Source organism: Mytilus californianus, unplaced genomic scaffold (genome assembly GCF_021869535.1).
Source record: "Mytilus californianus isolate M0D057914Y unplaced genomic scaffold, xbMytCali1.0.p SCAF_6, whole genome shotgun sequence".
NCBI classification, from domain to species: domain Eukaryota; kingdom Metazoa; phylum Mollusca; class Bivalvia; order Mytilida; family Mytilidae; genus Mytilus; species Mytilus californianus.
Genome location: NW_026262712.1, coordinates 109,647,873 through 109,792,051, shown reverse-complemented (window position 1 = coordinate 109,792,051; position 144,179 = coordinate 109,647,873). Strand labels below are relative to the sequence as shown.

Here is a 144,179-nt window from a genome sequence, read left to right as displayed (position 1 = left end):
TATCTATTAACAACCCGACCAATGAACAGAAAACAGCCCAAGGCCACCAATGATTTGTTTTTGTTCAATCATTAATGAAAGTGAAATAGTGAAATAATAATTTGCTTTTAGCAGCCAATTTGGTTCAAAATAAGCTAATAAACATCGCTGATGAATTATCCACTTGCAAGTGAATAATTTGACCTCATTGAAAATACACACAAAGCTTTGAAATTTAAAAAAAAAAATTTTACTGGCTCCCGTCATTTCAAAGTTGATACGTGAAAAGATAACAGATGGCAAGTGACAGCAATATTACACACCAGCCTTTCACACAAGGTCAGATAAAAACTGAATGGGAATCAAAAAATTAACTGGAGTAATATAATAATATTATCATTATCTACAAGACTACATACCGGTATGTACATTTCTCCAAAAATCACACATATAACAATTTAAAAAAATGGTTCACAAAAAACCACAGTAAAATGTAGTGGCATTCAAAGGTAAAAGGTATGTACAATGTCGATATTATAAAATGTCCATTAAAAAAATACTAAAACAAGAGGCTGTCAAATGACATCTAACAGTGTGTTTCTTACATTTATGATTGTCAAAGTAAAGGCAATTAAGGACAATAACGTCTATATGGCAAAGGTGAACATTTTCAAAACTAATCTGGACCTCTATTTTGTCATGAGAAACAATATTTTGAAATTTTAAAAAGATTGAATCAAACTTCCTAAAAATATTGTATAGAATCCACATAATGTTACCTGTACCAATCAAAGACCATGAATCTTCTGAAGAGGGGTTGTTGCTGTTGACAACAACTTAAATTGAATCCTGTGGAGGACACTATTGAAACTTTCAAGTGTAAAATGGAAATATATCAGACAATTTGCTAATTATTCAGAGGGGGCTCAGTTTGGGGTGTATTGGTGTACACTGTATACCCCCTCTTATGATAGGAAAAATATAAATAGTCCTCAGAAAACTTTGCCTCACTGCACTTGCCTAAAAGAAAATAACCAATACTTTCTCACACCCTAGATCAACCCCTTTATTTCCAAATCCTATCATACTTTTCGCTACAAATTTAAACTTAATTTTATCACAACATTTAGAAGAAGTTTTATTGAAGTTATATATATACAACAACAAAATTTACTCCTAATCATCTGCATATGTAAAATACACAGAAATTAACTATACACTGAAGATTGGTTCAAGAAATTCCATGATTATAATTGTACATTTTGTACTTTTATAACATGCATATATGAAATACACAAACAAAAAATTTTGACTCACAAAAGACATGTACATTTGCAAGTATTACATGGTAACAGTATACAATTTCAACAGTAAATATATTAAGGTATATAGGAAATTTTTTTCTGAGACAAGTGCCTGTGGTAAATACACATTTGTTAACATAACAAATGAGAAAAACATAATCAGATTTTACTTTTTGCACATATCATATCGGGGGGGGGGGGGGGGGGGGGGGGGGGGGAGGGGGGCACTAAAATACTTAATTGATAGGGGAGGTTCCCTGGGGTTCTTTTATCCCACCCTTTTCATATAATCTAGATCTAAAAATGTATACTCATATATTGCCTAGGTAAAAATGTAACCTTTTTCAATATTTTAATTCTGAGTTCAAGAGCGCACGAGAATCACATTACAGCATAATAGAGAAAAATATCAACTTTGCTGGGAGCTCAGATCTGAGGCTCAGATTCCTAATATAATGTTTACTTACGGCAAGACTTTCGGCTGTGAAAAAATTACAGAGCTTTTCATATAACAAGTAATGGAAACTTTATTGACCTTATCATATATTTCAGATAGTTTTCCCCACCTATTCACATATTTTCAAGCTGGAAAATGTGACTTATTCCAGCGGTACATCCTATCACCTTGTATATAGGGAGTGGACCCCCCCCCCCCCCCCCCTCAGTATCATATAGGACACCTTTCAAATGTCAGGATATGTGTCTTATTCGTTTTAATATATACAGTTTTATGTCCTAAAAAATTTCTTTATAAGTACATTGTATTTTAAAATATTTGACCCTCAGCAGCTTTTTCTAATGCATTTTTTTAAAAGTTGTCCTATCAGACATTTTTTAATGAATGCCTATATTGCAATTTGAAACTGAAACGTACATTGATTCAAGTTCTAACTATTGAGAATAATATTCTTCAAAAACCATCAATCGAAAAACTTTTTGGTGTTAGAATTGACTCTAATCTGTCATGGACAGGCCACGTTAATTACTTATGTTCATCAATATCATCTAGACTTCATTTACTCTGGAAGATCAAAAATTTCTAAATATTGATTAAAAAAAATTATTTTATAATGGTTTTATTCTCCCACTGATAGATTATTGTTGTATTATTTGGAGTTGTGCTAAAAATGAGCTAGTTAAAATAATAAAATTGTGGAAAATGGCTGCAGGACTAATTTAGTAGAGAACAGAATCTCATACCATAAATCTGTTTTGATGCATAAATGCATTAAGAATGAAGCCCCTGTATATTTAACCGAAAAATTTAAAGAAATACCAGAAAGTAACCAATATTGTTTGATGAATATGTCTTGCAAAAAATTGCAAGTTCCAAAAGCCAAAACAGAGCTGTATAAGAAATCTTTTATATATTCAGGATCTATTTTATGAAATAACTTACCAATATCCCTGAAAAAATCGACCTCAAGTACAAGCTCATTCAAAAAAGATTTAAAAAAAATACTTGGAACATTAAGAAACTCTGCAATTGTATATGCATACCGGTAATAATTTTTCACACACTTACCTAAACTTTAAATATTGTTCAGGTAATCTGAATGATGCCAATGCTATATGAATTCATCATTTTTAACGGTTTTGAAAATTGTATATTTCATAACAATTTCTTATATGATTTTTCTTATGCATGTTATGTGTGTTTTTGTTTGATTATTTTGTAATTTTCTGTTTGTTATATTTCAATGTATTTTATGAGGGTCACAGGGAAGATTAGTTTTATAGCTAATTGTGTAACCCTCTTTAAATAAAGAATTATGATTCTTTTATTATTATTATTATTGAGAGGAACATTTATGTTCATACTTCTTAATATTAACTGTCCTAGGAAACTTAAATTGTGTCTCAGAAATTAATTCATTACTGATCATGATTGGATTATACTAAAGCTGACTATATATACAAACATAAACATTGCATTACTGTAAAAAGTCAAATAAACTTAACTTACATACAGCTGCATACAGCAAAATGTCTTAATTATCTCTAACAGAAAAAATAACCAATGAGAAAATAATCTTTACATATGATACAATGCAATTCAATAAATTTGATCAATTCCATTCAAAGTTTTACACTTTGCATTCACAAAGCCACCTTACTTTAAACTCTAAGAAAGCAAAAAACAAAATGCACAATTCCTCATGATGCAAATCATGAAGAAATTTCTTTAATATTTTGACAATGCCCTTAAAAAAAGTCAATAATCACTATATAAACCTGGACAATAATGCACAACTTTAGCTACATGTACACCTTGCATGAAGCAATTCTGTCATTTTCAATTCAAACATTATATCTTTATTCCCTCAGCTACTGCTTTTTTTCAGTTATCAAATACAGAACTTCAGGTTGAGCTCCCTCTGACACTGTTTCAGATTGTACCACATATATTGTTGATGGACCATTATCGCTGTCACTACTATGAAGAAGAACATTCTGAACCACACTCTGAGCTTCTACAGACAAATCAGAAAATTCAGACTGAAGTTGTGGTTCAATCAGACCTGTAAATTGTGGGCTGGCAGATAAAGACTTGACAGCTGAGCTTGTCATGCTTGTAGAGGCTTCAATTGACTGTTGTTGTGTTTCAGCATTATCAGACTGTTGGCTAGGGATCAACAAACTTGTGTTGGTTAAAGTGCTTCCTTGATCAACATGACCCAAAGAACTTGCTTCGTCGTCTTTAACTGGTTCTACACATAGAGAACCAGTATTTGTGTTATCATTTTCTTGATCAGTTTGTTTCTTGTTAATTTCTATACTACTGCTCATGTCAGCACCTTCTTGCTCCACTGAATCTCCATCTAATTTTGATTTTTCTGTTGTTTGATCTGAAGTAGGACTAGTTGAGCTTTTAACTTTACTGTCACATCTCTCCAGATTTAATGTTGCTAATACTGATTCCTGGCCACATACTGAGTTATCACCCTTCTCACTGATTACTATATCCACTTGTGAGTTGTCTCCCTTCTCACTGTTTACTAAATCCACTTCAGAGTTATCTCCCTTCTCATTGTTTACTAAATCCACTTCTGATGAACTTTTCTGACTTTCTTCATCCTCTTTGACATCGTCATTTTCCCTTTCAACTGTTTCAATGTCAATTCCTTCTTCATTTTCATTTCTTACATAATCTTTATGAAGTTTTTCAATGTGTACAATTAAATCTCTCCGGTGTGTATAAGATTTTTCACATTTGAAACATTGATGCTTTTTTGATGAATTGATATGAGTTTTTTCATGATTATTACGATTGCTAGAATCTGAAAATTTCTTGTTACAAACACTGCATTTGTAAGGTTTTTCCCCAGAATGGATTCTCTGATGGCCATCTAAACCTTTCTTAGTTGGAAACAGTCTATTACAAATCTGGCACTTCAATGCTTTTTCTGTGTCAGTGTCTGGGTGGTCAGAATGTATTGAAATCATGTGGTGTTTCAATCCAGAATGTCTTTTAAATTTTGCCTTACAAAGTTGACAGTCAAATTTCGCTTTTTCATGAATAAGACGATGAGTTAAAAGTGTTGACATTTGATGAAATGATCTGCCACATTCATCACATAGGTAAGGCTTTCCTTCTAAGTGGGTTTTTTCATGATTTTTCAAAGTATCAAGAGTACGGAAACCAACATTGCAAGTAGAACATGTATGTGGTTTCTCACCAGAATGAATAAGTTGATGCTGCTTTAGCCTATGAATATTGGAGCATTCTTTTCCACATTCTTCACAGATTATAGGGTCTTTTGTGATTCCCGTACTTTCCTGTTTGCTTGGTGTCTTCTCCTTGTGTATACCCTTGTGTCTAGATAAATGTTCCATACTATCTGTTAAAAATGTACAGATGTCACAGGCAAAATGGCCATTGTTGTTATGTTTTTCTAAATGTTTCTTGAAATTCATGGGTGTTAAAAATACTAACGAGCACATTGCACATGGATAAACCTTTTTGTTTGAATGGATAAGTTGATGACTTACAAATTCACTCTGGTATCGAAAACTTTTTACACATATATTGCATGTATAATTTTCATGTGCTTTGTCACTAATGGAAAATTCAAATCCCTCTATGGCATGTGGATTCTGAAGTGTCTTCTCTTTTTTATCAGCAAAGGAATTAGTTGACTTTGGAGTTTTTGCTTTTTCTTTAACAGCAGGAGATGAAGTTGATGACTTCTGTACTTTAGCTTCATTAGTGGTAGGCTTTTGTTCATTGTCATCCTCAAAGCCAAACCATGTTTGTGGTTTTCTTTTTCTACTACTACTACGTTCCTCAACTGGCAACGTTACCTCTTGCTTTATAATAATGGGTATGAAATCTTCATCTACTTTTTCTTGACATTTTTTGTTATGCTTCCTCAGCGATTTGATTCTACTGAAAGTGGCAGAGCAAATTGTACATTCTAATTTAACATCTCCATCTTCATGTTTTACTGATATGTGGTAGTTTAGACCTACTTCATCTTTGCATATTATGTTACATATGTTACATTTTAAAACCTTCTCTGCGTAATGTTTTCTCTTCATATGTCTTTCCATCAAGTCTTTCCTTGAATAAGTTGAATCACATATTTTACACTCAAACTTCTTTGTCCCTGTATGTATCATCATATGTCGATCCAATACAAATCTAGTTACAAATGATTTGAAGCAGATTTTACATTTGAAGGCTCCCTCATAGTTTAACTTTGAAAACCTTTTCCTTGGCTTATTCAGATCTTCATCAATTTTTATAACGGTAGGCATCATCTCTTCCTCTTCAGGAACTAGTCCTTCATTTAATTCTTTCTGTTTGTCTTTCAAATTTTCAATTTCTGACTTGTCATCTTTAGTTGCACTTATGGGCTCTATATCTTGGTCTTCTTTATCAACCCCTTTGGATGCATCATCATCCACCTCCATACTTTCAGGTGAAAAGTCTTCTTTTTCTGCCTCATCTTCTGCTGCTGGATCTGTCAAATACATGTAATCGTGTTCTGACAAGACTTCTTTTCCTTTTCCTTCATGCTCTGCCAAATGAAGCTTGTAGATGTCATGGTCTTTGAATGTCACATCACAATATTTACATGTTAATATACTCTCAATAGCAATTTTTTCTCTCAAATTATCATGTGATGAGGGAATAGAACAATTTTCTCCAGCCTTTAACCTCATAGGTTCTCCACAGCTGTAACACTGGATTTTTCCATAAGATCCTCTCATTGGATCGCGTGTATTGGTATGTGTTACTTTATGTCTTGCCAGTTCTTCTCGTCTAAAGAAAAACTTGTCACAATCGTCACATTTAAATCTCTTCCTCCCTAGGTGAATATCAATGTGTCGCTGAAGGTTCCAACGAGATGCAAAAACCTTTGGGCAATATTTACATTGGTAGCCATCTTTACATATCCCATAGTCTTCAGTAACTTCCTCTTGATTATGAACCTGGATTCTATGCATGTTAAATTTCTCCACTTTCTTAAATCTGAGATTACATTCATCACACTGGAATCTGTATGTCAAATGTTTTTTTTCATCAAAGGGTGTGACTGTTATTTTCTTTTTAGGGACACCTTTATGTGATTTTTCGTAATCTTTTTTGATTGGAACTTCTATCCTTTTCTGATATCCTTCAGGTAAGGGATATGCCTCCATTTCATTCTCAGATAATTCCTTGCTGTGAAATTCATGCATGTGTATGTTAAGTCTGTGTGGTCTCCTGAAGTAAGCTTCATCACAAATATGACATCTGTACCTAGCCTTTCTTGTAATCTTTTTCTTCTCCTCAGTTTTTCCCTTTGTTTGTTTTGAGTTGTTCTGTGCCAACTTTGTGGTTTTTAATATGATTTTATTTTTATTTTCTTCATTTACATCTGTTATAAGTGTGGAAATTGATATTTTCTGTCCATCAAGTAAAGCAAAGCCTTCCAGACCACTCAAAACTGAGCTATTATCTCCGGATATAAAGTCTACATCATGAATTTCATTTACATCTTCATTATTGTCATCTGAGTTCTGAATCTTCATCTTTTTTATTGGTGTTGAATATGTTACTACATTGTCAGCTCCATACCAGTAATCTAAAAAAAAACAATTCAAATTCTTTCTTTATAAAAGTACTGATGGATTTTCGTGCATCATATGTTAAAGGGGCATTAGCTATGATCTAGACAATACTGTTGACACAGAGATATGTCTAGCCTGTCTGCATAAAATTCAGAAAAAGACAATCTGATGGACAGCAACATTGTTAATAAATTCAAAGTTGCTGGACCATGAACTAGTGGGCAGGGCCTCAAAATGGTCAACAAACTCAGATGTACAGATAGTATCAAACTAACTTAAGCAGAAAACCTAACATTGTTTATTAATTGAAAGTTACTGGACCATGACCTAGGGGGCAGGGCCTTGAAATAGTCGTCAAACTGATATGAACTGGTAGTAATGCCACTATATAAATTGCTTTGCCGATTGCAGCTGGATACGACTGCAGCCAACCCTGAACAGTTGGGGCAAAAATGGAGGCAATATTCGCGCTTGATACAGGTTGAATTTGGATTGTAATTAGATATTTGACAAATAAAAGGTTTCTGACACAGAAGAACTAAGAATTGATTATATGATTTGAATTTATATTCAATTTTTTGCTTTTGTGCAATACACTATGCATTTCTTTAAACATAATTTAAAAGCAGTGTAAGGGAGGTAATCAAAACGTTGTATTTGGATTACCTCCCTTACACTGCTTTTAAATTGTCTTAATTGTTCATTAACCATTACTTTATACATAATTAAAAAGCAGTGTTAGAGAGGTAATTCAAATGATGTATTTGAATTACCTCCCATACACTGCTTTAAATTATGTTTTGTACTAAAGTATTTGTCCATTAACCAGGACACCCTTGTTTTTCCCCCTTTTTTGCCCCTAATTCCTAAACGGTTTGAGCCATAACCCCCCAAAGCAAATCCTAACCATCCCTTTGTGGTATGGAAACTTGTGGTATAATTTCAGAGAGATCCATACACCGTTCCACAAGTTATTGTCTGGAAACTAGAAAAATGCTTATTTTTGGCCCCTTTTTGGCCCCTAATTCCTTAACTGTTGCTACCATAACCCCCAAAATCAATCCCAATCTTCCTTTTGTGATATTGAACCTTATGGTAAAATTTCATAGAGAAAACCAATGTGTCTTCGGACGACGACGACGATGCCAACGTCATACCAATATATGACTGCAAAAATTATTTTTGAATAATACAAATTTAAAATAACATATGCATGATATAGCAATGTTGTAAATGTGTGAGCTTACTAAAACTTTTCTTTTTTGATAGCAGGATATATGCTTGATAAGTTCCAAGCTTGTTTTTTAAGAACCCTGTCAAAAAAATATACAAACAATGTAACAGTTAATGAGAAATAAATAATCACATATGATGGGTTCTTTTAATTCAGTTTTAAGCTAACATCTTAAATCTTATTGAAACTATTTTGGTAGTCTTTTTTATCATAAACATTTTTGAGATGCTTAATAACATTCATTTTAAGTCAAAACAATTTACTCTTTGCAAGATTTTTTCAATAAATTGCTAATAATTAATTTAAAATGTTTATTTAACAAAAGGCTCTCAAGAGCCTGAATCGCTCACCTGTAGTTTTCTGCTTAAATCTTTCATCAATGATTATTTTTGCTTTTCAATATATATTAATGAGTGGCTTAAAAATGCCATTTAAATGTTCTTTGTATCTGTCATATTTTCTTCAAAAGAAAAAAAATGCATTTTACCCCAATGTTCCATTTTAGCTGTTTCTTGTTTCTTGACGTACAAGGAAATAAATTAAAAAATTTATACAAGATACTCTGAAACTCATTCAGCCCAAGTTTGGCTGAAATTGATTCAGCAGTTTCAAAGGAGAAGATTTTTTAAAGTAAGCAAACTAGATTAGATGAACAAATTGTGAAAAATTGTCTTAAAGGACAATAACTCTTTAAGGGGTCAATTGACAATTTTGGTTATAAAACTCATTTGTAGATCTTACTTTGCTGAACATTTTTGCTGTTTACAGTTTATCTTTATCTATAATAATATTCAAGATAATAACTGAAAACTGCAAAATTTCCTTAAAATCATCAATTCAGGGGCAATAACCTAAAAATCAGATACCCGATTTGGCTGATAATTTCAGGGCAGGTAGACCTTGACCTAATGAAAACTTTAACTTCTTGTCTGATTTTCTCTAAATGCTTTTGTTTTTGAGATATGTCAAAAACTGCATTTTACCCTATGTTCTTTTTTTAGCCATGGCAGCCATGTTTTCAGAGGAAAGTCCGAAACAGAAAATAAACACAAACTTTATTCTAGATAACCTAAGAATCATTCAGCTTAAGTTTGGTTTAATTTGGTCAGTAGTTTCAGAGGAGAAAATTTTTTAAAGTTAGAAAACATGATAAACAAATTGTGTAAAATTGTCCTTAAAGGGCAATAACTCCTTAAGGGGTCAATTGACAATTTTGGTCATACAAAACTTATTTGTAGATCTTACTTTGCTGAACATTTTTGCTGTTTACAGTTTATCTTTATCTATAATAATATTCAAGATAATAACCAAAAACTGCAAAATTTCCTTAAAATTACCAATTTAGTGGCAGCAACCCAACAATGGGTTGTTAGATTTATCTGAAAATTTCCGGGCTGATAGAACTTGTCCTAATGAACATTTTTACCCAATGTCAGATTTTCTCTAAATGCTTTGGTTTTTTATAAACCAAAAACTGCATTTTACCCCTATGTTCTATTTTTAGCCATGGTGGTGGCCATGTTTTTTGACGAAACAGAAAATAAAACATACTCTTTATTCAAGATACCCTAAGGATCATTCAGCTTAAGTTTGGTTGGAATTAATTCAGTAGTTTCAGAGGAGAAGATGTTTGAAATCAATTAACACCAGAAGTGATGGCAAAAGCTCACCGTTCCTAAGGAACGGTGAGCTAAAAATTGCTGAGCTATCAATCAAAAAGATCTAAACCACTCAAAAAAGTAAAAAGTGGTGGTCTATAAGCCCAAATACGTAATTTTCAAATGTTTTGAATGACAAGTAAAAGGCAGGGGCCTAGTTGCCTGTTTTTACTTTAAAACAATACATTACAGCATTTGGAAGTTGTCATATAGACTACTTATTGCATAATTAATGTTCTTCAGAAAGGGGATTAATTGATAAATTGAAAGCAAATTACAGTATAAAGTTCCTTTTCTCTGTTTGCACTAACCTAATAGGCAAATTTCAGGGTTGATATATATTTAAATGAAAAACAAAAATGATATACAGCAACAAACAACATCCACCGAATTGCAGGCTCCTGGCTTTGGACAGGCACAGAAAGAATGTGGTGAGGTTAAACATGTTTGCTGTCAGCAGACCTTCCCCCTAACCTGGGACAGCAAGAACAAACTATAAAACTCAGTTGAAAAAGGCTCAACTCATCAGATTGATACAAAGCACATAAAAATCTTTACAAAAGCACAAAAGCCACAAAGTACAGATCTGAGAGACCTCACAGTTACCAAAAGCTAGTTCAAAGCCAATAGCAACTAATCAAAAATTATGTATCTTATTAAGACTAAAATTTTGATAATTTCTTTGTTTAAGTCACATATCATATTTAAGTTAATTTATAAGACAATAAAGTTTGAATTTGAATTTGAAGTAATGAGACTGGGTGACAATCACAATAAGAAGAACTTTTATCTGCTATCTGATACTTATATCTGAATGCAGATTTTCCTAAAACTCGCATTAATTTCTGAATTTACAGTATGTATATGTCTGGTTAATTGCTGTTTGAATCATATATACATTTATGTGGTATGGTTGGAAGGCATTGGTGATAGTGGGACAGTCATAAAGATAAAGTTAGTTTTTACTGAGACATGAACATCATATTTACCTTTACAAAACTTCCTAAACGTCTCTGTAAAGAAGGTATTCTGTTCCAGGAAATCTTTGCCTAACTTTGTTCCTTGGTAACCAACAACATTGTCGTTGACTTTACTAATCAGTACAGCTACCTCAATCCCTGTGGAGGCATACTTCTCTAACTACAAAATAACCAGGAAGTAATAAGATGCACCATCCTATATTTCTATAACTCCAGTATCCCAAACAACACAGCAATTATAAAATATATAAAGTTCATTTTTCGAGATACCTTTTAAAATCTCACGTCAGTCCATAGATTTGACAAACTACTTCTGAAAAGTGTATTCTCCTTCCTAATACTTTGGATTCATTTATTTTTGGTAGTAAAAAAATATCATGAATTCAAAATATGGTATTTTTTGTCTTTGGGCATGTCTGGATTGCTGTCTCATTGATTTAAACCATAGAGTGTACATCTCAATTATCTTTTATGGTTGTAAAAGTCAAATAAATTTGTATATTGAAATGTTGATTTAAACTGGATTCAGTAGCAAAATATATTTCATTCTAAATGAAAGAACCTTAGTGAGCGCGATCACATACCCCACGACCCCACATTGTCATTGGAGAAATAAAATAAGTGTAAGAAAAAAAAATTGTATCAGAAAAAAAATTGAATCATAATTTCCTGTCAATATGCACATCTACATAGTATTTCCTTATTATCTACACAGTTTTATGAAATTCTGTTGTGTGGTTTGAGAGGAGTTGCGATGACAAAAGGTTGCAGTAGTATATTGGACAAATAAGTTCAAAGGGGCGTAACTCCTGGAAAAAAAAATCAATCGTTATTTCCTGTCGATATGCACATCTATGTAGTATGTCCTTATTATCTGAAAAGGTTTCATGAAATTCTGTTGTGTGGTTTGAGAGGAGTTGCGATGACAAAAGGTTGCAGTAGTATATTGGACAAATAAGTTCAAAGGGGCGTAACTCCTGGAAAAAAAACTGAATCGTAATTTCCTGTTGATATGCACATCTACGTAGTATGTCCTTATTATCTGAAAAGGTTTCATGAAATTCTGTTGTGTGGTTTGAGAGGAGTTGCGATTACAAAAGGTTGCAGTAGTATATTGGGCAAATAAGTTCAAAGGGGTGTAACTCCTGGAAAAAAAATTGAATCGTAATTTCCTGTCGATATGCACAACTACGTAGTATGTCCTTATTATCTGAAAAGGTTTCATGAAATTCTGTTGTGTGGTTTGAGAGGAGTTGCAATGACAAACTGTTGCAGTAGTACATTAAAGTAAATAAGTTCAAAGGGGCGTAACTCCTAGAAAAAGAATTGAATCGTAATTTCCTGTCGATATGCACAACTACATAGTATGTCCTTATTATCTAAAAAGGTTTAGTGAAATTCTGTTGTGTGGTTTGAGAGGAGTTGCGATGACAAGAAACAGGACTGACGGACGGACGAACAGACGGACCAAAAACATTATACCCTCCGCAACTTGTTGTGTGGGGTATAATAAATATATGCTATAATTACCACAGGTTCTAGTTCATCAACAAGCTTGTACACAAGGTCTGCCCTTTCCATTGTATGTCACCTGTCTTTTTTATAACTCTAAAACTGAAATAAATAATACATTTGTGAAAAATATTTTTCAACCAAATTTATGTTCGAAATTATATGCAAGATCTACTGCAAAATTTAATCAAACTCTCAAATTCTATTTTATAAATTCTACATAGTAATTCAGAACTACATGTACAAAAGATTTGTCGAAAAACAATACATTATGCCTGGAATTATAAAAAATAAAAGAATCAACAGTTAGTATGCATTCATGACTGGTAGTCATCAAATAGTCTATTTGCCCATATGGACATAGCCTAATGAAAACCATTGATATAGAGGAATAGGAAACTTCCTCTATTTATATATATCATGTATATACACATTATACATGATATACATGTATGCAAGTGATCATATATCAAATTACATTTTAAATCCCATATTTAGTATTTGATTTAGCATTTGGAAACCATTTTTCTAAACACTTGTGGTATATTTCTAGCAGATAATGATAATAAACCACTTTTCTGCACACAATCAGTTTCTGCAAATAATCTAAATATGTGCTCTTTTGTACTTAAAAGTGGTTTAAAAAAAATTATATCTTGAAATTTTCCACTCATATAAGGGATAGTCATTACCTATACATAGCTTTTTGACCTGTCAGTCTGCCAGTAATTTTTTTTTTTACATATGCTTACTTAAATACTTGATATCAGATTACACAATGTACATGTACAATGTACATGCATAAATTCTCACATACATGTATAAAGAGAGGAAGATCTGCAATGATTTTGAGGTCACCATGTCAAAGGTCAAGATTGTTGGTTAAAAAAATATAGAAGTTTGTGCCAAAAAAATTGTTTGCAAATCAAATACAGCCTTACTTAAATATATTGTCACTTATTATGAGAGGAAGATCCATATTGAATTTGGGGTCAGATCATAGTTACAATACTTAAAATTGACTGATATGTGTGCAGAAAATTGGTTTCCAGATGCTAAATCAAAAAACTTTAAATGGGATTGTAACTTAACTTAGTAGATGTATGGTCGCATACATGTATATTAAGGGGAAAATCTCTTATAATTTTGTGGTCACCACATAAAAGGTCAAGATCAAACATGTAGGCACTAAAATACACCAAAATTTGTTCAGAAAGTGCTTTTTAAATACTACATTTGAGATTGCAACCTTACCTAGAGGCTAGACATATGGTATAAAATATCTTGTATCTTCTGAGCCTCCTCATGGGGTTTTTGATTATGTGATTACTTGGCCGTTTTTATAGTGATTATTTGATTACCAGACCTAATCTTCCATGATTATTTGATTATTTGATAATCTAGGACTGTTTTTTTGATTATTTGATTATCTTGTTTCAAAAAATAATTAATGATTATGTGATTATATTGGCAAAAAAATGTGATTATATGATTACTTGGACACCCCCCATGAAGGGCCTCTCTTCTGGAATGGTCACATTAGGTGTATATAATGAAAGAATGCCCTATTGATTTTGAAGTCAATTGTCAATGTCATCATGGTCATAGTCACTAAATATGGACTGTGATTCCCAAAGAACAATACGTCTATCTGGTATTTTATTGACAAACCATGTCCAAGAATTTTGGAATATTCATGGACTTCAATCTTCTTTATCATTGAAAATAAGAGGACCACTCTTTTCCAATGTTTTAGAAAAGTTGTTTCAAATATAATGAAATATCCCCCTTTTAAGTTGAAAAGGCTAAGTTCTTTCTTTTCTACAACAGAAAAATCACTCCTTGTCTGATGGATAGTCCCTCATTTTAGGGGTATCCCTCATTTGGGGAATTTCTCCCAACCTGATAAATTACTTTCTGAAAAAAAAATCTTGATTTCAATTTATTTAGTGGTTCAAAATATGCAAAGCTACATTATTACTAGTCCAAATATTTATGAGGTCTTGAGAGGCTATTTTAATTTTTTGCTATAACCCTTTCAGCAAATAAAATAGATATGTTTAATCAAAGATTTGTATCTTACTATAAAAATCCTCCTTGGTTTAATATTCGTACATTACAAATCTATCCTCCATACTCCATTTTAGGAGGGTGTGCCCTGTGTAACATGACGCACAGTGGCAGCTCAAACATTTCCTAATAAAACTCCAATAATCTACCAAAATACTTTTCAAACAATCTGAGGAAAGTCAAAGAACAGTTATCATCATGTACTATTTCTACTTCATTTTCTTAGAATAAGGGTGTTACATTCTTGTTTCAAAACATTGTTTGCATTATGCATTTAATACAAGGTTTTAGGATATACCAGCCAGTACTGTGGTGAGAGGTGCACCATACACCAGTTTTAAACTTAACACTAATTGTTTCATTTTAAATGCAAACCTGAAAGATAACCTCTTCCATATTCAGTCTTTTCAAAATTATATATTTCGGTGGCAAGCGTGTTTTCAGCAATTTAACCTCTGGTAAAAAAAAATGTCACCGCCGCACTCCACCGAAAAGAACTGCTAAAACCTTTTGCACAGTCCCGGGTAACACACAATTTGTGTCGGATGACCCGAACGTTTTTCTTTCTATATGTTATTTTCCTGTCTGTGGTAATACGACTTGTATTTATTGAAATTCATCTAAATTTTCACTACAAAATTTATTTCAATATTTTATTATATTCGCTTCAATATAATCAAATGACAATTCTTAAACGTAAAGCACATTAATTTTGTTAAAAAACACTATGATTCAAGCAAAAAATTCACTAAAACTAACATTATCAAGATGCTTGGTTGCTTAATTGAAAACAAAATTAATACGTTTGGATAACGTGTTCAATAGACAGTCCCCTTGGAGCCAACTGTGCTTCTCTTTTTGTCTTGACAGCTTCTTCCATTATTCCTATGACATGCATGGTGTCCTCTCATTGCCATGATTTATCGCCATATAAAAATAAGGAGATGTGGAATTATTGTCAATGACACAACTATCCACCAAAGTTCAAATGAAGTGAAAGTTTGGCCGGTTGACTGCATCTAGTCCTTCCAACTTGAAATACAGGATACCACAGATATAGTTAAGTCTGTCTCATATCTTGCTGTACGTCTAGTAATAGACAATGGGGTCGGTTGATAATAAAACTGAATAACAAAAGATCAATTTCATTTTCCCAAATGTGAACTTTTCTTTTCTATGTAGCAACATTCCAGCAGCGTCTGTATCTCTCAATTGATACGATATGACAGAACTTGTGTAAATAGTTTTGGTTGATGCAATTTGTAAGCCTAAAAGAGCTACGCAATGCCCCCATAAAATTTTCTTATGGAATAAGGTAGATTTAGAAAAAATTAAAAATATAACCAAATCATTTATATATGATCTGCTAAGCCAGACCACATTAGAACTTACTATAGATCAGTGGTGGATTAAGTTTAGAGATGGAATAATAAAAATCATCAATGATAATATACCAAGTAAAATGACAAAATCTAAATATACAAATCCCTGGGCAAATAAAGAAATTGATAGTTTATGTAAAAAAACAAAGACGAGCATTTAATAAAGCTAAAAAAACTGGGAAACAAATCCACAAAGATAAATACAAAAAGCTTAAAGCAACAGCTCAAAGAGAAATTAGGAAAGCCCAAAGTAAATATATGGAAGAAATCATAAGTCCACAACTGGAGGAAAAACCAAAATCATTTTGGCAAAACATAAAAGGGAAAAAGACTGAAACATCAGGAGTCTCACCTTTGAGAGGTAAAGATGGATTACTTTATAGTGATCCACAAACACAATCAAATATTTTAAATGAACAATTTAAAAGTGCATTTACTAAAGAAGACAAAACTTCAATGCCACATAAACCTAAAAGTCCCTACCCCACCATGCCAGATATAACCATTAATATCAATGGCATAATTAAACTCCTTAAAAATTTAAACCCCCATAAAGCTAGTGGGCCTGATAATATCCCTGCTATTTTCCTTAATAAACTCTCAGAAGAGATATCCCCCTACCTTTTATGCTTTTTTCAAAAATCCATAAATGATGGAAAAATCCCAGAAGAGTGGAAACAGGCAAATGTTGTGCCAATTTTTAAAAAGGGAGATAAGCATAATGCAATTAACTATAGACCGGTTTCTTTAACGGCTATATGTTGTAAGGTTTTAGAACACGTCTTAACAAGTAACATTAGAAAACATTTAGATTTAAATAATATTTTAAATGATTGCCAACATGGCTTTAGGAGTAAACGTTCCTGTGAAGCACAACTTGTTATCAGCATCCAGGACATAGCCAAATACTTGGCAGAAGGTAATCAAGTTGATGCAATACTTTTAGATTTTTCTAAAGCTTTTGATAAGGTCCCCCATGAAAGGTTAATAACAAAGCTTAATTATTATGGTATACGTGAAAATAACTTACTTTGGATAAAAGATTATTTGTCAAACAGGCAACAGCAAGTCCTGCTTAACGGTGTTCAATCTTCCAAATTAGCTGTTGACTCTGGTGTTCCTCAGGGCACAGTATTAGGCCCAACTTTATTTTTGTTATTCATAAACGACCTACCTGAGCATGTCTCCTGTAAGGTTCGTCTTTTTGCTGACGACTGTCTACTTTATGAAACATCAAATAATATAAATGAGTCTCAAGCACTCCAAAAAAAGCTATCAAGCCTTGAAAATTGGGAATCTGAATGGCAAATGAAATTTAATCCTGAAAAATGCTATGTCATAAATATTATCTAAAAAGTCGAAAATTAATTTATTTCAATATAAATTACATAACCATGTACTTGAATCTGTCAAAGACAGCAAGTATCTAGGAGTTACAATAAGCAATGATCTTGATTGGCGGCCCCGTATTAATAATATAACTTCAAAGGCAAATAAAACACTAGGATTTTTACGTAGAAACATGAAAAATTGTACACGTAAGGTTAAAAACCTTACGTACACATCACTTGTGCGTCCGACCGTCGAGTACTCCTCACCAGTTTGGGATCCGTACAAACAAAGCCAAATAAACCAAATTGAGCAGATACAGCGTAAGGCAGCAAGATATGTTTTTAATGACTATAACGATAGATCACCAGGTGCTGTCACTGATATGTTAAACAAACTAAAATGGGAAAACTTGCAATCCCGTAGAACAAAAGCTAAGCTTGTCTTGATTTATAAGATTAATGGGGGGTTGGTCGAAGTCACTAATGACGTCCTGACACAATCTGACAGGCGAACTAGAGGCCTACATAAATTTCGACATATATATACAAATAAAGACTTTTTTAAATCATCTTTTTTCCCAAGTACTATTGCTGTCTGGAACGATCTCCCAGAAACAATTTACATGTCACCCTCCCTAGAATCCTTCAAAGGTGGTATCTCCACCTTAACATTTGGAGGTTCTAGTCTGGCTAATTAATTAGTGTATTTAAGCCACTGTACATAATGTGAATATGTTTAACATTAAGCTACAACTAATGTTATTTTAAATTGTAATTGAACTGTGGCAAATATTTTTATCTTATAACCAAATTTTCGACATCCATTTGCATGTACATAGCGCCACAGTTCCGGGATATTCCACACTCCGACACCGGAGTCTTTCCCGTACCAGGAAGAAGAAGTAGGTGTGAATTAGGTGAAAAATTATCTCACCTTTACCGTTAACATATGGAAAACGACAGTGATCTATATAGTTGTTAAATTCTACGTCATTTGGTCTCTGGTGGAGAGTTGTCTCATTGGCAATTAAACAACTTCTTTTTATACAGTTTGATTACAGTCAGTACCACATCTAAATTTGAATAAAAAAATGTTGGATGAAGGCATACTGTTTTACCCCTGTCCGTCCGGCTTACACCCGGAAAGTGTTTTTTTTTCGGCTAACCCCTTCTACAGTTTTAAAACAAAAACTTTTATATTTGATATGTAGGGTGTTAATAAGTACATTTACTAAAGGAGCACATATCTTAGGATATTTTTCGATTTAAATGATGCGTCAATTTTAGTAGTATTTAAGGTAGATCATAGGTATATATTTCCTCAGATGGAATTTTTTATACTTTGCCAAAATAAAGATTTTTCTATGCTTTTTCCAAAAATATAATAAAAAGTATGGGTCACCGTGCTATTTTTCAAGCTACGGGTCGTACGAAATTGCACACATTTGCTTAGATTGTTCATGAAAAAAACACATTTTTGTGCATAAAAAGAAATCTGTGAGATAGAATTTTGAAATAAAATATGAGAAGATAGGTTTTATAATATGCTTTAAGGAAATAAAAAGAAAAAATGGTGTCACCGACTTTGTTTTCTTGCTACAAGTAAAAAATTAAAATTTCCCGATCAGTCCAGTATAGATACTTTTACTAAATGAGTTATCTCCCCTTAAATGTCCAAGTTGAAAAAATGATTCTAAAAACACAATTATTTGGTATTTATTTAAACATTATGAATAATGCAATAAGTCACCAAGTTTTCTTTCATTAAATAAACAGTCTAACCTATAAATTGCCTATCTGTCTCAAAATTTGCAAATTTGGGCAAAGATCTAGACCGATTGTGTACTGCGATTGTACAACCCAAGATGGCGGTATACCATGAATCTACCTTAAGTCATACAGAGTTTATTATGTATAAGTCATACAGAGTATATACATGTTTTGAATCTGAGAAAATTAATAACTATGCCAAATCAATAATAAACGATGATGTTAAATTTTCATTATATACTGTCACAAATGAGGTTTACAAGGTATAAAAAATCCAGACATAACTAAATCAACTAGAACTAATGGAGTTGGACCAATAATTTTAGAATTATCAAGATTGATTGTAGCAGGCCCCTTACTCACATGACGTCTTAGTTTATGTACAGGAAGATTTCCTAATATATTAAATTTTGATAAAGTTGCTCCCATATTTAAAGGAGGGGATATATAAAACAGATCCAAAATTTTTTCGACCCGTTTCAATTTTACCCATTGTGTTTAAGTTATTTGAGAAAACTGTCTTTAAACAACTATATTTATTTTTTACCACACACAAATTATTAATACAACAGCAGTCTGGATTTAGAGAAAAACATTCTTGTCATACAGCACTCATTAAAATAATTGATAAATGGTTAGAAGAATTGGACAATCGAAATTTTACTGCTATTCTTTTTTTATATTTTAAGAAGGCATTTGATACTGTAAATCACAATATCTCTTTATCAAAACTAAAATTATACAAATGTGATGACCACTCTGTAAAATGGTTTTCATCATACCTCTCTTAGAGAATGCAGAAAGTTAAGTTAGGAACCACTGAATCGGAATATAAAACTGTAACTTTTGGAGTTCCTCAAGGTTCTATACTTGGATCTTTATTGTTCCTTGTTTATATCAATGACATAATTACCATTAGAGCTATTTTCCTAATGCTTGTAGTCTAAAGGCTTGGCTGGCTTTCTTGCTTTGTTTGTATAAATGTTTGCTCAAGTATTGCAACCAGATTGACATCTGCAATCAATAGATAGGCGGGGCTTCAGCTTGTATACATTATACTTAAATATTATTGGATATTAAGTATAATGCAGGGTATCATGAATGTATACAATCTGAAGCCCTGGCTTTCTTTTGATTGCAGATGTCAATCTTAATTACAATGCTTGAGCAGACATTTTTACAATCAAAGCAATCAAGCCAACCAAACCTTTAAACAACAAGCATTAGGAAAATAGCTCTAACTTTACAATGTACAGAATCTGATCTATATGCTGATGAAACAACTTTGCATTTGTCATCTTAATCTATTGTAAATTTAAATATATATTTGAATAAAGACTTAGAAAATGTTATTAATTTGTGTGAAGAAAATTATATGAAGATAAAATAACAAGAAATCAAAATGTATGCTTGTTGGATCAGACAGAAAACTGGAAAGCTGCAATGAATGTTTATGTGTTTTATCACAAGATAATATCGCTTTAGATAATGTTGAAGTTGAAAAAATTCTTGGAATCCATATTGATAAAAATCTGTCATGTTCAAGTCAAATTGATAAAATATGTGAAATTATCTCAACCAGAATAAAAAAGGTTGAAATATTATTTACCATTAAAAGGTCTTATTCTGTTTTACAATAGCTATATATTACCCATTATTGACTATACTGTTGTACAGTATGGGGTCTTACCACATTCTGTAATCTGGAAAGGATTCATAAACTCCAAAAACGTGCTGCAAGATTATAGTTGTGTCTGTTTCTTTTGATTTTCCATCAACTTTAATGTTTAAAAAGCTTGAATGGATGACTATATTTACGAGGATACACTATTTTCAAGCTGTCTTAATGTTTAAATGTATAAATGGTCTAGCACCTGATTATCTATCTAATAAATTAACTGCTTTTTTAAAGGATCATTTAAATATACTGGTCTTATTAATCACTTGGAATAATTTGCCAAATAATATTAAAGAAATAAGTAATTTAGATACATTTAAGATCAAATGTTCAAACTATTTTTTTATAACTGTACAGAATGAAGAAATCTGAATCTTTTTTTCCCTTCTTCTATATTGAATGCATATGTGCTTATTCAATATTTAAACTGCTTCATAAAACTGATTTAAGTATTTTATATTGTTTGCATTTTTTTTCTTCTTTTTATATTAATAGTTTTTGAAGGCCTCAGGGAAGATTAACATGTCATTCTGACATCGGACTCGGACTTCTTTTAAACTGAGTTTTACTGTGCGTATTGCTGGGTGTTTGTTTATTCTACATTGGCTAGAGGTAAGGGGGGTTGAGATCTCACAAAACATGTTTAACCCCGCCGCATTTTTGCGTCTGTCCCAAATCAGGTGCCTCTTGTCTTTGTTAGTCTTGTTAGTCTTGTATGTTTTTTAAATTTAAGTTCATTTATTCATTTATATGTTTCGGAGTTTAGCCTGACGTCCATTTTCACTGAACTAGTACACATTTTTGTTAAGGGGCCAGCTGAAGCCCGCCTCCGGGTGCGGGATTTTCTCGATGTGTTAAAGACCCATTGGTGGCCTTGGGCTGTTTTCTGCTCTTTGGTCGGGTTGTTGTCTCTTTGACACATTCCCCATTTCCATTCTCAATTTTATCATTGTTACATGAGTAACCTTCGTTAAATAAATAATTTTATTATGTATTATTATTATTATTATTATTATTTGTTCGACTTTCTCCTCCTATGGGTTTCAAGCAAGAACTTTTTTTTATTATTTAGGGTGTTAGTACATATGCTACAGGTATGAATATTTTAAAAAAGGATTTTGATTTTAGTTAAATTTTCGACAAATTATGGATTGTTGAACTTTTTTTTAGTAATATATGGCATACAGAGTACATGTTTTTTCCGGCTAATTCCTCATACGGTTTTCAAGGGAAACAAATTATATTATGCAGGGTGTTAGTTCTTATACCCTGGCAAAAGGGGGGAGGGGGTGCAAGATCTTTTTTGTTAGTTAAGGTGTTTTAGACATCTTTACACTTTTGTTAAATGTTATTTTGAAAATAATATATTACTGTGCTGTTAACTGTTATTGACTTATTATCTGTTATCTGGTTTGTTTTTTAAATCAGTGACATTGCTGTTAACTGTTATTATGAAAATATGACCCCTGTTAACTGTGTTTTGATTTTCAAATTCACTGTTTTTCTGTTTTCTCATTTTAGATCATTTAAATTGCTGTAATCTGTTATCAGTATTTTACATATACCATTATCTGTTTTGAGCAAAATCAAAAATTGTTAACCTGTAAATGGACCCCCTCTTGGGATTTATAAGGCATGCAGGACATATGGTTTGTCCGGCTAACTCCTTTTACAGTTTTCAAACTAGAACTTTCATATTATGTAAGGTGTTAGTACATATACTAAAGGTGAGCACATTTCAGGATTTTGATTTTTATTAAAATTTTCCAGAAATGACAGGTTGATGAACTTTGTCATTTTTTTTGTAACATAAGGCATGCAGGGTACATGGTTTGTCCTACTAACTCCTCCTACAGTTTTCAAAAACTATATATTTTTCACTATAATGATAGAATGTTTATCCTTTTTGGCGGGGTAATCAAATGTGTCTTTCAGAAACAACCATTTCAAATTGTACTTCAACATCAATGCTTACTAAATCCAATGTTTGCGGCACTATATACATGCATGTAGCATGGGCATCATCGTTGTCTAGTTATATATATATACATATATATAGTGTCTAAAAATAGCAACAATCAACAAATCAAATCAAATATTTTATTGTCTTATAAACTTTACAGTTTGTGACCAACATATATTAACACAATAAACATATATACATACATATCAAACAAACAAATACAAAAAAAACAGCATCAAAATTTATAAAAAAAACAAACAAGTTGTTAAGAGTCCCCTGCCCTCAGTTCTAATGACTTTTTCAAGAAGGGTCCTAACTTATTTGTTTGTAAAGGCGTTGATGGATTTAGTAAATAATGAATTTTTTCTTCTTCATTTAATTATTAAAGTTATCATTTTCAGTACATATGTGTTCAAAAAAGGCATTTCTTAGTGTTTTATTATAATCACAATAGAGTAAAAAATGTTTCTCATCCTCTAGTATTTTACATTTATGACAAAGTCGTTCCTCTCTTGGGATTTTAAAATATCTCCCCTTTTCAATTAAGAGGGAGTGATCACTTAGTCTAAATTTAGTGATCAATCTCCTTATCTGAAAATTAGATATATTTAGATAAGATTCTAGTTTGCAATCCTTTTTAAGTTTTTTATATAGATAAAATTTACTTTTATCATCAATGTTTTCAAATTTAGTTTCAATTAAATCTTCATATCTATTTTTCATTTTTAACTTTATATCGTTTTTTATTTTATTTACATCTTTTATGTCCTTACAATTAGAAAAAATATTAAGGTCAATATTAGTCTCTTCAACAATATTTTTTGCATATGTATACCATGAATAAGTTCCAGTCAAATCTAGAGACTGTGCTAGAGAAAAAGCTTCCTTTATCAATGGATTAATATTATTATTATATAGTCTAGCTAAATATAAAAGGGTTTGTGTTTTAATAAAACATTCTATAGGCAATCTTCCTAATTCAACTCTTGCTCCTAAATTGGATGCATTTTTTCTTATTCCTAGAGTAGATTTACAAAATTTAAGATGCATATTTTCAATAGGGGTTTTGTCTGTAAAATCAAGTTGATTAATTTGTTTTCCTGAAGATAAGGCTCTGTTTTTGGCTCTATGAAAAGAAATATATGTATCCAAATATGTTACTTCTGAATTGTACATAATTGGTTTTACTAAAGAATCAAAAAGGTTATTTGCTACTTTTATAGGTAGATTATTCAATGATTTAGTATAGGATTTTAATGCAAAAAATACTTTTTTTGCCTTTTTTGTCAGCTCTAATGTACTTTGTGATAAATTTCCATTACATTTTATCAACATTCCCAAAAATGAATATTCTGATACGCTCTCTATGGCTTCATTCTCATAGTAAATATGTGATGTTTCACCATTTTGTTTGGACTGACTGAAAATCATGGATTTTGTTTTGTTTGTATTTAAAGAGAGTTGCCATTTGTTGCAATATAATTTAACATTATTTAAACTGTTTTGAAGACCCTCTTTCGATTCTGACAGGATCAAAAGATCATCTGCAAAAAGGAGGCATCTCACCTTACTATTTATAAGCTTAAGGGGACTTGAATCATTTCCCTCAAAATTTTTTACAATATCATTTATGAAGACATTAAATAAAGTGGGGCTCAGGGTGTCTCCTTGTTTAATCCCTCTAGCAATATTAAAAAATTCTGATACATAATCTTTGTATTTCAAAGATGATTTAGTATTTAAGTATTGTTGTTTTATAACTCTGTAAAAAGACCTGCCAACTCCCATTTTGCATAATTTATAAAGTAAAGCAGTTCTCCATACTGAATCAAAAGCCTTTTTCAGATCTATAAAGCAGGCATAAATCTTTTTTTTTCTCTTTATGTAGATATTTATTAATCAAGGACTTCAATAAAAAGATGCTATCAGCTGTTCTGTGATTTTCTCTGAAACCAAACTGACAATCACTTAATTGTTTGTCAACAATCTTGATTAGCCTATTATTCAATATGGCATTAAAAAGTTTTGGTAGATTACTTATAAGAGAAATTCCTCTGTAATTATTAGGGTCTAACTTGTCACCTTTTTTATGTAAAGGGATCATGAAAGATAATTTCCATGAATCTGGATAATTACCTGTCTTTAAAATCTAATTAAAAACTTTTACAATAGAATTAATTATCACAGGTTGTGAATGTTTGAGTATTTCATTCACAATTCTATCTGGACCTGCTGATTTGTTTACTTTAAGGTTTGAAATGACCAGTTTTACCTCAGCAAATGTAATTGGTGCATCAGTTTCCATATTCAATTCAATATTATCCTCTAGAATGTTTAATTAACGTTCCAGTTTATTTACAAAGGGTTTATCATATGATGTTGGTGTACCCTGATCCTGAAAATGTTTTATGATTTCATTTTCATTCATTAAAATTTCAGGAATATCTTCTTCAATATTTGGTTTCTTTTTTATTGCCTTTAGAACATTCCAATATTCTTTTGGATTATTTTTAAAATTATCTGAAAGTGATTTATAAAGTTTTTGGTGATATTCAAATTTTTTCTGTTTAATCATTTTTTAAAGTTTTTTACATAATTCAAAATATTTAGGTTTTAAACTTTTGTCATTTAAGTTATTCTTGATTTTATTTCCTATATAGTTTATTTGTCTTTTTGTTTCATATACTGTATTATCTGACCATACTTGTTTAATTTTTTTTCTTTTTCTTTTCAGTTGGTTTAGATATGCCTTTACATGTATTTTCTGCAATATTTTGTAAAATTTTTTGTAAGTTTTTCAGTTGCACCATCAACGCCTAGTTTATTGCTATCAAAATGTTGCATCTCTAAATCTAAAATTTCCTTTCTAACATTTTCTGTTGATAGAACATCAATTAATTTTGAAAATAACAATTCTGTCCATTTGTATGATTTAATCAAATGCCATCTCTTTTCATCTAGACATTTCATCATACATGTATCATCAACATTCACTCTATCTAGGCGTGGATCAGTTTGTAAATAAACTGATGCAGTTACTACATTAAATTATATAAGTGCCTAAGAATGTAACTTTAACACACTAATGAGTGTTATAAAATTAGTTGTTATATTTTATATTATTCACGCAATATTTCGTTAAACAAATTAGCTTCATCAGGCGCGTGCAGCCAACCAGGTAAAAGTTAGAGGCTGTAAAGAATTTTTTTGCAGCTCAATGTTAAATGTCTAGAAAAATATTTTTGCCGCTTATTGTACATAGCAATTCTTAAATCAAAACAAATAGTTGTTTTAGTTAAATAGAATGAAGTTCAGGATTTATTCCTTTGGTTTTGGGTAGAACTGTTTTTCATCTCTCTCATTAAGTCCATCAGGTTCAAGAGTACGTAGCTGATGCATCTAGAACCTTTCTCTCTGTTTTCTCCTTTGGGAGTAAAAATTTTGGTTTACCTCAATTATTTGAAAGGTGATATTTTCAAAAGTATGCCCTGTTCTTAAGAGGTGTCTCGTAATTGGGCAGTTTCTTCCTTTTGTACAAAAAGACCGGTGATTGTTAAGTCTGATGTTGAATTTCGTTTCTGTTTCACCAACATACTGCAGCTTGCAAGTTCCACAAGTAAGAATATAAATACTATTTTCCGTTTTGCAATTAGATGTAACATAGATGTGGTATCGCTGCTTTGTTACTGTGCTGCTGAAACAGTGGTCAGTGTTGGCGACTTTACAGCACTTACAATTGGTTCTTCCGCATTGTTTGTAACACCCAATTTTAGAAGTCTCTTGTTTCTTTACTTTAGATGTGACAAGTATGTCTTTGAGATTTTTGGGTCTGCGATAGGAAATAACAGGAGGTGATGGAAAAATTTCTTTTAAGGAAGAGTCATTTTCGATAAGACGCCAGTGCTTGCGGATAGTAGATGAAGAAATATTTGTCAAATCGGGATGGAAGGTGACAACAAACGGAATTCTATCTGCGCGGGTCGTCTTATCTTTGTATTCCATGAGGATATCTCGATCTTTTTCTTGGGCTTTATCAAAAGCGTCTGTGATGTTTTTGCTTTTGTATCCTCTTGATTTTAGTTGTTTTTTTAGTTGTCCCAAACGATAGTTGAGTTTGGATTCCGAGGAGCAAATTCGCTTTAGTCTGATGGCTTGACTGTAAGGTATGCTCCTGGAGCAGTGTTTCGGGTGACAACTTTTTGGAGAAAGGAACTGGTGTTTATCAGTTTTCTTTGTGTGGAGATCAGTTGTCATGACCCCGTTTTTTTAAAAATGTGGTGGTGTCGAGAAAAGCAATTTTCTCGCTTGAAAATTCAGATGTAAATTTAATTGAATGATGGAACTGATTACAATGATCTAAGAAATCTTGTAAATGTTCTGCAGTATCGTTCCATTTCATGTCAATACCATCAATAAAACGGAGCCATGACAAGGGTTTGTATGGCACACTCAAAAGGATACGTTCTTCAAGATCCCCCATAAAAATGTTGGAAAAAGAAGGTGCCATTTTTGTTCCCATACTAGTTCCGTCAATCTGTAAAAAGTGCTTGTCGTTGAAAATAAAGTTGTTATTTTAAAGCACTAGCTTGAGCAATTGAACTAGACAGTCAGTTTGTGGATGTTTATCCTTTCGAGTGTTCCATACTTTTTCGCACGCGGCTATTCCTTCATCTTTTGGAATATTTGTGTATAAAGAACACACATCTAAAGAATAGAGAAACAAAATTTCAAAGCCAAACAGAATAAAAAATTCAAACGAGACCGTTTAAACCAGCAAAGTTCCGTTTTGGAAGATCAAATTTTAAACATGTTAAAAGAGAGTAAATCAAAACAACCGAGAAAAAGACGTTTTAAAAAAACAGAAACACTCAGTTCAAGATAATTTAGTTGTAAATCTGTCATCAATAGAACTAACTGACTCAGACGAAAAACTAGTGAGTAAAGGCCTTAATTTCTGTCCAGTTCCAGCAACCGTCAATAATTTACAACTTGAGACAGATGTAGAAGCATTTGCCAGGCGTCTTCGTTTGAAAGAACATTTCAATAGACAATAGAAGAAAAATTTTAAAAGAAGCAGGAATCAATTAATCTGATTATGAGAGTAATGAAGGAGACATATGCATCCGAAAATTTAAAAAGAAAAGTACATGGAATCCACCAAAGCAGAAACGATAATTTGGAATCATTTATTTCATCAGTCAAAGCTGAAGTCAGATCTTCAATCAGTGGTAAACGAGTGCGAAATATTTCAAAGTCAGAAAGCCAAGCCATGATAAACTTAAAAGACCGTGATGACATTGTTATCAAACAAGCGGACAAAGGAAGTGCCGTTGTTGTGATGAACAAGGCAGACTACATCGGAGAAGGGAATCGTCAGCTCTCCAACACTAAATTTTATAAAGAATTAACATGTGATCCAACCAAAGAAATCAACAACAAAATTAATGACGTCCTCTCAGAAATGAATAAAGATAAACAAATTGATGACGATACGTACGATTATCTACGCCCAGACGAAACTTGCACAGCCGGTCGATTTTACTTACTTCCAAAACTCCATAAAGAAGGGATTCCAGGGAGACCTATAGTATCAGCTAATGGCCATCCCACCGAAAAAATTTCAGAATTTGTTGATTACCACCCTAGACCACATGTTAGACAACTGCCATCTCATATTCAAGATACAACTGACTATTTGAAAAAAATGAATTCCTTAAGTCCTTTACCTAATGACACAATTTTGGTTTCGATGGATGTGTGTTCTTTATACACAAATATTCCAAAAGATGAAGGAATAGCCGCGTGTGAAAAAGTATGGAACACTCGAAAGGATAAACATCCGCAAACTGACTGTCAAGTTCAATTGCTCAAGCTAGTGCTTGAAAATAACAAATTTATTTTCAACGACAAGCACTTTTTACAGATTGACGGAACTAGTATGGGAACAAAAATGGCACCTTCTTTTTCCAACATTTTTATGGGGGATCTTGAAGAACGTATCCTTTTGAGTGTGCCATACAAACCCTTGTCATGGCTCCGTTTTATTGATGATATTGACATGAAATGGAACGATACTGCAGAACATTTACAAGATTTCTTAGATCATTGTAATCCGTTCCATCGTTCAATTAAATTTACATCTGAATTTTCAAGCGAGAAAATTGCTTTTCTCGACACCACCACATTTTTAAAAAACGGGGTCATGACAACTGATCTCCACACAAAGAAAACTGATAAACACCAGTTCCTTTCTCCAAAAAGTTGTCACCCGAAACACTGCTCCAGGAGCATACCTTACAGTCAAGCCATCAGACTAAAGCGAATTTGCTCCTCGGAATCCAAACTCAACTATCGTTTGGGACAACTAAAAAAACAAGTAAAATCAAGAGGATACAAAAGCAAAAACATCACAGACGCTTTTGATAAAGCCCAAGAAAAAGATCGAGATATCCTCATGGAATACAAAGATAAGACGACCCGCGCAGATAGAATTCCGTTTGTTGTCACCTTCCATCCCGATTTGACAAATATTTCATCTACTATCCGCAAGCACTGGCGTCTTATCAAAAATGACTCTTCCTTAAAAGAAATTTTCCATCACCTCCTGTTATTGCCTATCGCAGACCCAAAAATCTCAAAAACATACCTGTTACATCTAAAGTAAAGAAACAAGAGACTTCTAAAATTGGGTGTTACAAACAATGCGGAAGAACCAATTGTAAGTGCTGTAAAGTCGCCAACACTGACCACTGTTTCAGCAGCACAGTAACAAAGCAGCGATACAACATCTATGTTACATCTAATTGCAAAACAGAAAATAGTATTTATATTCTTACTTGTGGAACTTGCAAGCTGCAGTATGTTGGTGAAACAGAAACGAAATTCAACATCAGACTTAACAATCACCGGTCTTTTTATACAAAAGGAAGAAACTGTCTAATTACGAGACACCTCTTAAGAACAGGGCATACTTTTGAAAATATCATCTTTCAAATAATTGAGGTAAACCAAAATTGGGACTCCCAAAGGAGAAAACAGAGAGAAAGGTTCTGGATGCATCAGCTACGTACTCTTAAACCTGATGGACTTAATGAGAGAGATGAAAAACAGTTCTACCCAAAACCAAAGGAATAAATCCTGAACTTCATTCTATTTAACTAAAACAACTATTTGTTTTGATTTAAGAATTGCTATGTACAATAAGCGGTAAAAATATTTTTCTAGACAATTTACAAACATATATTTTTTATAGAACATCAATAAATTTTGTTAAACTTTTACTCAAATTTTGTGTAATTCAAGCTAACAATAAGCGGCAAAAGTATTTTTCTAGACAATTTACAAACATATATTTTTTTATAGAACATCAATAAATTTTGTTAAACTTTTACTCAAATTTTGTGTAGTTCAAGCTACAAAAATATTTTTTGTCATGCATCCGATTTCACCTTGAGAGATGCACACGCCTGATGAAGCTAATTTGTTTTGCGAAATATTGCGTGAATAATATAAAATATAACAACTAATTTTATGACACTCATTAGTGTGTTAAAGTTACATTCTTAGGCACTTATATATATACACGTTCAACACTTCCTTTATCAATTTGAAAGGTCTGTAATTGTTACCTACCGAACATGTTATCCCCTCTACCCATGCAATAAAATTCTTTCGGAATATAAAGCAGCCATTGGTGGATTCAGGTGGGGTAAAATACCTACGCCTAGCATTTTATCCGCAAAATATCATTTTTTAGCCTAAAATTGTCAATTTATTTTTACCATTTTATCAACTACGTCCCCTTTTTCCCTTGGACCATGCATGGTTCATCCCCGTTGGCATCGTATCAATTATCGACATGCTTATCGATTAATTTCGACATAAACGTTTCAACAACATTATTAGGGTCACTATTTTCAGGAAAAGACAGTATATGATTTAGATTTAGCTCGCAGAAAGTTTTCTTTAACTTTACACATGTGTGTTTAATACTGATGTTATCGACCAACTTATAAACGTTTGCATTTGAACGGTTTCAGCTCATATTACTTAATATCTCGGCATTCCAACGAAATTTTTAAAGGTTCAAAAAGGAATAGCAAAATAATGTCAATAATTAATTATAACATTCTGCATCAAAAAAACATTAGGACTATTCAAGGATTTGTATAGTATACAAATCCTTGGACACTATACAAATCCTTGGACTATTCAAACTTTATCTTTCTGTTCCTTTACAAAGATATTGAATATCATAAAGGCATCCAACTTTTCATTTTTGTTTCATTTTTTGTATTGGGTACCTGAGAAAAAATTCATCAACGATACCATCTATGCTTATGATTTTATACGCCAGACGCGCGTTTCGTCTACAGAAGAATAAAGAGAACAACAATCATAGTTAGTATAGTAAAACACATACAGTACTTATTAATATAGATCTGAGTTATGCCGCTTTGTCCGACGAATATCAAGTACATACTCGAACTGTATCAATATAACTTTCATGATATGTAGTTTTTATGCCCCACATAAGGGCATTATGTTTTTCGGTCTGTACGTCCGTTCGTTCGTCCGTTTGTTCCGCTTCAGGTTAAAGTTTTTGGTCAATGTAGTTTTTGATGAAGTTGAAGTCTAATCAACTTGAAACTAAGTACACATGTTCCCTATGATCTGATCTTTCTAATTTTAATGCCAAATTAGAGTTTTGAACCCAATTTCACGGTCCACTGAACATAGAAAATGATAGTGCCCGCTTAATTCATTTCAGGTTAAAGTTTTTGATGAAGTTGAAGTCCAATCAACTTGAAACTTAGTACACATGTTCCCTATGATATGATCTTTCTAATTTTAATGCCAAATTAGAGTTTTGGCTCCAATTTCACGGTACACTGGACATAGAAAATGATAGTGCGAGTGGAGCATCCGTGTACTATGGACACATTCTTGTTTTTAAATGTGTTGAGAACAAACACACTATTTCATTTCCCCATATCTCCGTTTAACTTCTTTTTCCCTTATTCAAATATTTACAGTGATAGTGCAGCTTGAAAGGATGTGTATTGCAGGGCGGATCTAGCCATTTTTAAATGGGGATTTCCAACCCAGGATAAATGGGGGGGGGGGGGGGGGGGGGGTTATCACCATATGTCCCCATTCAAAAGCATTGATCGTCAAAAAGGGGGTTCCAACCTCTGGACATCGTCTGAAGAGCCAAGAAAGAGGAAGTGCAAATTTCATCTTAGTCCCATTTTGAAAGTCTTTCAGGCAATCGTTACAAAGTCAAAGCGTTAGAGTCTTAACATGCTTAATTTATGTCACGATTTCTGGACATTTCACCAAATTATAAACGTCTATTAAAGATGGATCAAAATAACAAGTTTGATGGATTTTGACAAATGTGTAGTATTTTTTCTTCAAACAAATTAAAAAGAATAATATTTCTGATCAAAAACATAATTCTATCAATAAATATATTAATTATAGGCTCAGTTTCAGATACAGTTGCAAAATTTGGTTACCATGGCCCGTTGATTCCATTAAAAACACATGCAAATTTTGCAATATAATTTCAAAAGTATATCAAACAGCATTTGCAGGACTGAATAACAATCCAATTTTACGGATGTATATAAAAAGAGATAAAGGTCACTGAATTTGCTTAACAATTTGTTTTATATTGTATATTTTGTAAGACCTGGGGAGCCTATAACTCTTCAATACATTATGTACCAGATGAAACCAGAGAATATAAAATCTCTAGTGAAACTGGCTTTATAACTTGGTACGTGACGAACCGATTCATTAAAAAAACTAATTTGGGTTATTAACTATTTTCATTCGGAATGTGACCGGAATATCTCTAGATTTTAGGTATACTATACTTTGGAAAAACAAACATGGAAGTCAAAAAGTGACAAAACACATATATTTGTTGAGAGCTGACAAATGTTGTAAATTACATACTAACCATAGCAAAAATGGCATCAGAATCTGACCAACATGCTATTTCATCGCGGAAAGCATTAAAAGTGGCAGTTAGTGCACTGTGTTTAGAAGTAGGGTTTCAGACAGCTGAAGAGTCAGTTATTGAAACATTGACTGAGATGTTGGAAAGTTGTAAGTTGTAAACAATATACAAGTATGCCATTTCAATGCTTTATGGAAACTAAAAAAAACGAAACTGAAGCGGCGTTAAAAGCCATGGTCTTCGAAGGAACTAATGTTACAACAGCAGGCCAAGACTCGTGCTACTGGTAAATTGGGACGAAGAAGTCAGTTTCCCATTTATTACTGAGCTTTTCCCAACCGTATAAAGCATTATCTAGTCATGGGGGTCTTCAGTCACTTGCATCATCAGTATTTTTCTCAGCAGCAAGTTGATCAGTTAATGTTTGGGCAATTTTTATCTATATGTAAAGAAATTCAAATAAAATAGAGAATGGAAATGGGGAATGTGTCAAAGAGACAACAACCCGACCAAAGAGTAAAAAACAGCCGAAGGCCACCAATGGATCTTCAACACAGCGAGAAAATCCTGCATCCAGAGGCGGACTTCAGCTGGCCCCTAAACAAAAATGTGTACTAGTTCTCTGAAAATGGACGCCATACCAAACTCCTAAACATATAAATGAACTAAAATTTAAAAAAAACACAAGACTAACAAAGGCCAGAGGCTCCTGACTTGGGACAAGTGCAAAAATGCGGCGGGGTTGAACATGTTTAGTGAGATCTCAACCCTCCCCCTATACCTCTAGCCAATGTAGATTAAACAAACACACAGCAATACGACATTTTGACGATTTAATTATTTCTGAAGAAACAAAGTGCGCTTAAGCATTGACTTTGTAGACTGGTCTGATGTTATTTCAAAAGAACAAATTTTTATGCAAACAAATCTAAGTGATTTTCTTTAACATGTTTAACTTCCGATACATGTACATGTACTTGTTAGGAATGTACAATCAAAAGATTGTCGGCAAAATAATTACACGTACGTGACATGTACTTCATTCACCGTATCGCTATTTGTTAGCCATTATTACTGTACATGTCACATTACAATAGAAAATATCTGACGCCATAAAGGAAAAGTGACTATTATAACTTGTATAAAGTCAATAGTTCAAGTGTTGCAGATATCCAAATAGTGGTAATTATAAGGTCTATTATTAAAGACATCATTAAAATTGCCTTCAGTTAATGAATGATACATTTATTGCATTACAATCCAAATTGCTTGTTAATGATTAATTATTTTTGTATATTTTTTTCATGGATATCATGGATATTAATGGGAGTGTCTTTATACCACAGAATACTACAGAATACCACAGAACATCCAAATTATAATTCTAGACATTATTATTGTTGTAATAGTGTCATATTATGACATTTCTTATGCCATAAAATCATCCCCCCACCTGACTTCATCTGTAGTAGGGCACATAGATCTACACAATAGCACACAAAAATACCCCCAAACTCTCAAGAACATACAAAATATAGTTAAAGTCACACCAATTGAAATTGTGGATATCTTTGTGATATTTTTTGTTGTATATATATTTACAAGAATGAAATTATTTAAATTGTATCTTTTATTTCATTTTAAATATTTTTAAGTGCACGAGTTACATTTATTTTTTGTATAAAAGAATTAAATAATGAAAGTTTATCGTTTTTTTCATCTTTGAATATTTTATGTGCATATTTTGATGTGGGTCTAAGGAAGCAAATACGTGACATTGCAAAAATAAAATTATCATTGAATTTTTTTATTAAAAATAGTATGATCTTTTTTAAACTCTAGTAATCGATAATTTATAACTCAAAATTTTGACTTTTTAAATCTTTATGTTATGACTTTATAATAAAAATTTCGACTTTTTTACATCTTTAAATTTGACTTTTAAAAACTTAAAATTTATACTTTTTAAATGTCAAAATTTTTACATTAACTCAAAATATTACCTTTTTTACATCAAAGTGTTGACTTTCAAAAAATAAAAATGTCTGTGGTATATCTTAATCCTTTTAATGTGTTTTTTTGTGTGTGTGTGTCACTCTGATCATTCAAGCCGCTTACCTGGGACAGTGGTGTATTACCTATGTCATTTGTAAATTGTTAATGGAACCCAATGCAACATTTAACTAAAATTACTTTAATACTATAGAATACTATGATATTTATAGGAACGCCTTTATTTTTCCTTATAGTTTTAATGGAGCTTGGCAGGAGTACACAGGCCTTTGCAGAATTAGCTGGCAGAACGGAAGGAATCATGACAGATGTTATAATGGCTTTAATTGAAATGGGTTTGTAAATATTAAATGCACGTACATTATTATACCCCTGCAATGTTTGGGGGTATATAGGAATCAAGCTGTCTGTTTGTCCATACTGACTTCTTTATCCTTTGTTTGATTTATTTCGAACTTTGTAGAATAATTGATCATGCTATGCAAGCATAACCATTTGAAGGATTTTCATTATGTTCAGTTTATCCAGGATTATGTCCCTTTCATCATAGAAATGTTTACCCTTTTCAGAAATAACCTTGTCCTGCTACATGGTCTATCATATCTACATGAAACCTAGTACATTATTATATTCTGATATGCAGATTCAACTTAACTACTACTTGTTACTCATCAAAGTCCATACTGGACATCTACTTACGAGGAACATGTGCATGTGGAAAGGATATTCCAATCCAGTGAGATTTATTTAAGTTTGGAGTCGTGGTATACTGTTTAACCTTTGTCTGTCCATATGTCCGTGCGTCCAATGAAATTCGGTCTAGTTTTTCCGAGAACAACAAATCAGAAGTACTTATACTTATATATATTCTAACATAGAATGGCCATGAAATTTTTGCCGCATATATCTAGGGAATTATAAATAAGAGCTTCCTGAAACTTGTTATCAAGCTTTATGTCAGCATGCTTTACCATGTAATGTATAGACAAGTGACTTTACATGTACCATACCTCAAGCTATAAAAGCACCAGAGTAGACGAATTATAAATAAATAGCAATACGACAGAAAAAATCCGTCTTCAACACCAAATTCAATAGGACAAAATATGCAAATATATAAAAGAAATATTCCAGAATGAACTGTTTAAGGGTTGGAAGTCACCATATAATAATCAAGATAATTATACAAGTAGGGTTAAAAAAAAAAAATCACACAAATATGCATTTAATTTCTAATTAAAATTGTATGGAATGTGCCAATGGAAATTTGCCTCCCAAATCCTCCATACATTTAATTTTCTAATAGCTCCAAGGATGGCTAATAACAAGGTTGCAGACTTTGGACTGCAACATTGACATATAAAGGGGGTTACACTATTTTTTTAATACTTAACTATTCTTCTTTTTATCACAATCAGTAACCTACCAAATGAAACATAGAGGAATGTTAAATAAAAACCTGTTCAGGAATAGCTCTTTACTCTACATTATCATTATATTGTTGAAAAAAAACATGCAAAAGAAACTTAAAAATAGAATTGCAAATAATTATTTGAGATAAATATAAATTTATCCATGTATTTATGTTTGCATTTTTAGGTCAAAATATTCATGCATTACCAGGGCATGCCAAAAGACCAAATAAAACAGTATTTCTCCCACGTAAGTTTTTCAAGACAGAAATATTTTCTACAATTACATGTATTGCACAAAACAGTCCAAGAATCTGTAAATTAATAATAACAAGAAATGATTGTAACAGGATGCTGTTACGAAGTCTCCCAAACGAAGCTCCCATAATTCGTAATTCCCAGGGTCACCTGACATTGGGCAAAGTCCAGTGAAAATTGGTTTGGTCAAGTAAAGTTATATGCATAAGTGATGCCTGGGGACTAACCCTGTATATCATTCAAATCATCTTGGCATGACAAACCAGAATATATATGGTTTAGGGGTGGGGATCTCGACCATTTACAAGATATTAGAACTTTCTCAAATGGCAGGGGGTCCGGATGACCCCTGGGGACTAACCCTGTATATCATTCAAACCATCTTAGCATGACAAACCAGAATATATATGGTTTAGGGGTGGCGATCTTGACCACTTACAAGATATTAGAACTTTCTTAAATGGCATGGGGTGGGGGTGACCCCTGGGGATTAACCCTGTATTTCATTTCATGTGCTTTATCATGACAAACCAGAATATATATGGTTTAGGGGTGGGGATCTCGACCATTTACAAGATATTAGAACTTTCTCAAATGGCAGGGGGTCAGGATGACCCCTGGGGACTAACCCTGTATATCATTCAAACCATCTTAGCATGACAAACCAGAATATATATGGTTTAGGGGTGGGGATCTCAGCCATTTACAAGATATTAGAACTTTCTCAAATGGCAGGGGTCGGGATGACCCCTGGGGACTAACCCTGTATATCATTCAAACCATCTTAGCATGACAAACCAAAATATATATGGTTTAGGGGTAGGGATCTTGACCACTTACAAGGTATTAGAACTTTCTTAAATGGCAGGGGGCGGGGGTGACCCCTGGGGACTAACCCTGTATTTCATTTAATCGGTTTTATCATTTAGAACATTTTCAATTAAAAAGATTGTGTCTATCACAAATGGTTTTCAATTTATAATCATTTGAAAATTTTTAAAAATAAAATCCCATAGGGTTCTATAGTAAAACCCTCTTTTCTTTTTGCCCCTCAAAGTACCCCTTTATAAACCCCATTGCACAAACAAAACCCTGATTGCACCACTAGACATGTTAATCTAACATATTGTGAAACCCTAAGTTAATCTGACAAGCAGTTTTGGAGAACGGGTGCGGACAAGTTCAAATTTAAAAGCGGCGGAAGAGGAAGAGGAAGAAGAATAATAATAATAATAATAATAAGAACTGAGCAAAAACAATAAGTCTTCCCAAACGAAGACTTAATAATACATAACAATTGAAAAAGCCAAAAGCTACAAAATTTTACTAAATGTTCTTACTAATTTCAAATAAATTTTAAGGAAATTGGTACTAGTTTATTACCTAGCATTCTCTCTCTTTGATATTATGTTTTCAAATATGGCAAAAGTTCAATTGTACGATTTAAAAAAGAGAAATATATGAAAATTGATTAGACTCTAAAATAACTTTTATGTATAGTCAGTTTCAATATCTTAAAAATTATGATGGTTGTCAATTGCAGAGAGTTAATATTGGCAGTATTTTTACTTTATAGATGTCAAACTGACTTTGAATATTTTATTTTTTCAGTGTTTATTTTGGAAACTATAAACTTTGTATATTACAAGAATATTTTTTGTTAACCTTTAGGCCAAAATGGCCTAAACCAGACATTCTTCCTAAGAGTATGTTAATTGAAGTACTACAGTATCCAACTAGATACATCTGTTGAATAACATGTTTCGTTCGTTTGTTTTCCAGCGGCACACAGTGCTCCACATCCCAATATTAAGATGTTACAGACAGGAGATCGTAGAGAACATCCTTCACACATACCAGACTATCTACCTCCCTTTCCTGATCCTCATACATACATAAAAACTTCTGTAAGTTATAGTATTGTAAAACTTCTGTAAGTTATAGTGTTGTAAAACTTCTGTAAGTTATAGTATTGTAAAACTTCTGTAAGTTATAGTGTTGTAAAACTTCTGTAAGTTATAGTATTGTAAAACTTCTGTAAGTTATAGTATTGTAAAACTTCTGTAAGTTATAGTATTGTAAAACTTCTGTAAGTTATAGTATTGTAAAACTTCTGTAAGTTATAGTGTTGTAAAACTTCTGTAAGTTATAGTGTTGTAAAACTTCTGTAAGTTATAGTATTGTAAAACTTCTGTAAGTTATAGTATTGTAAAACTTCTGTAAGTTATAGTATTGTAAAACTTCTGTAAGTTATAGTATTGTAAAACTTCTGTAAGTTATAGTATTGTAAAACTTCTGTAAGTTATAGTATTGTAAAACTTCTGTAAGTTATAGTGTTGTAAAACTTCTGTAAGTTTTAGTGTTGTAAAACTTCTGTAAGTTATAGTATTGTAAAACTTCTGTAAGTTATAGTAAAACTTCTGTAAGTTATAGTGTTGTAAAACTTCTGTAAGTTATAGTATTGTAAAACTTCTGTAAGTTTATAGTGTGGTAAATTCTTTAAATGTTTCTGTAGGTAGTGTATTTTGATGCAATTTTATTTTTCAACAGTTATTAAAGAATAGCTCCAAACCGTAAAATGTTATTAGTTAAAATATGAATAAAAAAAGACGTTGGATTCAGGTACATGAAGCTGCAACTCAATGTCACAAAAATCAATACATTCTTAAAAAGTTGTAAATAAGTTAAACAAAGATCATCAGTAAATCTTATGCATTTTGTTTTCATGTCATTTCATTCCATTCTTTTGTAGACCAAAAAAGCTCCAATGAGTGAATATCAAATGATCAGAGAGAAAGCAGCTTCTCAAAAACGTGATGTTGAGAGAGCATTAACAAGATTTATAGCTAAAACAGGAGAAACTCAGTCCTTGTTTAGAGATGATACAACAACATATCCTTGTAAGTTTTGATGCCTTATTGATTTATTACTTTAAAATAAAAATGTCAAGAAATTTAAGGCTATTTTACAGGTATAAAAATTTTGACTCCACTAAGACCAATTATTTACCTCCTAAAATAGGCACAATACTGTACACTGTGTATACATGAACATGTTTTTGTCGAGCTTGCGAATTTTGTCGCAGAAAGCTCGACATAGGGATAGTGATCCGGCGGTGGCGTTAGCTAACTTCTTAAAAGCTTTATATTTTAGAAGGTGGAAGACCTGGATGCTTCATACTTTGTATATGGATGCCTCATGTTACGAATTTTCTGTCAGTCACATGTCCAATGTCCTTGACCTCATTTTCATGGTTCAGTGACTACTTGAAAAAAAAGTTAAGATTTTTTGTAATGTTAAATTCTCTCTTATTATAAGTAATAGGATAACTATATTTGGTATGTGCGTACCTTGCAAGGTCCTCATGTCCGTCAGACAGTTTTCACTTGACCTCGACCTCATTTCATGGATCAGTGAACAAGGTTAAGTTTTGGTGGTCAAGTCCATATCTCAGATACTATAAGCAACAGGTCTAGTATATTCGGTGTATGGAAGGACTGTAAGGTGTACATGTCCAACTGGCAGGTGTCATCTGACCTTGACCTCATTTTCATGGTTCAGTGGTTATAGTTAAGTTTTTGTGTTTTGGTCTGTTTTTCTCATACTGTATGCAATAGGTCTACTATATTTGGTGTATGGAACGATTGTAAGGTGTACATGTCTAACTGACAGGTGTCATCTGACCTTGACCTCATTTTCATGGTTCAGTGGTCAAAGTAAAATTTTTGAGTTTTGGTCTTTTTTTCTAATACTATATGCAATAGTTCAACTATATTTGGTGTATGGAAATATTTTTTGATCTATATGTCAATCACCGAGGTTTTATTTGACCTTGACCTCATTTTCAAGGTTCATTGCTCAGTGTTAAGTTTTTGTGTTTTGGTCTGTTTTTCTTAAACTATAAGCAATAGGTCAACTATATTTGTTGTATGGAAGAATTGTTAGCTGTACATGCCTGCCTAGCATGGTTCATCTGACCTTGACCTCATTTTCATGGTTCATTGGTCAATGTTTAGTTTATTTGGTTAATGTTATGTGACAGTTGTAATAAAGCTTTATATTTAGGACTATCAACATAATATCAATGATTAGTAAAGAAGGCGAGACATTTCAGCGTGTGCACTCTTGTTTTATTTTGTTGGGATTTATTTTGTGTTTCAGCAGATGCTACAGTTTTTTGCTTTTGAGTGTATGTGTTCATCCCTTTTGACAAGATATTTGCTACCTTTTTATACGACCGCAAAAAAATTTTTGTGGTCGTATATTGGTATGACGTTGGCGTCGTCATCGTCGTCGTCCGGCGTCGTCCGGCGTCGTCCGAAGACACATTGGTTTTCGCACTCTAACTTTAGTTTAAGTAAATGGATCTTTATGAAATTTTACCACAAGGTTCAATACCACAAAAGGAAGGTTGGGATTGATTTTGGGGGTTATGGTAATAACAGTAAAGGAATTAGGGGCCAAAAAGGGGCCAAAAATAAGCATTTTTGTAACTTCCAGACATAACTTGTGTGTTAGTGTATGGATCTCTCTGACATTGTACCACAAGGTTCCATATCACTAAAGGAATGCTGGGATTGATTTTGGGGGTAATTGCCTCCAAATTTTAGGAATTAGGGGCCAAAAAAGGGGCAAAAAACAAGCATTTTTCTAGTTTCATGACAATAACTTGTGTGTAAGTGTATGGATCTTTCTGAAATTGTACTACAAGGTTCCATATCACAAAGGGAAAGCTGGGTTTGAGTTTGGGGGTAATTGCCCTAAACGTTTAGGAATTTGGGGCCAAAAAACACATTTTTTTCTAGTTTCCAGACAATAACTTGTGTTCAAGTGTATGGATCTCTCTGAAATTGTACTGCAAGGTACCATACCACAAAGGGAAGGCTGGGATTGAGTTTGGGGGTGATGAATCATAATGGGGGTTCAAAAAATTTTGGGGGGGATTTATTTTTTTTTTCTTTTTTTCCTTTTTTGTTTCTTTTAAAATTTTCCATTTTAAGTTGGTTATTTCTGATTTATATTTAAAATCAAATAATAATGATATGGTAGGAGATACACACCAAACAGGATGTGTAAATTATTATATAATAAGTATTGTGCAATAGCAAGAAATTTTCAATTGCACAGTATTGCACAATAGCAAGAAATCTTCAATTGCACAGTATTGCGCAATAGCAAGAAATCTTCAATTGCACAGTATTGCGCAATAGCAAGAAATATCCAATAGCACAATATTGCGCAATAGCAAGAAATTGTCAATTGTACAGTATTGCGCAATAGCAAGAAATATTTAATAGCACAGGATTGTGCAAAAGAAGATACTTCCTATAAATTGCTTATTTCTTGACCAATTTCAATGGGGTTTTATTCTTGATTTCATGGGGTTCTTTAATATGCTGAATCTAACCGTGTATTTAGTTTTTGGATTTTGGGCCCCGTTTTTAAATTGGTCCACATTGAGGTCCAAAGGGTCCAAAATTAAACTTTGTTTGATTTCATCAAAAATTGAATTATTGGGGTTCTTTGATATGCCGAATCTAACTGTGTATTTAGATTCTTAAATTTTGGTTCCGTTTTCAAATTGGTCTACATTAAGGTCCAAAGGGTCCAAAATTAAACTTAGTTTGATTTTAACAAAAATTGAATTCTTAGGGTTCTTTGATATGCTGAATCTAAACATGTATTTAGATTTTTGATTATGGGCCCAGTTTTCAAGTTGGTCCAAATCGGGGTCCAAAATTTAACTTTGTTTGATTTCAACAAAAATTGAATATATGGGGTTCTTTGATATGCTGAATCTAACCATGTATTTAGATTTTTGATTTTTGGGCCCTGTTATCAACTTTGTCCACATTGAGGTCAAAAGGGTCCAAAATTAAACTTTGTTTGATTTCATCAAAAATTGAATTATTGGGGTTCTTTGATATGCCGAATCTAACTGTGTATTTAGATTCTTAATTTTTGGATCCGTTTTCAAATTGGTCTACATTAAGAATAGCAAGAAATATTTAATAGCACAGGATTGTGCAAAAGAAGATACTTCCTATAAATTGCTTATTTCTTGACCAATTTCAATGGGGTTTTATTCTTGATTTCATGGGGTTCTTTAATATGCTGAATCTAACCGTGTATTTAGTTTTTGGATTTTGGGCCCCGTTTTTAAATTGGTCCACATTGAGGTCCAAAGGGTCCAAAATTAAACTTTGTTTGATTTCATCAAAAATTGAATTATTGGGGTTCTTTGATATGCCGAATCTAACTGTGTATTTAGATTCTTAAATTTTGGTTCCGTTTTCAAATTGGTCTACATTAAGGTCCAAAGGGTCCAAAATTAAACTTAGTTTGATTTTAACAAAAATTGAATTCTTAGGGTTCTTTGATATGCTGAATCTAAACATGTATTTAGATTTTTTATTATGGGCCCAGTTTTCAAGTTGGTCCAAATCGGGGTCCAAAATTTAACTTTGTTTGATTTCAACAAAAATTGAATATATGGGGTTCTTTGATATGCTGAATCTAACCATGTATTTAGATTTTTGATTTTTGGGCCCCGTTATCAACTTTGTCCACATTGAGGTCAAAAGGGTCCAAAATTAAACTTTGTTTGATTTCATCAAAAATTGAATTATTGGGGTTCTTTGATATGCCGAATCTAACTGTGTATTTAGATTCTTAATTTTTGGATCCGTTTTCAAATTGGTCTACATTAAGAATAGCAAGAAATATTTAATAGCACAGGATTGTGCAAAAGAAGATACTTCCTATAAATTGCTTATTTCTTGACCAATTTCAATGGGGTTTTATTCTTGATTTCATGGGGTTCTTTAATATGCTGAATCTAACCGTGTATTTAGTTTTTGGATTTTGGGCCCCGTTTTTAAATTGGTCCACATTGAGGTCCAAAGGGTCCAAAATTAAACTTTGTTTGATTTCATCAAAAATTGAATTATTGGGGTTCTTTGATATGCCGAATCTAACTGTGTATTTAGATTCTTAAATTTTGGTTCCGTTTTCAAATTGGTCTACATTAAGGTCCAAAGGGTCCAAAATTAAACTTAGTTTGATTTTAACAAAAATTGAATTCTTAGGGTTCTTTGATATGCTGAATCTAAACATGTATTTAGATTTTTTATTATGGGCCCAGTTTTCAAGTTGGTCCAAATCGGGGTCCAAAATTAAACTTTGTTTGATTTCAACAAAAATTGAATATATGGGGTTCTTTGATATGCTGAATCTAACCATGTATTTAGATTTTTGATTTTTGGGCCCCGTTATCAACTTTGTCCACATTGAGGTCAAAAGGGTCCAAAATTAAACTTTGTTTGATTTCATCAAAAATTGAATTATTGGGGTTCTTTGATATGCCGAATCTAACCGTGTATTTAGATTCTTAATTTTTCGTTCCGTTTTCAAATTGGTCTACATTAAGGTCCAAAGGGTCCAAAATTAAACTTAGTTTGATTTTAACAAAAATTGAATTCTTAGGGTTCTTTGATATGCTGAATCTAAACATGTATTTAGATTTTTGATTATGGGCCCAGTTTTCAAGTTGGTCCAAATTGGGGTCCAAAATTAAACTTTGTTTGATTGCAACAAAAATTGAATATATGGAATTCTTTGATATGCTGAATCTAATCATGTATTTAGATTTTTGATTTTTGGGCCCCGTTATCAACTTTGTCCACATTGAGGTCAAAAGGGTCCAAAATTAAACTTTGTTTGATTTCATCAAAAATTGAATTCTTGGGGTTCTTTGATATGCTGAATCTAACCATGTATTTAGATTTTGGATATTGGACCATAATAGGTGAATGTCCAATTTAAAATTTTTAAGTTCTTAGACCACATTCAATCTGTGTTAGAAACCTATGCTGTGTCAAATATTTAATCACAATCCAAATCCAAAGCTGTATCAAGCTTGAATGTTGTGTCCATACTTCCCCCAACTGTTCAGGGTTCGACCTCTGCGGTCGTATCAAGCTGCGCCCTGCGAAGCATTTTATTTCAATTTCAAATCTTTGCTTTTGTTTAAGGCAGTGCAGTTGCTTAATTATGGATACTGGTATATATTCAGCTTCTCTTTTTTTTATAGTTAACTAAAGTGTGTACCAATATTCTATATTTAAATCACTGTAAACCACCTTATTTTCATGCATTCTTTGTTATGTGTTTAGCCCATTTTACTAAACTTCAGGCAATTTTTTTGTTTGTGAATTTCTCATTTTCTTGATGTCTTTATCAATGTATAAGGGGAAGATTAAAGTTTTACATATTGGCCAGTGATGTATGTTTGTGTTATTGTTCTACTCATAAAAAATAAAATGCTTGCAAAAATTGGTTGGAAAACATTTATTGAAATTACTGTTCCAAATTAAAGTAATATTTTTTGGGACAGCAAAATAAATGATTTCATTAAAATCAGCAAACTGAAAATATCAGCTTCAGCTAACTTTGTGAACTGTATCAGAACTATAGTTTTCCAAATGTTTCTATTTCAGTAATTGCAGTTAAACCTATGCCTCTGCCATATTTGAATGCTTTGCTTCCAAAAGATCAAGATCTAGATTCTCAGGATCAACCAGAGACAATGGCAGTTAAAAAACGCAAAAGAGCACCAGAACAGTCTGAAGCAATTGGTGAAAATCCACAAGGAGTTGATGCAGATTCAATAGACAATCCATATTTGAGACCAATGAAAATTGCTAAATACAAGAAAAGATTAAAATAGTTATGAATTTACAATGGTGTTATTCATACTTTCATATTTTTCCTTGAACAGTATTAATCTTGAGGTTTCTAGAAGGATTTACATTGTATGCTTCATCCTGCTAATTTATATCATGGCCTATAGCATGTATAGTATGTAACTGGCATACCATTTCAATACAAAACAGTAAAGTGATGGATTGAAACCAATTTTAATACTGTGGATTCATTAATACTCGTTGGATACTAATTTTCATGGATTTTGTGGGTACAGAAAGACCACGAATTTAAATGTTCAACGAATTATAAATTTCTACAGAATTGTATGCAGATTTTGCCAAAACAATGAAATTAATTATCCACGAATATGCAAGTTTTCCTCAATCCACGAAAAGTGGTAAACACGAAAATAAATGAATCCACAGTATATTCATTCGAAGCAACAGCATGAAATGAAAAAGTTTCAGTTTTTATCAAAGAACTACTGATTAATTTATTTTCATTAGTATCAACTTTTGCTGTTTAGATGGTATCTAATTTGGTGGTATTCATTTGTTCCTAGCAGGCACTTATAAAAATTATTTTGTTGTGATGTCTGCCTTGCTTGTCAATCTTAGTCGTAAGTTTTTTTGTGAAACTGACTCTTGGAATACATGAGGTCCTATGTGATCAGAAGGAACCTTAAAAGAATAGCCAAATCCAACAAGGTTAACTTTGCCTGATAAAGTTGGAACCTTAGTTTCTTAAAAATTTCTAAATTATCAACAGAATTTATGAAAGGTACCCGGTATGTGATAAATCTTTTCTACTTTCCTGAGATCACCAGGTTTTTACATCCCATGAGCAACACTATGGTATTGACAAATTAAGCAAGGAAATGCTTACCTTCCGGAGCACTAAAGTTCCCTCTGTTTTTTTGGTGGGTTGATGTTCTCTAGTTTTCTGTATAGTTTTTGAAGACTTGTTCGGTTCATCTTTTATCTTTCAGCCATGGTGCTGTCTGTTTTTTTTTCAACCTAAGATTTGCACCCTTGATAGCCTCACCATCTTTATTTCAAGTTTTATGTTGTATATCATTTTTCAAATGCTGAACAGACACTCCTTTTTATAAGGATTTTATACATTTATAGTGCAGATTCCTATTATATCACAGATCTGTGTGCATCTTGTCCAAAGTGATATTTGTTTCCCAATTCAATTATGTCAAAAAGTATGAAAAATCGGTAAAATACAATAAACTAGAGGCTCTAAAAAGCCTGTGTCAGTCACCTTGGTCTATGTGCATATTCAACAAAGGACACACTCCAACATTGTAGACTAGAATTGAATTCATGACAAAAATCTGCTGATCTTGTATTGTTGATCATTTAGTTTCTCTCTTTCTTCTTTAGTTTTTGATCAAAACACAAAAGGGGTAAAAAAAAATCCTCATTTAAGGGCAATCACTCCTATAAAAAGTGACAGTCTACTAACTATATCAGCAAAATTTGACGTGTTAGTAGATCTTGCCTTGCTGATCATTTTTGTGATTTGAAGTGTCTATTTATCTATTATAATTTTTATCATATAAGACAAAACACAAAAAAAATGGTAAAAATCGTCATTAAAGGGCAATAACTTCAATAAAGAGTCGTTGGACGATTTCCTCCATTTGTCTTTATTGTAGATCTTGTCTTGCTGATCATTTTTGCTTATTTAAGTTTCTATCCATCTATTATAATTTTTAAGATGCAAGGCAAAAATGCCCAACTTGGTAAAAATCATCATCAAAGGGCTATAACTCTAATAAAGAGTTGACTGACGATTTCGACCATAAGACTTATATGTAGAACTTGTCTTGCTGATCATTTTTGCATTTTAATGTTTCTCTCAATCTATTATAGTTTTCAAGATAATAGGCAAAAATGAAAAAAAAAATGGTAAAATTTATTGTTAAAGGGCAATAACTCCTATGTGAAGTCGTCTGACAGTTTTGAATTATATAAACAATTGGTAGAGCTCAACATTCTGAACATTTTTGCTCTGTCAGATTTTCTCTATTCATAATGGTTTTCAAAATAATAGACAAAACTTGCATTTTACCTCTATGTTCTATTTTTAGCCATGTTGGCCATCTTGGTTGGCAGGCAGGGTCATCAGACAAATTATTTAAACTAGATACCCCAATGATGATTGTGGCCAAGTTTGGTTAATTTTGGCCCAGTAGTTTCAGAGGAGAAGATTTTTGTAAAAGTTAACAGACGACAGACGCCAAGTGATGAGAAAAGCTTTCTTGGCCCTGTGGGCCAGGTGAGCTAAAAATTCATGATTCTAGAACAGGGTATCAAAGAATAGCATATCACAAGAAGTATATAAATACTTGGATATAAGAAAGATAACCCTGTCATAATATCAAAGCTACAGGTATTAGTCTACACTTATACACCATAGGGTATTATATTATGTCCTTTTTACTAGTCAAAAGAAGAGAATAAATACACTGTGTAGATTGACAACAATCATCACTTGTGTATCCTTCATGCATTCTAATTTCTCAAGTTAATGAATAACAAACACTTATTGATGTACTGATTTTGTTTATTCTTCAAATGCATAGTAATTTAAAAGTAAATGTAATGTGTGTACATTTCTAATTTTCTTCATGCTATAAATAATGTTAATTATCTCCCTTGTCATCACTTCCTGTAAAATGCATTGAATCATTCGAGTCTTTCATCCTTTGGATTTTCTCTTTATTTTTTCAACCTATAATGAAAATGATATATGATAATTTTCAAAACTTTTCATTTAGTCCTTATTTTAAATGCGTAGACATAGGTGTATGTTTAAAGATTAATGCATTATGAAAATTATTCTTAACTGTTATATTTGTAACAAGTCATCCTTTACAACTTTATTACTTCTGTTGATTTTTAATATTTTTATGTTGTTAGCAAAAGAATTGCTAATAGTCCAGTGTCAATTTATACAAACCACTCGTCTTTTTCAATTTTGTAAATAGTCAAATCCTCCTATTCATTTGATAAAATTGCTACTACTTCCTTTACATGCATGGTGGTCTACCTTAAACAATATTATTTCATTATTTCAAAAAAAACTGACTTCTACGTGCAAATGTAAACAATGTAGAAATATTAATCCTGTCAAATACACATAAAAAAAAACATAAACCAGTTTGACAAATCTTGAAGTTATACCTGTAAAACTTCTTGTAATTGTTCTAATGCTTCCTGGAATGCTGGAACTATTGGTTGTAAATCTGCTTTGGTTACTTTTAATTCCTTTACAGATGTTTTCCCTGCTTCCCGTGTCATCTTTTTAAAGTGGAAAAACTGAAAATATTTCAACAAATTTTCAATGACTTTGACATCCAACCAGATTTGGTTTAATTTTTGTGACAACAGATTCTATTCTTTTTGGCAGAAAAGATTTTTCAATGAAACTGTACCTTCTGACATTGCATAGATGCCAACCGTTACAATTTTTCCGTAATCGTTACGATTTTTAGATGCTTTAGCGATTTGACACAAAATCTAAACAAGATGCTGTATCATACACTATAAGTTCATATGACAAGACAACACAACATTGATCAAAAATCAAGATAACTTTGTGTCATGAAAGGAAGTTCAGTAAAAGAATGCTTGATGTCTTAGCATTTACCCCTAAATACTATCAAATTTTAGGAAAGGACAACTTCTAATTAAAATTCTTGGGTTGGAAGCAAGGCTTCCAAAACGGTCATATATGCCGGACATTTTTATAATGTCCGGTAAAAGTCCGGCTGGGAAAAGCACAAAACGGTCATCTACTTTTTAGTTTTCAAGGCTTTCTTAAGAGACGGTCATTTTAACATAATTCACGATCTTTTTGACCCAACATTTTGCCTTTAACAGCCACACATTTCCAGTCATAAAAGTGACATGATCATTAAGTGCTATCAAAACAACCCCTACTTTAATACCTTCTAATTTTAATCAAGGCTATTTAGTTGTCGAACAGCTGAAATTTACCTGTTCAGGTGACAGGTAAACTATTTTGAACCGGACATTGATCGGTCTATTCAAAGTTATTTTCTTACATTTCAGCGGTTTGCATCTAATTAATTTAGTCAAAAAGATTTAAATTATCAGAAATACGTTTACAAATATGATTTGATGAAACAATTAAAAAGGTGAAAATGAAAAATCGTCATAACCACGTTGTTTGAACCAGAAACATGTCTCTGTTTGAACTAGTACATGTGTGCGCAGGTGTGACGTTTAATTATGCATCCTAATTTCTTCAAAAAATGCTTAAATTGTCATTGATACCTTTATCTCACGTTTATTTCGAATATATTCTTGAAGAAATAACGTAGAAAGATTTCATACTTTGCAAACGTATACGGAATTTACGTATCCGTCTCTGGTCCATGTTTTACCATTGTCAAGATAACATCCGGTATTACTTCAAAAAACGAAAGTGAAGTTTTTGACAATGTTATTTTGCACAAATAAAGAGTCTAAGGCAGATATAAGTACGCTGATGTTGCACACTTCGAATGATGCACTGCCAATTTAACAGTTTACGTCAGAACTTCAAATTTGAATCAAAGAAAGTTTAATATCGTTTTTTTTAATGTCAATCATTGGAATGGCCAACTCGGCATTACCATAATTGCCTTTTGTTTATTTTGTCTTAAGGGATTAAAATCGGGATAATATATAAAATGTCCGGCTGGCTAAAAATAGTTTTGGAAGCCCTGGGTGGAAGCGGGTGGGCAACCCCACAACAAAATTCAGGCATCATTACAGCCTTCAATAAAACTACACCTAAATAATGAAAACTAAAATTTAATGAAATAAAATGCTCCGCTGGGCGCAGCTTGATACGACTGCAGAGGTCGAACCCTGAACAGTTGGGGAAAGTATGGACACAACATTCAAGCTTGATACAGCTCTGAATTTGGATTGTGATTAAATATTTGACACAGCATAGGTTTCTGACACAGAATGAGGGTGGTCTAAGAACTTAAAAATTTTTAATTTACCTATAATGGTCCAATATCCAAAATCTAAATATATACAAGGTTAGATTCAGCATATCAAAGAACACCAAGAATTCAAATTTTGTTAAAATCAAACTTAGTTTAATTTTGGACCCTTTGGACCTTAATGTAGACCAATTTGAAAACGGGACCAAAAATTAAGAATCTAAATACACGGTTAGATTCAGCATATCAAAGAACCCCAATATTTCAATTTTTGATGAAATCAAACCATATCATTATTATTTGCTTTTATATATAGATAAAAAATAACCAGCTTAAAATGGAAAATTTTAAAGAAAAAATAAAAGGGAAAAAAGGAAAAAAATAAAAAAAGGAAAAAAACCCCCCCCCTCCAATTTTTTGAACCCCCTTATGATTCATCACCCCCAAACTCAATCCCAGCCTTCCCTTTGTGGTATGGTACCTTGCAGTACAATTTCAGAGAGATCCATACACTTGAACACAAGTTATTGTCTGGAAACTGTAAAAATGCTTGTTTTTTGGCCCCTTTTTGGCCCTAAATTCCTAAACATTTATGGCAATTACCCCCAAACTCAAACTCAGCTTTCCCTTTGTGATATGGAACCTTGTAGTACAATTTCATAAAGATCCATACACTTACACACAAGTTATTGTCCTGAAACTAGAAAAATGTTTGTTTTTTGCCCCCTTTTGGCACCTAATTCCTAAAATTTTGAGGCAATTACCCCCAAACTCGACCCAGCCTTCCCTTTGTGGTATGGTACCTTGCAGTACAATTTCAGAGAGATCCATACACTTGAACACATGTTATTGTCTGGAAACTAGAATAAAATGCTCCACTGGGCGCAGCTTGATACGACGGCAGAGGTCGAACCCTGAACAGTTGGGGCAAGTATGGACACAACATTCAAGCTTGATACAGCTCTGAATTTGGATTGCGATTAAATATTTGACACAGCATAGGTTTCTGACACAGAATGAATGTGGTCTAAGAACTTAAAAAATTTTAATTTACCTATTATGGTCCAATATCCAAAATCTAAATACATGGTTAGATTCAGTATATCAAAGAATCCAAAGAATTCAATTTTTGATGAAATCAAACAAAGTTTAACTTTGGACCCTTTTGACCTCAATGTGGACCAATTTGATAATGGGGCCCAAAAATCAAAATACATGGTTAGATTCAGCATATCAAAGAACCCCATATATTCAATTTTTGTTTAAAATCAAACAAAGTTTAATTTTGGACCCCAACTTGGACCAACTTGAATCTGGGCCCATAATAAAAAGTCTAAACACATGTTTAGATTCAGCATATCAAAGAACCTCAATAATTCAATTTTTGATGAAATCAAACAAAAGTTTAATTTTGGACCCTTTTGACCTCAATATGAACCAATTTGATAGCGAGGCCCACAAATAAAAAATCTAAATACATGGTTAGATTCAGCATTTCAAAGAACCCCATATATTCAATTTTTGTTGAAATCAAACAAAGTTTAATTTGGACCCCAATTTGGACCAACTTGAAAACTGGGCCCAAAATCAAAAATCTAAATACATGTTTAGATTCAGCATATCAAAGAACCCCATATATTCAATTTTTGTTAAAATCAAACTAAGTTTAATTTTGGACCTTTTGGACTGTAAAGTAGACCAATTTGAAAACTGGACCCAAAATTAAAAATCTAAATACACGGTCAGATTCGGCATTAACAAATAAATAAATGTGGTCAAAGATTTTACAAATCTAATGCGCCATACTGTGCAATTAAAGATTACTTCTTGAAATTTTTCAATATTTGAAATTTGAAAAAATAATAATATTTTAAGAATAATTCTTTTTAATTTCTGAAATCTGAAATGAGCAAAAATTGACCCCCACAATTTCTCCCCCCCCCCCCCCCAAAAAAAAACCGTTGTATTTGGATTACCTCCCTTACACTGTTTTAAATTGTCTTAATTGTTCATTAACCATTACTTTATACATAATTTAAAAGCAGTGTAAGGGAGGTAATTCAAATGGTGTATTTGATTTATCTCCCTTACACTGCTTTAAATTATGTTTTGTACTAAAGTATTTGTCCATTAACCAGGACAACCTTGTTTTTCACCCTTTTTTGCCCCTAATTCCTAAATGGTTTGAGCCGTAACCCCCCAAACGCAAATCCTAACCATCCCTTTGTGGTATGGAAACTTGTGGTATAATTTCAGAGAGATCCATACACCGTTCCACAAGTTATTGTCTGGAAACTAGAAAATGCTTATTTTTGGCCCCTAATTCCTTAACTGTTGGTACCATAACCCCCAAAATCAATCCCAACCTTCCTTGTGTGGTATTTAACCTTATGGTAAAATTTCATAGAGATCCATTCACTTAAACTAAAGTTATAATGCGAAAACCAATGTGTCTTCAGACGACGACGACGCCAACGTCATACCAATATACAACCACAAAAAATGTTTGCGGTCGTATAAAAATGCATATTTTTGGCCCCTTATTCGTAAACGTTTTGGGCAATTACCCCCAAACTCAATTCCAGCTTTCCCTTTGTGATATGATACCTTGTAGTACAATTTCAGAATGATCCATACACTAACACACAAGTTATTGTCATGAAACTAGAAAAATGCTTGTTTTTTGCCCCTTTTTTGGCCACTAATTCCTAAAATTTGAGGCAATTACCACCAAAATCAATCCCAGCATTCCCTGTGGTACAATGTCAGAGAGATCCATACGCTTACACACAAGTTATTGTCTGGAAGTTACAAAAATGCTTATTTTTGGCCCCTTTTTGGCCCCTAATTCCTTAACTGTTGGTGCCATAACCCCCAAACAAAAGGGGGGTTGGCATCTATGACATTGCAACAATTTACACATTGGCTAATAGTTTTCTTTGCATATTGATGGCACCCTAAGAATTGTTGGACAATTGATTTCTTACATGTTTTTGGCAAAATTTATATTTAAATTTATCTTTTAGAGTTCAAGTAATATTAACTAGTAACTCCGTTAAGTCGTCATCTGACAGTTTTGACGTAAATGGACAGCAGGTAGATCTCAACATTCTGAACATTTCTGCATCTGTCAGATTTTCTCTGTTCATAGCGATTTTCAAGATAATAATAGACAATATTTTCATTTTACCCATATGTTCTATTTTTAGACATGTTGATTGGCAGGATGGGTCATTGAACACATTTTTGAAACTAAATAGCCAAATAATGATGTGTCAAAGATTGGTTAAATTTGGCCCAGTAGTTTCAGAGGAGAACATTTTTGTAAAAGTTAACGATGACAACGGACGCCAAGTGATGAGAAAAGCTCACCTTTCGGCCAGGTGAGCTAATTAACTAGAGGCTCTCAAGAGCCTGTGTCGCTCACCTGTATTTACTGATGCTTTGGAAATCATGTAAAATAAGGTTAAAATCATAATTAATAGTATTAGATATTAGATATTATAATGATATCTAAGATAATAACAAAAAACTGCAAAATTTTTGTAAAATTACTAACTCAGGGGCAGCAACCCAACAACGGGTTGTCGGATTTGTCTGAAAATTTCAGGGCAGATAAATCTAAATCTGATGAACATTTTAGCCACTTGTCAGATTGCTCTAAATGCTTTAGTTTCAGAGATATAAACCAAAAACTGCATTTTACCCCTATGTTCTATTTTTAACCAAGTTGGCCATGATGGTTGGAAGGCGGGGTCATCGAACAAATTTTTTAAACTAGATACTCTAATAATGATTATGGCCAAGTATGGTTAAATTTGTCTCAGTAGTTTCAGAGAAGAAGATTTTTGTAAAAGATTACAAAAATTTACAAAAAATTGTTAAAAATTGACTATTAAGGGCAATAACTCCTAAAGGGGTCGACTGACAATTTTGGTCATGACAACTTATTTGTAGATCTTACCTTGCTGAACATTATTGCTGTTTACAGTTTATCTCTATCTATAATAATATTCAAGATCATAACCAAAAACTGCAAAATTTCCTTAAAATTACCAATTCAGGGGCAGCAACCCAACAACAGGTTGTCAGATTTGTCTGAAAATTTCAGGGCAGATAGATCTTGACATGATAATCAGTTTTACCCTATGTCAGATTTACTCTAAATGCTTTGGTTTCAGAGATATAAGCCAAAATCTACATTTTACCCCTATGTTCTATTTTTAGCCATGGTGGCCATCTTGGTTGGTTGGCGGGGTCATTGGACACATTTTTTAAACTAGATACCCGAATGATGATTGTAGCCAAGTTTGGTTAAATTTGGCCCAGTGGTTTCAGAGGAGAAGATTTTTGTAAAAGATTACAAAAATTTACGAAAAATTGTTAAAAATTGACTATTAAGGGCAATAACTCCTAAAGGGGTCGACTGACAATTTTGGTCATGACAACTTATTTGTAGATCTTACTTTGCTGAACATTATTGCTGTTTACAGTTTATCTTTATCTATAATAATATTCAAGATTATAACCAAAAACTGCAAAATTTCCTTAAAATTACCAATTTAGTGACAGCAACCCAACAACAGGTTCTCCGATTCATCTGAAAATTTCAGGGCAGATAGATCTTGACCTGATAAACAATTTTACCCCATGTCAGATTTGCTCTAAATGCTTAGGTTTCAGAGATATAAGCCAAAATCTACATTTTCCCCCTATGTTCTATTTTTAGCCATGGCGGCCATCTTGGTTGGTTGACCGGATCACCGGACACATTTTTTAAACTAGATACCCCAATGATGATTGTGACCAAGTTTGGTTAAATTTGACCCAGTAGTTTCAGAGGAGAAGATCGGGCCAGGTGAGCTAAAAAACAAAAAGGTTTATGTAGCATAAAACATGGGAAATTTACCTCTTTCTTCTGTAGCATAGTAATAGCTGTGCCAACTTTTCCTGCTCTAGCTGTTCTTCCCACTCTGTGTATATATGTCTTTATAAATGGTGGAGGATCATAAGATATCACATACTTTACATTCTCTACATCCATACCTCTTGCCATTGCATCAGAACAAATCACTCTGAAAGAAAATAATCAAATATTTCAGCAAAAATGTATCAATGGTTTTCACAAAGTTTTGTTTAGACATGTTAGAAACTTGATAAATCACCAATTCTTGTTCTCTGTATTACAAAAAAAAAAACAAGGCATGACTAACTCTTGAATAATTTTAAAAAGTGAAATCAATGATGCATATATTTCCAACCAATATCTATATATTTTTTTAAAAAGGATCAGTCAATTTGTTATTATGTTTTTGATCAGCATGTCAAACTGTCATGAACAAAATTGTTCATTACAGGTCATTCAACAGTTAGGTTCCTACTTCTGAAAAGTTTTTCCTGAGGGTTTATCTGATTAATGACCTTCCATATGAGTTTTTCATTTAAATAGCAATTGTTAGTCAAGAATATTAAAAGACAAATTACTTCAAGATATATCAATTTATCAGAAAACAGTACATCATTGCTAATTATATATAACTTCAATTATTATTGATTTATTTACTGACACTTCAAATAAAAATAATGTAAATATACGGCAAATTCAGCAATTTGAAGAAAGACCGTACATACGGATGTACAGACAGACAATGATAACCTTAATGTCCCCTTTGTCCATGACAAGGCCATAAAAATTACCAAGATTCTTGAAGAAACCAATGTTAACCTTACATGTCTATCTTTCCTTTAGAGAACTGTTGTAGTATTCTGTTACGTTTAGCTGTATGTAGACTAGAAGAAAACTCTCTTACTTCTATACCGCCAACAAGTTTAATAAGATGATATAACCTGAAAAGTTTTTATAAAAATAATTTTTCAACACTAACTCACATGTATACCTTATATTTTCATATTTTCTACACACTTGTCTATTATTGAAGACATGTAGTTATCTTTTTAACAATAGTTGGGTTGTTTTCTCAAAGATCTTCAGAAGAACATAAAGTCAAATTTGGTCTCATTAATTCAGAAATTTTCTGAAGATATGTTTCAAAGTATAGCCAATAAAAATCTAGTAATGTCAAACTGACATATTTGTTGGCGAATCAGCACCAAGGTAAAGACACTTGGAAAAGAAAATTTAATCAAGCTTGGTTTCATTTTGTTGTCAAGAAGAAAAAGATATATATTAAAATGTGAAATGTAAATAACTGGCAATAGATGAAGTCGAAGATCAAATGATGGCAACATTTCACATAGCCTCTGGTCAAGTGAAGTACAATTAAATATTACAAAGCTAATATAATGATTAGTCACAAATTAACTTGCTAGTAGCTAGAATGAGTTGGCAAAACAAATTAATATACCAGAAATAAAATGCTGTCATGTAGCTGATAAAGCATAAAATTAAACTTAAAATTAATATTTATCAGTTACCAACTTACCTGTGAGTAGCTTCCACAGAGTTGGTAAAACATAGGATGTTACGGAAGTTAACATTATGAAGGAAATGTAGAACAACTAATGGCTTCTGTGCTGCAGCACATTCAACATAGAATTCCTGTAAATATAAATTCAATATCAGTATACATTAATTCTAAACCTCTTTTGAAGCTACCTCCCAGACTTTCCTTAAACATCTAAAAGCATATTTCTTTAAAATCATAAACTGCATTGGTGGTCAAAATGATACTGTTTGAAATCAAATATCCCTATTTTCATAATCCTTTCTAGATGTTTAGTTTTGCTTTTGTGAAAACTGTCAACATTTTGCTAGAGGTTTTACTTTTGTGAAGACATGTCAACATTTTTGCCTGGTGTTTTACTTATTTGAGAACTGTGTCATTATTTTTGCCAGGGGCCTTCCCTTTGCAATGATTCAAAAACAATGCAACTGTCTATAATTACACTCTATAAAGATCATAGCTGAGTCCTCAATAATTATTAAATTTTAAGGTGAGTTTTGAAGTTTTTAATTTTCCTATAATAAATAAAAAAACCTTACAGTGAGTCCAGAAGGAGTTGTGTATTTTCCAATAAATTCTCCTTTTTTTCCTTCCTCTTTACTGTTTTCATTTTCATTTAGTGAATCTAAAATTAAAAGACATAAATTTAAGAACACATGAAATTTGGCATCCAAATTACTGGGCACAGAAAGCAAATGAACAATATCTCTAAATTTATTTAAGCTACTTACACCCCAAATAAAAATACTTTAAATGCATTTAGTATGCAATTTGAATTTGAACTACAGACACCAATAACAAATTTATAATCGCTCAATACAAACTTTGTGTCTTTTGTGTTTTTGTGCTTTGAATTGATCTGATGAGATAAAGCCCTTTTCATTTGATTTTTATGTTGTACTGTTACACAACTGTCCAAGGTTAGGGAGAGGGTTTGGCACCAGCAAACATATTTAACCCTGCCACATTCTGTATGTGACTGTCCCAAGTCAGGAGCCTGTAATTCAGTGGTTGTCGTTTGTTGCTGTATATCATTTATTTTTCTTTTATTGTTTTGTACATAAATCTTGTACTGAGTTTATTTGCTTGAACTGTTTTACATTTGTTATTTCAGGGCCTTTTATAGCTTGCTATGTGGTATGGGTTTTGCTCATTCTTGAAGGCAGTACGGTGACCTATATATGTCTTCCACATTTGGTCTCTGGTGAAGAGCTGTCTCATTGGCAATCATACCCAATCTTGTTTTATAATTATCAGTTTTGTATGATTCAACTTCTATTCCAAAAAATATTCAACTTCAAAGAAGAGGGAAAATAAGTGACTTCAAATATTTAACTATACTGTCTAAAATGTCACACATTGTGTAAACCAATACAATAAAATATTAAACCTTCTTGCTCTTCCTGTGTAGTCTTTTCAGGGGACATAACTACATCCACAGGTTTCAGTAAATTACTTCCCTTAGATACTGAAGTAAATAACTTTGGTTGAAAGAGGTTTAGCTGTTGCAGTTTATCAGGATTTTGCGAAAGTGTTGCTGAAAACAATAATTTCTGAAGCTGAAATGAAAAATATTTTTTTGCTTATGATTTTCTAATTATGACAACAAAAAAATATTAAAATGTGAACAATTCTTTTACATGGAACTAATCAAATATATACAAATGCATGTGCAGAGATTAAAATAATACAAAAACAGAAATTGCATTTTAGACATAAATTTCATTTTCACCCTTCCAACTAAATTTGATTGTTTTTTTTCGACAAGTAAATGTTTGTCTTATTTTTTTAAATAATTGCAGTGAACATTTTTGGCCTGTCATTCAATTCAGGTAGTTTCCATTCAGACAGGCAATATGTAAATCTATTTTCATGGTGATCCTTTATTTATACTCATTACATACATTTATTTCATTGGGCATTAGAAGAAATAATGAAGGAAAAATGGAATTTTTAATATAAAAAAAAAAAATGTGGATAGTGTCCACATGTGGACACAGATGATGCCCCCGCTTGCATATCATACAGTTATAAAGGAACATAACTAAAGAACGGTAAAAGTGACACTACCCAAATTTGAACTTGATCTGAGTTTTGTGGTAATAAGCATTGTGTGTAAGTCTCATAACATTTGGTTGAGGCTAACTTAAGTAGAGAACAGAAACTAAAAATTTGTTTTATAACATTTGGTTGAGACAAACTAAAAAATTCAGCAATTTTTATGTTTATAAGGGGACATAACTCAAGAATGGTAAAAGTGTCGCCACCAAATTACGTACTTAATCTGTATTATGTAGTAATAAGCATTGTGTATAAGTTTCATAACATTTGTTTGAGGCAAACTAAAGTTAGAAAACGGAAACAAAAAAATTGTACTTGATTTTAGTTTTGTGGTAATGAATATTGTGTATAGGTTTCATAATGTTTGGTTTGGGCGAACTAAACTAACAGAATGGAAACAAAAAATTTTGCAATCTTTCGATTTATAAAGGGGCATAACTCAATAATGGTTAAAGTGACACTACCCAAATTCAACTTGATCTGTGTTTTAACAGTGGAAGTCAAAATTAAACATTGCATTGTATAAAGCATTGATTGAAGTTGATTCAACTATAATCATGGGCAAAGGAAGATAACTCCAAAATAAAAATTACTTGATATTTAGAAGAAAATAAAAATTTTGTAATTCTTCCATTTATAAAGGGGCATAACTCCAGAACGGTTAAAGTGACGCAACCAAAATTCACACTTTATCTGTGTTTTGTGGTAATAAGCATTGTGTATAAGTATCATAACATTTGGTAGAGGCAAACTCAAGTTACAGAACGGAAACTAAAAATTTTGAAATTTTTCCATTTGTAAAGGGGCATAACTCTAGAACGGTTAAAGTGACACCACCAAAATTCAAACTTGATCTGTGTTTAGTGGTAATAAGCATTGTGTATAAGTTTCATAACATTTGGTTGAGGCAAACTTAAGGAAGAGAACGGAAACCAATTTTGGGACGTACGGACGGACGTACGTACGTACGTACGTACGTACAGACGGACAAGGGTAAAACTTAATGACCCCACCGCTACGGCGGGGGCATAAAAACAATACTCACAATGCCTTCATGAATTATAACCATAAAGTATACAATATTATTGTTATATGTCCTACTTACTGGTATTTCCATATGTTTGCTCCTGAAAATGAAAAAAAAAACGTTCAATAGTAAATTAGTTGAGAGGTTGTTCAAAATACTTTTATAATATTTCTGTTAAAGCCTTTAAAAAAAGTTTAATTTCAAAACCCTGCCATTAATTGAAATAAAATGCTCCGCTGGGGCGCAGCTTGATACGACCGCAGAGGTCGAATCCTGAACAGTTGGGGCAAGTATGGACACAACATTCAAGCTTGATACAGCACTGAATTTGGATTGTAATTAAATATTTGACACAGCATAGGTTTCTGACACAGAATGAAAGGTCTAAGAACTTAAAAAATTTTAATTTACCTATTCAAACCAAATCATTATTATTTGCTTTTATATATAAATCAGAAGTAACCAATTTAAAATGGAAAATTTTAAAGAAAAAAAAGGAAAAAAAAATCACCCCCCCCAATTTTTTGAACCCCCTTATGATTCATCTTCACCAAACTCAATCCCAGCCTTCCCTTTGTGGTATGGTACCTTGCAGTACAATTTCAGAGAGATCAATAAACTTGAACACAAGTTATTGTCTGGAAACTAGAAAAATTCGTAAGGGTTCCGCGGAACCCAGTGTCTCGCCTACTTTTTGCTGTTAATCACAGGCTCAGCAAAAATGAGGAAAAAAATTAATAAAAATATTCCTCTCTATACTATCTTTTGATTGTAAGTAGCTTCTGTCCAAGTTTGGTAAAAATCCAGGATAGTTTATGAATCTAATAAATGTTTTAAAAACTTAAACTGCAGACTGTATGTAATGTTAACTGGAAGAAAAACTAAGTCCATTTATAAGTAAAATACGGAAAAAATGGAACAAAATTTCGTTCTAGATACTAGCTTTTAATCATAAACAAGCTTCTGTCTAAGTTTGGTACAAATCCAGGATAGTTTAAGAAAGTTGTTAAAATTTTAAAAACTTTAACCACAGAGTGAATGTAATGTTAACTGGCAGAAAAACTAAGTCCATTTATAAGTAAAATACGGAAAAAATAGAATTTTTTTTTTACAAAATTTACTTTCGGATACTAGCTTTTAATCATAAACAAGCTTCTGTCTAAGTTTGGTACAAATCCAGGATAGTTTAAGAAAGTTGTTAAAATTTTAAAAACTTTAACCACAGAGTGAATGTAATGTTAACTGGCAGAAAAACTAAGTCCATTTATAAGTAAAATACGGAAAAAATGGAATTTTTTTTTTACAAAATTTACTTCTGGATACTATCTTATGATCATAAACAAGCTTCTTTCTAAGTTTGGTAGAAATCCAGGATAGTTTAAGAAAGTTATTAAAATTTCAAAAACTTGAACCACAGAGTGAATGTAATGTTTCCTGGCAGAAAAACTAAGTCCATTTATAAGTAAAATACGGAAAAAATGGAATTTTTTTTTACAAAATTTACTTTTGAATATTATCTTATGATCATAAACAAGCTTCTGTCCAAGTTTGGTAGAAATCCAGGATAGTTTAAGAAAGTTATTAAAATTTCAAAAACTTTAACCACAGAGTGAATATTTGTGGACGCCGCCGCCGACGACGACGACGACGACGACGACGCCGACGGAATGTAGGATCGCTATGTCTCGCTTTTTCGACAAAAGTCGAAGGCTCGACAAAAATGCTTATATTTTGGCCCCCTTTTGGCCACAAATTCCTAAACGTTTAGGGCAATTACCACCAAACTCAAACCCAGCTTTCCCTTTGTGATATGGAACCTTGCAGTACAATTTCATAAAGATCCATACTTTTACACACAAGTTATTGTCCTGAAACTAGAAAAATGCTTGTTTTTTTGCCCTTTTATGGCCCCTTATTACTAAAATTTTTATGGAATTACCCCCAAAATCAATCCCAGCCTTCCCTTTGTGGTATGGTACCTTGCAGTACAATTTCAGAGAGATCCATACACTTGAATACAAGTTATTGTCTGGAAACTAGAAAAATGCTTATTTTTGGCCCCTTTTTGGCCCCTTATTCCTAAACTTTTTGGGCAAATACCCCCAAACTCAATTCCAGCTTTCCCTTTGTGATATGGAACCTTGTAGTACAATTTCATAAATATCCATACACTTACACACAAGTTATTGTCATGAAACTAGAAAAATGCTTGTTTTTTGCCCCTTTTTGGCCCCTAATTCCTAAAATTTGGAGGCAATTACCCCCAAAATCAATCCCAGCATTCCCTTTGAGATATGGAACCTTGTAGTACAATTTCATAAAGATCCATACACTTACACACAAGTTATTGTCATGAAACTAGAAAAATGCTTGTTTTTTGCCCCTTTTTGGCCCCTAATTCCTAAAATTTGGAGGCAATTACCCCCATAATCAATCCCAGCATTCCCTTTGTGATATGGAACCTTGTGGTACAATGTCAGAGAGATCCATACACTTACACACAAGTTATGTCTGGAAGTAACAAAAATGCTTATTTTTGGCCCCTAATTCCTTAACTGTTGGTACCATAACCCCCAAAATCAATCCCCACCTTCCTTTTGTGGTATTGAACCGTATGGTAAAATTTCATTGAGATCCACTCACTTAAACTAAAGTTAGAGTGCGAAAACTAATGTGTCTTCGGACAACGACGACGACGACGACAACGACGCCAACGTCATACCAATATACGACCACAAAATTTTTTTTGCGGTCGTATAATAACTGAATGTTTAATAAAAATAATTGAAAAAGTTTTTATAGGTTTTGTTTCTTTTTGAAAAAAATTTTAAGATATTTTACTGAAACAGTCAGATAAAAGTTTAATATTATATTTCAATTAAATGAAGAAAAATATGTTGTTATATTATTGCATAATTTTAAAAGTGGACAGAACAGAAATGGTATCCACATTCACAGAGGATTGTCTTTTGACCCACAAGGGGGAGAGAGGTTGAGTTCACCAAGGTTTTCACTCCTGTTTTGTATAAAGTATACTTACATGTAAATCATGTATTTTAGAAAATTATGTTTGTGGATTGTTTTTTTTATCAGGCAATTTATTAATTGAGGTTTTTTCACTGAGAAACCAACATACAAAATGAGTTTTGCTCATTTTTGAAAGCCGTACGGTTATCTTTAGTTACTTACCTTCTATGTCATTTGGTCTCTGGTGGAGAGTTGTCTCATTGGTAATCATACCACATCTTCTTATTTTTATATGGCTTGAAAGAAATCTGTGGATATACATTGATTATTGAAATGAACTTTATCATATACTTAACTTGTCTGTTTTGAATAAATACCTTGCCACTGTAAGAGCACCTGTTAAAGATCTTTCATCAGAGTATACAGCATTCTCCACTTGTGATAACCAGTCCTGTTTGATATGGTCCATCACCTTATCTGCTTCATCTATAACCTAAAGAATTAATTTTCTCTCATTTTTTTTGCATAGAATTAAACCATTATATTCGATAACTTTGTTTTCTTTAATTGTGTAGGGGTCTAATCTGGTATGGAGGAGTTTGATAAACCACACATTGATTAAATTTGTTCTAATTTCCTGTCAAATTCATTTGAAACAATTCAGTATTTTCTTTTAAATCATTTGAGAAATAGATGCTACAACCTTACCTTATTGACTTCAATATTTAGTGTTCTAGCAAGGGTTTAAGGACAAAGGGTTACAGTTCTATTATGAAAGACATGTTAGCATGTTTTATTGTCTGAAAGGGGATGGATATCCTAATTATTTTTTTATAGATAAAATTAAGTAATTGAATAAATTAATATATTTTTGCTGTATTTTTAGTATTTTGGGGTTGTAAAAAGCTTTTTCCAGTAGTTTAATTGAATTTCCTTGTATTGAAAACTATTCATCTTCTGAAGAAAACATAAACTCATAGGACAGGATTTTAAGGGCAGAGGGGAGGAGATAAAGTGCAGATGAGAGCTGTCCTCTTTTTTTTGGGCTAGCTAGGACACCGATATGTATCTACTCTTGATAGTTAAATTCCAAATTTTGCTCAGTTACCACATTTAAAATTTGAAAATTTGACTCATTTTAAGTGGATAAATATTGTAATCAACGGGGTGGGGTGGTAGAATATATATGTTAACCACACATAGATTAAATTGGTGCGTCTGAATACCCACCAAATGTATTCAGAATATTATCATCTGATTATTTTGTATTAAATTGTTAGAGAAAAAGTGTCAAATCACTTCCACATGGGTATAGATGCAAACAATGTGTTTCTATCTTTTATGGCCTGTGTTAGAGAAAACTGTCCATCCAAAACAAATCATATATTTTGCAGGTCTGGTTCAGTGTTAATTATATCATGACATTTATTGAAAGAAATGGATTGGTCCAGCAAATATGACCAGTATGGAAGCCCTGTTTCCAATGTCCACTGCATATTCATATATCTTAACTGTCCAAGGACAATTCCATCGTATTTTGTGTTGTTTAAAAAAAAATATTATCAATATCCTACAAGAAATGAAGGTGTGAAAATGCTTACTATGCAATTTTCCATATAATTTTATTTCCAACTGACTTAATACCCTTAAAACAGCCAATTGTTTTTTTCATTAACCTACCAAAAACCTGAGTTGTCGTAGATTAAATCCTTCTGTACTGTTTATATGATCTACAAGTCTTCCTGGAGTTGCTATTATAATGTCTGCCAAACTCTCTGAACCCCATGATCTTTTAAAAGAAAAATACACATGTTAATTTTTTTTCTAATGAAAGTACTGAAAAGAAATTCATTTCAAGTAAACAGTCATAATCTAGTCTGCCGTTGTCCTATGTCATATCTTTATTTTTTTTGGTATTTGGAAAAATTGGTGTTGATGGCAGATCTTTGATAATTTCTGTTAAATATATTCACAACTACATTTAGAGTTTGAACAATGGATTATTCATTGTATTGTGTAGAAAATGTATGATGCCCTCTACTTTTATTTTGATTACCTGTGTCGTTAGGGTAGCTGTCTCATTGACTTACAGCACACATCTCCTTTTATTCATATTTTTTATACCCTGTCTGTGTGTTGTGGATCTTATCTTATTGTGTATGAGTTTCATAAAATTTTGACAAGGAAAACTTAAGTTGGCATGCAGAAAAAAAATTGCAATTTTCAAAGTTAGAAAGGGGCATAACTCTAGAACTGCCCAAATTCGAACTCTGTCTGCAAGGTTTGGTGCTTAGCATTGTGTACAAGTTTCGTAAAGAAAGAAGTTTGCATGAGGCAAACTTAAGTTGGAGTGTAGAAAAACAAAAATGGGATGGACAGAATGACAGAAAGATGGATGGATGGAAGGTCAAGGGTAACACTTAATGCCCCTTTGCCTACGGCTGGGGCATAAAAATCATTATTCTTATACAGGTAAAAGGATGATATACATCTACTTTTTTTATCTATAACATGACATTAAATAGACCTAGAAAAATTGCCATACAACTGCATGTGCTTGAATGTCTATTTATATTAATAGTTATATCTCGTTAAATGAGTCAGCATTTTTCGGAGGTCATCTTGATGGATAATTAGATGGTGTCTAGTCTAAAATATACACAAAATGCTGATAAATTATGAGGAGTCCATGCATTGTTAATTTTTTTCTTTTGGACTTTTTGTAATTTGAATATACAATTTAGTACGTCATATATCAATTAAGACAAATATGAGAATTCAGGTCAAATCAGTGAACATGAATTTGACAGCTAATGCCCATTTTAAGGTGTTTAACCAAAAATGACAACAAATTGTGTTAAGTAGGCATGACAATTTAGGGTAGGTAGGGAGGAAGGAAACAGAAACCTTCATTGGCCCATAATTTTCAAATACAGCAAATATTAGATACATATACAAGGTGATAAGCTTGTTATAATGTGATTTAATCATTATAAACACTGCTGTGTACTAGACCAACAGACTGAGCTGGATTTGTAACATTCTAGCTCATAATAATGGGTAACAGCATGACATGTTGCCCTACCCAGATACATTTTTCAGACCATTTTTTTCTCTTACTGCTAAATGCAACATGCCTGACAAAATAGAGTAAATCCCAATTGAAGTCAATTGTTTGAGACCATTGGGTTGTGACACTGTATGTATTGATATGTTTAAGAATTGTAGTACCAGACATAAGAAAATACATTGTTATTAGGGATGTCAACTCGGTGAACAATTTCTAATCGAGTACTCGTTGGTTTTATCGAGCGATACTCGAGTACTCGCTCGGGAATATCTACAACACGAAAGCACAAAATGACGTATTTTACATTCTGTGGTATGTTGTTCAATGGACGAAAAAAAACATCTACATAAGTATCTGGTAGAAAGAATTAAAGAACCTTAGTGAGCGCGCTCACATACCCCACGTCCTCACATTGTCATTGGAGAAATAAAATATGTGTAAGAAAAAAAAATTGAATCATAATTTCCTGTCAATATGCACATCTACATAGTATGTCCTTATTATCTACAAAGTTTCATGAATTTATGTTGTGTGGTTTCAGAGGAGTTGCGATGAAAAACTGTTGCAGAAGACATTGAAGCAAATAAGTTCAAAGGGGCGTAACTCCTAGAAAAAATATTGAAACATAATTTCCTGTCGATATGCACATCTACATAGTATGACCTTATTATCTACAAAGTTTCATGAAATTCTGTTGTGTGGTTTCAGAGGAGTTGTGATGACAAACTGTTGCAGTAGTACATTGAAGCAAATAAGTTCAAAGGGGTGCAACTCCTAGAAAAAAAATTGAACCGTAATTTCCTGTCGATATGCACATCTACATAGTATGTCCTTATTATCTAAAAAGGTTTCATGAAATTCTGTTGTGTGGTATCAGAGGAGTTGCAATGACAAACTGTTGCAGTAGTACATTAAAGTAAATAAGTTCAAAGGGGCGTAACTCCTAGAAAAATAAATTGAACCGTAATTTCCTGTCGATATGCACATCTACATAGTATGTCCTTATTATCTAAAAAGGTTTAATGAAATTCTGTTGTGTGGTTTCAGAGGAGTTGTGATGACAAACTGTTGCAGTAGTACATTGAAGCAAATAAGTTCAAAGGGGTGTAACTCCTAGAAAAAAAATTGAACCGTAATTTCCTGTCGATATGCACATCTACATAGTATGTCCTTATTATCTAAAAAGGTTTCATGAAATTCTGTTGTGTGGTATCAGAGGAGTTGCGATGACAAACTGTTGCAGTAGTACATTAAAGTAAATAAGTTCAAAGGGGCGTAACTCCTAGAAAAAAAATTGAACCGTAATTTCCTGTCGATATGCACATCTACATAGTATGTCCTTATTATCTAAAAAGGTTTCATGAAATTCTGTTGGGTGGTATCAGAGGAGTTGTGATGCAAACTGTTGCATAGTACATTGAAGCAAATAAGTTCAAAGGGGCGTAACTCCTAGAAAAAAAATTGAACCGTAATTTCCTGTCGATATGCACATCTACATAGTATGTCCTTATCATCTAAAAAGGTTTCATGAAATTCTGTTGTGTGGTATCAGAGGAGTTGCTATGACAAACTGTTGCAGTAGTACATTAAAGTTAATAAGTTCAAAGGGGCGTAACTCCTAGAAAAAAATTTGAATTGCAATTTCCTGTCGATATGCACAACTACATAGTATGTCCTTATTATCTAAAAAGGTTTCGTGAAATTCTGTTGTGTGGTTTGAGAGGAGTTGCGATGACAAGAAACAGGACTGACGGACGGACAGACGGACGGACAGGTCAAAAACATTATACCCTCTGCAACTCGTTGCGTGGGGTATAATTACACACCATAATTAATAGCTCATTACCTACAAGTACTAATTATGTAAAAAGAAATAATCTAATCATTATAATTTAATGAACACCTATTTAAAAATTATAACAAGGAAAAACTTTATCAAACAACTGTTTGGTAATCGTTAAGAAAACACATTCAATGTTTACAAAGGCGTAAGAATTAGACGTTTAACTATTCAATGAGGGTCACCAGAGGATGCAACAAATTTATTTCATTTGAAAACATTTTCTTGTCGACTATTATTGGGGAAAGTCGTTTTTGCAACTTTGTAAATTACAGTCTTGCAGACGAAAATATTTGCTCTGATGGTACCGATGTGACGGAATGGCTAAGACGTCATGTTTACTTTAAAGTGTTAGCCTAGCTATACCCCATGTTTTTTCGGCGGCATTTTAAATGACAATTTAGCGCAAGCATTCGAAACATAATGTATTATATTTACTAGTATGATTAATCAGTGATGCCTATTTAATTTTCTGAAAAAGGTCCTCAAGAAAATTAATTTTGTATAAAGTAAAAAGCAATATTCTAACAGGAAACTGATTAGTTGAGTATCGTTTTGGTACTACCGAGCGATACTCGAATACTCAAGTACTCGTTGACATCCCTAATTGTTATGCAATTAAATTACCTTTTCTTTACAAGAGTTTGTTGCTCTTGATGAAATTGTTTCTGTCCTACCAGCAACACTACCTGTAACACAAATTACTTATAATAAACAGCAGTGTAATTCATACTTAAGTTTAAGTTTATCAAACCATTCATACTGAATTTTGCAGAAAGATATGTACAACCATGGATTTTTTTCATGGTGAATTTTCCATAAAAATATGTTAAACCATGGATTTTGTTTTCAACAAAATTGAGAATCAATTTTATGGCTTTCTACTGACTCTATAGATGTGTGTTTATCAAACTGCCTAGTAAATTTGTTCACATATAAAACATCTGGCACCTTAAATGTTCTAAACAAAAATTTGAACCTAAAATAAACTGACATGCAAATGATGTTTTGCAGATTTACAAATGCATTTCAAACAGGACACATTAAAAAGGGAGATAGTTAGCTCCTATCAAGCCAAGATAAATGAAAAAGTGCTGAAAAATATTAAAAGTCATTTGTATATATAAAAGATATATCATGTATATACTAATATTATGAGAGAGAAAATTTACTGCAGTTTCTATGGAATGGAACATGATATATTCTCTTTATCCACATTTTGTTTTTATCTAATTTACCATGTCTTAAATACCATTATTCAATCAATCAAAGTTTTGTGTTTTAAATTCATCTGTGTGGTAAAGTTTTAAAAATGTTGACACCACTCTTATTTTGGTCTATTTTAAAGGGTTTTGTACAATATTTTGACAGTCAGCATAGTTTGCTTAATCAGTTAGTTGAGTTAGACTCCATTGTCATAACATATCCATTCAAAACACTATGTAGCATGCATAGTTTGGTTGAGAAATACAGAAATGTATCATATGACTAACTGTATTGTTAGGTAGATGTAACTTTTCAGCACAATTTATCAAAGTGTCACATATTTATTATTTATTCTCTGATTGGTTAAGTTCCTAAATGTTAGTTTTCATTGGATTGAAGTTACATATAAATGTGTGTTCATTTTAATGTAATTGCATTCTTCTTCCGCACATTTACAAACAGTCTGAACCTTGAGTTTTTTTACCTTTAACTGTGTATTTTCACTATAAGCTTTGAAGACTTTATACACCTGTACTGCTAAATCTCTAACAGGTAAAACTGCAAGAGCTCGTACTTGACAAGTAACTCTTGTCTTTAGTGCCTAAAATAAATAAACTTAAATAGTATTAATGGATATTGACATCAAACAAAAATATATAAAATAACTGATTTTTTTAATTGAATAAGTAAATCAACAAATTGTTGACAAGCTGCAGAATTTCATAAACAAAAGGATGGTGACTTGTCATTGGTACTCTTTGTTGATGTCCTTGTTTGTTTTTATTGTTGATTGCAGATATTTAGTTTGATAATAACTTTTTATAGAGCCTGACATTAGGTTAGACACTTGTCCATAATTGAAGCTATATACAGTAATCCCCCTTGTAGGAAAAAAACTGTTTGTCACTTGTTGAAAACATCTAGTGAAACTCCAGCAATTTCAAATTGTGTGTGATCTTTTGTGGTATTTTCATGGAAAATTCAGTTTCCATCATCAATTAGAAGTTGAAAATGCTAGTATAAAAGGATTCTAGAACACCTAAAATGAGTCAAAACACAATGAAAGCAATTGGAAAAGTTGTGTTTGACATAAACTGGAAATGGGAATAGCATATGTAAATTGCAAAAAAAAACAGTGAGAGTGGTCAGAAAATTCATACTGAACAGATCACTATTAAAAGAATATGACTTTGAAAGAAAAACAGGTATGTCCTCTAGTAAAATACTGTTACATATATTCACCACATTAAGTTTTGAAGGACCCTTAAACAAAATATATGTAGGTGTTTAGCACAATAATATGATCCCTTGTCTATCCCTGTTTACTATTAATGTTATGAGACTTTTACCTGTATAATTGGCAATACAAAAGCCAGTGTTTTACCACTGCCAGTTGGTGCAGAGACACAAATATCACTTGGTCTAAACCCTCCGTTACCGTGTAGAAACCCCATCTTCACTGATTCTAACATCATTGGTATAACTTGTATCTGGACTGAAGATAAATGAACATTTTATAACAAACTGCTTTATGACAGAAAAACTTCCAATGTATATCATATACAATAAACTTTGATCATGTTTTTTATGAACATTATGCAATTTATTCCATAAAACAAATAACCATTTGACTTCTTGCAATTTTAATAAACATTTCAAAAGAAAGGGGAATAATTCATTTCCTTTACTACAACAATTCCAGGAAAGACCATTTGGGCAAAATATTTGTGTTCTAAGAACATTTTTCCTTTTTTTTTTACTTCTGCCCCCTCTCTTTAAATGTCTGAATATTCTGGATATGACACTGTAGACTTAAATATAAATATATGCTAATAAAAATAAAATTCAACAGAATAATAGTTACAACAAACACTGATAATACCCTACTTGCTATTTCCATACTGAATGCTTAATCTGAGATTATAGACAAATTCTCCTTGTCACGTGTATGTTTACCTCTAGATTTTGCAAAAACAATTTTTGTTTTAAAGTACATTGTACTCTATATCTTTTAGAAAAAGAAGATAACGTAATTTTTTTTTTACCATCAATCAATAGTAATCTTTATTTTGTCTAACTTAACAATAAAAACAATAAACGTCTACAGGTTTTAAAAAACATGTTCCCAAACCTTATTTATCGTAAATACTTCTAATATTCACTACTCTGAAAGTAAAATTAAAACCAATGTTCACAGACTATCATACATGTACAATGTCATTAGGCCACACATTTTTATAGTCATTTAAAAACTCCATTTACAGAATTACATAAAATTCAAAATGCAGGTTACCAGGGAAAAATTGTGTTATTCCATTTTTCTGTAAAGAGTCCCTCAAATCTTGATCTAAAGTAGACATAGATGATACTGGCAATGTCTTGGTTTTGAGGTCAGATGTGATAATACTAGGATCTGCTAACCATTCTGGCAAAACTCTTTTAACCTTAAATAAAAATACAAAATAACATTGTAAAGGATTTATATTGACTAAGACTTTTTTTGATGAGGAGGATTGTAAGAATGAATAAAGGCTCTGTTGTTTAAAAGTTTACAGAGGAAGAATGAGGAGGATAAAGGCTCTGTTGTTTAAAAGTTTACAGAGGAAGAATGAGGAGGATAAAGGCTCTGTTGTTTAAAAGTTTACAGAGGAAGAATGACGAGGATAAAGGCTCTGTTGTTTAAAAGTTTACAGAGGAAGAATGAGGAGGATAAAGGCTCTGTTGTTTAAAAGTTTACAGAGGAAGAATGAGGAGGATAAAGGCTCTGTTGTTTAAAAGCTTACAGAGAAAGAATGAGGAGGATAAAGGCTCTGTTGTTTAAAAGTTTACAGAGGAAGAATGAGGAGGATTGTAAGAATGAATAAAGGCTCTGTTGTTTAAAAGTTTACAGAGGAAGAATGAGGAGGATAAAGGCTCTGTTGTTTAAAAGTTTACAGAGGAAGAATGAGGAGGATAAAGGCTCTGTTGTTTAAAAGTTTACAGAGGAAGAATGAGGAGGATTGTAAGAATGAATAAAGGCTCTGTTGTTTAAAAGTTTACAAAGGAAGAATGAGGATAAAGGCTCTGTTGTTTAAAGGTTTACAGAGGAAGAATGAGGAGGATAAAGGCTCTGTTGTTTAAAAGTTTACAGAGGAAGAATGAGGAGGATTGTAAGAATGAATAAAGGCTCTGTGGTTTAAAAGTTTACAGAGGAAGAATGACGAGGATAAAGGCTCTGTTGTTTAAAAGTTTACAGAGGAAGAATGAGGAGGATAAAGGCTCTGTTGTTTAAAAGTTTACAGAGGAAGAATGAGGAGGATAAAGGCTCTGTTGTTTAAAAGCTTACAGAGGAAGAATGAGGAGGATAAAGGCTCTGTTGTTTAAAAGTTTACAGAGGAAGAATGAGGAGGATTGTAAGAATGAATAAAGGCTCTGTGGTTTAAAAGTTTACAGAGGAAGAATGAGGAGGATAAAGGCTCTGTTGTTTAAAAGTTTACAGAGGAAGAATGAGGAGGATAAAGGCTCTGTTGTTTAAAAGTTTACAGAGGAAGAATGAGGAGGATTGTAAGAATGAATAAAGGCTCTGTTGTTTAAAAGTTTACAAAGGAAGAATGAGGAGGATAAAGGCTCTGTTGTTTAAAGGTTTACAAAGAAGAATGAGGAGGATAAAGGCTCTGTTGTTTAAAAGTTTACAGAGGAAGAATGAGGAGGATTGTAAGAATGAATAAAGGCTCTGTGGTTTAAAAGTTTACAGAGGAAGAATGAGGAGGATAAAGGCTCTGTTGTTTAAAAGTTTACAGAGGAAGAATGAGGAGGATAAAGGCTCTGTTGTTTAAAAGTTTACAGAGGAAGAATGAGGAGGATTGTAAGAATGAATAAAGGCTCTGTGGTTTAAAAGTTTACAGAGGAAGAATGAGGAGGATAAAGGCTCTGTTGTTTAAAAGTTTACAGAGGAAGAATGAGGAGGATAAAGGCTCTGTTGTTTAAAAGTTTGCAGGGGAAGAATGAGGAGGATAAAGGCTCTGTTGTTTAAAAGTTTGCAGGGGAAGAATGATAAGGACCATTATATATTTGATGCCTTAAATTGCAAGACTTTTAAATTTGTATTCATTCCTATTGATAATAATTGAAAAAGATGATGTAATCTTGACCCTTTAGTGGATAAATATCACTTGTGATGTCATAAACATGTTTAAATGGACACATTTAACCTTAAACAGTCATACTACACGTGGTTGCTTGGACAAACTAGAAATGATATACCGCCCAACCAAAAAAGAATTTACCCATTGTTAACATCTTTGAAAAAGACATCTTGTAGCAAAATATCTTGTTTGGAAAGGCTTTAGCTAATATCTAACAGATTAATGTCTTATAAACATCTGAAGGCTAACATTTAAATAGCTTTTGATACTTTTTTATTTTCTAATTCAAGGAACCAAAAAGATGACCTTTTCAAGTCCATAACTTTGAATATGTTCAAAGGACAAACTTGAACTTGAATACTTTTAGCAGTAAATCTGATACTTGAATATCATTAAAAGCAGGCTTAATGGTGTGCGCGCCATTTCAAAATTTTCTTTGTGTAACTTTATTATGAAAAAAAAAAACAAGGACTTTTTAGTAACACTTTACTACCGGGGTAAATGATAATAACCTGTTTGTGGCCTTTCCCTTTAACTTCGCCAATCACAGTAAAACCTCCTACATCATTAGGAGCACCACCATCTACAGTCTTTTCAGTAAAGGTGTCTTCGTCAATCCTCTCAGTAACACTTTCGTCAATCTCATCAGATTCATCATGGCCAGTTCCCTCCCCATCTGATGTTATATTTGATTGGACTTTAATTTTCTTATTTGGAGTCCTAAGTTCATTTTTATCTTCTGATAATGATAAATTTTCTAAGCCTTTTTCCTCTAGGTCAAATGTCTTTTCCTTTGTTTCTGTCTTTATTTTCTTTGTCAAAATATCTTCTCTTGTTTCATTGTGAGTTTTATTTTTAGAACTTTTCCTGATGGAAACCCCAAGGGTTTGTTTGGGACTAGATGATTCATGTTCTACTCCTTCTGATTTTCTCTTTTGACCTTTGCCTAACCTTGGGGTTTTGTTTTCATCCTCAAGTAATCTCTGCTGTAAGCAATCTAATTGTTCTGAATCTTCAGTTCCTGACTTGTCAGATATATGTTCTTCTTTTATTTTATTTTTCACTGCTTTTTTATTTGTGGCATCAGATACGAAGTGTTTTTTATTGGGTGTTGATTTCTGAATTTTTCGTTTTTCAGCATCCTTTTTTATTTTCTCTAGTATTTGTTTGGCTGATGTTCCCCTAGATTCTTCAGTAATAACATCATCATCCTCATCACCACCAATATATCTGTGAATGTGTAAAATAAAGTTAAATAACTTATAATGTATCATTAAGATCGAATTGGCAAGGGTTTAGTGTGTTCAATAGCAATTTATCAATTTCTTAATAATTTAATCAAAAGCAAGTACTTCACTTTAATATGAGGTTCAATAATCAAAGAAAACCATATTTACTGAAAAAAAAATGTGCATGTTTTCTAATAGATCAAAAAATATTCCATTCCTGGGGAATATATATTGTAAATTACATTTGTCCAATAAATTACCCACACCTTTATTTTACCATGACAAAATAAATATAAAAAATAATTTCTTTATCTTCACTTTTATGACAGAACAACAATTATTTATATTTATAGAATAACTAATCGAAGAATTCAAATAGAGAAAAATATTCAACGAGTGACCGAACAACACATTAATTCACGAATGCGCGTAGCGCATGAGTTAATTATCAGTGTTGTTCGGTCACGAGTTGAATATTTTTCGATATTTAAATTCTTTGATTAGTTATTCTTTTTATTACATTGGCAAATGGCTTTTTTAATGAAATTAATGTAGAAAATGTAAGGAACTATATGTTTTTCCTACGCATTCACAATTTGTTTTGATCCGACGTTATCGACGTCTTGACAACGCCTATTGTTGTATGACGTCAGAGAGTGAAATAACCACGTTTATTTCACATGTGAAATTATCGGTTTTTATTTGACTGGGAAATCAATGTAATTCATTGCTACCAATGTAATAAATGTATATATACAAAAACATAGTATGTAATAAAAACTGAAATTTAAGTTATTTTTTCTGGAATTTACGTGACGACTTTTACATATTTTTATGATTGATCAGCACTGATTTTCGAACTCATCCAAGACATTGCTGATATAAACCTACAACATAAGTTTTATAAAATAAATCTGGCAAGAATTGTACAAGACCAGACGGACGCCCGGTATTTCTATGTCCCCAGCAACGTGTTGTGCAGGGGACAAAAAGAGGTGGCACCAACATGGTCAAATTTGATCTGGAACCTTGGGGGATTTTGTGTGGGACCTTGCAACCAGGCATCTCATTTAAAAGGACATATGACCTTTAAAATTTTCAAAACGGACTTTCTTAAATTTGCTTTAAAGTGACCTGAGGTATGTACAGCATAGTGCCTTTATAATTGAGTCAACTTTTTTAATGGCACTGGGTGATGATTTTCATTGACCGATTTTAAAGAACGTTATTATTGGTGTTGCATAATGTAAAAGCAGTAAAATATGTTGAAAGGGGGATTACTCAAACCTATCCTTTAAAATTCAGTTTTTTATACCAAAGCGCAATTTAGCCATTATTGATATCAACGAAAATGGTGAAACACAGGAAAGAATTGTCAGACAACACCAAAAAGGCCATCATAAGTTTGAATGAAAGTGGTCATTGAGCAAGCAGTGTTGTGAAAAGCTATGGTTTAAGTAAATCCACAATTTCCAGGCTTTTGAAGCGTGGGCGGATGTGTGGCAATACAGAAAATGTGCCACGAAGCGGAATGAGGAAAACTGTCACCAAACTGGCAGAAAACACTTTGTCAAGGATTGTGAAGAGTCTCGTTATTCTTCTCAAAGGATATTACAAATGAATTTAACACTTGTACACCAGCAAAAGTATCCAGACGAACTGTCCAACGAAAATTACATGCATAAGAGTACACTAGAAGATCTCTATGGAAGAAAATTGGCATTAGGGTTGTAAATCAAAAGAAAAAAGTTGGTTGGTGCAGAAGTTAACTTCATTGGACTGTTAACTAACAGTGTAAAAAGTAATATTTATGAGATTATGATGGTTATCAAACCTGAGGGTACACTTAAAGTTTGGAGGAAGTCAAATGAAATTTGGAGACCGGAATGTTTAGGATATATTGCACAGCTACATTGTTGTACCATCGAGCAATTTTAAAATTATGGTGTTGGGATGTCTCACATAATATGGAGTTGGTACATTAGCTATGATAAATGGTTATATGAATTCTGACAAGTATATAGAAACACTTGAAAATAATTTATGGCAAGTTGTAACCAAACATTTTAGCAATGAACCTTATCTATTTCAAGTTATAATGAACCCTGTCATCAGTCAAGGGTTGTAGAAGAATGGAAAAGGCAAAATCAAACACCACAACTGACATGGCCTGCACAATCTCCAGACCTAAGCCCAATATTTACCTATTATGTCTGTTGGTTTTGTTCACACATTGTTGTCAATATAATGGAATTTTATGTGACTGCCATACAAGTGAGAGGTTTAGCTAGCTATAAAACCAGGTTTAATCCACCATTTTCTACATCCATTGTTATCCATTCATGTGTTTGAGCTTTTGATTTTGCCATTTGATTAGGGACTTTCCCTTTTGAATTTTCCTCAGAGTTCGGTATTTTTGTTATTTTACTTTTTTCAAATATATCTGGCTTCTGATGAAGAATAAAATAAAAAATTGACTTTTTTTAATTTGTAAAGTTGAAGACCTTAAGTCTGAATTATTGTGTGCCTGGTTAGAAATGCCATTATCTTATATTCAGAGACTATATTCAAGCCTTCCACTTAGCTGCAGACAATTTATAGGTTAGAAGGGTGGCATAACAAAATATTAAAAGTATAAAACCTTTATTGTGAGGTTAGTTTTTATTCAAAAGATCATTTAACATTTAGTTCTTTTTTGGCGTCCATTAAAAAAGTTGACTCATTTATGGCACTATGCTGTAATTTTAATAAAATGCTCCGCTGGGGCACAGCTTGATACGACCGCAGAGGTCGAACCCTGAACAGTTGGGGCAAGTATGGACACAACATTCAAGCTTGATACAGCACTGAATTTGGATTGTAATTAAATATTTGACACAGCATAGGTTTCTGACACAGAATGAATATGGTCTAAGAACTTAAAATTTTTTAATTTACCTATTCAAACCATATCATTATTATTTGCTTTTATATTTAAATCAGAAATAACCAATTTAAAATGGAAAATTTTAAAGAAAAAAAAGGAAAAAAAAATTCCCCCCCCAAATTTTTTGAACCCCCTTATGATTCATCACCCCCAAACTCAATCTCAGCCTTCCCTGTGCGGTATTGTACCTTGCAGTACAATTTCAGAGAGATCCATACACTTGAACACAAGTTATTGTCTGGAAACTAGAAAAATGCTTGTTTTTTGGCCCCTTTTTGGCCCCAAATTCCTAAACGTTTAGGGCAAATACCCCCAAACTCAAACCCAGCTTTCCCTTTGTGATATTGAACCTTGAAGTACAATTTCATAAAGATCCATACACTTACACACAAGTTATTGTCCTGAAACTAGGAAAATGCTTGTTTTTTTGCCCCTTTATGGCCCTTTATTCCTAAAATTTTGATGGAATTACCCCCAAAGTCAATCCCAGCCTTCCCTTTGTGGTATGGTACCTTGCAGTACAATTTCAGAGAGATCCATACACTTGAACACAAGTTATTGTCTGGAAACTAGAAAAATGCTTATTTTTTGCCTCTTTTTGGCCCCTTATTCCTTAACATTTTGGGCAATTACCCCCAAACTCAATTCTAGCTTTCCCTTTGTGATATGGAACCTTGTAGTACAATTTCATAAAGATCCATACACTTACACACAAGTTATTGTCATGAAACTAGAAAAATGCTTGTTTTTTGCCCCTTTTTGGCCCCTAATTCCCAAAATTTAGAGGCAAATACCCACAAAATCAATCCCAGCATTCCCTTTGTGATATGGAACCTTGTGGTACAATGTCATTGAGATCCATACACTAACACACAAGCTATGTCTGGAAGTTACAAAAATGCTTATTTTTAGCCCCTAATTCCTTAACTGTTGGTACCATAACCCCCAAAATCAATCCCCACCTTCCTTTTGTGGTATTGAACCTTATGGTAAAATTTCATAGAGATCCATTCACTTAAACTAAAGTTAGAGTGCAAAAACCAATGTGTCTTCGGACGACGACAACGCCAACGTCAATCCAATATTTGACCGCAAAAAATTTTTTTGCAGTCGTATAAAAAGTGACATGGTGACCATGGTGACCTGAGGTACATTAATTTTGAAAAGTTACCTTGTGACCTAAGAGTTTTCATGATGATAAGAGTATTTTGATTTATAATGGTAATAACATAAATTATGATACGTAAGCTACATTTAACTCATTATTGTAATTATGCTCTGATATTAAAGTTCTAATGCATGTTTTCAATTTAGTATGTTTAATTGGTTAGTCTTGGTATTGTAGAATTTATAATTATTCTGTATATCTGTTCATTTTCTTATGCTTATGAAATATAAATTAAATGTAACTTCTTATTTCAACGCCCTTATATACAAATACACAAAAATTATTTCTAAGGTCAATCATGTCCATCTACATGTTTATTTTAACATGATTAAGGTCATGAAGGTAAACATAGACAAAAGTGCATTTAAAAATTAATTTTTGGTGTACTTTAATATATCTCTTATGCATACTAACAATAAGTAACATTATTATAAAAACACAACTTAAATTTCAGCTTTCATTTGACAATTGTCAATGCTCTGTAATTATTTTTTTCCAAAGGCATAGATGATAAACATGTAAATTGTTCTAAAATGATGGAACAAAGTGATAAGCAACAAGTGTTTAGATAAAAGACCACCATTTTATCGGGAAAACATCTTATTTGCCATTGATGTAAAATATATTATTAATATATGTACAAGAGGCTGTCAGAGTGACAGCAAACCGGATTTCCTGCAGAGGTCGAACCTTGAACAGTTGAGCAAGTATGGAGTAGGACACTACATTTAAGCTTAAAACAGCTCTGAATTTGGATTGTGATTGAATATTTGACTAAGCATAGGTTTGTGACACAAAATGAATGTGGTCAAAGAACTGAAAAATTTGAAATTGGACATTTACCTATTATGGTCCAATATCCAAAATCTAAGTACATTGTTAGAATCAGCATATCAAACAACCCCAAGAATTCAATTTTTGATGAAATCAAACAAAAGTTTAATTTAGGACCCTTTGGACCTCAATGTGGACCAATTTGATAAAGGAGCCCTAAATCCAAAATCTCTGAATACGTGGTTAGATTCAGCATTTCAAAGAACCCCATAAATTCAATTTTTGTTGAAATCAAACAAAAAAAAAGTTTAATTTTTTACCCTGATTTGGACCAACTTGAAAACTGGGCCCAAAAATCCAATATTTAAATACAGGTTTAGATTCAGCATTTGAAAGAACCCTATATATATTTAATTTATGTTGAAATGAAACAGTTTAATTTTATCCATATATATATACTTATTAATTTTCTGTTCAAAGGGAAATAACTCAAACTGAATAAATGATATACAAATAGTTCTCTAAAATTAGATATGATTTAACCACTAAAAAATAGTTCTCTAAAATTAGATATGATGTTATATCTATTTTCAAATTATAATCAATAAATTTAGATATGATTTAACCACTAAAACATTGTAAGAATCAGCATATCAAAGAACCCCAAGAATTAAATTTTTGATGAAATTAAACAAAATTTTAATTTCGGACCCTTTGGACCTCAATGTGGTATTATCTAATTAATAATGAAAATAAATACAGGTTTAGATATAGCATTTCAAAGAACCCTATATATATTCAATTTATGTAGAAATCAAACACAGTTTAATTAACACCCCGATTGGACCAACTTGAAAACTGGGCCCAAAATCAGAAATCTAAATACATGTGTATTAATAGAATATAAGCTTAGTTTTTAAAGGAGTTCACTTCATCAAAAAAAATATATATATATATAGCATTCAGAAAATTAGTTTATACAGAATAACAAACAAACCTACCACAAAGTTCTTCAAACAATTTACCAAAGAAAAGAAAAAAAATCCAAAATGTCATTTATCATTAATACAATGTCTTTTAAAAATCTATAAAACTTATCTGTAAGTGTAATCAAACTTTACATATATAATTAACCATTTCTGTTCAAAGGGAAATAACTCAATCACATAATAAGTACCACTTTTGGACTGGAAAGGGCTATAACTCAAAAACAAGAAAAGCTAAAATCGTGAACTTGACTTTCATTTAGTCACAGGAAACAACATATCTAAATTTGAAAAAATTTGGTCAAAGCATTTTCATGTTAATGAACGGACACTGTTTGGCAGCCGCCCGCCATACATCCCCAAATCAATAACCGAATTTTCCTTCGAAAATCTGGTTAAAAATTGTAGCATGTAGACAGAATATAGGTTAACTCAAATGAATGCCAACTCGTACCATTGCAAACTGGTGCCACCACTAAATCTAACCTACTTATTTAAATGCCCCAAATTGATATGGAATTGTGTTAAATGTTGAACTTTTATTTTTAAATATAACTGAATAAATCAAACGTCTTTGAGCGAGCATCTTATAAATTGAATAAAATGATTGGAAAGTCATCAGACCAAATTGTAGCTGATTGTTCCATAACCAGGGATTATAGTTAACCAAAGAGTATGTAAGTATTTTTTTTTTTTGCTAATTTTATTTTACAAGAAATAGAACAAGTTGAAACTCTTTTATGGCTTGTCTAACATTGTTTTTAATTTTATTACACCAATCAAAATTTAAAAGTTTGATTGAATAAAAAAGTTTATTAATCAATTATATCACAGTGTCAGCTCAAAAAAAGATTATTAAAGACATTAATATCACATAATTAATTAATTCTATGGATACTAATTTAGATCAATCCATAAATAAATTCATTAATCTTGAAGAGAATATCAAATTTATAGCCTTTAACTTTAGGTTTCTTTTAAAACACTATCAGTGTATATACATGTAGAGATATACACAAAATTTTCCTTTTTCCTAAACAATCCATATTAAAACATCTCTCATTTTGTCTATTAAAATCTAACCTTAATGTAGAACAAACACTAACATAACCCTAAAGTACAGGGATCAACTTCTTATAAAGTAATTGAAGGACAAAAGTATATTCATATATTCTAAAGACAATGCATAAACTAAAGCAGTAGGGATATTGGCAACTTTTATGTATAGTATGATTTTCCATTGATTTCTCTTTGTATTCTTTATGGTATCCCATTTTACATATTATACTGTGGATTCATTTATTTTTGTGGAACCAATTTTCATGGATATTTTATTTCATGGTTTTGCCAAAGTCCACAAACAACCTTACAGAAAATGTGCCATTCTTTGGAACATTTAAATTTGTGGTTCACCTGTACCAATGAAATCCACGAAAATTGGTATCCAACAAATAATAATGAATCCACAGTATCTGCTTTATATAATATTTTTGTTGCATCTTATAAAATTACGCTACATGTATTTCTTGCGCCCACCAGAAGGATTGACCATAAAACATATGAAGTAGATTAGACTTTGCAGTGCTATGAGTTGACTTTTGATGTTACAAGTTTATAAGGATAGAGTTGACTTTCTTCCATGCCATGCCTGTAGATCTATAAGAGGAGGGGGTGGACAGCTTTTGAGGGAGGTGGGAGAGAAAAGATTCTAAAAGTGGGAGGTGAGAAGTAGGGGGTGGGAGGTGGGAGAAGGGTACCCACCCCCTCATAGAGCTCTACATTGTGCATCTTTCAAAATATATAAGATTTTTTACAATTTTAGAATTATTCCCATCCAACACTCGAAACAGGTATTGTAACTATAAAAAGATAACAGGTGGTCAGCATGAAAGGGGTAAATGATTATAGGACTTGTGTAGTTGTAGAGTATGATACCACTGTCCACACAAATCCTTGATAATTCTTAAACAAATTGAAAATATTTGAAGAACCATATTTCATTTCGATTTTCGTATAGAAAATGTCACTGTATAAAATGAAGCAAAATACAATGGCACTTGGAGTTTGGGGGAATGACTTTCGGCTTTCAGTAAGTATACCTATTGATATGGAATAAGGACATGCTTTTACAAAATGTAAACAAATTCACGTGTTTTACACAGGGCTCTCATTTCCAGTGAGGCATTCTGGATGATTTCCCACCAATCAAAATTTGCCAAATTTCTCTTCCGCTTTATCGACCTTGACATCACGAAACGTCAAACAGAAAGTGCCGTACATTATGAATGAACATGGAAAACAGTGGTTTTATACGATTTTCAAAGAATAATCGTATAAACCTCAGTGAGGTTTTATCGATTTCAATGATTAGAACATCATTTATATTAGTTGTGTTTTTGACGGGCATAGCAGTTGCTTATTTATCGACTTATTTACCGGCAGTCTGGCTGTCTGTTTTCACTTCTCCTGGAAAACCCGAACTTGGAAGCACACTTTCAGCACATGACACTTCAGTTATAGTACGAGTCAGTCAAAGACTGGTTCCACCAAATCCAGGTAATGACACTAAGCAGAACTGTCATAAATTAGGTTAAAGAATTTCTGTAAAAAAAACTATTATGTGATGTACATTTTTACTGTGAGTCATATTAAGGAAGAAGATGTGACGGGACCAAGCAGCTCTGTATACATCAATCTCAAGTTGTTTTTAATGAATGAGTTACAACGATTGGGTCAATCAGTATAAACGACGTCATCCAACAATCAGTTCTTGCAGTCAAGGATATATACGTCCTTTTTACTGTCAATGACTGTGTAGTATATGTAATAACAAAAACATTGCGACATAGGAAAATCTTCTGTTAAAGCCCATATTATTCCTATAAAATTGAGAATGGAAATGGGGAATGTGTCAAAGAGACAACAACCCGACCAAAGAGCAGAAAACAGCTGAAGGCCCCTTGTACATGTAGGTCTTCAACACAGCGAAGAAATCCCGCACCCAGAAGGCTGGCTTCAGCTGGCCCCTAAATAAAAATGTGTACTAGTTCATTGAAAATGGACATCACACTAAACTCCAAAATACATATATATAAATGAACTAAAATTAAAAAAAAACAAACAAGACAAACAAAGGCCAGAGGCTCAAGACTTGGGACAGGCACAAAAATGTGGTAGGGTTAAACATGTTTTGTGAGATCTCAACCCTCCCCCTATACCTCTAGCCAATGTAGAATAAACAAACAAGTTTAAAAGAAGTCCGATGTCAGAATAGGTATCAAAAGAAACTAAGCAAAATGACAATGATAAATTAACAAAGGACTACTAGCAGTTACTGACATGCCAGCTCCAGACCTCAATTAAACTGATTGAAAGATTATGTCTTCATTATCTAAAAATCAAGCACAATCCCTCCTGTTAGGGGTTTAGCATCATACCATCATAAAATATATGAGAAGAACATAACCGGTATCATGCTAACAACTGGTTTTAGAATAAATGTGTTTACTTCCGATGCAAAGACCCTATGAGTGAATCAATATTAATACTAAAATATTCCATCCTTAATGACCTGACAACAGTATAGTAACTATATCCCTTCTGGATAAATCTGTTTAAAAGGTTTGGTTAGCTTTTGAGATGAGTGTCGACATTTTTATACGACCGCAAAAATTAAAAATTTTTTGGTCGTATATTGGTATGACGTTGGCATCGTCGTCGTCGTCCGGCGTCGTCATCCGAAGACACATTGGTTTTCGCACTCTAACTTTAGTTTAAGTGAATGGATCTCCATGAAATTTTACTATAAGGTTCAATACCACAAAAGGAAGGTTGGGATTGATTTTGGGGGTTATGGTACCAACAGTTAAGGAATCAGGGGGCCAAAAAGGGGCCAAAAATAAGCATTTTTGTAACTTCCAGACATAACTTGTGTGTTAGTGTATGGATCTCTCTGACATTGTACCACAAGGTTCCATATCACAAAGGGAATGCTGGGATTGATTTTGGGGGTAATTGCCGCAAAATTTTAGGAATTAGGGGCCAAAAAAGGGGCAAAAAACAAGCATTTTTCTAGTTTCATGATAATAACTTGTGTGTAAGTATATGGATTTTTCTGAAATTGAACTACAAGGTTCCATATCACAAAGGGAAAGCTGGAATTGAGTTTGGGGGTAATTGCCCAAAACGTTAAGGAATAAGGGGCCAAAAAGGGGCCAAAAATAGGATTTTTCTAGCCAGACAATAACTTGTGTTCAAGTGTATGGATCTCTCTGAAATTGTACTGCAAGGTACCATACCACAAAGGGAATGCTGGGATTGATTTTGGGGGTAATTCCCTCAAAATTTTAGGAATTAGGGGCCAAAAAGGGGCAAAAAACAAGCATTTTTCTAGTTTCAGGACAATAACTTGTGTGTAAGTGTATGGATCTTTATGAAATTGTACTACAAGGTTCCATATCACAAAAGGAAAGCTGGGTTTGAGTTTGGGGGTAATTGCCCTAAACATTTAGGAATTTGGGGCCAAAAAGGGGCCTAAAAACAAGCATTTTTCTAGTTTCCAGACAATAACTTGTGTTCAAGTGTATGGATCTCTCTGAAATTGTACTGCAAGGTACCATACCACAAAGGGAAGGCTGGGATTGAGTTTGGGGGTAATTGCCTCAAAATTTTAGGAATTAGGGGCCAAAAAGGGGCAAAAAACAAGCATTTTATTAGTTTCAGGACAATAACTTGTGTGTAAGTGTATGGATCTCTCTGAAATTGTACTACAAGGTTCCATATCACAAAAGGAAAGCTGGGTTTGAGTTTGGGGGTAATTGCCCTAAACGTTTAGGAATTTGGGGCCAAAAAGGGGCCTAAAAACAAGCATTTTTCTAGTTTCCAGACAATAACTTGTATTCAAGTGTATGGATCTCTCTGAAATTGTACTGCAAGGTACCATACCACAAAGGGAAGGCTTGGATTGAGTTTGGGGGTGATGAATCATAATGGGGTTCAAAAAATTTAGTGGAGGGATTTTTTTTTTTCTTTAAAATTTTCCATTCTAAATTGGTTATTTCTGATTTATATATAAAAGCAAATAATAATGATATGGTTTGAATAGGTAAATTAAAAATTTTTAAGTTCTTAGACCACATTCATTCTGTGTCAGAAACCTATGCTGTGTCAAATATTTAATCACAATCCAAATTCAGTGCTGTATCAAGCTTGAATGTTGTGTCCATACTTGCCCCAACTGTTCAGGGTTCGACCTCTGCGGTCGTATCAAGCTGCGCCCCAGCGGAGCATTTTATTGTGCTTTGTATAGAATATTACCATAAAATATTGGATGTGAAATACCTGAACGTATAAGATGTCTGCATGTTGATTTATAAATATGAATGATGTCCTTGTACTGATGATAAAATTTAGTAAATGTTTTGAATAGTTTGTGATATCGAAAACCCTGGTGTAATAATTTTTCAGTAATACAGAGATTTCTTTCGTTAAAATCAAATAAGTTGTTACATACACAAGCGAGTCGAACAAGTTGAGATATATAAACACCATAAGATGGTGACAAGGGAACGTCACCATCTAAAAATGGATAATTAACAATAGGAAATGAAAAATCATCTCTTTTTATCATAAATTTTGGTATTAAGCTTCCCGTTTAAGATATAGATTTCAAGATCCAGGAAAGGGCAGTGTTCATTGTTAGTATTAGCCTTATTTAAAGTCTGTTCAGAAGGATAAATCTCTTTAGTGTACATACTGAAGTCGTCATTATTGAGAGTCAATATATCATCCAAATATCTAAAAGTGTAATTAAATTTTTGTATCAGATGTTGTTTCAATGGGTCCTTGATGATTTTAGTCATAAATTGTAACTTTGTAGTATATGAAATGTAACATACTGACCATTTAAGGTTTCTGTAATTACAGGAGTCAGTAGAGAGGCAGTAACTTCAATGAATCTGGCTTTGGATATGGAAGCTCAAGGCAAAAGAGAAAAGGCATTGAAGCTGTATCTTCATGCAATTAATCTGGATCCTTTGCATGTAGACATTCTCACTGCTTATGGAGAATTCTTAGAGAAAATTGAGCATGATATTACTTTAGCTGACAGTATGTACAATAGAGCCTTGCATATATGCCCAGAGCATTCAAAAGCTTTAGTAGCCAAGCAGAGAATTCAACCACTGGTCGAAGAAATTGATCTGAAAAATTTTAACAGAATTGATAAGAAATTGAAACATTTTATGAAAGTCCCTCATAATCATCCTGGTTTGCGGAGAGCTAAAAAAGAATCTTATTTTCAACATATTTATCATTCCAATGCTATCGAAGGGAATACATTAACGTTAATGCAAACTCGTTCAATTATAGAAACAAGAATTGCTGTTGGAGGGAAAAGTTTACTTGAACAGAATGAAGTGCTAGGACTAGATGCTGCTTTAAGTTTTGTAAATAGTACTTTGTTAGGCAAAATTGGTAATATCTCTTTACTAGATATTCTCGAAATCCATAAAAGAGTGCTAGGATATGTAGATTTAACAGAAGCAGGTCGATTAAGACAGACACAAGTTTTTGTTGGTGATTTTACACCCCCTGCAGCGCAGGATATACCAAGTTTGATGGATGGATTTATAGAATGGATGAATTCAGAAGAAGCTTTACAACTTCACCCAATCGAATATGCTGCATTGGCTCATTATAAACTTGTATATATCCATCCGTTTTATGATGGAAATGGAAGAACATCCAGGTTACTTATGAATCTTATACTCATGCAAGCGGGTTATCCTCCCGTTATAGTGAGAGTAGAAGATAGACAGACTTATTACGATACCTTACAGTTAGTAAACATGGGTGATGTACATCCATTTATAAGATTCATAGCAGAATGTACAGAAAGAACGTTAGACTATTTTCTGGTGGCTACCTCTGATGTACATAGTGGTTTAACAATACAAAAAATCAACACGACTAAAAATGTGATAGTAGGGGGGATTGGGGAAGAATGACCAAAGTTAGATATTTTTACATTGTACTAGAATTTATTAAATTGTTTTGTTGACTAATACCTAGTCTCTTTTACAGTGAAATCCCAGAAAGCACAATTTTTGTAAGTAACATATAACAATTGCATAAAGCATGGTATCAGAATGGCCTTTAAATATGTATTTAGAAATTTCTTCAGTTTACAGAATTTTAAAAATGTTGAATATAATACATTTTGTAGAAAATTGCACTTTTGGTACTGTAAAAATAAGAAAATGTGGTAGGATTACCAGTGAGACAACTATCCATCAGAGACCAAATAACTTTGATAAAATTGAGAATGGAAATGGGGAATGTGTCAAAGAGACAACAACCCGACCACAGAACAGACAACAGCAGAAGGCCACCAACAGGTCTTCAATGCAGCGAGAAATTCCCGCACCCGGAGGCGTCCTTCAGCTGGCCCCTAAACAAATATATATACTAGTTCAGTGATAATGAACGCCATACTAAACTCCAAATTGTACACAAGAAACTAAAATTAAAAATAATACAAGACTAACAAAAGCTAGAGGCTCCTGACTTGGGACAGGCGCAAAAATGTGGCGGGGTTAAACATGTTTATGAGATCTCAACCCTCCCCCTATACCTCTAGCCAATGTAGAAAAGTAAAGGGATAACAATACGCACATTAAAATTCAGTTCAAGAGAAGTCCGAGTCTGATGTCAGAAGATGTAACCAAAGAAAATAAACAAAATGACAATAATACATAAATAACAACAGACTACTAGCAGTTAACTGACATGCCAGCTCCAGACTTCAATTAAACTGATTGAAAGATTATGTCTTCATCATATGAATATCAGGCACAATCCTTCCCGTTAGGGGTTTAGTATCATACCATCATAACATATATGAGAAGAACATAACCCGTGTCATGCCAACAACTGGTTTTTAAATAAATGTGTTTAGTGCCGATGCAAAGACCCTATAAGTGAATCAATATTAACGCCAAAATATGCAATCTTTAATGACCTGACAACAGTATCGTAACTATATCCCTTCTTAATAAGTCTATTTAAAGGTTTTGTTAGTTTCAGAGGTGAATACTGACATTTTTGTGCTTTATAAAGAATATTTCCATAAAAAATTGGATGTGAAATACCTGAACGTATAAGAAGTCTGCATGTTGAGCTATATTTACGAATGATGTCCTTATACCGATGATAAAATTTAGTAAATGTTTTGACTAGTTTGTGATATCGAAAACCCTGGTGTAATAATTTTTCAGTAATACATAAATTTCTCTCGTTAAAATCTAAAACATTGTTACATACACGAGCGAATCGTACAAGTTGAGATATATAAACACCATAAGATGGTGACAAGGGAACGTCACCATCTAAAAATGGATAATTAACGATAGGAAATGAAAAATCATCTCTTTTATCATATATTTTAGTATTAAGCTTTCCGTTAATGATATAGATATCAAGATCGAGGAAAGGGCAGTGGTCATTGTTAGTATTAGCTTTATTTAAAGTAAGTTCAACAGGATAAATTTCTTTAGTATACATACTGAAGTCGTCATTATTGAGAGCCAAAATATCATCCAAATATCTAAAAGTATTATTAAATTTGTGTATCAGATGTTGTTTCGATGGGTCTTTACTGATTTTTGTCATAAATTGTAACTCATAGCAATACAAAAAAAGGTCCGCAATAAGTGGTGCACAGTTAGTCCCCATTGGAATTCCGATAACCTGACGATATACGGAATCTCCAAAGCGAACAAAAATGTTATCTAGTAAAAATTCAAGGGCATATATAGTATCAAAGCATGTCCAATTGACATAGTTTTTTTGTTTATTGCTACTAAAAAATGACCTAAAAGAGTTTGAACATATATATTCACATTCTGACTTTTTAAATGCCCATTTAATTAGGTGTGTGAATTTTTTCTTAATGAGAATGTGAGGCAATGTGGTATATAGGGTAGAAAAATCAAAACTTTGAACAGATTCAAAATCACCAATATATGCATGCAATTTATCAAGTACTTCCAACGAGTTCTTGACACTCCAAAAGTAATTAATTCCACTATTTTCGAAGGCCTTATTTGAACAATTTATTATCAGGTTTTTGATTGTACCAAGTGTACTGGTAAGAAGAATAGACAATTAAGTAGTGGAACAATGGCTTGAAGACGAAATGAATCTATATTTGTAAGGTGTTTTGTGTAGCTTCGGAAGCCAATACATAGTTGGGACTTCCATTGTATTTGGTTCTGCTTGTAAAGCGGTAGCTAAAAGTTTATGTTTGTTACAGATGTCGTTTTCTGAAAATGGAGTCAGTTGGAATGTTGGTGAATTGGTGATTTCTTTTTTCAGAACCTCAATGTAAAATTTACGTCAAACAATAATAATATTATTACCAGCTTTATCGGCCGGGACAAAAACAAATTCCTTGGCTAGTTCTTTTAGTTTATGTTTGATACGAGAAATAGGTTTATTGTGGTTATTGTTAAGAGTAAAATGTTCTTTAAAATGTTGAATACGTATATCAACTATGTTCATTACTGATTTAAAAAAAGAGTCCAAAGATTTTTTGTCAGCTTTTTCCCGTTTTATCCATTTCAAACAGTAAGTATGGAGTGAGTCGTGGATGATATTACTGTATACATGTTACTAAATGTCAATGTCAGGCCTTCAACAATGAGCAAAACCCATACCCTATAGTAAAGCTACAAAAGGCCCCCACATGACAAAATGTAAAATAATTCATACAAAAAACTTAACAGCCTGGTTTGAATACAAACAATGAAAGGAAGACAAAATGATATACAATGACCAACAACAACCACTCACTTTGGACAGGCTCACACAGAATGTAGCGGGGTTGAACATGGTTAGAGAGCGATCAAGTGATTAGGTCAGTTTAATGGTTAATTGTAAGTCAATGATATTTGGTATGGAGTTGTATTAGCATCAGCACATTTCAATTCCATGAAGATTATTTTACTCATCAGACCCTCAGTCTAGCGTGCTTTATTTACTTTGAAAATTTTTCTTTGTAAAAGTTTGTGATAAGGTCCTTTTAAAATAAACCACTAATGGTATTCAATGGTATTTGGTATGCAGTTATATTTGAATTTCTGCATATTTAACAATGGAAACAACTTATGATAAGACAATGACAGTGTATGCAGTTGTATAAGTATTGGCATGGAGATTAGTTTTGCCCTGCACTCTTCAAATATAGTTCATTGACATTGAATGTTTAGTATAGTTTAGTTGTTTAGTATGTATTGACATTTTGATATCAGCATTTGCATTTAACTATCAAAATAACATCCTCTGTTTCAACAATTGATGTTCTGTGGAATTTCCCTTAATACAAGAACATCATATTTAAAATGTCCTCTCGTCCTGAATATGCATGAAATATTTGCCACTGGACAATAAGCAACCAACAATCAATCAAATTGTTCTCAAGACCGACCTCAAATTTATATTCTCTAAAAGCCTTTACACTGAGGTTAATAGAAAACGTTTGGTCATGATAATGGTATTATACATTTTTTATATTAATGAACATTATCAGGGCCAAACACATACCTTCCCCTTTGCTGTAGTTTTCGTGAAACAGAACACTTGCATAGAAAGTGGCTATTTAAACCTGAAAAAGATGCTTTTCTTCACTAAGAAAAAAGTAACAGGATTAGATTGGCTATAGAACAGATTTTTATATTTTTTTCCTGGTTATTTCATCTTGCACTTTCAAGCTACCCCCACCCCCACCCCCCCAAAAACAAAAAAAAAATCGTGTCAAAAACTACATTTTGTGGCCATGATGATTATTTGATATAGTTGCACCTGACCAATACTGAGAAACAAGCAGATTTTTTAAATACTAAATGTCTGAAGATAGATATGTCAACCCTCTAGGCAGATTATTCTGTTTCCAAATTGTCCAGTCTTTGCTCATACTATTTTAATGCTGCACAATTGCTGGAAAAGCAGCAAATGCAAATTTGTATGTATATGGTCTGAATAAAGCCATGGATGGAACCAACACGTCCCCACAATTCACGTGAGCTTGCTGCCACAAAACCACTGACAGTTAGAAATAAATAGAAAATTGTTTATACAATATTAATAATCAAATTTTCCGGACAGAAAATACACCATAGGTAGTTCCATAAGAGAAATAAAAAATAAACTGGCAACGCCATGGCAAAAAAAGAAAAAGGCCAAAAAGACAAACAATTAACAGTATACAAACAGAACATAGAAAACTAAAGACTGAGCAACACGAACTCCACAAAAAAAACCGGGGGTGAATTAAGGTGCTCCGGAGGGTAAGCAGGTCTTGCTCCATATGTTGCACACGTTTTGTTGCTCGTGTACGTACAAACCCGGTGATAAGTCTTAATTATTCGGTAGGTAATATTTGGGGAAAAGGAGGACGGGTTTGTGGTAACGATGACTGGAACATATCCGTCGACATCTGTAAACCAGATATACCATCACGGTAAATAAAAGTTATATAAATCAAGTATTTCATTAACTTGGATTAAAAACTACTAATCCTTATATCTGCCTTGGCCCAAACCAGTATTCTTTCCAATATGGACATTGTTGTTCATTTTTTTAGAAAAGGGGTGTGTAGTCTGATAAGGAATATGTGGGTACTCCTGATAATCAGAAATGTAAAGTTGTCAACATGAAACATAGATTACGATTTGAACATGCATGAACAGAGGATTAAGTACATATATATAGATTTTCGAGACCAGAGATCATCAATTATAAAGCTGCCAGGAGTCATAGGCATGGTCCAAACATCTTACAGACTAAATGTGTTTCATCAATGTTAATCACTCATATGTGTTTAATCCATTCCGATTTCACGACCTAAGTTAAAACTGAAGTCAATGATTCTGGTCAAAACCTTTTAAATATAACATATTTTAACCATTTACCTTATTCCCAAGTGAATGTGGGTTGTCCCTTTGAATTTCGGTGACAAAGAGCTGTAGTCAAAAATTTCAAATGATATAGACTCCTTCTAACCTCTTAGTTATACTTTCACTGGCCGAGTCAATCTTGGTATGGTTAATACCTATGAAAAAAGGATGCTTATATTCATATGTAAAATTATTTAATATGGTATAATGTTTTTGACCCGTCCGTCCATCATTCCGTCAGAATTTCATGAAACTTTGTAGATAATAAGGACATAATATGTAGATGTGCATATCGACAGGAAATTATGATTCAATTTTATACGACCGCAAAAAAATTTTTGTGGTCGTATATTGGTATGACGTTTGCTGGTATGACGTTTGCGTCGTCGTTGTCGTCGTCGTCCGAAGACACATTAGTTTTCGCACTCTAACTTTAGTTTAAGTGAATGGATCTCTATGAAATTTTACCATAAGGTTTAATACCACAAAAGGAAGGTGGGGATTGATTTTGGGGGTTATGGTACCAACAGTTAAGGAATTAGGGGCCAAAAAGGGGCCAAAAATAAGCATTTTTGTAACTTCCAGACATAACTTGTGTGTAAGTGTATGGATCTCTCTGACATTGTACCACAAGGTTCCATATCACAAAGGGAATGCTGGGATTGATTTTGGGGGTAATTGCCTCCAAATTTTAGGTATTAGGGGCCAAAAAGGGGCAAAAAACAAGCATTTTTCTAGTTTCATGACAATAACTTGTGTTCAAGTGTATGGATCTATCTGACATTGTATCACAAGGTTCCAGATCACAAAGTGAATGCTGGGAGTGATTTTGGGGGTAATTGCCTCCAAATTTTAGGAATTAGGGGTCAAAAAGGGACAAAAAACAAGCATTTTTCTACTTTCCAGACAATAACTTGTGTTCAAGTGTATGGATCTCTCTGAAATTGTACTGCAAGGTACCATACCACAAAGGGAAAGCTGGGATTGAGTTTGGGGGTGATGAATCATAAGGGGGTTCAAAAAATTTGGGGGGGGATTTTTTTTTCCTTTTTTTTCTTTAAAATTTTCCATTTTAGATTGGTTATTTCTGATTTATATATAAAAGCAAATAATAATGATATGGTTTGAATAGGTAAATTAAAAATGTTTAAGTTCTTAGACCACTTTCATTCTGTGTGAGAAACCTATGCTGTGTCAAATATTTAATTACAATCCAAATTCAGTGCTGTATCAAGCTTGAATGTTGTGTCCATACTTGCCCCAACTGTTCAGGGTTCGACATCTGCGGTCGTATCAAGCTGCGCCCCAGCGGAGCATTTTATTATTTTAGGAATAATGCCCTTTTGAACTGAGAACTTTGGCCTAAATATACTACTGCAACAGTTTGTCATTGCAACTCCTCTGAAACTACACAACAGAATGTTATGAAACTTTGTAGAAAGTTAGGACATATTAATATGTAGATGTGCATATCCACAAGTAATTTTTATCATTTAACTTTTGTAGGATATATGAGTCTTTGAACTTAAGAATCTGGTGACATTTTGTTTGCCCAGTGACAATTTGTTGAGTGGGGTATGTGAGCGTGCTCACAAAGGTTCTTTAATTTCTAAATGAATGTAACACATTTTCTCTGGTCTGATGGATAACATTGCTACTTTATGCATTTTGTTATTATCGTCGTCGATCTCATTATCGTGGTAGTCGTTTTCGTCATCGTTGTCGCCGCCATCGTCATCACTGATCCTCGTCAACCTCTCATAAAGAACCCACAGAGCCAAGACCTTGATATTAAACCACTACACTACACTGGAATTACATATTTTAAATTGCAGAAATATATATGAGGATGTATCAATGAATTATTTTCTGAAAATGTAGACGTATTAAAAAAACTTAAATGAAGAAAATAAATTAACATTAACATTTTCGAGCTTTTTCATAATAAATGTAATTCTGTCATAAGAAACAAAACAATGAATACACCATAGTAAAAGAACACTTTGAAGGAAAAATCAGCATAGAAAAGGCAGTCGAACCATGACTGAGAACTTTTTTTTCGCATGTTGCTAAATTCGTATGAGATATTTTTTCTTTCAAAATATTAAATCAATAGGAGTATTAAAGGGTACTTTTGTAATGGTTTATTGTATTAATATTTCCTTGTACGGGTACAATATGTCACGTATTGGAGCGTAAAGAACAAACCCATGTATAAGGAATACAGATAGTTATTCTTAGAAGACTTATTTATTGTCAGTCTTGGTAATTGTATATATTTCCTCAAAGGAGACTAAATGAAAGACAGAACTGCAGTTTGTAAGTAAAGAATTTGTAAATTGTTATATCATAACTATTTTTCTCACTCTTATATGAATTTCATAGTCAGTTGTGATGGGTGTTTACAAAGTTTTGACTGCTGGATCCCTATTATTGTCACATAAACCTTTTATATCTCTTTGAGTTGCTCACCCCGTTTTGTCAATCTAACGGAACTAAAAACAACTGCATTACAAGTTTAGCTAGCTATAAAACAAGGCCATAGGCGGATCCAGCCCCCCCCCCCCCCCCTCCCCTTTCGTGGGAAAAAAATGGTTGATTATATAGGGAATCACTGAAGCATGACTGTAGCGGGCCCCCTCCTGTGGCAGTCAGTCCCCCCCTTATAAAATGTTCTGGATCCGCGCCACTGAAGGCTTTAACCCATTTTCTTCCGAAAATGCCTTTCTCAAGTCAGGAATATGACAGTTGTTTTCCGTTCGTTCCGTTGGTTGATAAAGTCTAACGTTTGATTTTGTCCGTTTAAATGCACTAACCTCGTTTTGAATTAACCTATATATATAAGTCTTTGTTTGAAGTTTATCGTTCGTTAACATTAATTTACATGTATCACAGTTTTTTTTTAATTTCATTTCGTGAAGGTGTATGGCAATGTCTTATAAAAACTTGAATATACATCACACATATTAAATTGTTTACCAAATGTGTAGCCATCTATTTTACTTTGTTTAGTTAGTTTTAGATGATTCAAATACTAATAGTGTTACAATTCACAGAAAGGGAACTCATTACCATACTCTAAACACCGATTCTTGTGTCTCACAGTGTCGCACTGTAATTCACAGATAATCTTCCAAAATTCATCCACCTGAGTGTTTTATGATTTGTTGATTGCTTGTAAAAGTACTACAAATGCACAATACGGTTTTAAAGTAACTAGTATTACAGATCTGATGTGATTGATTTTTAAAAAGTACTTTAACCTAGATTTCTTAACAATATATATTTCTGAAGAATATCTATTCACAGGGTGGAAGATATTGAAATGAAAATCTTCCTTGTTTGTATTTTTCATAGACCCTACTTGTGATTCAAGGTAAATGTTGACAGAAAGGTAAATCAATTCTTATACGATATCTAAAATTCGGAAAATAATGATAAATAGTTATAGGCTTCCCCCTTATTACAATTAAATTCGCCAAAAATGATTAATAAATAGTGAAGGGTATAAGTGGCCATTAAAATGTTTCATTACAATGTGTTTAGAAGTGTTATATATCAATTGCTTAGCGTCCAGTGACTAATATTTCATGCATATTCAGGACGAGAATCCAATAGGTAAGTTCTGTGAAGTGGGTCTCAGGACCGAGATGATGACAGGAATTAAAACTATGTGTTATGTTGGATGATTGGCAGATTGCAACAGGCCTTCTACAGATCCTTGAATGGACATTGAAAGGTTTCTGTGCAGTACTTGCAGTAAACGTTTCCTGACAGAGTTGCACATAATATTACAAGTCTATATAGTTCTGAATTTATAAGCTGGGAAGTTACATTAAAAAATCTAATTTTATTTGTATTCATCATTTGAATTTTTCCAATACAGAAAAAACCTCTATATACTGGTTATACGGTGCCCACTATAGCAGCGGTACTGTTTGACCTTGTGATAGGATAAATAACGTATGATACACCTAAACATTTTAAGTTTTGTAGATGTTTACTCTTTTATGCCGTCTCAATAAAATATTCAAAATATCTTTTATCATAATTCTTTTTTTCTTTATGTATACTCACCAGTCTAGAGATTTTAAAAATACAGACACAATCGAATGCATAAGGACAAACAACTTTTAAATGACGTCATAAATCAAACATTGAAATTAGCTGCTTTCGATGAAACTTACGTTTCTTCTGTTTTATTAACTTTCAAAGCCAAAAGTTTGAAAAAAAATATTGATCATAGATGATATTTTGACCTAAGAATGTCTTTTTAATGGCGTTATTTGGTTGCTTTCTTATCGACGTAAATCCTTCAATCCTATTGCGTTTGTCTTAAAAAGTATTAGTCAAAATAACTTAAATGTATAATTGTCTAGATGAGTCGCACTGCAGTCTTAATTGCCTCTCCCCAAATTATCCCATTACAAAGATGACTGCTTCGAACAAAGTCTACGATTTGGTCAAATAGCATAGACATATGTACGTTGTTAATTTTTTTTTTTTCTACATTTTTATGTTGTATGTATACAAAGTTTGTTCTGGGAATTTCACAAGATCGCGTCTTCCTAAACTGTCCACGACGTTGTTGTATAAACAGTCTCGTCTATGAAGTACAGCAACCAAAATTATAGGCATGCTTTTATATCAACATGTAAATCTCTTTGAGCTTACTTTCGTATCTGAGCGTACTATTGCTTTTTACTGTTTTGTTTATACTTGTTTATACTTGTTTTGATATATATTGTACCTCTATATAAGAGTTTTTATGCGTTTCTTGTACTGATTTTTGTTGTAATTTCTGTTATGCACCCTTTGTTATTCCACTAGTTGAGATTAAAAAGGGGAATGGTTGACAAACTAACCCAGCGTAGCTGTCAACAGGATGGACTATCGTCCGCTGTTGTCTTATGTCATATCATAATGTTGGCCATAGTGGAACCATAGATGTATTTTGGTTATTTGTGTCGTTTGGTTGCTGTCAAATATACGCTAACGTTCAAATGACACGTGTTTTGTTTTATAATTCGTCTCTATGCACCTAAGATGTTCACATGCTGATAGAATAATCAGGGTAACAACTTTTGACATTCCCGACGTAAGATGAGTTTGTTCAATGATTTTCTTTTATTACGGACATAATAAAATAACACGCAAATTTAATAGCAACACAATATATTGATGACCCGGATAAGGTTGTGAATATAAAAGTATTGTAACAAGAAGTTGTCATTTAAATATGTAAAGTTTATTTTTGTACCTAAGTTGACGTTTTTTTTCTCAATCATTTTAATCTAATCGAGGAAGCATTGAATACAATATGGAAATCCCATGAAGTGATGCGTTTTGTAATTTTCTGAGGAAAATTGAAGACAGATAAGATCATTTATTTCAATAGTGTTTTTACAAGGAAATTGTCATGTAAAATATTCGTGCCCCAGGAATTAATTTTCAAGTATTGCCCAACAAATTCACATGAAGCTTTTTATTAAAATAAATAATTAGCCACTAATCAGACGCGTTTACACTGTGTACATATTAGAGGGAGGACAGGATAATATTCTTTCTCTTCCCCCTCTGAGTCTCTTATCATCCTTTCTCATACCAGAAATATATTTTCCCCTATGAAAAAAAATTTAAAAAATACAGTTTTGTTCATGCATTTTTAACAAAATATCTTGTAAATGTCTTATTTTATTTTACAATCTTTCTCACCTGGTTCTCTCACACGACAAGACGTTTTATTTGATAAGGTTCGATTATAAATTGCATTACCTTTTGAAAACATATCGAATTATGTTTTTTTTTTGTTTTTTGTTTTCTCAGTTTCTCATTTGATCTCCCTTATCCCACCCTTCTTCTCTTTCTCCCTGTGTCCCTTTACCCTGTCCTCTACCATCACATATAGTGCACAGCGAAAAATAACCCTTCTAGAATTATTCAATATTACATATTCTCATAGCTCGTTACATTTCCAGATGAAGAGATAAACTTGATGAACACCTAAATTATTAAATTTATTGCACAGAAAAAAGTAGGGCTAATTTCCCCTTTATTTATTTCAAATCAGAAATATTTTCAAAAAGTCTCAATCTTTACAAACATTTCATTAGATTATATTTGATTTATATACTAATTATATTATGGCCTTTTCTTAACAGATCACCAAATTACAATCACCTAAAGACAACGCAAAACCGACATCTTATTTTTGTATGTAGCGCTGAATAACGTCTGGATTTAATGTAAATATGGAAAATTTTAAATTGTTGATTGTTTTAGACTATATGATATAGACTCTTTAAGGGCATCCGATACAGTTTCATTGGAGTTAACTCTTGGGTGCGACGTTAAGGATGTTCGCTACTCTGTTTCAAAATAACAAGCTTTTTAAAAGACTATTATAAATTGATAGTATATAAATAAATGAACTGAAAAAGCAGAAAAAAATGTAGGGTCCGTGTGCTTGTTTTCGAGATATAAGCCATTGAAAATTTGGCGGGAAACAATTCTCTCTAGATTTTACATACATTTAACATTGGCACCTTTTTTCTTTAAAAAACAATGAAAAAATAACAAGGATTCTATAAGATTTTCAAATATGGCTTTTAAACTATATGTAATAAAATTATGAAAAGAAAAGTATGGGTTAGTGGACAAATTATTTAATGGCCAAACATGGATAAAACCAGAGGATTCCGAAAATTTGGCAAAAATTAAAAAACAAGAGGAGCGAACATCCTTAAGCGTTCGAATTCCCACAAAACGTAACTTTCGGCGGGACGTCATGCGTGTAGTTTACCGTATTAAAATGTTTCTTTCACACGTTAACTTCTACGCTCTTGCTTCTGTGAGGTCTTCAATAATGAAGTCAACAAAAGATCGTATAGTCAGTATTCTTAAGACGACTGACTCTTTTGATGTTAACATAAAGCATGCCAATTATCATTTTTATTATCATTCATCCCTGATCGAATTTTGATTTGGATCCGATTTTCTGTCAGCCCGTATGTCGGACAGCACACAAAAATAGTTTTACAGCGCACTTGAGTAAAGTCAATATCAATTTATGTCATGATATTTAAAATCTCATACCGAAAGTTCAGATAGCGCAAAAATCCAGTTTTAATCATTGTAATCCCTTGTATGAAAAACATCAACACTTCAAGAAGAAAATTTCCTCCTAAGGCACAATTTATTCCATCTATTTACATCCAATATATGAGAGGACGCGGTAATTATGGTATGCCGCCATTTATTAACGATGATACAACTTTTAAAATCTGTGCAAAAATCATCACAGCTATACATTGAGGTTTCTACAACATTATGTGGTATTTCTGAACATTTACAAGCAGATTATAAATGCTTTAAATGACTTGCTTTAAAATTGTAATTTCGGACGGTATATGTTGACAATTTGGGAGAGGAATAAAAAGGACACAGAAAGCAAAACCAAAGTTATAGGGGATGTATAGGTAACATGTCCAGTCTTCCAGATATCAATTCAATCATTTTTGCCAGATCAAAAATTAAGACAAATTTCAAAATTATTGTTAAATTTTCTTCGTCTGTAATCATTCACCCGCATAACAGTTTGAGTTTATGAATACATGTGAAATTCTTAAAAAGAGATTAAAATGTGAATAAAAGGATGTGTTGTGGGTATGTCAATGAAACAGCAGCCCACCAAACCAATACAAACAAAAAAAAACCCATCTAGAGGTCAACATATGGTCTTAAACAATACACGAGTGTGTACAGTACCGGCATGTCTAGCTCTTAATTGCCACGAGTCTTTAAATTAAGCCTTAAAAATAATTAAACAGTTCGCAATAACTATAACAGAAAAGTTTCTCAGTTGGAACATAAAAAGAATAAAAAGAGAGAGGTATTTATGATACACATAGTTTTTATTTCCGGAAACAATATTATCAGTTTAAGGTAGCTATCTATAAGCAATATATATACCTGAAAAAATATCGCCGATAACCTTACAGGGATAATTAGCGGGTCCAGACGTCGAAATTGTAGCCAGCGACGTCTTGCATTTTCGCGCTAACGTTGAGGTTACCAAGGGGGACGCAATTTTTAGAATAAATCGCGATTTATCTTCGAATCCAGCACGGTGACATATATTTTTTATTTGCTAATTTGAGTAAGCATAACAAAAGACAGTTAATGTAGAAAAATGCGAAAAATGACAATATAAGAACCTCTCGATTTCCACATTTTCAAATAAAAAAAAAAATCTCACTTTGAGCATCTTATCCGTAATTTTAAGCATGGCTTGACTAATTAACTAGTCATTCTTGCAGGGATTTATTTTTCCCTTATTTTTACTTACCACAGCATCAGATTGAATCCAATCATATCAATTTATGACGAAGAATATCTAACCCAAAATTTTTATAACTTTGCTTAATTTTTTTTTTTAGAAAAGTGCAAAAATGCACAATTTTCAGCCTCAATTTTCTCGAAAACAAGCACGGCGACCTATATTTTATTTGGTGATTTCTGTTAAAACTCGCCTAAGCCTACAACATAATTCAAAATTATAAAAATGACAATATAACGTGAAACTGTATCGGATGCCCTTAATATTCAATTTGAAAACATTTAAGTTTTGATCCTGTAATTGAAACAAATACATGAGGAATTCGACTTACCCCTTTCAACATATAGCACGCTAGAAATTCTTCCGGTCTCTTTGTTAATTAACGATTACACACAACCTTAAGTTATTGAATATGCCATATATGAAATGTATACATGTAATTATGTCCTTTTTCATTTTCTCAGTAGAACGATGATGTTTGGTCAACAGGATTGTCTTTTCCAAGCTGTATTTTTGTTGTTTGTTATGTTTTCGGACATTCCAGCTGCACCTATTCGTAAGTTCACAAATTTCAAATTCATAAAGCACCTTAGAATGAACTTTATACTTTTTACCATACCTTAGGTAGCCTACTTAGTCAGCGATAACACTTGAAATAAGGCTTTACATGTACATCTGTACGTCGAGTCTCGAATATGCATACCACTAGAGTTTAAGAAAGTACCAATTTGACCCAATCTATACGGAATGTAGATGAAATCTTCTATTCGACTTTTTGGCGGAAAACCATGCTTCTTTTTAGCCAACATGTAGTCGACTACTTGGCGGAAATTTTGGTGCAAACGCTATTCGAACTTTATCATTATAAAACAGACTAGTCTGCAGGTAGGTATTATTTTCACTCTCAAATAATGACTGCAAACCTGAAATGACATTTCAAGTATGCTAATTCGTTTGCGACACTATTCGATTTATATTTTGCATAACAAGCTGAAAGCAGGGATAATTAATTACTTTCGTCCATGAGATTGTATTGATATTGCTTATATTTGACCTCTGAACTTAATTCAATCAGATGACATAGGAATTTTTGTCGACATTTCAAAAAGGAAAGTACAGTTGAAAGGCTTTCAAAACCACATGGGTTCATTGGTGAAATAGAAACATATATAGTCGCCCGCACTTCTGTCAGGCAATATAACCATTGCTGATTGGGCGTCCGTTTTTCGGCGCGGGATGTATAAATACGCTTCAAACCGTTCAATTAAAGATAGTTTATAAGAAACTTAGAAACGAATGTCGAAACAAATATTTTCTAACCGGTGCCATTTAGTCAAATGTAATTAACAGCAGTTCCGACAATAAGTTGGACACAAAATAGCTGACTGATATATAATATAAAAGACCTCATAAAATTATCCATTCAAACAAAATTTACGTGCATTCGTTTATTTACGAACGAATTCTCGGGTAACATGCACATGCTTGACATTTTACAACTTGACCACCCGGACACTCAACTTTAAAAATATACCTGCATTATAAAAATAAGGAGATGTGGTATGATTGCAAATGAGACAACTATCCACCAAAGTTTAAAAAAAACCCATACCATATAGTCGGCTATAAAAGGCCCCGACATGAAAAATATTGAACTATTCAACTGAGAAAACTAACGGCCTAATTTATGACAAAAAAATTTACGAAAACAAAATTATGACAGACATGAACCAACGACAACCACTGAACTACAGGCCTCTGATAATTTAATCCATAAAAGTTTTGTTTAGTAATCATGTTGTTTAGATGTAGCCCTTGGGTATACATTCACTTTTTATGTTAACGATTTGTACCCTTTTGTAGTTTTAATGCTAATCATAAAGAATTTTATGAAAATCCATAGCCTTTTCGTTTGTACTCTAAGACTTATATTTGACAATTCAGTACTTAATCGACAGAGGATTACTGCATGCATTTCCCTTAAACAAGTACAAATATGGGCTGGATGTGCCACAAAATACTCATTTTCATTAAATGCAATGAAACAATTAATACTATTGCTGTGAACGACTTTTCCCTTTTGGTATATGTACACAATAGCAGGTTTCTTTAATTCAGTATCTTTGTTATTGCAATTTGAAAAATTCGTAAAATTCAGGACTAGAGAAGCGACATTTTCATATTTATTTATATTATCTTATTTCAATTTTATATCCTTTAAAACAAAACCTGACATACAACAGTATCAATGGAGGAATTAGTCGATGGTTTTCGTCGACAACAGATGGTAATGTCGAGTACTATGATAAACGCAAGTCAAAGTTTAGGACTTCCTGACAGGTTGGCTGAGGCAGAGGTGGAGGAAGCAGAGGAACGAAGTACTCAAGGTATGTTTATTCTATCTTCATAATAGACAGGAGTAAAACTGGAGGAATAACATCATTTCATTTATATTAAGTTCAATTGTTTTTTTTTTATATTAAAATGTAATTAGGCAAATGCATTTCTGAAATATTGTCTTGTGCAATGATATAGAAAATTCATATTTAAATTTTAAAACATGTTTTTTATGTTGGCAGTATGTGCAGATTTTTGTGGCGTTTTCGTAAAGTGTTAAGTTGCAGTTTTCAGTATGACAAGTAATCATGAGGTATAATTAAGTTAAACGATATTTTCATTAAGTAAAATTTGAATAATATTTTTTTTAGCTTTCAGAAGAAAAAACGAGGCCAAAACTCCGTTTATAGCCACAAGCTCGCGCCTTGGTTTAGGATACATATGCAGAGGATATGATATATACAAAGGAAACCCAGTGAGTGACGAAGGAGAAGTTGACCAGGGATTTCGTCTTCCGGTCTTAGATTTGCCATTTAACTTCCGTTTTACTGCAGACGGCGAATACAGAATTCCAGACAACGTTGACGTTATTTCTGAGACAAGGTTTGAAATGTTCCTTTTGTCTTCAAAATAACTATCATATAATTTATATAAAGCCAGTGATGGTTATTTAGTTATATGTTTCGTTCTTACCTCTAAATTTTACTGTAGCCATTATATATATATAATATATATAAATATAAATTTTAAGACTAATGTAAAAATAACATGTCAGGCAGTCTGTTCTTAAAAAAATGTGAACAAATTAAACAACTGCAGACGAAATTAGTATATAGTTTGTATGTACTAGTTCTGTGTTTGGTACTTTATGACTCGTAAATCAGATATCTACATTACATTAAAACGAAATATCTATTCAATTCTAATTATATTCCAAATTAGGATGAACTAAGAAAAGTGTCCATAATTTGATATTTGTTTTGTTAGAATTATTACCACTAGTATTGCAATAAATTATGTTTTGTAGTTTTGTCTATGCTTGTTTATTTTAGTTATTTTTTTACACAATAATCATACTTATACATTTTCAACTTTTCATTGATGACCGTGATCAGTGCGTCGTTCGGATCGTCGTATCATCAAGTTAAAACTGAAACAGATTACCAAAGCATGCTGCAGGTCGACGTGTCAGTGAGTATAACGTTTAATACTGTTCTTACTTTTGGAAATTGAACACAATGGACACAGTTTTAGTTGTATCCAATGTAAATATTAATATTAATATTTAAAGTGTATTCGATGCTGTATTGAAGAATATTATTCAATTCAATTGTACAATATTTATGTTAATATGCGTGAACAAGGAGTCACATCTACAGTTTCATCGTATTAAATCTATTTTGAGCTGAAGCAGCCATTTTGATCTGAACAGCTATTAAAAGACTGAATAATAAAATCATGTTTAGTCTTCCAGTCAGTTTAAGTACTTGCGGTATATTCAGTACTGTTCAGACAATAAGCTTGCAGTCAATAAGAATCTGTCCAATCTATGTTCAGACTGTTTAGTTTATGTTCAGACTGTTTAGGAGTTGTTATTTACCTGTTCGAAATAACAACATACTGAATTGTCTGGAAAGCTACTGAACAGTATTGGATTGACTGCAAACCAAATGTCAGAAGAGTACTCAATTTACCAATTTAAAAAACTGAAAACAAACTTAAACTCTTTTCAAGACTTAACATTTATAAATGATGTTAAGATCAAATTGGTCGTTTAAGACTAAAATTGAAATGCTAGTGCGTAATTCTGTACTCGAACACCGATAAAACATTAGCGTTGATATAGTTCTGGAGCCAATGTACCACAAGAAAGATTGGGCACATTTATTATTAATATTTCTGTTTGCAAGTTTGTGAACAAATTAAATATGATGATAGGACAGTGTTCTCATGAATTGTTATTTTAAGAAGTTTTTCAGTGAAATGATTTACTGCAATATTTCAAGGGTACACTATGACTATCCATTTTAAAAAGGTATACTAGTATATCCGTAATAATACATAATCATATTTTGGTATACAAAAAATGTGACAGTAAAAATAATAGTGCAACGAAATAAATCAGTTGTCGTCTAAAAAAAGCACTGAATGCTTCTTGCTCTTCAACTTCGTACTTTATTTGGCCGTTTTGGCTTTTTTGATTCGAGCGTCACTGATGGGTCTCTTGAGGACTCTCTGGCGTACACATTTTCAATCCTGGTATCTATGATATGTTTATTTGACCTAGTTCTTTAATGAACAACTTTCACTCTTTCATTATAATGCGTAACAATCTCACCAAATGAGCAAAACTAAAAATATCTTAAGACTCGTGGGTGTTAAGATATCGGCTTTAACACGAAGCTGATACTAGTACTATAAATAGTATGAAATATGAATCATTTGTTTTTGTATTTCTTTCGTCAGGTCCATGCAGAAGCCAGTGGTTTTGGTTTCAGTGGAAGTTTTATGGCCAGCACTTCTTACCAAAAAACAGTAAAAGAAATGACAAAAGGAGAAACAACGACCTTAGATATTGTTGGTAGAGCTAATGTTTACAAAGCTAGATTGTCTTCAGCTGGAACAATGTCCAAAGTATGTCTAACATTTACGGAACTTAGATGTCCAAATGCAATGTAAAAAGCATAAGGTCCATTGGAACGTTTTATGGAAGTATTTTACTTTTATTGTTAACGTCTTCTTCCATTTTCAGTTGAATTTTGATTGCAAAAATATTCATAATAAGATATCTTTGCAGTTCAGAAAACAGGTTGATGAAGACGGAATTTGAGAAATACGCCGAACACACATTAACTCATGACATTATAAGACCCGATAGAAAGTTTCAAGTAAATATATAATCCACTAAATGATTTTTCCTAATTCGATAAATTTTTAAATTGTTTTTCCCTTTTTTTCAGCTGAGTGATTTTCTGGAAGACAACATCAGAGCCTTGCCGAGTGAGAATTGTGAAGAAGATGCAATACAGCAGAGGTATATTCAACTAGTTGAACAATTCGGAACTCATTACACAACTGAGGTTGTTATGGGAGCAAAAGCGGTACAAGAATTCAGATTCAAAAATTCTGATCTAGATAGATTTCAATCTGTTGGCCTCTCGGTAAAGGTGAGTTGAAATGAATTTGTTTGGTATAGATAGCTATTAATTGACATTCAATTGAAAAACACGCTCAAGGGTAATTGTTTTGATTTGGTCTTAATCGCATTATTTAGATATAACTTTAGTTTATGTTTGAGATGCGGGCCACACGGGCCGACGGTGTTTCTCGCTTACCACTAATTCTTATAACTCACAACTCAAAACACGTAAAGTAAGGCTATAGAAACTTTGGAAAAAGGACTTTCTAACTTATTGAAGTCATGCAATGATTCGTTTGGATGTCACTTTCTGAGAAAATTTGTAAGAATTTAAAAAATGTCCACACATCTTTAAAGTACTACGCTCTAACACAAATATATACTTCTGAAAAAAAGTTTAGAAACACAACTTCTGACTGATGATGTTAAATAAAATCTTGGATTTTTTCTTTCAAGTTTGTGTTTTCTTAATCGTCAATGACCCCATTAATTTCAATGGAAGTGTTGCAAACTGGTATTGAAATATTATAGAACAAATACAACAACATATAGAATATTTGAGTCTTTCTAGGCTGCAGCTGAGCTTTCTACTCCTTTTGGAGTAAGTGGAGGGTTTAGTGTTGGTGTTACCAATAATCAAGAAATGAGGGAAATGGTATCAAACACGGAAAAGGAGCAAAGAGAATATTATATTGGTGGGAGTCCTCCATCCGGGGACTTCACTTTAGGATCAACAGAAAGTTTAAGAGAATGGGCGAGATCTGCAGCTGAAAATCCAGCGCCTATACAATATAAACTGTCATCAATTGATGCACTTATTAAACCAGAGTACTTTAAAAGACCTATTTCGGGTAAACGATTAATTTAAAACTTATTATCTCAAGTATCTTCTTGTATAAAAATAAGGAGATTTAGATATAAGAAGATGTGGTATGAGTGCCAATGAGACAACTCTCCATCCAAGTCAAAATTTATAAAAGTAAACCATTATAGGTCACAGTACGGTCTTCAACACGGAGCCTTGGCTCACACCGAACAGTAAGCTATAAAGGGCCCCAAAAATTACTAGTGTAAAACCATTCAAACGGGAAAAACCAACGGTCTAATCTATATAAAAAACGAGAAACGAGAAACACTTATGAACCACATCAACAAACAACAACTACTGAATATCAGATTATGCTAAGCCAGCAAGATAACTATCCACCAGTAACCAAGGGACAGGAACGTTAACAACTATGGGTATCCGTATGGTCTTCAACCATGATCAAATCCCATGCCGTATGACAAGCTGTAACAGGCTAAGTCATGACAAAATGTGAAACAATTCAAAAGAAAAAACAACGGCCTGATTTAAGTTTTTCTTTACCTTAGTGTACCATACATTTAAAAATGAAATGCATGTAATGAGATTCATAAATAGATTACTGGAAAATGTAAGGAATAAGGCTTAATTCCGGAATTTTTATCTTTGATTAACGGGAAGGGGTTCAGCATTAAGTAAAATGCCTTTGCTTTTAACACAACAAGGACTGTTCTTAGCAACAGGAGCTACACTTTCATTGATGTTCAGTTTACATGATTTCCATCAAGCCATAATTAAATGTAAATGGAAGTAAATAAATAATAAAAATACTTAAAAGCGGCTTATTTTAAAACAGTGGCTGATTTAAGAATCACATAAGAATTTTTTCACAAAGAGAAACAGCAAAAATAAGGTAAACAGTTAAAAAATGCGTATTTCAAGTAAATCTATGAATGTCAACCTCTTCCGAAACAGTTGATGATTTAGATTTGATAAAAAGGGTAAATAAATAAACACATATTTCAAAAATTGAATTCTGATCGAATATTAGTTATTATTTGATCTATGTATAAGATATATTGTCTACATGTCTTTGCAGTACAGTTAAGAATGCCAACACGTTTTCTTGAATGTTTTAGAACTGTATGAAAGAAGAAAATGTTTACGTAAAGCACTTTTTATGTACTGTACGAGGACGATAGAAGCAAACCACTGTGGTCTTTTATCAGAATCATATGGAACCACCAATTCTTTCAAGTATGTATGAAGTTATGACTACACATTACTATCCAGATGTGGGAACACACATTGAGCAAACCAGTTCGAACCAAGGGAAAGATACATATATACGGGGTGGTTTTCCCTCGGTGGTTATAAAGTTTTAATTCGAAAAGGTTGCACTGCCGACAACGATACTTGGTTGGCTGTGAAACGCCCAAACGTAAAAAACCTCTTTCTGATGACAAAAGAAACATCCCATCATAGAAGCTACATATTATTATTATACAATACATTTTATATCTTACATCTGCTCAAAACTATTTCATTTTCTCCCACCACTAACAAATCCATTTCAAATTTCAAAGCTATATTAATTTTTAAAGTGCAAATAAATAATTTGTTGTCATAATACATGTAATCATTTCATTTTTTACAGGTTTGGTGATTTTGTAAAATTCAGAAATGGCGCTTCATTTTTGGCACTATCGCAACATTATGGAATATCACCAGGACTGACAATCAAGCCATTGACTACAGGTATGGTTTCACTCGGTACAGACGCATTTCTCTGAATCTGTAGGCCTTTAAAAAAATTTACAGCGGCTAAAAGTTATCATAAAGTATGAGCCCGAATTGTTCAATATTTACCAACAATTTTTTATTACTTAATTTAAAAAAAAACACAGCAAACACAGCTTTTTTGCATGAAAAGTGTCCCTTTTTTTAAGAGCACAATAAACTTAGAAGAATTCAGTTGATTGGGTGACTGTGGCTAATTTTTGAATAAGGTAATTTTAGGAATTTCATTATTGGTCGCAAACCTGTATTACTCTGTAACATCACAAATATTTCACGAAAATCACAAAAAGACGTTGTCGTGTTACAATTGCAATACGTTTTTGTATAGGCAAATTATTGCAACATATGATTATAACTTTTACGACAAGAAAGTCACAATTTGCATGAATATATTTTACAAATCTTGTAACTGCTGCTTTATGAATACATAATGCAGAATCTTTATTGTTACTTACAAATTATGAACATTAAAAAAAAACATCCCACAAAAATTGTGCTGTAGGAAGCCATATAGTCGAACCATCTCAAGGCATGACATTTAAAACAAAGTTTTAACTGAATCGTAAATGTTTTCTCTGTTTCAGTTTCTGCAATAACAAACTACGACGGATTATTCCAAATGGTTCCACCTGAGGGTATCAACAAATTAGGAATAAATGTTCATTATGGAGAGCCATTTCTCCTGAAGACGATAGAGGTCAGTACAGTTTGTTTTTATCACCGCGAAGAGTCCAGTTTATCATTTGAAATAAGAAGATGTGGTAGGATTGTCAATGAGACAACTTTACACTAGAAACCAAATGACATAGAACTTATCAACTACTTTATTTGTCTACTTAAAAAAATGAAATGGATTTTTAAAAGTAAAGCTGAACAGTTGTGTCCATTTTTATAATAAAAAAATTCAAGCACAGAAAACATTTTAGTAGATAGATATAAGAAGATGTGGTATGAGTGCCAATGAGACAACTCTCCATCCAAGTCAAAATTTATAAAAGTAAACCATTATAGGTCACAGTACAGTCTTCAACACGGAGCCTTGGCTCACACCGAACAGTAAGCTATAAAGGGCCCCAAAAATTACTATTTTAAAACCATTCAAACGGGAAAACCAACGGTCTAATCTATATAAAAAACGAGAAACGAGAAACACTTATGAACCACATCAACAAACGACAACTACTGAACATCAGATTCCTGACTTAGGACAGTATCCAGATATAATTTAATTTTGGAAGTAACGCGTCTTCTGATTGGCTGACGTTGTTTTGTTTATCAGCTCATAGACATAATTTTGTCATGTGACCGTGACGTCATCAACGTTTTTTCATGGTTTACTTAGGTTTAAAATGGAATTTAGAATTAAATTATAAGAAATGACTGTAATATTTTTTCTGTCTATTCGAAATAACATAAAAAATGTGGTGCACACTTTAAAATAACCCGCTACATACGCGGGTTATTCAGTGTGCACCATATTTTTAATGTTATTTCTTCATAGACAGAAAAAATATTACAGTCATTCCTTAAATAAATTTATAATTTGTGCATAACGTTAAAAACGTCAATGTGTAACTCTTACATAAACTACTATGATGAATCAGAAGAACAATAAAACAAACATGATTTTGTTTCCCCAGAAACGTAAGTGTTTGACTACTACTCCTAAAATGTTTTGTCTATGCTCTTCGTACTCACTGTTAAAGCAGATGCCATTGATAGTAATCTTGGGTCACTTTTAAAAACAAATTCATGTCTTCAAATTTGATTCACAAATTATTTGTTTTTAAATAACTACCATTGGTCGGAAGGGTGAACAGGTTATTATTATTATTGTTATCAGTTTCTGTGCTATTTCATTTTGTTTTATGGAAAATAGATGGACTAGTAAGCATTTCACCCTCCAAATATCAAGGATAAGAATAAAAAAAACTTAAAAGAAATTATACTTTTTATATAAAGGGCGATATGTTGCATATGGGAAAAGCGATGATTTTGAATACAGATATGCCGGCAGAAGCAAGATTACTAGATGTCTTAACTAATAAAGACGAAGCAAGGTAACATACATAAATCACATAACTTGCACATCATTATTAAGAATGATTAAAATAAGGATAGTTATTATCAGCAAAATCATTTTTGAGATAGTTTAATAGATTTGAATAAACTGCTATGTAAAACTACCAGTTTATATCCTTTATGTTACTATGAACGAGTTAACGCCAGACAACCAAATCATATTTTGTTGAAAATATTGTGACACTTATAGGTTTTAAATGCAAAGTACAGTTAAATTGTTATTGTTGGGAACCAATTGTGATGAAAACATTAAATTTGGATAATCGCTAAAGCAAAGGGTTTGACAGACTTTTGTGTTGTCATCCTAACACAATATTACTTTTGTTATGCGTAGGTCAGTCAACATTAGCCACAGTCAAATAACTGACTTCTCCATTTTCCTTAAAAGGACAAAAGGTAAGTGACATGTAAGGTTAATCGATGATGTAGTGTACCAGTACAACTACTATTACAGAAAAGCATGTGGTACCAAGGGGTGTATTAATACACAACCACGTCCGGTATGATCATCATGTAGTTTACCGGTATTAAGGAGAGCTTTACTCTGTGGGATGTACAAATATACAGCCACGTCCCCATGATGGTATGTACCAGTAAAAATACTTTTGCCAAATACAGTTTGGATGTAAAGGATGTACAAATACGCAACCACCAGAACAATTTCTTTTACCAACTAACGCTGGACCGTTAAATATAAATATAAATTCAATTACCAAGGACTTCTTGCCTGTTAGGAATGTATGAATACACAGCCACGTCCATTATGATTTCGGACTTTAAATACTAATTATATACACAGGTATATATAATACATCTATTGTTTATATTGGCTTTTGTTATTCCTGTTTATAACATTTTATCTTATATTTTTTTCTGTTTCTGTTTCATAAATGTTAAAATTATATATTAGAGCTAATATGTGTTTTGTATATAAAAATACTGAAGCGATTCCCATGTTCTTTTATCACAGTGTTTGACAGTAAATTGTAACTCTGATCGGTTGTTTTAGTTGATAACTTTTCCTGTTCCTTTTATATAATTTTGGAAAATGATGGGAGGAGAAGACTAGGATTTCGATAAGGCAAAAAAGAAAAAAATAAGGGGATGCCAGATGTGATTTTAAGGACAAAAAGATTTAAAAAAAAACTTGGTTTTGTTAATTGCTGCCGCTAGACTTCTCGTGAAAATGTTTATTTCACGACATTCACATATCAACCGGTTTCTAATCGACACAGATGTCGTTTATTACTTTTGAATTTATTCATTGTCTTAAGGGTTTTGATAATGAGTAAAATGATAAAGACGGAAAATAGCTTTTCGAAGTGAAATAGCTAGCTAAAGGAATTTACCCTTTATGTTTATGCGTGTAACAAGTACGAGTAGCAATAGTCTCAAACTTTTAGCACAAAAGATGAAACGCTGATATATTATTGGCGGACGGAGAAGAGACCAAATAAAGTAGACATATACAAATGTTAAACAACCTCATGTTTAAATCATGTATGCTGCAAAGAAAAGATACCATAGAAAAAATAAGTTCACAACTGTATTGACGCGACTCAAATACACCATCATAATTTTGTCAACTTTATGTACTAGTATGAAATTCGGAATGACACCACGCAAAATCGATTACTTGGTATAAACTTCGATTCCCTTCAGAGTTATGTATATATCCTCAGAAATCACCAAAAAAATGCGACACTTTTGTCAATTTTGAATTAAAAATCTTTCACTGCACGACCCAGGGGGTTGGGTATAACATAAATTATTTAAGATATCTGGGACATGAAAAAGATCCCTGAAATACGATAGTCGATCAGTTCCTGTCATACATCTATTAATCATGCCAATTGGTTCTTTTCAAGTTTTAAATTTGTATGAAAACAAAATATCAAAGACACTTCTTGTAATAGAATATAAGTGATATCACTAAGGTGTGTTATACGACTTGAAATCCCTTAAAATATGCATTATCTGACATGTGTACTACAAAAAACATATTATTTTCTGCAAATATTTGCTGGAAATTGTATCCTATTATACAGATCAAATTAAAGTGGGATTATCTTTTCTATTCCGATTATGAATGGCTCAATTATAAGGTGAAATAAAATTCACTAATTTAGATATATACAGATTCTACCACTGTATCGAGTGTGATACAATATTTATTCACTCTCGACAGTTAAATTTTCAAATTTTAAAACGCGAGGCTTGCCGAGCGTTTTAAATATTTAAAATTTAACTGTCGAGAGTGGATAAATATCGTATTGCACAAGATTTGGTAGTGGAACCTGTTTCTCTAATGATTTTTAAACGATTCGCAGACAAACTCAATCCATCTTTTTTGAATGATCTGCAAAAAGATGTGTTATTTCTATGTGGCGTCATCAGGCAGGGTCGCCTTTTTTCATGACGTCACAATAGGAAATTCAGAGGAAAGAAAGAAAATTTGACATCATAATCGAATTTTGACCAATGAAGAACTGAAATCAAACGAATCACACATTGATTAAATAAAAATAATCAACACGTCAGGAAAAAGATAAATCGTGTAAGAATTAGAGAAAATCATTTATAATCACTGTCCAGATAAATCTAAAATGTTACTGTAAATGCATGAAGCAAGAAACAAATATGAATGTAATGCTGCGCCATTCAAGGTAATGTAACATGTTACCAACGCTTGAGGTGTTTCTGTATTTTTTGGTTACAAAACAGGCAGCCCTCCTTTGAACTTTTTCAATTCTATCTATGTCTTGTTGTAAGTAAGGGTCCCAAACAGAGCAAGCATACTCTAGTGATGGTCTTACTAGGGACTTGTATGCCTGCTCTTTAATGTTGAGCTAATATTCAGGTTCCTGCTTAGACAGCCTAGTGTGCTATTAGCTTTCTTGCATATGATGTCAATGTGCACGTCCCATTTTAAGGTTTGAACTGATGGTTACCCCACATATTTTGCTGTTGTAACATAAGTCATGTTCTAAAATTGATTATGTAATGTGTAGTTAAATGTGATTGGTTTTTTTGTTTGTTTCTGGTGACTGAGATAACGGTACACTTATCTGGGTGGAATGCCTTTTTCCACGTAGTTTCCCATGATGCCTATTTGTTAAGATCTTTTTGTAATGTAGATGCATCAGAATTTGATTTAATTGACAAATAAACTATGGTGTCATCTGCAAATAAACGCACTGTAGATGTAAGACCAGTTGGAATGTCGTTTATGTAGTACAGGAAAAGACTTGGTCCAAGAACTGACCCCTGTGGAAGCCCTGACTCAACTGTTACATACTCAGATCCCCCCCCCCCCCGCCACCCCCCCCCCCCCCCCCCCATCCCCTCAAATACTACTGCCTGCTTCCGATTTCTTAAGAAATTTTGTATCCAGAAATTTAATTCCCCCTGTATCCCGTAATGGCGAAGTTTGTCAATAAGAAGTGAATGCGAAACTTTATCAAATGCTTTTCAGAAATCCATGACCAAAACATCTGTTTGTTTTCCATTTTCCATGTCGTGTGAAACATCGTCTATAAATTCAAGTAATTGTGATTTACAGGATCGACCTCTGCGAAATCCATGCTGTAGGGGATGTTTGTTTGGATTTAAGTTTTGTAAGAGTTTTTGTACACCTTCTGTTTTTATGAATAATTTTGATATTCTTGATCTCTCAATCTTTATGATATTATGCATATAGTTGGTTAATTTACAGATACAAATGACGTCAAGAGGAATTTAGGTAAATGTCTTGTCTTCAATGTTTATGGAATGCTCAAAATGCCAGTTTGATATTCATAATATAGAGCGAAAACCTACCGGATACAGATTACAAGACATCCCCCTGGTCTTTCAATGTCCATAAAATTCTACTATCTATTAGACTATGTATACATACAGACCTAAATTTCATAGACTGTGAAAGATCAGGAAACTTTAAGCCTCACTGTCATTTTAGCGGCCCGGTAGTCTTTCGAAATATGTTTTTAATATCAAACTGTCACTTTGAGCCCTCTGTGCATATATTAAAGACAAAAAGAAGATTCCATAAATTCCTCTTATGGGGCATAAGCTACGATTTAGATAGAAATTGAAAATACAAATCGTTTTGTTTCAAGTATTTATAAAAGCGGAATTTTAAAATAATATTTCTTTATAAGCAATTGGTTTGGCCCAAATTTGTCACAATAAGCTAAAAACATCGCTGATTTATTATTGACTTGCAAGTGAATTTATGTAAATTCGTATTCATGTGAACTTCAATTTAACCCCTTACCTGGAGATTGGTTATGCATGTACTAGGCGTGTTCAGTTATTCAAAGGAAAGGAATGTCAATATTGAAAGTGAAACAAGTGTGAACCCTTTCGTTGACTGATTCGATCCACAAAAATAATTCTTATACAGCTGAATGCAATGATTAACTTATTTTTTTAACCTATAACATTATATCAAACAGACCTAGAAAAAACTTGACCAATTGCACTAGGTCGCTATCTATTTATATTTATGTTTATGTTTATATCGGGTTATACGACCGTCGGCAGTCTTCGGAGGTCATATCGATGGTTAATTAGATGGTGTCTAGACTAAAATACACACGAAATGCTGATATATATTATCGAGTTCATGCATTTTTAATTGTTTATTTTAGACTGATTGTAATTTGAATGTACGTTTAAGTATAAATCAAATATGAGAATTTGAATCAAATCGGTTAACATTAATTTGATATATAATGCCCCTTTAACAGTATATCTGTATTTACATATTAACTTATTTTTTGCTAAATGTCATAACGATTGAAGGCCATGTACTTATCGAAAACGATTTTTTTAAGAGATATTCTTTTGATAGTAGCTGTTGGAGACAGAAAATGATTTCTGTCGTATTTTTTCTACGTATCTTCTTTTTTTTAACATGGTTATCACTGTAAGAATTCTTTTAAATACCCAGTTTTTACTAGTATTTTTATTGAAAAATTTTAAATATCGAACCGGCTGCTGGCGGCCGGTTGGATATTGAATATCGAATAAATAAACGACCGCTAACTTCGCATACATGAAACATGTGAAGTGTTACGGTGTATGAAAAGTACAAGTCAATTTGTAAGTAATTTATTATATGAACTTTATAGAAGGGGGCCCTTAGTAATAATGTTTCAACTGTTTTTTCCTCAAATATTTAGAAACAAGATAAACTATTAACCCCTCATTCCCCCAAAAAAATCAATTGACGTGGCTGTTCGCCTACATAAAATTTAAATATTTGGTAATTTGATAGTGTAAAAGAAAGGTATACAATTATTATTATAAAAAATCACGGACTGGCACGAAGAGAACACAATATCGTAATGCACATGTAACTCGAAAAACGGACATCCATAGTTCATAGTAAGATTTTCAATACGATGTGAATCAACAATATAAAATAAGAAGAACCATAAGAGACCAAATGATGTGATTGTATTCTTCTGGGTTTTTATTAATCCTAAAAATAAATGTAATACAATTTGGCTTGTTTTAAAGTGTACATAAAAGTTTTGGATTATTAAATTTATCTCTCATAACGTTTCTTCATAGTAGCGATCAATTAAAAAAGCATTTTATTTGTTTCGAAAATAGTACGACGTTATGTGTGGGTTATTCCAGTCTAATAAACGGAGAAAAGGTTTGTTTCTGTCTAAACCGTTAAAGACTATTAAAGATTGAAAATTCTACAGTAAAACCCCACTGAATTTGCAACAACACACGAGTACTATCAAATGAATTAAAAATGTTAAAAAAACTGTAGCATGCATTTTAATGAACTAAAACAGGTCATTATGTTATGTCTTGAAGCACATTTCATTGAAACTTGGTATAGTCCGGGTTGATTCTTCTAAAGAAAGACCTGTCGTTCTGAAAGAAAATAACTCCCTACATAGGTATATAAATAGAAATAACAAGCAAAACAGCAAATTCAAACTTATCCTATGATTAGGAACAACAGTGTTAAAGGCGACGTCAAATGGAATTCAATGTTTCATTAGACACATAATTATACATTTGTAGCTTTAAAAAAAACACGCTTGCTTAGGCTTTTTTGGCCATTCGATTCCTTTGTTATTTTTTATCATAAATAATTTTTTGAAAAATTCATTAGAAATGATTTTTTGAAAAGTCGGGTAACGTAAAAAAAAAACTTCTGTTGATTTCCATGATTTCACTTTTGATGCTTTGAGATCCTGGTGCATCAGGCAATACATTTCAAATTGAAACAGCAAATATCTCACAAACTCAAATGGTAACCTCATTTTTTTGTTAGATATTTGCCGTTTTTACCAGCACTGTTCATTTATGAGATTGAGTATATAAAAAAGTAGATGTTAGTACGACATTGTGCCTTACTTTACTTGATTGATAATTGAATCATCATAATGTTTTCTTAACGCCATATTAGTACTTAAAGGATATATCGTGTCGACTTCTTTATTTTGAAACATTGTTCTTTGCTAATGGTAATATGGATTTTATTATGTTTTATTATAATTTTAGCTTGTTCGTACGTAATATTTTTGTATTACTACTGTTATTTGCGAGAAACTCCCACTTTCCAAGTACAAATGATGGGAAAGGAAGGAACACTCAGCGGTTTTGTGAAAATTAACTGTACATGTTCCAAGCATAGATGTGGTGGATATTGGTTCCATGGTATTATCATCGATTATGACATAGGATATATAAGCTCAGTAAGAATTATGGTAAGTGCCAACGCCTCTTGATCAGGTGAATATTGATGTACTTCGGATTACCATCGCATGTTATATATAGTAGCTTTATGTTTTATTACCTTCCATACTGAGACGAGTGTCGACGTCACATTATTTGACCAAAAACTCAGCGCATTCAAAAACCTAATCCTCGCCGTATAGCTTATGTTGCCCATGAGTTTTTGTTTTTGATTTTTGGTTTTATACTAATCTGTTTATATTTTGTACACTGAATATTTTATATAAACTTAATTATTACCTTCATTTTGAATTAAAAGATAAAGATCCCTTTTGCTCTACTACAAATGTATATCACGAAGTTTCATTTTAATCAGTAAATTTTGAACATGCCATCGAATACATAAGACATTCTAAAAAATGCTGCATATACGTAAGGCTTGTGCTTAAATGTATATTGGATATTTTTACCAAAAGGAAGCTTACTTGTGTATTCATATCGGATATCAATTGTTAGTCTGATAAAAGATTAATATACGTACACAAGTTTGTGCCACCTCATTCTGCTAACTGTGACATTTTAAAATTAATGTTCACATATTGATTGATTATTGGTTGCTTAACGTCCAGTGGAAAATATTTTATGCATGTTCAGGACGAGAACAAATTAACAATAAATACAATAGGTAGGTCCTGCAATAGAGGTCGCCCGGGATGAAGGTCGGGGAAATTTGGACTGCCACTTAAAAATGAGGGTATATCGGATAGGGACAGAAATTTTGCCTTGCAACAGGCCACATACGGACCAATCATAGAGTTGTTGCAAGGGTTATTAACGTGCAGAGAGTGTGGTACTCTCTCTTCACGAGGCGTTGGATTTAACGTCCCCATTCTGACCGGACGTGGCTGTGCATTTGTACATCCCGCACAGCCAAACGGACGCCACACTTCGGCGAGGGTTTTACTTCCGGTCGGAAGAAAACCAGAGTGACCATATTTTTTCCCCAGTCACCTTTGGGGAATGTTCACATATTGATAGATTATTGACCATAATATGAAATAACAGGTCCGCTCCAGCTCCCTCAAGGACCCCTATTTTCAACAAAATAAATTTCCGAAAGAACTACAGTAACTATTAAATTATTAATTTCCGTTGAACTAACATATCTTTTTACTGTTCTTTAATAATGAGCGTTCTCAAAGCACATCGAAAGCTTATATGTATTTTTGTGTAGGTTTAATGATCATCCTTATCTAGCTTAATAAACTGATGTACAGTATTTCTATTTTTGTCGAAAGCCACTTTGATATAAAATAAAAGTTTTGTTCCTTTCGATGGAATTTAATCTTTTTTCCACTTTCTTAAATCAGACGATGACTTAAATCTTTTCCTTGTGTTAAAAATGGTGTTTCCTTTTATTACGTGTCATAAAAACGGAATACCGACCAAATGTTTCCAGTCTTTGTAAAAAATGAAAAAAGAAAAAAAAAAAACTGAAAAATCTTGTCACTTTGATATCTAAACATGCATACACATAGTCGATCTTAACAAGAAATGTTATTTGTACAGTGGAGATCACTTCTAGCCTCTCATTAGAACTGTCAGAATAATCTGTCATAGAACTGTTCTAAACTGTCCTAGAACAGTTCTACCTAGAACAGTTCTACCCTAGAAATGTTCTAAGTAGAACTGTCAGAATCAGTTCTAGGTAGAACTGACCAAATCAGTTCTAGGTAGAACTGTCAGGATCAGTTCTAGGGTAGAACTGTCTAAAACTGTTCTAGGTAGAACTGTCCAAATCAGTTCTAGTCGTAGAACTGTCAGCAGAACTGTTCTTGCCGTAGAACTGACCAAACCTGTCAGGATTGTAGAACAGTTGTAAATGACGTCACCATTCAGTGTTATTATTATCGTTGATAAAGCCACAGGCAATTTTATTATATTCTTTTGACTTATTTATATTTCAAACAAAGAGTTCTTAAAACTGTTCTATGGATAGAACTGACTAAAACAATTCTAGCCGTAGAACTGACCAAATCAGTTCTAATCATAGAACTGTTCTAGCCGTAGAACTGTTCTAGTCGTAGAACTGACCAAAGATTTTCTAGATAGAACTGTCTAAAACTGTTCTAGGGTAGAACTGTCAGGATCAGTTCTAGGTAGAACTGTCTAAATCAGTTCTAGGTTAGAACTGTTCTAGCTAGAACTGTCTTTAAGGTGTCAGGATGACAGTTCTACATACTGTCCTAGAACAGTTCAACTGACAGATTCTGACAGATTTGATGAGAGGTTAGAAGTGATCTCCACTGTATGCGAAATAACACGAAAAGTAAACTGTTCATTAATACAATCTCTGTTTGTTATGCTATAAAAAGAAACACTTATTGTTCATCAATGAATAATTTGTGGTCTATGAACGCATAATCATAGCTTTCTGACAAACTAACTTCTTCATTTTATGGGACAAAATAATTTGAATTACCTTTATATTACTATCTTAATACAAATCTGTAGGCAAAATGATAGTGCTCAATATAAATACATATATGTGTAAGGATAACTGGACTCACAACTACTTAATTCCTCTCATAAACACATGGTTGTGAAGGTTTAGGCGGTGGCTTTTGACGTGGAAATTGCGCATTATATATAATAACGTTTTATAAACAAGTCTAAATTGAAGATAACGTACAAACCTGATTGCGTTGGATGAAAACCGCAATTTTTATACGTGTGCATGCAAAACAAATTTCTTGGTAGAGGGGTCTAAATACAGCACAAACAACATTTTCCAAAAGACCAAAAAAAGTGAAAAAGTTTATTATAACAAAACGAATTTGACTAGCATGTCGAACAACGGATGTTCTTAAACCCTGCTGACTGCCATTGGCGATTGCCAAATAAACGGATCACCAGATGTAACAAAATGGATCTTAACTATTAATTTAATACCAAACAGAAAACAATAAACTTGCGGAAAAGATGGTATACCGCAAACAAAAGGTGCAAAAGTTAGTACACCATATCCGGATTTCGACAATTAATGTCTCATCAGTGATGTTAGGAATCGAAACGTTATTTGGAAGGCCATATAATTTACCTCAATTTAGGATAGACTCTTGAATTTTAAAGAGTCTAAATAGGATGAACGGATCATATAAACCCGAGGGCAAATATAAAACAAGCCCAAACAAAAAAATATAAACAAGTCTAAATTGAAAACAACGTTCAAACCTATGATTGCGTTTGATAAAAACCGCAATTTTTATACGTGTGCATGCAAAACAAATTTAATGGTAGAGGGGTCTAAATACAGCACAACCAACATTTTCTAAAAGACCAAAAAAAGTGAAAAAGTATATTTTAACAAAATGCATTTGACTAGCAGGTCGAACAACGGATGTTCTTAAACCCTGCTGACTGCCATTGGCGATTGCCAAATAAACGAATCACCAGATGTAATAAAAAGAATCATAACTATTAATTTAATACCAAACAGAAAACAATAAACTTGCGGTAAAGATGGTATACCGCAAACAAAAGGTGCAAAAGTTAGTACACCATATCCGGATTTCGACAATTAATGTCTCTTCAGTGATGTTAGGTATCACATTTTATGTACATAAATAAAAGTCTTAAAAGTATCTGATTGGCGGTTGTTGTTAGGTTTGTGTCTCTAACATAAGATTTGTCTGATTTTGAAAATTGTTAGATTCTTGTTTACGATGATCACTTACGTCTATGGAATGAAGACCGTTTTACAGGTGTTCCAGATAAAAACATGTGTAGTGTAGATCGATTGCACCCTGGACACAAACTTGTTCATGTTTCCTGTCTAGGGATCAGTCAGGCAGCAAACATGATCAAAAACATGTCCCATGCAGATGCAACCGATTTTTCTTGATATAGACCAACAATGCCAAAATGTAATTAGAATAAATCTAAGAAAATAAATAAACATTAACTCATACTGATAGAAGCCTCACATTGGGGATAATCTCAACAATTAAAAAAGTACTAAGTTCCCGGAATTCTAAATAAGTACCTATATAAAACTATTATTTACATACTTTTTAGTGTGAGTCAAATGCTTGTAAAAAAATTGTAAATTTTGGAGACAATTACGCTTAACGAATTGTTGTTTGCGTTAAGTCCAGTGGCAAATATTTCATACATATTAAAGACGAGAAGGTTTCCGTAAAATCAGAGTGATTTTGGATGTAAGGCAGCTTGGTTAAATCATATTGCAGCAGTAGTGTCTGTGAAGGATTTTTTTTATGCATATTTGTCATTTTTTTAAGTGTCAATCAATAACTTGACACAGTATGATATAATTGACCTTAACCATTTTTTTAATTAATCAGTGACATTATAGTGATAAGGTTATAAACTGAATACAATTTAAAATGTGAAAGTCATATTAAAAGAAATGAAATGATTACATACTGCACTGCCCCTACGAGTCTTGGATAAAAAAAGGGGATTTTCTTTTTCTTTTTAAAATTTTTTAGACACCATCCTGATGGGGTTGTATGTTCTGCGCATAAGAACGAGTTAAAGTCTATGAACTCGGCGTTTAATTCCATTGCTGAATGAAAAAAGAAGGGAAATATGGGATAAACCATCTAATGTTTCATCGGTCCTGCTGATATATAAATGTCAATAATTGTTTGAGTTCTGGAGAAAAAAATACAAATAACATTAACTGTTAAAATACTATAAGATATGTTGGTCCCCCTACTCAGAAACCCGATGTCTTGCTGGAACTGAATAATGGACCAAGAACATGTCTAGGTGGACGAATTGCTTTGTACATTTATCAATCTTTCCAGCCATCGTACATGTAATATTATAATTGCTAATACAAGATCATACATTTATCTCGAATTATCATAATACTAATTAGATATTTACTTGCTCCCCCCCCCCCCCCAAAAAAAAACCCAAACTTTTATATTAATAGAAAACAAAACCCAATATATTATATGTGAAATTCTAAGAAAGGTAAATATACTGTTTAATTTTGATTATCTCTGATTTCATTATATTGTCCAGTAATAACCAAAAGAAAAATGAAAACTTTCAAAAACTAATAGTTACCAATGAATCTTCAAATCTAGCTTGTTTTCTCTAGCATATTATGTCAAATCATTTAATGTGTTACACTGAAACTAATATTTAAACACAAAATCACAAATGTTTACTTTGATCTCCATGTGTTGTACTGAAAATTGCTTTATTCCTCGGATTTGTTTTAAATTCAAATTTCATTTCCTATTGTTATTCGAATTTAAAATTTCAGCAAAACTTTGGCACATGTTGTTTAGAATTTTGTTTTCTTCTAAGAGATCCAAAGTTTTCACAATATCATATATAGTTCGAACATTTCGTTATATTTGTTTATCTGCACCACAGACAAGTGATTTCTCCTTTTCTGTTTCTTTTGTATTTCTGATTTCTATTGTGTTTAATAAAGCTATTACTTCCCAGTAATTGTAATCATGTAAAAAGAGTTTTGTAGGATTTATATGCATATATCACCATGAGGTACGCTCAAGATTAAAAGTGAAAAATTTAGAATGTAAAACATCTGAGAGCTTTGAAAATGGCTAAACTTACTCAGGTCAAGGTAGCCTGTGGGAGTTGTAACCTAAGTTTTATTATAAATGGACATAAAATAAAAAATAACATAATTTTGTATAAAAGTGACACCTAACATCCACGTATTCCAACATCAATCCGAATTCCGATAGCAAAAAATCTTATTCGGAAAAACCCGTATACATACTATTAGTATTTTATTGTAATTATATTACAAAATAATGATCACATGATACTAGTATTACTAGACTTGCAATTGCTTTACACCAATCCGACACTAATTGAGTGTTTCGGCGATTTATGTATTATATGCTAATGATAAATGTATAACATTTATGGAGGGTTTAAGCATAGATGTATAAACCCATAGCTATGGGTTTATACATCTATGGTTTAAGCATTGTATGCCCGCCATCATCAGGGATTTACCTATCAGTTTATTTTAATCTTGTCGTTGTCAATAAATCTGCTATATTTTTATGCTTTTTATAAGCTATTATTGGTTTGCTTGGAAATATTTCGTTGCATACCACATCCTGTTTAAGAAGATCCCAATGTTTACTAATGCATTGTTTTAATTTATGAATGCATGGATTGAATTTCGTTGCCAATACTAAAGGAATTTCCATTGTGTGTGGTTTTTTTTGCCTTTTTTCTGATTTAATTAGACCTATCACATGATAATGCTTCATTTATATACTGTTCGATTTCAATCTCCTTGTATCCTCTTTTTATTAAGTTCAATCTGAAGTGTAACAAAATATGTTGTAAATCATCAGCATTATTTGTTGTTCTAATGTATCTGATAACTTCGCCCTTGATAAAACCTGCAAACACGTGTCGACTGTGACAGCTTTTACGATGTAGATAAAGGAATGCATTTGTTGGTTTAAAATGAGTTTTCACATCCAAGATGTTTTCATTAGAAAATCTCGTTCCTTTGAAAATATTAACATCAAGAAATATTATTTCTTATGATGAAAATTCTAGTGGGTATTTTAGGAACGGATGATGATTATTTGCTAAATCTAACAAATCCTTTATTTCCTTCATGTCGCCGTGATATATTAATATAATATCATGACGATACCTAACATAGAAAAAGATATTTTTTCTATGTTCAAACTATTTCTTTCATAATTTCATAATTTTATACATGAGTATATCACAGATTTCCGGGCTTGGCACTGCTCCCCGGCGCCTATTTTTTGCTTATAAAGATGTCCATTAAAATCAAATATATTGTTCTGTAAAATTGATCTGAGGAGATAGATTAAATCATCCGTAGATGGGCATTTGATTTTGTAATCTGATTTATCAAACTGATCATACGAAATTCTAACTGCCGATAATAATTTATTAATCGGGCAATTAGTGTACATTGATACTACATCAAAGCTACAAAGCCAGCAATCTGCAATAGGCTTAATCCTTTTCAACATTTTCCTGGCTAATTCAGCTAGAAAACAGGTTGTTAATCTTTTGCATAGAAAATTAACTGATGACGAGTATTTGGTATTATCCAGAGGTTTGAAATTCATTCCTTCACCGTCAGTCAAAAAGGCAAAGCAGGATTTATCACATGATTTCGATGAATTAGCCAGGAAAATGAGATGTCGTTACGTATATCATGGTAACTTGGATGAAATTCATCCCTTCAGAGTTTAATCTGGACACACACCACCTTTAACCTGCAACACCCTTGAAAATTACCTGTTTAATACAAAGTATGAATTATCTTGAATGCAAATTCGAAAATTTCGAAACAATTTAAGTGTTTCACAGGGGTCCGGCATTTCTTCTCTGTTAAATGATGAATTATTAATCATTAAGAAAGCCGATAAAAGTAATAATGTTATTTCAGATAAGGTCAATTACCTACTTGAAGGCGATTGCCAATTAGATACACAACATTACACCAAATTGGAAAATGTTGACCTAAAAGCACTTGGATGTAATATCAATACCAAAGGTGTTATAGATTACTCCACATTTAATTACCTTAATAATGGTAATCAAATCAATTATGGGCCTGGGTATATGCATATCTTGCCTAAATACACCGATTAAATGAATCGGAACTAGTAAAAATCAATAAATATGGGTTTAACATTGACAAAATAATGCCGCCATGTCGGCCAATCATATCTCAGATTGGTACTGTCACGGAATTTATTGGACGCTATATCGATAATTTACTAGTACCTATAGTACAGAAACAACACACTTATATAAAAGATACGTCTGATCTAATATACAAATTGGAAAGGATTAAGCCTATTGCAGATTGCTGGCTTTGTAGCTTTGGTGTAGTATAAATGTACACTAATTGCCCGATTAATAAATTATTATCGGCAGTTAGAATTTCGTATGATCAGTTTGATAAATGAGATTACAAAATCAAATGCCCACCTACGGATGATTTAATCTATCTCCTCAGATCAATTTTACAGAACAACATATTTGATTTTAATGGACAGCTTTATAAGCAAAAAATAGGCGCCACGATAGAAGCAGTGCCAAGCCCGGAAATCTGTGATATACTCATGTATAAAATTATGAAAGAAATTCATTCTAAGTTTGAACATAGAAAAAATATCTTCTTCTATGTTAGGTATCGTGATGATATTATATTAATATATTACGGCGACATGAAGGAAATAAAGGATTTGTTAGATTAAGCAAATAATCATCATCCGTTCCTAAAATTCACACTAGAATTTTCATCTAAAGAAACACTATTTCTTGATGTTAATATTTTCAAAGGAACGAGATTTTCTAATGAAAACATCTTGGATGTGAAAACACACTATAAACCAACATATGCTTTCCTTTATATACATCGTAAAAGCTGTCACAGTCGACACGTGTTTGCAGGTTTTATCAAGGGCGAAGTTATCAGATACATTAGAACAACAAATAATGCTGATGATTTACAACATATTTTGTTACACTTCAGATTGAACTTAATAAAAAGAGGATACAAGGAGATTGAAATCGAACAGTACATAAATGAGGCATTATCATGTAATAGATCTGATTTAATCAGAAAAAAAGGCCAAAAAAACACACAAAGGAAATTCCTTTAGTATTGGCAACGAAATTCAATCCATGCATTCATAAATTAAAACAATGCATTAGTAAACATTGGGATCTACTAAAAAAGGATGCGGTATGCAACGAAATATTCTCAAGCAAACCAATAATAGCTTATAAAAAGCATAAAAATATAGCAGATCTATTGACAACGACACAATTAAAATAAACTGATAGGTAAATCCCTGATGATGGCTGGCCGACAATGCTTAAACCCATGCATACATGTTATACATTTATCATTAGCATATAATACAAAAACCGCTGAAACACTAAATTATTGTCGGATTGATGTAAAACAATTGCAAGTCTAGTAATACTAGAATCATATGATCATTATTTTGTAATATAGTTACAATAAAATACTAATAGTATGTATACGGAGTCTCCCGAATAAGATTTTTTTGCTATTGGAATTCAGATTGATGTTGGAATGCGTTGATGTTAGGTATCACTTTTATACAAAATTAAAGTGTTGTACAGAGAGATTGTATTATTATTAATTTAGTCCATACCGAAAGCATTGGGTACTCGGAGGATGGTGACTACGATGACTGAAATCCCATCATCAGCTGTAGCGACCAATCGATAGTGAAACGCCTTTAGGTTGATGCAAATATATTGACCCCAATTGTAAATTCAATCTTAACACCATTTAATGAATGTCATCTATAATACATTTCGATTGAAAAAAAAACTAAGTAAATTTCAATCAAAATGTATTACAGATGACACCAAAGCCATTTATGTAACAATAACTGTTGAGCGTCAAATATCCTGTTATTAGTGTGAATGTCACATCATGTTTTACAGGGTCTTTATGGAGCAACGACAGACAGAATAAATAAACTAAGAATTAAAAATTTCATAAATGGTGTAAAAAGAGAACTCAGCTGGAACCTGGGTCACTGCAGCGGTCGTGTATTCGAAATCAGAACAAGTCTCTCGAGAAGAACAGTACAAACTGGTAAATTTTATTATTTGTATTCCTGGAAATAACAATGGTTCTGATTATAAAATCTCGAACCATTTTTTTCCATTCTGTAAAGTCTGTTTACATCTATATGTAAAGTGCCAATAGCTAATGAGTAATCTTTCAAATATCTATTTCAAATATACTTTTATTGATCAAAATTCATTTGAAACTTTCAATTAATATTTTCAAACGTATATAATGTTTTTAATTGTACTAAGAAAATAGCAGATTTCATTCCATTTCAACTGAATGGATTACAAAAACAGGAATTGAAAACTGAATAGTATCTTCTAGGGCTAAGATTATTCAAATTTATGTTAGCACACAATACACTAAAACACAATCAAAGCTATAAATTGTATTTAGTCAAGCTTTATCATCAAGATGTAAAATTATGAATAATATTAGGATGACTTTGTGATTAATTATTTATAATGATTGTTTCACTAATTATTCTTGTGGAGCGGTAATTTTGATACCTAACGCAAATGCAATAAAAAAGCACTCCTCCAAGAAAAAAAAAATACCGATGAAAATAATACTCAGTCTTGCATCCAAACCCTACAGAGTGTGTAATTTTCATATCTTCTCTCAATTATAAAATGGTTAACTAAAGCTGTAAATCTGTCACCTGATGCTGATAAAGGGTCAGATAATAATACTAAACAAACAGATGTTTAAAACAAAAAACTGAGTTTGTAATAACAGTAAAGATGATAATACAGAAAATGTCCAGTTTCTGATATTACCATTCCAGAACAGGAACAATGAAATTAATTGAAATTTTGATTATTTTAACATTTTATAATAACTACTCATGGAAATTAAATATTAAAAAGGATGAAGGAAAGTTTGTGATGTTATATTTCCCTACACATTAAAAAAAAAATTGAAATTTTTATTTGTCTACCTATAATTTTTAATTTGTATTACATGTTTACATTTGTAATTAACTAAATATTCACATTTGTATTTACTATTAATTCATGCATGCAACAACTACCACCAACTATCAAGAAAACAAAACATGTGGTATTCATCAACTAACAAACTTATAATTGGAGTGACAAATTTATTTGAAAATTTTGTGTTTTCTAAGTGGTGTTGGTGATAAGCTGATTTTCCATCCAACATCATTTTGATGCAAAATCTTGGGCATAGTTGTAGGACTGATACTGTAGAGAATCAATCTGAAAAATGAAATTATGAAATAACTAAATAAACTTATCATAGATACCAGAATTAAAATGTTTGTACGTCAGACGCGCGTTTCGTCTACAAAAGTATAATCAGTGACGCTCGAAAATAAAAAAAATTAAAAGGCGAAATAAAAGAGAGCTTTAAGGACCCAAAGGTTTTGCCAAATACTGCTAACGTACATTATTATCTATTTCTGGGGTAGAAAATTCAAAGTTTTGCTAACATACTTTAAAATCTGGACATGATTATCACAAAATATATAAATGCTTAAATGGGGATAGTTTGGGTCGATTTTAACGAAAGGGCTAGTAAAAACAGATATGACATATAACATTTTTAATCAGCTGTTTAAATTTGATACTAAATTTTATTTCCTTGTTCAAGTTAGTGGTCATCCTGTTGGTAGCCGCACTTTGCAGGGTTTTGTATTATATGTTTCGCTTTACAATATACGTTCTTGATAAACAAAAGGGGAGTATAGGATATGCACACGTAAAACTGGTTTAATCCCATCCTTTTTGTCCTTGTGTGCACCTTTAATTTGTAGGAGGAGTAGGGTGTTGTTTTGTTGTGGTTATGGTGGTTGACTGTCTGATATTTGTGGTGGTTCCTGTTATCCTTTTTGTAGCATTGAATAACTTTTGGTATTTACGTTGGTGATACTTGTTGATTCTATCTTTATCATTCCATTTCATGTGTGTATAAATAGTCCAATGAGACAGTAATTACTGGTTTTCCCATAATTATTTGCACTGATGATAATAAGAAGAAAACATGTTGAAGATATTAAATATAAAATATTTCAGACAAAGATATGCATGTTTATTTTGAATACTTGTTGATTTCACTTTTAATATTCAAGGTTTATGTCTGTTGGATTACCAAAAAATACTTTATTGTTTTCATTTGTCGTATTCGTTTATTTTTATGCAGGTAAATGCTTCATTATCTTTAAAACCTATTATTGCGAGCCAAATGAATCTTTTCCTCAGAGTCATCTCCTATTGGACAATCTATTTAAACTTTTGTCAGTTCTATTGTCCCATTGAATAAATACAATTATATAGCTATTTTTCTCTGTTTAGTTTATTCACTGAGACCTTTAAATTTCTTCTAAGAGAAATCCATCACTCATTGATTAATTTACCTGAGTTAAACAATTATCTTCTAAAAGATGAGAATACATGCTTTTACCTACAAAACTGCATGTGATGTTGTATTTATTCAATATAAATAATATATTTTCCATCTGTTCGATATAAACACTGATTTAATCATAAAAAGTTGATTTCTGACAAAAATTTTAACATTGTTCCTATTTTTTTTTTGTTACAGAATACATTTAAGCTCTAGTTTCCCAAAAAAAATTCATTAGAAACAATGTTGAAAATTTGTCAGAAATCAACTTTAAATGTTTAAATCACTGTTTATATTGAACAGATTGATAATATATTATTGATATTGAATAAATACAACATCACATACAGTTTGACCTATAATGGTTTACTTTTATAAATTGTTACTTGGATGGAGAGTTGTCTCATTGGCACTCATACCACATCTTCCTATATCTATTGTGAGTAAAAACATGTATTTTCATCTTTTAGAAGATTTGTTTTTACTAAGGTAAATTAATCAATGAGTGATGGATTTCTCTTAGAAGAAATTTAAAGCTCCCAGTGAATAAACTACACAGAGAACAACAGCTATTGTATTTATTCAATGGGACAATAGAATAGACAAAAGTTTAAATGGATTGACCAATAGATGATTCTGTGGAAAAGTTTCATTTGGTTCGCAATAAGATAAATGAATTATTCATAACTCCAAATAATAATGGTTTTTTTTTAATTCTAGATTTAGACTTATATCCAGTTCAGTTCACATTCCACAGTACAGATAAGGCTAACTTACAAGGACAACCTGTAAAATTGGGCGACACTGGTTTTATTCATGTTTTATCATCAATGCCAAGAAAATCTTTCTGGGACCAGGGAATTACACAGTTAATGAGTGTACAAAATATGGGTAAAGTAGGAATTAAAGAAATAGGACCAGGGTCACATCAACCTATTTCAACAGGTATATTCATTATTTTTACCGTATCCAATTCATACACTTTTGGTGGATTAAATTCGTTATTCTCTGATATATTGAAAACGACAAATAATTTGTGTCAGATTCTAAATAGAGATCATTAAATTAAAGGCAACTGTAGATTCACAATGTGTGTTTAATGCTAAAAAATAACCATTACATAAAAATTAAGGCTAAAAAAGAAACAGCGAGGGAATCACACGAACTCCAAAGGGAGTGATAACGGTTGCGTTTAAACAACATTCTTGTCGAGTAACATTTTCATTTGATATTGTGTTAGAAAAAGCTATGCAAAAATCAATGCACGATGGCGGGATCAATGCCCCTCTATTAACCATGTCCGTCAAAACAACAGAAAACAGCGGCGTTTAATTTATGAAACAAATGAGACAAAAAAATGCGAGGCAACTAGAAGTAAAATAGTTCTTTATAGTCAGCAGAACGGACTTATATACGGAGATATTATATTATTATCACACATGTATATTCGTAAATTATATCTATTACTTACAAACTACACATGTACTGAGAGAAAACAGTCAGTGTTGACAAAACGAAAATGTTTACTTCAGAATTTGTATGTTTTAAATTCATTTTGATCCAATTATTGAAATACGAAAACTTAATTTAAAAGCAAATCAAGACAATAGATTGCAGCTTTTTCTTTTATTCATTTTGAAGAATATAGATATTTTACAATTGCGCTATAAGGCGTACATTTTAAGGTTTTTTTCAAATCACGTTCTATAGAAATAGCGTGCAGCTTGCGCGACATGTTGGGTGAATGTGTTTGCAAAGAAAAAAATATGATTAAAAACTCAAAATAGGAATAATGTACTTGTAAAATCAAAACAATCATTTGTAGATATTTTGTTTTCTGATGATTAGTTTGAGGTTTAAGTGAACTTTTACGTGAAAAAATGCGTATATTATGAATTTCAAAAATCATTTATTTATTGATATAATTATAATATTATTTGTTTTTCTTTTTTCAGTTTGTAGTGGTTTTATATATCCCAGCCCTTCAGATTTTAGCCATCGTCATGACTTTTCTGATCGTATCTTAATTTCGTTTGATGTCAACGTCATGGTTAACTATGTTGAGATAGAATCTGACTCTGAAATTAACACTACTGACTTTAATATTCAATATGTAAATGAGGAAAACGAAGCATTCATGGATATACATGATCTTGAAAGAACAGTGACTAATAACACACTGAATCTGACATTGAAATCGCCGATGTACACTACTGCTATTAATGTTTATTATACCAAGGACATTCCTGACGACACAAACATAACTCAGATTATCACAATGATCGTTGTGAGTGGCTGTCCCAAGGCAGCTATAGATACCGACAATACAAATACCAGTAAACAAGAATGGAAAGTAACACTCAGCGAAAATCTGATTCAAAAATCCCCCTATCTCAAGGTGATCACGAGGTCGAGTAACACTATAGATCCGGTAGAGTTATTTAAGCGGACCGAATTACCCGTTTCGGGATCATTTTCGATAACGGTTCCTTTATTGGAAAGCCAATTCGATTGTAATTTTACTGCAGAATCTTTACAAAGTTATCTAGAAAAGGCAAGCAGTGTCTCGGAACTGAAATTTGAAAATTTAAAACTTACAAGAAGATCTCATAATAACGGAGAAGAAGTACTTGTTTCGGTGAATTTAATAGGTATCAACCTCATTGAATATAACCAAGGATTTATGTCATTGAACAGCACCGTGAAGTCAGCAATTAAAAGTATGACCTGTAACACTGACACTGGTCAAACGTTACCACCACAAAGCGAATCATCCAAAATTACAAATCAATCGTCTTCATCTTCAACATCTACTGGCAGCATCGTTGGCTTCACTATTATAAGTCTTCTCCTTTTTACCATCTTGCTGTTTTTAGTTTGTAAAACATACCGAGAATCAACCGATAAGAAAGGTAATCAGTGATGATATAGTATAAACTCTATTTATTTATTTATGTCAAATAATTTAAAGTGTAAATATGATTGGTAACTTTATCTAAAGTACTATTAAGGGTGTTCGCTGCCTTGTTTCAAAATAACAAGCTTTTTAAAAAAAAAATCATAAATTGATATTATCTTAATAATTAAACTAAAAAAGCAGCAAACATGAAATGTCCGTGTCCTTGTTTTTGAGATATAAGCCATTGCAAATTTTGTGGGAAATGATTCTCTTTCGATTTTACATACATTTATCATTGGCATCTTTTTTCCTTCAAAAGTTATGAAAAAATAACAAGGATTTAATGAAATTTTTAAATATGGCTTTTTAAACGATATGTAATAAAATTATGAAAAGTAAATTAGGGGTTAGCTGTCAAAATCAATTTAATTGTGCGCTACATGCATAAAACTAGAAGATTCCTAATATCTGACAAAAAGTTAAAAACAAGGTCAACTAAAATCCTAAAGGCAGATCCAATAAAGCAAGATAATCTGCAATTTAAATTTTTTTTGGAAGAACCTTAGTGTTATATTTGTTTTTTTCAAGATATTTGTTTTTGCTTGAGCCTTTTCTTCTTCATATTCATTAACATTTATCTAATTTCCTAAATGCATATAAAATAAATTATTTTCACATAAACGTGTTTACTTTTGCCCAGAAATTTCTTAGCAATAAGCAGCGAATGAAGCATGAAACTAAGCATAGTTCATTCAAAGAACGACGTCACATTTTGAAACTTGTAAAAAGAGAATAATGAATAAAACAAGACAATTCTGCATCGAAGAGGCAGTAGATACAAAAAAAAACAATAAGAAATCACAAGTCGAAGAGAAACCGATAATACAAGGGTAAACAAAAACGACGGAAATAAAGGCAACAGTAGTATACCGCTGTTCAATAGTCACCAATCGATTTAACTGAAACAAATCCGGGTCACAAACCAAAACCGAGGGCAACACATCAACTATAAGAGGAAAACAACGGAACAACATAAACACTGAACCGCTACAAAAACAAACGCCAAATACATACAACAATCTACAAATCGCTGCCTAGTCTCATTCTGCAAACTAACAATTTCTAAAGTCTCAATACCTTCAATGGTTAAAATTAAATTTAAATTTGAGGTCACATTAAACAAAAGCTAATACCATATATTTTTTCGTAATTTATCTTCCTCATAAAAAGGGTCTTAGTCCCCAAGTAGTCTAACAGATTGTCATTGAACATTCGATTATTAATAATCTGTATACATATGCGATTTACCGTTTGAAAATCATTTCATGTCAACCAGTGAATAGTGAATATGTTTTCAACTTAAAATAGTGAGAGGTAGATCATATAATCACCATATAACATATCAAATCATATAGGTCCTAACGGCCAATACACATCGGAACGTATCACTATATCTTTTTGTATTGTTGAGCATGCAAGTTGGAACAAAATTGTTTTGTAATGAGGTACATATATTGGACAAAAACAGCTCGGAACATTAAATGTATGAACTTTAACGAAAAAAGCATCCATAAAGTAAGTTAAATCGTTAGAACTAAAAATTATTAAATTCAAAATAGATTTTTGTCGCGTAACGCATACACCACTAGGCTCGGGGTGGTTCTAGTTTGATGAAAGGAAAGAACATATCTTTTATCTATCAAAAATAGATTTGTAAATTTGTATTTACTTGTAATCTTTTCAAAATGTTTTAATAAATTTAACATATGACGGAAAAGTTTTAAAAAAGTAACTTCAAAGAAGTAAAAGGCAGTGATATACATCATGCACGCGTGTAGTGTTTTATGTGGACGTTTAAAATTTCAGGAATAATACGACGAGAATACATTGAACAGCCACACGTAAATAGAAGTTACAACGAGTATGACACTGAAGATGCTAGCAATGAACACGAGCTTTATATAAATGAACAAAGATGAGGAGAGAATCTTATATACTGTTATGTAATAACATATTATTGTATAAATGTAACTTATCTATTTCTCTCGTCCTTGCTATTCTTATTGAATGAACTAATCTTCCTAACCATGCTAAAAAAGTACAAGTATAAACGCATTTCCCTGTTATTTATATTTTGCTTTAAAATAATCGACCTGAAAGTATTTTTATGTTGTTTTTTTAAATTTTATTCACGAAATTACCTTGGTAGTTTAAAGTCTATAATACTGAGCATATATTTTATGCCACAGTACGAATGGGATATTAGTAGGACCCAGAATCCTATTTGTATATCTTAAAATAAATTGGTTCTGTTATTTTGTTAAGTAATAATTAGAACACACCCGCGACATCGCGGATCCGTGACCGAATTAAAGTACCTACGCCTAATTTTAGTATTTTTTAGTATTTGTATTGTCATCTGATAAAGTCATGCTGATTATAAGGTGCACAGTTGTCGCTGCTTTCAAAATCTTTCTTTTGGTAATATAAATTATGTTGAAAACAAAAGGGTCTGGAATGGTGTAAGTTTTAATCTACACCATTGTCGTATATTAGTTATATATAAAGTTGAATTCTTTGATTCGTCGTTTTTACTTCATGTCATCTAACAAATTGGACCTCGTTATTTTAGTAGTGTAGATACGACATGAATAATACGCACATTTTCTTGCAAAGTTAAAGGACTGAACCCAAATGTCAGTAAGGATCCTTTTTTACATTCATATATTGTAGTTTTCGAGAACGACGAGAAGTCAATCGAGTATATAATCTTCTGTATAATGATTTTGTAATACATGTAACATTAACGGTATCAATCGTGTTGCAGCAGATGTGTATTTCGACAAATGATCGCCAAAATCTGTATAGTTTTCAGTAACTCTGGGTAATAGGTGAACTTTGGTATATGGAATTATTGGAGGGTAAACATATCTGTCAGACAGGGTTCACCTGAACTTAACAATATTTCATCGTTCCAGTGATCAACGTTAAGTCTTTTAGTGATAAAATTAGTTTCCCGGAAACTATATTGTGAAACTGTATTCGTTGTATAGAATTCATCTGAATCTGTCAGTGACATGTATCATTGATAATTTTACGTTTTAGTGATAAATATAATAGGACCTTGATCTCAGCTTTTTGCTATAAAATTAAATCAAATCAGTAATGCAGGCGAGACATACCAGTGTATGATAAGTTTAGAATGGTAAATAATATATTGAATTGGTGTTTCGTTTCGGATGTCCTACCTTTACCCCTGGATAATTGGATTTAATGAAAAATGTACATTCTTACGGCTGTAGATACTGAACTTATTTTTTGTTCATAAGTCTACATGGTGACACAGATAGATTTCTCGTTTTTTTCCCGGTTGACATAGTTTTTACGACACTTACAAAGTCCTTTCTCCCTTTCATAGGGGGGTTCATGTCGTCTCGGCACATCTACTTGCAGCTCTATCTTTTATTGATGTTGGTTCCTAATAATCATGATGATTTTTCAATTTCTGGAAGTACACCACTTATTCATGGCCCCATTGCTTTCTATGTTAAATTCTTCAATTTCAAGCGGACACAGCTCTTTTGTTTCAAGTTCAAATAAAGTGACAATCATTGCATGTCAAAGCAACACTTTATGGTGCCTTGTACTGGAAAAATCAACATACCTTTAATGGCATATAAGAAAGAACTGGTTCCCGGAACTTCGGATGTACCAAAACAGGTACTTCAGATCTGATATACAGACAAAAAGTACCCTCTTTATAAAATTTGGTGCAGTTTTTTTAATATTCAAAATTATAAGTCAAAAAGTGTTCTACAATGATCACCAGTCATTCAGCTTTCATTTGATACCAACAATACCTAAATATTCTACATATTTTGAAAGTTACACTCATGCGTAGGAACTATTTTGTGTTAAATATGTACTACTTTCTGGAATGTGCTTTCTGGCCGGGCCGAATTAGTGGTGTTACACCTTCTAACTTTTTTTAGTATTAAAACGCATCAAAAATCATTTCAAAAAAAATATTTCCCATTTCTAGAGTTGTTTTTGTGTATCAAAATACTTAGAGCAACAAAACTACCTACTGTAGCCTTTTTTCTGCTATAATATTTTTTTAATTATTTAAAGCACTAAGGGTTTTCAATACCCAGGCATAGATTGTTCAAGCCTTATTTTTGGATTTTTTATCTACAATGCTCTTCAACTTCATATACGATAGATCTTCCAACTGTTTTGATTCGAGTGTCGCTGATGAGTTTATGTAGTCGAAATACGCGTCTAGGCGTGACATATTAATAGTCTGGTAACTTTGATAATTTTTACAACCTTTGGATAGTTGACAATGCTTTTTGGAAGTTTCTTCCCCGATAGTTTAACCTGTAGTCAGCACTTCTTTTTTACATGACGAACTCAATGTTCCATTGATTTTTGTTAATTTTCTGTTGATAAAATTATTTGAAGTACTAAGATTTTGCTACAGCAATAAATTAAATTGTTTTAGCCACATTTTCGGAAATTTTGGTTTTCGATGTTCTTTCACTTCGCCTTTCTCATCATTTGGGTAATTTAATTTTATTGTGTTTCATAGAAGATATGAATAAGTCAGAAACCTGAAATATTCATTTTTAACTTACACACTAACTATAAGACCATGTTATCATGTATTGGCACACTGCACCTGTCACCTGACATCGCAAAGTAAATAAATGACCAACTAAGAAATTACTATCATTATTTATAATATTACATTAAAAAAATCAGACAAATCTATCTTAAAATCAAAAGACATCTAAAGATCAGCATACGATTTTCATAATTTGAATTGACTGTACAACATGTGAATGACAAAACTGCCCCTAGTCTTGTAAAGTTGTGAACTTTTCAAACCGATATCATAAAAATCTGTCAAAATAAAATTTGGTCATACCAAATCAAAATCCGTCATATTTTGTTTTTGAATTCGCTTCGTCCCCAAGAAAATCTCCATCCCGGTAGTCAGCCTTTTTATGTTGACATATAGTTATGTTCTGTAAATTATCTGTTATAAAATGTTAAGTTATTCGAAACACTGAGGTTTTTCTACCCCTAGGCATAGATTTCCTTAGCTGTTTATGTTCTTCAATTTCGTGTTTGATTTGACCTTCAAACTGTTTTGATTCGAGTGCCCCTGATGAGTCATATGTAGACGAAGCGTCCCTCTTTTGTACCAAATTATAAGCCTGGTATTTGATGCGGTTCTACAACCACTTATAGTCTATGCCACCCAGTCCATTGTCATCATATTCGTGTTGACATGAAATGTCATTAACATGTTGATTTCTGTATATTTACTATTTTTTTTAAAAGTTAAATTATTAGAAACACTAAGGTTTTCTCTCCTGGGCATAAATCGGCTTAATCCGTATTAGCAAAACTTTTCGGGTTTATCGTTTTTCTAATGCTCTTTAAATTTGTATTCGATTCGGCAATCCAACAGTTTTGATTCGAGCGCTACTGGTGTCTGGTCGTACCATATATAAAGCCGTTTATCTTTTTAATCTTCATTCATGACTGCGCATGCGCCCATTTGAGCCACCGGTAGTAGCAAAAATAGTAACAGTAAAATCTATTGTCAAATGAAATCCTCTATGAACCCGCTAGCTCTGTGTAAGAAATAAAAAAGTGTAGGAAGCTTTCTAATGAATAATTATATATATTTACTAAATTTTTGCATGTTAGTTTGAAGTTTTCAATAAAAAAAAATCCAAGCCGAACATTTTTACCAGCACAATGTGTTGACACTCGAAATTTAAGTCACTCAGTACGTGATTTATGTTTATGTTTTTAATTATTTCTACGAAGAAAAACGAGTCTGAATTAAGTATTTATTATGCATTTATTCAGTTTCAGTTTCAACAAGAACCGGTCATTTGATATTTATAACACACTTTCATAAATTATCTAAAAAGTGAATGTATCAGTATTAGAATGAACTGTTTTGATATGTGTTAATGAATTCTGTAAATTTTTTATAAAAGTCCCCAATAAATCTCGGGTCATTTAAAACTCACACCTAAATATCTATCATCAGACATTCAAAATATATTTAAATGACCTTCTCATATAATAATATATTGACCTATAAAACGTGTATAAAATACTCTATATCGAAAAACAACAAAAGGGCAAACAGCACATTTATAAATACATAAAAAAATAAAAATGAGCAACATAAACTTCACAAATAAACCGAGAGGGGAATTCAGGTGCTCCGGAAGGGTAAGCAGATGCTGCTTTACATGTGATATTGGTCGTGTTGCTCATGGCAACTAAAACTTAGGTGATAAGTCACATGCTTTGATGTCACAATCGGGGGAAGGATGCCGGGGTTGTGGCGACATCATCAACTTATCTGTGGTCATATGTTATAGATATACCATAACGGTCAACAAAATAATGAAGGCGCTCCTAAACTTTGGAAGGAATGATTCAATCTCATTACTTGAAACCTCTGGTTAATAAGCTACCTACTAAGCAACAGTCCTCTTTTGAGAAAATCATGATAGGAAACTAAAGCTCTGGAATATGGTAGCAGTTGGGATACAAATGTTCCATATACAGGCGCTGTTGGAATGTTGCTACATACAAATAAAAAGTTTAAACAATTGGAAAGCTAAAATCATTTTGTATGTCGTAAAGTTTAGTTCTCAACCGACCCTCATTTTCATTATTAGGTGCAAGTCAAGATATGTCGAGTGTAATACATCCATGTATATCTGTGACACAAATATTCTATCACGGTCAACGGAAGCATGATGGCGTTCGTAAAACTTTTGAAAAGATTAGTTGAACAAACAAGGAAACTATATGCGAGGCAAATATCGTGTAATTAAAAGTAGAATTCTAATTTTGTCCGTATAAATAATAATTCTTCATTGAAATTCATATCTCTCAAAAATCATTATAGTTGGAAAGACAATTAAAGGCTCTATTGAATTCAACATTTGGTGTAGAAGAAATTTATACAGTTAGATTGTATATTTTTTTTCGTTATCATGTTCATAAACTAATTTCAAATCTTGATAAAAAAAAAAACGAAGAGGGACCATCATATTATCATTACTGTTTAATAAAATTTCATTTGTAAAAATGTTTCCAGACGAAGCTGTTTACATAAGATTAACTATGTTAAAAGATGTTTCTCAAAGCATACATGCTGTAGGTCTGATATGCACAAAATTTTAAAATGTTCAAGAGCAACATTATAGATGTATCATAAAAATAGTGAAAATTTACTGAATTCAAAAGTAAATTCAAACAGAGGGAAGTTCATAAAAGCTGACAAGACTACATTCTCGACTATATCAACCAACGGAACGAATTGAAAACAAAGGTCATATTTCTGACTTGGTACAGGTATTTTCTGAAAAAAAACCCGGTGGATTAAACCTGGTTTTATAGCTAGCTAAACCTTCAATTTGTATGACAGTTGTTGACAAATCCATTATCAATAGACAATATATGTTTGACCCATGAAAACTTGTAGTATAATAATAATCTGTAAATCGTGTTGGTGACGATTAAAAGTTATATTCAGCATCCATCCCAAATGTTCTATGTGATGTGTGTCTACTTTTTTTTCGGTAGACATCTTACAAGAAATTTACGCTACAAAAACATTCCAATGTTCACCTAAATTCATTGTTAACGGCCATGACACGCGAATAATGAACACAGCGAAAATTTAACTGCCTGATCTTAGACAAAATTCAGCGCTAAAATAATCCGATATAGGGTCTTTCGTACTGATATCAATTGTGTTACAATCCTTGTCCCTGCCATAAAAAATGAAAACAACATGTTATAAATTTCATGCGTCCGAAGCGCTTTTCTAGATTTACCTTCATCAGGAACGTCCAATGCCGAAAATTTGAAAGCCAATGATGTATAAGAACCGAAACAGTTGAAGAGCTATTTGAACAAAAAGGTCATTAAAAATAGCCAAAAACAATCTAAGGTCAATTTGTCTGAGGGAGTTGAAACCTCAGTTTCTTCATAATTAAAAAAATTATAAACGGACAATTTTAGAAAGGTTTGTTATAAATCATGTCAGTATCGAAGTACTGACTACTTAGATGATGATACCCTTGGGGACTTTGACATAAACATAAAAATAATCATAAAGTTATTTAAATCACCAACAACATATTCAAACATCAATGCTTGTCATGTTGAATTTTAGATTATTCAAATAAAAGAAAAGATACCGAACCTACTTCGCTAAAAGGAAAATAAAGTACCGAAATTCAGAAGATAATACACGAATCAATGATGGATGATCATAATTATAAAGACAATTTGCGTCATACAGTAACTTTTATTGGCCTGATTTTATTGATTGTTGGTTGCTTAACGTCCAGTGGAGTTTGATTTTAAAGTTGCAATCTATTTAAAAGCTACAAATTATAAAGCAACATTTTCATTCATAATTCAAAGGATTTATACTTTTATTGCAATTTTTAAAAATAAATCTCGGTTTCAATAGTGTATTTCCGAATGGTTCTCATGAATATTACAATATGACAATAGATATAACTCAATGATTCATTTATAATTAAAAGAAAACAATTTAAGGCTTTGTAGAAAAAGTTCCTTATATGGTGATGAAAGTTCTTCTGTCAAGCATTTAATAATCATACAAAGAATTTAAAGGAATATAAAATAGCTACCAATTATTTGAATTTTCAATTCTCATGTCACGACCTGCTATTGGTGCTAAGTATTTATTTGAATGTGTGTATTTGGTTTAACAAAATCCGAATAGAAGGGACAATTAAAAGTAAGTGATTATAAAGCAGTTTTTGTATATGGTACATAGGCTGATTTTAATTAAGAAAGCAAAATATGTTTGAATTCTAAGGTATAGTCTCGGCTTTAATTTGTTTTGACACATGCATTTTATTACTTAGGTTCTTAGATCTAAAAGACATATAGGACATATATCTCTGTCATCTGACCTGTTTTATGTTATTTTTGACCTTAAAATAAAGAGAAATTATTGAATACTTATGCAAATATAGTTTAAGACAGAATAAAGCTTAATCTGCACATTTAAAATAAATAGTTTAACGAGAAAATTTACCTTGAATGTGTATTCAAATGCAATGTAATATAGTCTTTTCATATAGTGTCGCAAGTTTATGATTTACTGTATTCCATTTATATCCATTAACGAACCATTGCAACAAACAATGGCTTCGCGTCAAAATGATTCTAGGTAAATTAAAAAAATTCAATAAAGAAAATTGATAACCTTGGAAAATAAAACAACTTCAAAATATTGTAAGCCAGTATTACAGCATTTTTTTTTTTGTGATAATGTTAGATCTGTATACACAACTTGCCATACAGATGTGTCTGTTGAAGAGCGCGATGAATTACAAAGTCCATTGTTCAATTTGTTAACTTATTCACGACGAAAGGAGAATTACCATAGCTCATTGGTAGCTTAATTCTGTGAATTTAATCATTTAAAAAGACTTCATTTATATATACTATTTCCCTATTATCAGAAATTTTAGAGATTATGCTTACATCGAGTGCATTAAAAAAACAAAAGAAACTCATATTGACACTGGAAATGGCCGTGCTTTTACATTTTAAACAAATGGAATGGTGTTTCTTGCCACGAATGCAATCACGGGATTATCACGATCCTTAATACTTCTGCAGCTAGCCAGCATAACTTTGCTTCAGATCATTTTACCAGCGTTAAAAACGCATAAAATCAAACATATGGGCGTTTTCAAGCTGTTTTGGTTGCTGTAAAGCAGTTAGTATGTTACTCTTACCGGTACACCGACCATTTTACGACCTGATAAACAGAGGGGATTTTTTTCTATTTTACATATATTATTTTGTCAACAAGGAAGTTAACATTAATATCATATAATTCAGAACATAACATAACGTGCTTTAACGAAAAACGAAACTATTTATGATAAACATATGCAAATGTGTAATATTGTATCATTTTCGTTTGTTTAGTACCGAGAATAAGGAAAATTGAAAGTTTGCGGAAAAAATGTCCAAATTGAATGACAAAATTTAAAACAATAATTAGAATACATATTCAATACACTAACACGGCGTAAACATTTGCTTTATTTGTTATGCTTGGATGTAGATATCGTGAACTTTAATAACCAACAACTAACTATGGCTAAAGCAATCTTCATACTGACACCAAAAGTTGCAAAACGGGTGAAAAAAATAAAAAAAATAGAAAAAGGCAAGACTAAATTTTAAACAATACTTCCGTACCGATATAATACAAGTGTTAAACCGGCTTACTTTTAGGTCGAAAATAATTCACCACTGGAGACAATAATAAAATAATTCACCACTGGAGACAATAATAAAATAATTCACCACTGGAGACAATAATAAAATGATTCACCACTGGAGACAATAACAATATAATTCACATTGGAGACGATAACAAAATAATTCACCACTGGAGACAATGATAAAATGATTCACCACTGGAGACCATAATAAAATAATTCACCACTGGAGACAATAACAAAATAATTCACATTGGAGACAATAACAAAATAATTCACCACTGGAGACAATGATAAAATGATTCACCACTGTAGACAATAATAAGATAATTCACCACTGGAGACAATAATAAGATAATTCACCACTGGAGACAATTATAAAATAATTCACCACTGGAGACAATAATAAAATAATTCACCACTGGAGACAATAATAAAATGATTCACCACCGGAGACAATAATAAAATAATTCACCACTGGAGACAATGATAAAATGATTCACCACTGGAGTACCATAATAAAATAATTCACCACTGGAGACAATAACAAAATAATTCACATTGGAGACAATAACAAAATAATTCACCACTGGAGACAATGATAAAATGATTCACCACTGGAGACCATAATAAAATAATTCACCACTGGAGACAATAACAAAATAATTCACATTGGAGACAATAACAAAATAATTCACCATTGGAGACAATAATAAAATAATTCACCACTGGAGACAATGATAAAATGATTCACCACTGTAGACAATAATAAGATAATTCACCACTGGAGACAATAATAAGATAATTCACCACTGGAGACAATTATAAAATAATTCACCACTGGAGACAATAATAAAATAATTCACCACTGGAGACAATAATAAAATGATTCACCACCGGAGACAATAATAAAATAATTCACCACTGAAGACAATAATAAAATAATTCACCACTGGAGACAATGATAAAATGATTCACCACTGGAGTACCATAATAAAATAATTCACCACTGGAGACAATAACAAAATAATTCACATTGGAGACAATAACAAAATAATTCACCACTGGAGACAATGATAAAATGATTCACCACTGGAGACCATAATAAAATAATTCACCACTGGAGACAATAACAAAATAATTCACATTGGAGACAATAACAAAATAATTCACCATTGGAGACAATAATAAAATGATTCACCACTGGAGACAATAATAAAATGATTATTTATTAATACTGTATAAGTTAAATACGTACAGGGGTTCTATCCCTCAATTATAGAATCAATGTATTCGTAACTGATATATTTGATGAGTTTTTACCGTATCGTATCGTCGTAATGAAAACCGTTTCAATCTCAACGGCAAATGTTTATGATGGATGATTCCGTTGAGCCCTTGTGCAATAGATTATTTAACAGCGAGTGTTTAAAGCGACGCACCCATTCTCGCTCCTTTTGAATTTCATGCATTACCTAATTATTTATTTTTTTCCCCCTTGATTTGTATATTCTTTATTGATTTATGAGATTTGAACTATTGTTGCCTCTAGTTAAGCACATTAATGACTGATACCGTTTAGATAAACTGAACCTCCCCCTTCAAGAGCATCTTTTTAGATGAGAACATGGTGTAACCTGTCTTTTGTCGATTATCAGGGAATTTTTACCCACTTCTTAAAT

At 32.4% G+C, this 144,179-nt stretch overlaps 5 protein-coding genes across 6 annotated transcripts; 3 read left to right on the top strand and 2 right to left on the bottom strand.

Annotated features, from left to right (window-relative positions):
• Positions 1–2,904: 2,904 nt before the first annotated feature.
• On the bottom strand, positions 2,905–15,295 carry LOC127704846 (zinc finger protein 208-like). The gene is made up of 4 exons (XM_052209070.1): positions 15,173–15,295; positions 12,746–12,829; positions 11,225–11,375; positions 2,905–7,357 (listed from the first exon to the last, which is right to left on the bottom strand). Exons 2-4 carry the CDS (start codon positions 12,794–12,796, stop codon positions 3,612–3,614), a joined length of 3,948 nt encoding a protein of 1,315 aa, XP_052065030.1. The 5' UTR covers positions 12,797–12,829; positions 15,173–15,295; the 3' UTR covers positions 2,905–3,611.
• A 17,506-nt stretch (positions 15,296–32,801) lies between these two features.
• LOC127704855 (transcription initiation factor TFIID subunit 8-like) lies at positions 32,802–45,316 on the top strand. The gene is made up of 6 exons (XM_052209081.1): positions 32,802–33,040; positions 35,141–35,239; positions 36,504–36,566; positions 38,357–38,481; positions 39,327–39,474; positions 45,073–45,316. The coding sequence occupies exons 1-6, from the start codon at positions 32,902–32,904 to the stop codon at positions 45,300–45,302; spliced, it is 804 nt and encodes a 267-aa protein (XP_052065041.1). The 5' UTR covers positions 32,802–32,901; the 3' UTR covers positions 45,303–45,316.
• A 2,522-nt stretch (positions 45,317–47,838) lies between these two features.
• Positions 47,839–82,295, bottom strand: LOC127704849 (ATP-dependent RNA helicase DDX51-like). Its single transcript, XM_052209074.1, has 16 exons — positions 82,197–82,295; positions 73,527–74,244; positions 71,184–71,334; positions 70,240–70,385; positions 69,375–69,491; positions 68,312–68,373; positions 64,455–64,563; positions 63,152–63,267; positions 59,886–59,907; positions 58,110–58,278; positions 57,259–57,344; positions 56,699–56,814; positions 55,986–56,102; positions 55,165–55,330; positions 48,478–48,612; positions 47,839–48,025 (listed from the first exon to the last, which is right to left on the bottom strand). Exons 1-16 carry the CDS (start codon positions 82,217–82,219, stop codon positions 47,993–47,995), a joined length of 2,286 nt encoding a protein of 761 aa, XP_052065034.1. The 5' UTR covers positions 82,220–82,295; the 3' UTR covers positions 47,839–47,992.
• Positions 82,296–82,339: 44 nt separating this feature from the next.
• Positions 82,340–87,161, top strand: LOC127704853 (protein adenylyltransferase FICD-like). Its single transcript, XM_052209079.1, has 2 exons — positions 82,340–82,653; positions 86,023–87,161. The coding sequence occupies exons 1-2, from the start codon at positions 82,383–82,385 to the stop codon at positions 87,102–87,104; spliced, it is 1,353 nt and encodes a 450-aa protein (XP_052065039.1). The 5' UTR covers positions 82,340–82,382; the 3' UTR covers positions 87,105–87,161.
• Positions 87,162–94,226: 7,065 nt separating this feature from the next.
• Positions 94,227–136,688, top strand: LOC127704847 (uncharacterized). 2 transcript variants are annotated; one of them, XM_052209071.1, is made up of 18 exons: positions 94,227–94,370; positions 100,854–100,945; positions 102,633–102,776; positions 103,098–103,329; positions 103,842–103,917; positions 105,193–105,360; positions 105,687–105,893; positions 106,437–106,716; positions 107,810–107,927; positions 108,328–108,428; positions 109,055–109,167; positions 110,433–110,530; positions 110,887–110,948; positions 117,087–117,292; positions 126,771–126,924; positions 129,991–130,215; positions 131,226–132,182; positions 134,036–136,688. In XM_052209071.1, exons 2-18 carry the CDS (start codon positions 100,861–100,863, stop codon positions 134,146–134,148), a joined length of 3,339 nt encoding a protein of 1,112 aa, XP_052065031.1. In that variant the 5' UTR covers positions 94,227–94,370; positions 100,854–100,860; the 3' UTR covers positions 134,149–136,688. The 2 variants fall into 2 exon arrangements, with proteins under 2 accessions (XP_052065031.1, XP_052065032.1); XM_052209072.1 differs by having other exon boundaries at positions 94,236–94,370; positions 100,857–100,945.
• Positions 136,689–144,179: the final 7,491 nt, after the last annotated feature.

Bases quoted from the DNA above. Each gene is read 5' to 3' on its own strand.
- LOC127704846 (XM_052209070.1), bottom strand. From the start codon at position 12,796: ATGGAAAGGGCAGACCTTGTGTACAAGCTTGTTGATGAACTAGAACCT. The intron at 11,376-12,745 runs GTAATTATAGCA...GTTATTTTGTAG, and splicing joins TTGATGAACTAGAACCTGTG to TTAGAGAAGTATGCCTCCAC. The intron at 7,358-11,224 runs GTAAATATGATG...GTTTTTTTTTAG, and splicing joins GTTTAGGAAGTTTTGTAAAG to ATTACTGGTATGGAGCTGAC.
- LOC127704855 (XM_052209081.1), top strand. From the start codon at position 32,902: ATGGCATCAGAATCTGACCAACATGCTATTTCATCGCGGAAAGCATTA. The intron at 35,240-36,503 runs GTTTGTAAATAT...TTGCATTTTTAG, and splicing joins AATGGCTTTAATTGAAATGG to GTCAAAATATTCATGCATTA. The intron at 38,482-39,326 runs GTAAGTTATAGT...ATTCTTTTGTAG, and splicing joins ATACATACATAAAAACTTCT to ACCAAAAAAGCTCCAATGAG.
- LOC127704849 (XM_052209074.1), bottom strand. From the start codon at position 82,219: ATGTCCTTATTCCATATCAATAG. The intron at 68,374-69,374 runs GTAAAAAAACTC...TTTGTGTTACAG, and splicing joins GTGAAAATACACAGTTAAAG to GTAGTGTTGCTGGTAGGACA. The intron at 56,103-56,698 runs GTAAGTTGGTAA...AAAACTTTTCAG, and splicing joins TCTGTGGAAGCTACTCACAG to GTTATATCATCTTATTAAAC.
- LOC127704853 (XM_052209079.1), top strand. From the start codon at position 82,383: ATGAACATGGAAAACAGTGGTTTTATACGATTTTCAAAGAATAATCGT. The intron at 82,654-86,022 runs GTAATGACACTA...CTGTAATTACAG, and splicing joins ACTGGTTCCACCAAATCCAG to GAGTCAGTAGAGAGGCAGTA.
- LOC127704847 (XM_052209071.1), top strand. From the start codon at position 100,861: ATGATGTTTGGTCAACAGGATTGTCTTTTCCAAGCTGTATTTTTGTTG. The intron at 105,361-105,686 runs GTATGTCTAACA...CCTTTTTTTCAG, and splicing joins CAGCTGGAACAATGTCCAAA to CTGAGTGATTTTCTGGAAGA. The intron at 117,293-126,770 runs GTAAGTGCCAAC...CATGTTTTACAG, and splicing joins TAAGCTCAGTAAGAATTATG to GGTCTTTATGGAGCAACGAC.